The following is a 144,179-nucleotide window of genomic DNA, read 5'->3' as shown; positions in this document are numbered from 1 at the left end:
CAGTGAAATTAAAAAATACTGTTTGCATAAAAACAAAACACATAACTTTATAATGAAATGTTACATTTATGAAGTAAACGACCTTCATATAACTTTTAAATGTAACTTTTTAGTCAATGTTGTAAATCCACATTTCCATGACAAATGAGCATCTCCACCAGCTTATCAAGATCATTTAATATAACTGAATAAACACATTTCCTGAGTTTGTAATTAACTTTATTGTGTCAAACTACAACATAAAGACTTGCATTGATTTGCATTTTTTCTTTTTTTGCATTAAATGTATGGTATTTTAGGTCTAACCTCATAATTTCAGTTTGATTGAAGCATTGACTTTATCATTTTAGCTCAAATTATTACAACCTGCTGATTTAGCGCCATAAAACAGGACATTTTCCAGCCTTGATGTTTTTGTATTTAACAATTTGAAGATGACGTTTTAAGTATTTCTCTATAAAAAGTCGAAACATCGAGTATGGACTCATGAAAACGTTCTCTGGTTGAATTAATCCTGATACTTTTGCTGTAATGTGAAGCTTCAAGTGATAAAAGGCTCTCTAAATAATTTCATGGTGGACAGTTTTACATTGTTGGATTCTGTTTGAAAAGTTTGGCTTTCACAGGAAACAAAGGTTGACATTTGCTTTGCAAACCAAACATTGTCTGTTCCCCCAAAGACCAGTTGTCAGCGAGCTACAGACTGAGCTCTTTTTTCTTTTGTCAAGTTTCATAGAGAATAGCAGATTTAAATGCAATGCCAGAACTTTAAAAAACAAAGCAGGAATATTCGTGCTGCGTGATACTTGCGTTACATGTTACAGTAAATATCTGGCAACGAGTAACTGAATTACAGTATGAAAGGAAATATCTGTGATGTCCATTGTGTGATTCATAGTTACAGTAAAGGGATTAGAAGGCTCCAGTAATGACCACACAGAGACATGCAGGAGAAACAAATCAGTGCATCACAAAAATCACCATCAATACTTCTAAGTTTAAAGGGGTAAAGAAGTTGTTTTGCTCTCCTTAAAAATCCTGCCTGAACTTTTTCTTCAGATTTTCTTTCAAGCCCTCGGGGCAGAGAAACGATGCAAGAGGATACTGAAAAAAATAAAGTGGTGATGAAACAGCATGTCTACAGAAGAAGAGGGAAAGTATTTCACCAGTTTTGGAAACAGTTTCTCGTGGTCTTATACTCTTGTATTAACCTGCAGAGGGGAAAAATCTAAATATGTATTCCACATTTCTTATTTAAGAAATTTTATGTAGCCTGTGGACACAAGAATGTATGTATTTTATGTTTAAAAGATGATAGTTTTGCATATTTAGCCCATTTGCAACAAATCCCACATTACATTACAGTTAACCATATTAAACAGACATTTAAATGCATTTTCTACCTTTGCCAGCATGAATGATTTTTATTCAAATTCCGTATAAAAAGAATTGCCGATTTGATTGAGTTGTGTAAGATTTCTATAGAGACATAAACATGAGGGGTTTATCTGTTTTTATTTATTTTCCTGTTTTGTTTTTGCGCTTCAGAAGATATCAGTCAGTCTGCTGTCGGGTTGTTTTGATATCTGATTTTTTTTTCATGAAGTTATTTTGTTGTGCTCTCTGGGGAATATTAATCAACCTGATGTTGGTTTATTCATATTAAGAATGGCCTTTTTTTAAAACCCAAAACCAATCAAAAGATGGAAGATTATGGCTCCAGAATTTGTACTAAAGGAGCAAAAACTCCCTCTTATCTTCCTTTGACAATACCTTTCTGCAGCTTACTAACAGCCAACATTGTCCTGCTAAATGTTTCTCTAGATCGTGTGCTGCCTCTCTAACAACAATAGCTGAACTTATAGTGAGATATGAGTGTGCATGAATTCCTCCGTGATCCGGCAGCCTATTAAAACCTGCACTGTTAACCTTTGCATTTAGAGATTATTCTACAGACTCAAAAGATGTCAAATGTCAGACGTTTCCTCGCCCTCATACCTCTGAACTGGGACACTTCTTAAAATACTGCACTCCTCAGAGAAATGTTCCAGAACATTCAGTGTCTACATAACACTCAGGTTCCCTCCCTGCTTTCAACATCCAACTTTTCCTTCTGACGCTGTGAGAAAAAAGATGTCAGACACACGTGTAAAGCTTCACACTATTTAAAATAGCTTTCATATGTTCTCAGATTCTGTCTTAATCCTAGAGGAGCTGACGGAGTCATTTTCAGTTTGTCTTGAGGTGCTCTGTGAGGTCCACTAGTGCACCTTATCTTAAAAATATGGATTTATTTAAACCTTTATGCTTATTATAATTTAATTTAAACATGTAGTAAGTCATGTATTGATTTTTTTTTTAAATTCAAAACCTGCCTCTTAGACTCACCATCCCTGTGTGCCTTGCTCACATCCATCCCATCATATTATTTATTATTATATCAGGCGTTTTGTGGTGAGCCAATCAGCACCGCGGAGAGCTCCTGCATCCGTCATGGGCAACGCCCCGGTAGTAGCTGGCATTTGTCAACGTGTTTTTGGTTTTTTTTGGTTTTTTTAAATAAACTTTATTGAGAAAATTCCACATGCCACACATTTTGATAGTAATCACTGTGCCAAATTCAAACAAGCATGCCAGGGGATTTAGGTTAAATAAAAACATTTTTTTAATGGAAAGAAAAAGAAGAAAAACAAACAAACTATATATAATAACTGCACATTCAATGCACATCTATAATAGTAGGCTATAGGTTATTAAAAAATCACTATCAATACCAAGCCAGTACACAACTCAGAGATGGAAAACAAGTGTCTCTTTTCTTATCCAGTCAAAGTGCAAAGTCCATAGATTATTCCAAGAGATCAGTTACTTCACAACAGCTTGTATCACATTTCACATACATACTTTATAGTTGACACATGCCAGTAGAGTTGCAAGTCACTTCTTAAAACTGGCTTTTATTGTTTTTTTTAAACATAGTTTATCACTATTTGTTTCTGTAAAGCACTGCTTGTCTTTGTTTTGAAAAGTGTTATACTAATAAAGTTTATTATTATTAATATTATTTCCCTAAAATGTCAATATTGAGAGTAAAAAAAAAAACTAAAAAAAAAACAAAAAACCCCCAAAACATTTCTTCATTGGACAGTTTGATTTTGATGTAGAATGTCTTCAAAAAAATGTATAAGCAAAACATAAACATTACATATGTGTATAAAAGGTTTATGTAGTAGTAGTAATGATAATATTTTTATTTATATAGCGCCTTTACAGAGTTTACAAAGTGCTTTGACAACCAAAACAAAGCAGAAAGGGGATACATGGACTGCATAATGTCAATATAAAAATAATACAAAGAAATAGACCAAACAAACAACATCAGAAACAATAAAAACTACACATAAATGAAAATAAAATGGATGACAGATAAAATAAGTGAAAAATAAATAAAAAAGAGTACAAATATAAATATTTAGCGATACTTTGGGTCGTCTGTTCTGATTGGCTGAGTCACGGTCGAAGCTCGTGCCACCTGCACGCGAAACTGTTTATTTGCTGTTGTTTAGCAACCACGCAGTTCAGTAGCTAGCTAGCTTTTGTTCGTAAAACACTGAAATTATTATTTTAGCAGTGTGTGTTAATGTAGGTAACTGGTGTAACGTGGCGTTATTACGTTGCTACGTAACTTCTCCTATTTACGCACATTTTCTGCGCACCGTCCTCTCTATTGTTCCCCATTCATGGAGCGCTATAACCCGAAGATGTGTCTACGGTAACCCCCCCTCCCTCCTCCTCAAAGCAGGCGCCTGGCCCTTTAAGGGTTATGTAGCCGGGCTAGCCGATGTAGGACGAGCCGACCGTGCGTCTGCCTGCCTGCGCTCCCCGCTGCCATCCCATCATGGCCTCCACACAGCCGCCACCGACACCACCGAGGATGAACCGACCAGCCAGCGGCCCTTCCCTTCCCGGAGCGGAGACGGACGTCAAGCCGAAGCAGAGGCACCGGTAGAGGCGAGCCGCGCCGGGGAGAGCCGCCTCGCATCCCATGCCACCCCGGTCTCCTCCATGCCTTCGACTAAAGCCAAGTACAGCTATTCGATAAAGAGGGGTGCGAACCCGGGCGGCGGCGGCAGCGGCGGCGGCAGAAACATGACAACGAACAGGGATTATTCTGTTAATCTGTCGGTGCAGCAAGTGCTGAGCCTTTGGGTGCAAGGCACGACGCTGCAGCACTTCACAGGTATGTATGCGGAATGAAAGGTTTCTGTCTTCATGCATTCACACAGCAGCATGTACAGCTGTGTCACCGTCCATTTTAAAGCATTACATGTGTGATATTTCTCCTGACATGCTTAGAAAGGGTGTAAAAGGGGGGGCATCTGTACCTCCTCCCTCCGCTGATAGTGAACGCCGGCAATAAAAAATGCCACTCCTCAGTCCACGCGTGCGGAGTCGGTGAATGACATGAAAATAATCACAACATGCGGCTAATTAATCTTTCTGCTGCGTGAATGCACCTTGACTGTGTAGTAAATGAAGTGTCGCTCGCCTCCCTCCCCTCTCCTCCTCCCTTTGTGTTGCAGTCCAGTAATCAAGAGGCAATTAGAGGCAGCAACTCTGGGCATCTGTCTGGGATGGTCCAGACTCCAGGAGTAGTGAGGCTGAGTTAAAATCCGTGCTTTTGAATGGTGGGTCCAGGCGATAAAAATATGTAGGTATCAAAAAGCTGCAGATGTGTGGTTTGAGCATCAGGATGGGCTGATAGCTCAGAGGAATAGTTCTGATTTTTTTTAAAAAATGGGTTTGTATGGGGTGCTTAGGGAGGGTCCCCCGATAATGTTTTTCCAGGGCTGATACTGATACAGATTATTATTAGTTAATGAGATGGATATTTGGAACCGATATGCATTTAAAAAATAAAATTTTAAATCTTGCTGTCAATATGTAGAATTTGGAACATAACAAACTCCAACACAAAACTTTGTTTAAATACCTTTAGCGAATGTTTAATCAAAACTGAATTGTTCAACATCTTATACAGCAAGTTCTTAGTAACTTTTTTTATAAAGTCAAGTGAAATTTAAAAAAAAAAAAAAGAATAATAAAAATAGCTCACGGAGGTCTTACAAAGCAAGTTCCTCTCATGCTGACACTTTCTTTGCACTTTCCAATGAATTCATCTTATTGGCGATCATTAAAATGAAATGCTGATATGGATAATTGGCAAAATGCAAAATATCGGCCTCAATAATCGGCCAGGCCGATAATCTGTTGAATCGCAATTAATTGCAGAATAGCATTTATGCCACCTAAAAAACTTAATATCAGTGTAAGTGTATGCTATATTGAGGAAATCTATGCTCTCGTCAAAGCCACCAGACTCCATTTACAGAAAGAGTAATTTTAGCACACTGAGCACGAGAGCTGCTGGTTTACCACTGCCTCGATCAGTTAGTTAGTTTGTCTTAATGTGTGACTTTTGTGAGTCCAAAGTAACCCTTTAAATGCCAAAGTCACACAGTAACACAAACAAAATAACTGTTTGAGGCAGCAGCAGACCAGCAGCTCCTGTGATCAGTGATGTTAAATCACTGTTTTTCCTAATGCTTTAACGGCTTAAATTTTCCAGTTGGAAATTACAGTCTCACATTAAAGTAAAACAGTAAAAAATACTCTCAGTATAGCATACACATAAACAGAAATTGCTTTTGTTTGGTGAGACTTTGTTCAGATGGCTAAAATGTGTTTTGTTGCCGACCCTGTCCACAGCAGTACATCGCTTAGCCTCCATGTTGGACTTCAGCGTGCTTCTCCAAACTGTGGACGTGCTTACTGACATCTACTATATGTAATACACTACTAATGGTAGTGTATACAACACCACCCAAAAAAACATTTAGGTTGATAAAGATGTCGGCATAGTAAGGTGCTTCCTCCAGAGTTGCTCTCAATAATTATGTCCACCACAAAAAGGAAAAATGCCTGCAGGCTGTTTTTCTTGTTCCCTACACAATAATGTCATTCGGACACGACTGACAGCGTTTCTGCAAAGGTGACGATGTGCACCCTTTCTTTGAGTTTTGTGTCAACGACCTGGGGTCAAAGCACGGTCAGTCTGAGATAAAAAAATATATATATATAGGAACAAGAAAAGCGGTGTGTGGGCTTTTTATCTCTTCCTCTTCAGGCAGGCCGAACTTCCTCAGCAAGAACTAAATTGCCATCCACCATCTGTTCAGATCATTTTTTTTATTTTCTCACTGCTAAATATATGAAGGGGAGAAAAAGGGGTAGATGTATACAGGAACAACAGGACCGCTCTGTCACGAAAACACCAGATTATAGACATTCTTGCGTCCCTCCCTGCAGAGCGAGAGTGAAGGCGAGGCGGACATGTGGTCATAGCCGAGTTGGCACAGACCCATGCTCTGAAATGCAGCTGACATCCTGTGTTGAGAAACACATCAAGCAAAGAGGATAAAAGGCGGTAGTTAATGATGCTGACTCAGCAGGAAGCTGCAGCGCATGTAGAAGTTTGCGGAAGCAGCAGAGCTGCAGCAGAAAGGCTTGCGAGGACTTTCAAGAGCAGGGTGCATGAATCTGCCACCCGATCCCCCTCAACCCCGCAGTTCACCAGCCAGGTGAAAAACGACCTCCCGCGCCATGAAATAAGGTCACGAGAAGAGAGTGTGTGAGCCATGAACAACAGGAGCAATGCACTCCAGAATCAGATGTAAACTTTTGATATATACGTCAACCCCTCTGCCCTTTCTTTGAGGCCTCGGGGAGCTGCTTAAACAAATGAGTTTCCTGTTTATGATTTGTGTGCTGGCAGCAGTTTCACTTCAACAAACCGTGAAAAGAACATAGTTTGCTTCATGGTTTGCAAATATGAGCCACAGTTTTCTGGAGAAAACAGACAGTTGTTTGCAAGGTTTTAGTTTTATGTTCGTTCAACCAAAGTATGAACAACATGTGTCATGACTAGATAAACATGTAGTTTTAGTTTAATGTTCCCAGGTTTTAAAATATCGATCTCTGACGTTTTTAGCTCGGGTCCAGGTGAATACAACTGTTTCCACAGACAATGTCCTTGTCACTTTGGACAGTTCACAGTCCTCATTGTGAACAGTTTCTTCGTACTTGGGCAGGAGTAGATATTAGGGTTGCAAATTGTAAGCACTTTCCTTAAGGGATTAATTAGTAAAATTAACGATTGATTAATTGTTATTTGAATAAATTAATAAATATAAAAAACTTTGATTATTTCAAACAATAACAAATGCATTTTAAGCAACATATTGCATATTCTTTGACAGCGTTTCGTAGCCTATTGATTAATCTTAAATTTTAGGGTTGATTGAATTCTCAACAGATTAATCGATAATTGATTAATTGTTATCATCCTTGTAGATATTATCTTAGATTTTGGATATCATGATATTGTAAGAGCGAAGGCCTCAATAGACAAAGATGACAGTCAGCTGCTGACCAATGTTGTGCTGTTGGCGAGCGTCTGTTGCCTGAGTTTGTGCGGTTTGACGCGCACCGTTGGCGCCAGTCGTCCTTTGTTGGCATTTGTCAGCTAATTCAGAGATGTTTTTCTTTTACATAGGCACAGAGAGTACGTGCTAGTTGGCATTTGGTTGTAGTTTTTTACAGCGTGTTTGAGTGCAACTTTTTGACTGAAACATGGGACACGATCGAAGCAACAGTCGGTCTTCTTTGAGCCAAATTTTTTAATATTGGTTTGATGTGTCTGATTTTAAAAGCTGCATTGCTACAGTAAAGTGATGGTATTTTCTGAACTTACCAGACAGTTTGTGTTGTATTATTTGCCATGACACTTAGCCAGAGCAAGACAGTCTGCATAAGTCGGGCAGGAGGGGAGGTCGACGGATCAAATCAACTCCGGACTTTGACCCAGCATTATTTATTTTAATAAGAACATAGTATGCTAGAATCTGTAGCATGCATGTATTTTTAAAAAGACCATATGCATGAGCAGAAACTACATTTTCTGAGAAACCCAAAGGCTATTTTGAAAAGACTCAGTACATATTACAAGTGTAGACTGTCACAACGTCCCAACCGACACTGGATGGGTACGTAGAGCGTCATAATATGACGTGTAGGGTGCCGGTATGTGACAAGTTGGGAGTAAAATGTGTTGTAAATTTAGGTCTGCAAAAGATTCACAATTTCGTCTATAGTCCATCCAGAATGGGAAACAGCTGTATTATAGTAAACTTTATTTATATAGCCTATTTTAAAAGGTTACAAAGTGCTTTAAAGAGGAAAGACAAAATTAAAACAAATAAATAAAATCCAGCAATAAAATTACAAAGAATGAAATAAAATAAGATTACAACAATAGTAAAATAAAACAAATTAAAAACATAAACCCTGGTAGAAATGGAAAAATATAAACATCGGGCTGACAATGATGAAAAAAGACAAATTTTTTTTGTCTTTTTTCAAAAGACAAATTTTAAGATGTTTGTGATTCAGATCGTCAAGAAGAGAGGACAGAAACTGCAGGATTGTAAACCTTCTGCTCTGAGCTGATGCTGCTGGATTCATCTTGCACTGTTCAGGTCAAAGAAATAAGGAGACACTTTCAGCTTTATCACCAGCGGCCGGCCTCGTCCCGCCGCTCTCTGTCTCCCTGTACCAGGACAAACCCGTCATTCTTCCTCCTGATGGATGAACTGGGCGCCCCTGCAGAGCTCCTGCAGTCCTGCCACTTTGACTCGTTCATGTTCTGCTGCGGCCTGCGCGGCCGTGCAGAACATGAACTCTTATCAGGCGACCGAAAAACATGATCGCCTGATTTTTTTTTTTATGCTTCACTGTTGACCGTCGAGCTCTAAAGCTGCTGTGCGGACAAAGACCTTGTTTTGTAGTTGCGGATTAGCAGAAGTTAATGCCGTGCTCCGACTGTGTTTTGGTATCTCTGAACATGACACAGCACTCGAGTCGAACGCATCTCTCACCCCATCGGTGCTGCTTCTGAGCTGTGACCACCTGCACCAGTGTCCCCTGAAATTAAATGTTCAGCTTCCAGCATCTGCTAAACTGAAAAAATGACCTGCCAGGAGCTGTTTCTGTCAGCTGGGGTAAATAACGACTGTGTATTTTCACTGAAACATTTCACCTTACAGACTTTCTTTCTCTGGTAGTTGATTTAAATCTTGATCACATTGCATCAAGCCTGTAATTCATCATGACATGCAACAGAAATCCCCTTAAACAGGTCTTTTAAATGTTGCTTTAAATGTTGGCAGCCAGCACATCAGCTGACTGCTACACCTTTATCCAACAAAGACAGATTTTACTGACATTTGGTTCTCAGCTGGTGTCATCTGTGATTGTGCTCAGCAGTGGTTAAAGTAAAGTATTCAAATCACTTACTAAAGTACTAAAGTGTCATAATTTAAAAATGCTGCATTACAAGTAGAAGTCCTACATTCAAAATCAATCAAAAATACAAACGTTTTTTCAGTTAAGTATACTTTTAAGTAACAAAAGTTAAAAAAAATACTCATCCTGCAGAAAAATACCTGTGACTGATATATTTTTATATCTGACATGGTTAGATTGTCAATGCTGATGCATCAGCTGCTTAAGATGAAGCCAGTCTTAACTTCTTCACACACAGTTTGGTCAAAGGATGCACCGTACCCACATTTTCAGTCCCAGTACATGATAAATACCTAAACTTGAGCTTATCATTAACTCTCCAATTTGTGCAAATTGATATTGAATGAATATAAGATACGCCTAATGGAAACATGTCAGTGTAGAAAAAATTCCAATTTATCACAAAAAAGTTTTTGTGCTTGCACAAGGTGATATTTCAGGCGATCGGTCAAAAAAGCCATATTTAGAGAAACTGCAATGGAAACACTTCCACTTTTATAGGTCACATGATGCTATGGATATGTGCTTCTCAGTAGGAACTGGCTCCCTCAGGCATGACGCAACAGGCGCTACAAGAGGTGTTATTGCATTGCATCTCTTCAAACGTTGAGTGCAATCTACAATTCCTCTGAAATCGTTGATTATCACTTCCCAGAAATCCCTCATACGTGGCAGCGTCCACATATAAGGGGCTCGCCTTTCCATTATCGTGCAGATAACACGTCTACGTCGCCTTCAGTTGTAAGTAACGACGGTTAGTCTGGTGGCTGCAATAGAAATAAACCTGCTGGTGTTTTGAACATCCATCATGCTTCTTGGAGTGTTATCGCCTGAGGAGAAGTCGCATAACATCACTCAGTAGAAACGCAGCCATCTCACAATTGTGTTTCATCGACATTTTGAAAATATCACTGAAGTTTTGCACAAATCTGTAATGGAAACGCAATGGTCAGGGGACATGATGACAGAGGTGGGGTTTGTGGGACACGTCCTCCTGTGTCCCGACATGCTCCTGTGTTGAACATTGTGTTAATCCGTTCAGGCTTAAGTTGGGCACCAGATGCCTGGCCTGTGCAACCAAAAGCTTATTCTTCTTATTTGTCTGTTTTGTGCTTCCTCATCTCCTCTCTCCTCCATCCTCCTGCCTGTGACCCGGAAATCGTTCTCAGCGCAAATGTCTCAATTTCTAAAATGTATCTTGAGAAGAGAGGAAGCTTGTTGAGATGAGCGAAGACGCACTGGTGTATGCTTTGCGGAAGTCTTTTCAGCGCCCGTGACGTATAAACCTGGCATGACTTGATGATGCAGCTGTGCCACACGTCATCTTTAATTGACGTCACTTAAAGGTGACGGCTGCAGAGCACAGATGTCTACTTGTTTTTATTGCCTTTTGCCTCACCTCTCTTTGTGTGTCTTTCTTGCGTCCTCTGCTTGTGTCTCAGGTGGGAGAGACTGAAGCCCTTTCCACACAGAGAGCGCTATAAACAACTATGGCATCGTTCCGCTCCAGTGTGTGATTATACGTTACATTATGGCTTTTCAGAATCAGAGGAGGCGTGACGTTAACCACAACATCTGCCTCTTATGTGATATAAAACATAAGCATTAGGCGCTTTAAACAATAACAATGGCATAACATGTAAATAACAATCATTTACTGTCTCTGTTATATGGCAGCTGATCTCGTCTGCTGCTCGGAGGGCAAGGAGCTCCTGAATCTTATTACTTTCCCACTTTTCGAACATTTATACTCGCTGCTGTTCTTTTTTGGATTAGCTGCTAATCACTAACAGCTGCTTTTTAAAACTCCCACAGTGGGTTGTACAGATGACTTCATTAAAACGTCACATTTGCCCTACCCATGTACACGCCTTTCTATCTTTAGGTTTTACATAAACCTTGTTTTCCGTTCCCAACCCAGAGGTGAGACAACTGTCCCCTTTCTGCGATTTCTGGTTATGTACAGAACAGGGAGGTGGGGTGGCATTTAAAAAACACATTTAAAAGTCTTAAATCTACCTTCCCTTAAGATGCAGGAACCCTGTAATATGACCTGAGTGTTGCTAAAGCTCCTCCAAAGAACCCGTCTTTCCTCCTCTCCTTAGAGACACATTAAAATGATTGGGACATCCTTCATGACAGCGGACCTCGATTGATTTCCGGGTCATGGGCCAGAGAACGCAGGAGGGAGCATGATGAGCAGAATGAAAAAAATCCATCTCTCTAACTCTTACATCCCTCGTCATGGACACCTCTCTCCTCTGTGGCTCGATGGATGCTGACGGCTGTAGAAAGACGGCAGAGATACAGCTGGGGATCTAACTGACGAGCTCAGTCACGCAGGACAAAGAGCCGTTGTGTTACTGTGCTGTCACGTCTCTCTCCGCCCAGATTGGCAGCTGATTGCCGGATCAATAAGTAGATGTAGGCGCTCGGTCGACTGTGGAACAACAAGGGTTGATAGACATGCTGAAGAGCTCCCTCTGGGCAGTTTCTCAGATGTTTACGCCACACAACAATGTCACATTTCCTGTTTATGTCCCATCATCCAAACAAAACAGGCTCGAGTTCTTTAAACAACATTCCCCAGCTTTGGATTGGTCGTTCTTCCCCCTCAGTCTTTTCTTCTCGAATAATCTCTCGGCCAGCTGGCTTCTCCTCGCTCCCACGGTGCCAGTGGTTCAAAGCAAGGCCCCTCGCTGGCGAAGTGCAACGAGGCAACAGCTCTTTATTTAAAGGAAAGAAGAAAGAAAGACACAAAGAAAGAAAGCCACGGAGGAAGAAGACGAGATAGATTTGAAACGGGACTGACCTCTGATTTGGTCCCAGTTTTGATAAAGATATATACATGTTAGGCTTCAATCAGTCTGTCAAGCACAGTTTATTTGTATAGCACTTTTCATGCAAATGAACTGTAACACAAAAAATCCAAAACAGTACTCGTTAAAACCAGAAACTGAGGAAACGCTACCATAAGTGAGGAAACACCAGAGGCAGGACAAAACCAATCAACCTATAAATAAGTAAAATCCTCCAACTGTTAATAAAGCTAAAAGAAAGGACAACAGCACAAAATAAAATAATAAATAAATATGTTATAAATATGGGTTGTCATGATACTAGAACTCAATACTGATACCCAGAAAAATACTTAATACCATTTTTGACAACATGCGGGAAAAATGTAAAAACAAACATTAAGAGGTGTAAAAAATATTTTAATGAAGAAAAATATGAACAATAACATCAGTGACAATATTTTAAGTTTTTTCAGGTAGTACCAAAAAAAAAGCAAGCTTAATGTAAAGTATCAGTGACAATATTTTTAGCTGAGGCGCGAGGCACGATGTTTACGGGTTGTTCGTCCGTCTTTACGTACATCCATATTGTCTTGTGAGCGTGATATAAAACTTTTACACAAACAGTCATTTGGACTGAAGGATGATCTGATTATGTTTTGGTGGTCAGAGATCAAAGGTCAAGGTCACTGTGACTTTGTTAGTGTCATTCTTATGAACGTGATAACTCAAAAACACCTTGAGGGAATTCCTTCAAATTTGGCACAAACGTTCGAGTAGACTTAAGGATGAGCTAATTAGATTTTGTGGTCAAAGGTCAAGGTCATTGATAAGATGAATTTGTCTCATTGTTGTGAACGCAGTATCTGAATATGGCCTTGAGTTTCCTTAATTTCAGTCCATTTGGACTCAAGGATGACCTGATTAGAGTTTTTAGTGTTCAAAGGTCAAAGGTGAAGGCCATGGTGACCTCACAAAACATGTTTTTGGCCATAACTCAGAACACTGGGTGCCACCCTTTAAATTGTGATTGTATAGATCTTCTGGGCTGCCGGGGGGAAGATGTTTTTAGAGACATGGATGTAAACTATAAGTGTAACTTGACCGGTGTATGAAGGCAAACAACCGTATGATCGTATATCTAGTTTTCCTTATGACATCAGTATAAAGGCGAAGTTCTGCAGCTGAGCGAGGAGTGCAAATGTTGAATTCTTCATCATCAGTCCAGCCCACAAAAGCCAGCAATAAGCCATTGTTTCAGACCAGATTTTCCATTTACTGCTTAATGTCTAGCTCGCTGCAGCTCGTGTGAATTCTCATCCGGAGCAGTTTTATACATCACGACCTCAGGTCCATTACTACGGTCGGCTGCCTCCTCGATGGGCCCTGACTTAGATTGTGGTGGCTGTAGATTGAAATTCTCCCTCGCAGATGTGTGAGGCTCTGAGAGTATCTGTGCATCCTGATCTGTAGCTGCAATCTGCCCTCAAACAAGGTCTGTGATGTATGAATCTGTAAAAATGCATCAGGAAGTCTCCCGGTGGCCCCACGGAGCCGGAGAGCATCCTTTCTAAGCACTGAAATCTCTGAATTTGCATGACAAGGACATTTTTTATCTTTACCTGCCCAGGGAGGAATATTTATCCAACTCTTCGCTGTGATGGAAAAACCTCAGGAATCGATCATTTTCACTCCATCACTGCTTAAAGGGAAACTGCAGTGATTTACTGTTGCACTTACAGACCGATCAATTAAAAAATGGTGGAGGCCAAGATATCCTGACTTTCTCTATCTAGTATGGGACAAGCTCGTAAAGCACTGGGTCCTACATTTCCCAAAATGCAACTGGACATCATCTTTGATTAGAATCTTTCTTCCTGGTAAATTTGCACGTTCAAAAATCCAAACCTCCAGTTAGTAACGCAGGCCTTTAGTTATAAATCTGTCGTCTCTGAGCCCAAGATGAAGCTGAGAAAACCCTGATGATGTCATAGTGATGTCATTTCCTCCGATGTGACAAGGAAAACATTAGACATCAGGCTAAATAGGAATTATCATGACCAGTAAAATGACCTTTATGTCTAAAATCAGTGGATTTTCATGATTGATTAACCTGTTGATTATTTTTGCATCAATTGATAAATTGTCCAGTCCAGCACTTCCCAACCCTCTTGGCTTGTGACCCCCTAAAATGTAACTTTCCTTTCAAAACCAGAACAGGTAATATAACAAAAATCGAAGAAAACAGATGACAAGTGAAAATTTGAATTTTTTTCTTGTTTGTTGTCCCATCTTGCGACCTGATCGGATGTGTTTTGTCCCCTCCCCCCGTCAGAGATGTGGTACTGGGTGTTCCTGTGGTGTCTCTTCTCCTCGCTCTTCGTCCACGGGGCGGTGGGGCTGCTCATGTTGGTCATGCTGCAGCGCCACAAGAGGGGCCGCCTCATCACCCTGGTGCTGGTCAGCGTGGGTTTCCTGGCCTCCCTCTCCGGAGGCGTCATCACCAGTGAGTCCTCTTCTCTTTTTTTGTTTTGTTTGTTAATCCTGATTTGGTTTTTTTTAGACTGACCTCAACAGTCAGCCAGTCAGCCAGAAGAAGACGGGAGGTGACAGGGAGGGAGGAGAGTGGGATGCAGGGAGTGAGTGTGTGTGTGTGTGTGTGTGTGTGTGTGTGTGTGTGTGTGTGTGTGTGTGTGTGTGTGTGTGTGTGTGTGTTTTAACTCCTGTCACACGAGATGACAGAGAGATTTCAGACTTGTGTTTTCTTGTTTACCTTTTTTATGTAGCGCAGGAAGCTTCAGATATGTCTGGATGATGTAGACAAAATCAAATGTTGCATTTTCTTTGGCTCAATTCAGTGCCTTAATTTAAAAAATATGTTTACTAGATAGATGGCTTGATAAATATTGCAAAGATGTAAAACAAACAAACAGAAAAAAATAAAAATGGAACAAAATGGCAATAACAAAAATGGATAACTTATACAAAAAACTTAATGAATGGATTCAAATAAGCATAAAGAAAATGCATCTTACATGTTCGAGAAGGAGCAGGAGGAAGAATAAACTTATTATTTCCCACCTCGTCTCAGCTAATCAGTTATTTGACTTGTTAACTTCATCTTTTGAAAAAAAGATACAGATAATGACATTTTTACAGTGTACGAATATACAACATTACACTAATCCAAACCCCAGATTACTTCATTTTATGTGGTCTCATAAATATGCAAGGCTGGGCAATATGGGTAAAAATAAATATCAGGATAATAGTGATTAGTGAGAATGTTTTTCTTCTTTCACATAACATTAAATGGCAGTTTTAGCATCACACAGACTCAGTTTGCCTTTATGATATCCCCTTAGAGTCCCAAAGTTCTACAGCTGAATTATGGCAAAACTAAAATAATAAAAATTGTTCCCCACTTTTAGCTTTAACCTGCATTTTACTGATTTTTGCTTTCTTGTCACCTGTTTATTTGTATTTGTTTATCTGCGTGCTCTCCACAGTTTGTCCGCAGACGCTCCAGATGTTATTTAAGCCTTTCTTTGTCTTTCATTCCCCTCACTGTAACAGAGTGTGATCACAGGAGTGTAAATAGCCCTAAATCCATGAGAGCGTAGGGCAGGAGCTCCACAGCGCTCAGCTCAATGAATCACTCTCCATCATAGATGCAAGCCGGGCCCCAAAATAGAAAGACACTTTATTATTAATGTGTAGCAATCAGGGAGAGCAGACTATTGACTGTAAGCACACACACACACACACACACACACACACACCCCTGAGTGAGTCTCACCGTCTGTGTGTACACCAGACGGGCTTAAAGTCGGAGAGTGGCAGAGCGAACGCAGCAATCTCAGCCGAGCAGAGGGAAAGGAAAGGTCAGGTTGAGTTACAGAGAAAAAACACAACCTTTAAAGCCTCCGAGTGCGTTTCAAGTCCCGAATATTTCTCTACAACATTTAATATTCATGACTGAATCAAATGAGCCAAAAAAAATTCAGGACTTTGCAGGTGTGTTTTATCAGATTTTACTGACAGTGGAGAGACGTAAGTAAAGACACCCATAATTGCTGTGCCATTATGATTTTTAAAGTCACTATGAAACAACTGTTTTTAATTTCCTCTATGTGAGGAATTTCAGAATGAAATGGATTATGTTTTGTTTACTTTTTTTTGTTGAAGATTATTTTTTGGGCTTTTTGCCTTTACACGATAAACAGCTTAAGCATAAAAGGAGAGCGAGGCTGCTGCAGCGAGGACGTCGCCTCTGTACATGGTGTGCTGCCACTAGATAACGTTAACACTGCTGTCCAGTGATAACGTACTGTAGTATCACCGTATAGGTTTATTATGTAAATTTGTTAGTGGTGTTTATTCATATGTATACATTTAAGTTTACTTTAGATTGTATAGAGGTAATATATCGTTCATGTTTAAATTGCCTTTGAATTCTTAAACATTGCTGACCATCGCTTTGTGTTTTATTTTTTTATTTTTTTTTATTTTTTTTAAGTATTGGTTTAGGCACCATTTAGGCAGCGGTACCGTTTTCAAAGTAGTTTGTAGCCAGAGCCCAACGGATACTTGATTTTCAGTGCAGATGCCGATACTGATATTGGAGTAGGAGTAAGTTATGCAATGCAATTATCCCTCAGGGTTAGTTATCAAATATTTGTGACAAAGATCTGTGATCAAGCAGAATATTTTACAGTTTAATAATAAACTCTTTTCTCAAAATTAAGTCAGTGCACTGAAACAGTAAACTTTATGGGGACTTTGATCATTCTAAATTACTCTGTGCATCTTTTATCTGTATTATGTTAAAAATAGACTTGAGCCGATACTGATATATCTGTTATGAGCCAATATCGGACAATAAAATTGACTGAGATACATTGATCAGGCTCTAGTTTTGGCACCGGTATTGGAAAAAAAACAACCCCTTGTACCAGTACGCTGTCTATTACACCTCTGAATGCTTATGAAGGCCATTTATCAGGCTGATAACAGTCAAACTGGCTGACGATACAGTTGATTGTATGGACTTTAAATCCAGCTTCATCTCTTAGTTTTGCTTAGTTTTGAACCAAAATCAGGCCGCTCTGTTTTGGTCCTGGGAACAGAGACTCATAAAAAGTTTCTCTTGTTATTGCTGTCTGTTTCCATGACGACGGCCCAAACAGCATATTGTGAGGATGAGCGTGAGCACAGTATGTGGCTGTGCATTGAATAACATCCTCACATGAACGCCTCAAACATCTTTTGATACATTTTCACACAGAAAAAGCAGCTTTTGTGCAGAATGGATTGACTCCTGATGGGACGCTGAAAAGACAAGGACGGATGTTTGTCCTCATTGTGAACGGACAATCTGCAGTAATGGTGACAGGCCGTGACAGACAGCTGTGTTTGTGTTAACACTGGTGATGTGTGTTTTCCTCCCTCAGGCGCAGCGGTGGCGGGGGTGTACCGCGTGGCAGGGAAGGACATGGCGCCGCTGGAGGCCCTGATGTTGGGCGTTGGGCAGACCACCCTCTCCATCATCATCTCCTTCTCACGCATCCTCGCCACTCTGTGAAGCGAAAACCCCTCGACGCGTTGAAGCGCAGATGCTGAGACGAGGGCAGTTGAATCGAGCCAATCAGAGACTTTTAGGTGGCTGGGTTCGTGGACGGAGAGGAGGCAGAAACGCTCTGGACCTTTGGGTGCAGGAGAGAGCTCCCCCCGGTGTCTCTGCTCTGTTACTGCCACAATCACAAAGGGAACTCAATGCAGGCCGATTGTCTCCGTGTCAGACAGCGGCACCAGGCGGAGACGGCGCCATCCTCAGCTTCTGGACTTGAAAGCCATGTTTTCAGTTGTTTCCAGAGTTACATCACTTCTTTGTGCCAACAGCCTTCTCTGGGACATCCAGATGCCTTTTATGGCCACTGACTCTTGAAGGCTTTCTGTTGCACTTGTGGGGAAAAATCCTCTTTTAAAAAAAAAAAAAAACAGCAGAGTGACGACCTGTAATGATCGTCTGATGATCTCCTTCAGTGATCAGCGCGAGAACAAAAGTTGAGCAACGAGTGGTGTGTTAGGGAGTGACAACCCAACAGTGTTCATCAGCAAAAACACAATTTTTCGTCAGTATTACAACATCAGCCTCTCCCCTCGGTCTTCACCACGTACAGATGATCATGATCATTCCTTTTCCTTAAACGGTTAAAAAGCTGCTCCATCCAACTCACGAGCGAGAGGCAGCTTTGAATTTTGCACTTTGTAAACGTGTGAGACGCTCTTTGCCTAAGACGGTGAAATCAGTAGACGAGGAGAGGAAAACCAGCATGGCGCTACGTTTGGTTTGAAATATTGATTTAGTGTGTGCCAACGAGAACTCCAATTGGAGTCAAAGGAATATTTCGACATGCTGTCCCGTCAAGAGTTGGAAGAGAAAATGCCACTCTCATTTCTGTTCAGTAAAAATGAAGCAGTCAGGACACAGGTAGCTTACGTTAGCATAGAGACTGAAAACAGCTTAGCTGACGCTGTCTAAAGGTAACAAATTCTGCCAACCAGCACCTCTAAAGCTCAGTCATTAATAATATATCTTATTTCAGACCGTTCTTTAATGATGGATTTCTTTATGCAGTCATCTGCTCCACACATAATACTGCAAACTATTTGAATTATGTAGCATACATTGCTACATGTAGCTACATGCTAACGTCAAAGAAACGTAATCTTAGTTGCCAATTTTTTTTAACCTGTCCCGGATTTTAAATCATATTCCTGCTGGAACGTGTCCGGTTGTTTTAAAAGCTTTTATTGGTGATTTTTCACAGTAAAAAGTGCTGCTACTGTCCGTAAAAGTCATTGCCTGGCTGCACTGACACCGAAATACAGAAGACCCGGAAACGCTGACCAATCACAGCAGGCTTTTTCAGAGGGGGCGGGCTTAAAGAGACAGGTGCTAAAACTGAGTGTCTCAGACAGAGAACGAATACAGGTGTTCAACCACAGTCTGATGATATATATATATATATATATACACACACACATATATATATATATACACACACACACATATTCTATAGTATGTAAACATGCATATGTTAAAACCCAAAATACAAGTATGACCCTGAAAATGAATGTAAGTAGTCAGTGTTTTACAGGTGGTGCCAGCTGAAAACATGAGGTACAGACTTGTAGGCGGAGCGGAGTGGGTTTTTTTGCTGCACAGACTCCATCTTTGTAGTGTGTAGTTACTGTCTGCGTCTTCTGTGAGTATTGACTTCTGCAAAAAGCTAATGCAGTTGGTTATGCATGTTATGCGTATGTTCGGAAACATAGGCTAAATGAAATGCTACTAAATTAATTAATTGAATTGTTTTAACAGCAGCATGCGTAGTTTTTTATTTGAATGTGAAAAGTGGGAACAGACACAGATTTGCTGTGCTGTTTTGCACTGACTCGGGTACAATGAGGTATTCGTTTGAATCCTTTTTAAACTGATTGTGATCATCATTCTCACAGTTTTGTGTAGTTTTTACTTGTTGGCGAAAAGAAGAAAAAAGCACACCAGCAGCGTAAAAACAGAGAAGAGCCGTGTAATGCCTGCGCAGGAGAGCGCAGCCTCAGTGTCAGTGTCACAGCTTTAGTTGATTATAATGGACGCACAATGCTGCCGAGGTTGTGTCGAGTCGAGGTTATTTCTGTCTGGGTGCAGTGACTTCATGGAGAGCTAAGACTTAGTTTGTAGCATAAACCATCATAAAGCAGAAAATTGTCTTTTTACACAACTGTGTGAAACAAATGAGATCTAAAATGTTGATCAGTGAGCTTGGGAGGTGCTGGTAGGCATTTTTTTCATTTGTTTATTTGCTCAAACATGAACAAACCAACAGTATTGTTGTTGGTAGCTACACATTCTTAGACCCAGAACAGTAATTTAGCACCACAGCGATACAACTGAACCCCAAATCATTACAACGCAGCGGTCATATTAAAAACAAAAAACCCGCCCACGACCTCTTTCAGCTTTCAGCTTCATCGTTGACCCTTGCTAACGTGCTCGTATGACACAATTTCTAACATAACGGGCCTCCATTTTTCAGAATCTGGAGGGGATGTGTTTTTCCAAAATATGAGGATCACCCGAACAGCTGTGACGAGTCGTATTTCGATACATTTGGCACTTCTCTTCAGTCCCCAGTAAGACCCAACCACTTCCCTAAGTGATCCACAACTTTTCCCGAAAATGGGTTAACAAGTTAACATTCCCAGATTGCGTGTAGAAACGTTCCCGTTTGTGTCTGACATTTCCAACATAAATGATTAGCCGACCATCCTGTGGAGCGAGCGGGCGGTCGGCAGTGAGGTGAGGTTTCCACTCTTTATGTTAAATCAACGACCTCCTGCGTCCAGCTTCATATTCACTCTACAGACACGAGAGTGGCGTCATTCTTCCCATCTAACTCCCAACAAGACAGAGAATAAATGTTGAACTATTCCTTTAAAGCAGATCAGAGGTGTTCGCATCAAACAGGGTTGATTCAGGTCTGGTTGAGACCAGGATCAGGTTCCTCTTATTCAGGTTTTAGGAAAGATGTTTTGGTTTTAAAAAGGCTTGTTTAGCTTCTCGAGAGTCACATGTTCAAACTATTCTGTGAGTCTCGGTGCAGATTTACTGTGATAACGTTTGAACGCGGCGGCGGCGTCATCGGCAGTATAAACTCTCCCGTGGAAAACCCTCCCAAACTGGAGAAGGTCAGACACATCCTGCTGCTCAGACGGCCATTTTTTATTATGGCTCCCTCTTTTCTTTGTTTTGCTTTGTTAACCAATGTTCCTTAAGTTTAACTTTGCATATTGCACTGAAATTAATCTGCCTTGTTTTTAGCACAGTGTGCGATGATAGCTCTGTGCTGTGACTCGACCCAGTAATCACAGTAATTACACACAGAAATCAGTGATAACACACTGATGATCGCGTTTTGGTGAAGCAAAGAATGTGCTTGAAGCTACTGTTTTTAGTCAGACTCGTTTTATCATGTTAATACATTAGTTCTTCACTGACAGCAGAAAGATACACTGGTTTTATTTAAGTTTAACCCTTTAACAACTGGATCCACATCAGTTTTCTTGTGCTGTGTTCAAACTTTTAAATCTCTGACACCTAAAAAAAATAGTTTGATCTCTTTCTTAAACATGGGGAAAAATCATAATGAGCAACTTGGCAAGAAATGTCCTAAAAATTGCAAATCATTCCTAAAAGATATTGTTTTTTTAAAAACACAGAACAATGTTCTGAAAACTACATTGATCATTTTATAATTATATATTTAAAATTATGGTCTTTTTTAGCTCATTTTCAGATAATTGTCTTGTATTTTTTTTTTTTTTTTTTTTACAAATTTCTTTAGCATTTTTCAGCCATTTATTGTTTAGTTGCTCATCGCCTTTTTCCACGTTTTTTTCTAAGAAATCAAGCCAATTTGCTCTGGTTTTAAAGAGTTAATGCTCACTGCTATTAAGTCCTCCCAAAATTCAGATTCTCTTGTGTGCAGCAGGGTTAGAGGTTGTAAAGCCAAAGTATCGCTTACATTCTAGCTTTATCATTTTTGTTTCCTTTAATCGATGTCACAGCCAGGATTTATTAGTTTTATTTAGTCTTAGAAACATTTGCACATTGGCTCGGCTCCCAGACTTCATGAAACAAAAGTTTATATGAATTTGACGTGAAGAAAAAGACTTTTTGTGTCGGTACATGTGTGTGCTGTGTGGTTTTGTAGCTCAAAGTGTGTTTGCTATAGGAGTTATGTAATTGACTCAGCTCACCTTCAGTACCACCTCAGCACACCAGAGGGCGACATTGCACAGAAATGAAAAGATGATTGTGGATTTTAAAAAATGATGCTTCAGAGTGTTTTGATATAGATAAAAAGTTTTCTATCCCTCAAAATTTAAAGTGTAAAATTAGTGAGAAGTAATCTGACTCCCCCTTTCTATCTGCTGAATGCTCTGCGCATCATCCGTACTACCTGCTTGAATGTTTTAGCTCAATTTCAGGGACCAAATGTGAGTCGCTGCTGATGACTCACCTGCTGTCATAGTGATGAAATCTCTGTGAAGCTGTTTGTGGGGCAGTTTCTGCATGTTTGTATGTGTGTGTGGTTCATAGGAGACATTATGAGTGTTGTGTTTGGTGTCGGTCTGTGCGGTTGTGCATGTGAGTAGATATCAGAGGTTAGTTTTTGTTTTGTTTTTTTCATTAGACGGGGTCGTTCACGTTCTTTAACGGCCCCCAAAAGTGTCAGAGAGGGTGACGAATTTAAGGGAAACTTTGGGGGTTTTTTTTCAACCTGGACCCTATTTTCGGATTGTTTTTGCGAGTGACATATGGAGACAACAGCTTTTGAAATTGGTCCGGTATCAAGAGAGGACGCACAGCCAGAAGCTGCGCACTGGGCTGCGATGTAACCACTCAGGGCGATTGTGCTTCATCAATTTACGCCCGCCGAAAGCGCTTGTTTTTACCACTGACAGACTCAGATTATTATTATTATTAGAAGTGTCTGACAACATTATGGAAAGTTTCCTTACAGAGAAATGAAAGTTTGTCTTTACCCTCCGCTGTTCTACTTGTTATTGTGTGAAAAGAAAAGTCTTGTTCGAAAATCTCGCACATTTGAACTTTATAAAATCTATAACAATAATAATTTGAAAGAAGGTCTGGCTGCATACACGTACTCCGAAAGAAAAGACGCAATGGAGCCACAAATAAACCATGAACAGATGAAACTTGAGCAGCTTAAGGTAAACTTTAGGGGAAGTAATGTTAAAAATATATCTTAAGTCAGATCTTAATGAGGATGTATGTTCAATCCAAGATGTCCAACAGCTTTAACGTATCCTGTTCAAGTCTTACAATAAATATAAGTTTCTCCATCACAAAAATATCATGAATAACATTGAACATCCTCAGCCTCTGGTGCATCTGCTGTCAACAATGTTCTTGTAAGAGCCTTCTTACTTGCTATGAACATGATGTTAAACATGTATTTATTTACAAATTCCTTAACAGTATCTGGTCTAAAACACAGGTACAATGACACTTAAAAAAACGATTTTAATGGATGTAAATTTAGGATTCACAAATGCAGGTAGTGTTAACATCGCTGCCGGTTTCACCACTGTGGCATTGTTGTCTTTATTAGTCACTTTGACACAAAAACATGCAGGAATGTGGTCCAGATTCAAAAACACCAAATAAATTCCCTTTAACTGTGAGCTGTGTGCAGAGGAGCGGTTCGCTGAGAAACGTCTCACGTGACGTGTTGGAAAGCTTTTTATTTGCTGTGTTAGAAGTGACTGCAGACGTTAGATGAGTGCACTTACTGAACATCCTGAGCTGTATATAGCCATAGTGTACAAAGTCTTCACCCGAAGAGTGTGACCAACAGCTGACGTGAACAAACTAACCACTGGAGAGTATTTTTGGTGACGGAGTATTCTCACTCAGTGCCATGATCGCTCATGATGACAACTTTTATTTATTTTTTTTCCAGCTCCAGGTTCTGTGACTCAGCCGCCGTCTAAGTGGCTGTGTGACTGTGTACTGCAATATCTAAGGAGACACCCAGCAACTAATAATCCCCTCTAGACTTTTAAAAATGCCATCGCACTGCAGCGAGACGCCCAGCTCAATAATCCCGTCTCTTTCATAGGCTTATAACTAAAGCTGCCCCTTCAGTCTACTGTCGTCCAAATGCCACATATTCCCCCCCGGACACATACTGTGTACCCGCTGTGATTGCATGTGCAGTGCAGCTCAGAGAACGTGTGAATGGGACTCTACGGACAATCCAACAAGAGACAATGTTGTACAAAAACCCAAAGTGGCACTTGTAGATAATGTACAATATGTTCTTTTTTTAATTTTGTACCAGCCAGACCGCTGATATTTATAACTATTGCCTATTTATGTACAAATTGTTCCTCCTGTACATACTCAACAGTCAGTTGAATTAAAAATCTTTTGCAGTATAAACGAGTTTCTGTTCCTGACTGATCTGTCTTCAATCTGCGTCCCTTTTATCGTCACTCTCCCTCCTGATTCTTTCCTCTTTACTTTCTTCTTTCAGGTTTTTTGTCTGCTCCTCTCCGTCTCCTCTCTCTTTTTTCCAGTTTTTACTCAGAGGTGAAAGAACACTGAAATACTTAATTAGCTGAGGACAGAAAATCGTCTCCCAATTTAGTTAAATTCAGCAGAATTTGTAAAAAAAAAAAATCAAAGCTTTTTTTAATCTACGTCCACATTCAGCAGCATAATTTGAGGCCTTTCAGATAAGTTTTGGACAGTTTATCTGAGGGCTGGAAAATCTGCGGTGTGTGTGGATTTGATCCGTCATGACGGCGACCTCAATCGGCCTCAAAGTGAGAGAAGCTTTTCCAATGTTTATTCAAGATGATTTATTTAAAGTCGACAAGTGTTGATTAAGGAGTTTTTTGTCTGCTCTTAGAGCTGATAATAGTCTGTGATTAACACGAACTCTGACACTTTATTTTTTTAATCTCAAAGTTCAGAAAATAAGCTGTGACAGTTTTCCTGTAAATTATTAAAAGCAAAAAATGACTTAAAGGAAAAAGTATTTTTTGATTTTGGGGTGAACTGTCTTCGTCTACGTCTCTTCCACAGAACCATCAAGTATTTGACCCTTGAACAGAGAGAGCCCATTTGGCGTCGCTCTTGCAGATGATTTAATCCGGCTTGAATCCAAATTGAGCGCTTCACTGAAGGTAAAGAATCAAACTCATTAGTGTTCGTTACTGTTGTGTGTTTGCGTCTTTTGTGGATTCAATCGGACGCAGCATCAAGCTGGCACACACAGAGTCCAAGTGTTTGAATGCATTATTATTCACTGCGTCTCTGTGTCTTTTGTCCTCGGGGTCAGGAGCGTCGTCTCCTGGTGGCACCGGGGCAGACGGAGATCATCGGCCCCCCTGGCACCGCTGTACGTGCTCTTCTGCAGCAACCGTTTATAGCGAAGCAAAAGTTTTTGTCGTGAGGAAGTTGTCTGTTTTCTTTCCGTGGTATCATTCCCCAAAAAAGACTTCCAGTACGTGATGTTTCATGACCGTGATGACAGGGGCAGGGCCTCTCTGAAACATGTTGATTGTACCCGAGACTCCACGACTGAACAAAGCACAATCGTCATATCTGATTTGACATTTTGTGGCTATTCCACCCGTGTGATGTGCTTTCCCTCACTGGTTTGAAAGCATTTGACCGCTGGCTTCTTTTTCAAGGCTAACAAACCTCAGCAGTGGTCTAATGGGACGTGTTTATAGCGCTGAGAGGAGGAGGAGGGCGGCTATGAATAACCATGATGGAATTTAATCAGCGTGCTTTTGGATTTTAAAGGACAAAGGTCTTGAGCTGTTATCACCCTGTTTTTGTTATTTTATTCTTTAATGGCTCAGAGCAGAGCCTGTGACTGAGCTCCTGGTTTCCACTCATCAGCATTCAGACGGCGGTTTCAGAACCAATAAGAGAGAAAAATCTGAGCGGACCTGATAAGAGGTCAGCGGCCGCGCTGAGGGAAGGAAGTGTTTCATAAGAGGCCAGGGAATGTGGCTTTTTATTTATGAGTGTTTGGTAAACTGGGAGAAATGTACAGACAATTATGTTTATGCTCCTAACTGACCTTAAAGGAATACTTCACTTCACTAAATGACCATTTATGTATTAATTACTCACCATGTGTTACAATGAATTTATCTTTTTCTCCTCCACAGTGAACAAAGAATCCAAAATCCAGTATATCAATGTAAAAATCAACAATCAGATATCATGAATGCAAAGTGAAAATATGGATCATTGCAAAACCACCCAGCTGCAGACACGCAGACCTCCTCGTGCACATGCGCAATAATATCTCCATTAGTGCATGCGCACAGGAAATCTTAACAAATTTGGAAATAACTAGTTTGATTATTTTGGTAAAGTATTTTATAAATAAATGTTTTCTTAAAACCTCTCCCATATTTATTATTTTTCTAAATGAGATAAAACTCCTTAAAACATCACTGAAATATTGCAAAATAGAAAAAGCCCCAAGACGGGAAACATCTACTGCTTCTAAAAGGTTATTTATAATTTGGTATGGCTCCTAAACAGATGCTAACATAAATTTAAAAAATAAAAAAATAAAAATCTGTGTGTCCTTATCCTGTTTTTTTATTGATTGTCTCATGATTTACTCTTCACTTTAAATTGTTTGAGGTTGTCTACACGTTTTATATTTCTTGATTGTTGCCCTCACTCTGTTCAGTTTTTGTGAATATATGAACATAACCATGATGTGCCTTTTTAATGTTTGAAATTAATGTTCAGTAAATATCAATAAATATCTTGCAAAGATGCCTACTGCGCATGCGTCAGTACATTTAAACTGCTGTGCAGCAACGACAGGAGATGCCGACCTGCAGCTGGAAATCGATGTGGATAATCGATATTTACGTGGGATTAAATCAGCTGTGTGGATATATTTCGATATCAGAGAAAACACTGCTCATCAGACGTCACATGCCGTTTTTAAAAAATGCCGTTATGTGATAATAAAAGTAAGAAACACGACGTAACGTTACCTGGTCGGGGATCGCGCTTTGCTAACTTGTCGTAACACAAACATTAGCTGCTCTGTTTCAACGATGTTTGGATGAAATTCAAGCGAGCTGCTCAGTCGGGTGGTTCACGAGCTCTACTCCAAAGGTGAGTAAAGCAAAATATTACTAAAACATGTAATTTGTTAAGCTGTGAATAAAGGACATCATTGCTAGCTGCTAAGCTAATGTATCCGACGTAGTAAGCTAACACTGCGTGACCAGCAAAACAACCGTTTGGTCTGTGCGCCCTGACAGTTAGCTATTATTGAGCTGAATTTGTTGTTTTTGTTTTGTTGTATTTGAATGTTTTTAATTCTAATATGATTTTCGTCTGGCCTCACGTTAGCGTTATTGTTTGGCATCTGTGGTTATATATTGCATAAAATATAACTGCTCAAGTGTGTAAGCAATCCTTGTTGCTTCTGGGTTGCTTTTTTGTCAAAGCACATAGTAAACACTGTTTTTGATTTTTCTATATAAAACAATATATTATTGTTGTTGGTATTTGTAGTAGTTGTAGTAGTCGTAGTAGTGGTATGTTAGCCCAATCCATGAAATGTTTTCAAACATTTCTTCGTTTCTTTGTCAATTTAAATTAAACTTTACAGCACTCAGCTGGTTACAATTATTGACATTATTTATATGTCGTTGTTATTTATTATATATATATATATATATATATTATATATCAATCACAGGCCTTTAATTAGATCAAAATCATGTCCAAATATGAGTTCAAATGACATCTTTCTTAAAGAATTGCTGTAATATCATATCGTGTTGAAAAAATTGGTCTACACACCTTAAACTGACAAAATATGTATAATTCATCATTATTGTAACTATTTCAAATCAAATAGTTCTTCATTTTTTTTAATATCCCTGGTTATTAAAGAAAGACAAAGGCATTTATGTACAATAGCACCTTTTTTCTGCCTCACTGGGACAAAGAGATTCATAAATTTCTTTATTTTCACACATTCATCATCATTCATACACCAATGTGATAGCAGAGCTGCCGTGCAAGGTGCTTTTCTTCCTGTAGGAAACAACTTGGGCTTCAGAGTCTTGGTCAGCGTCACTTTAAACGTGCAGCCGAGGACTGAACTGCTAACGTTATGATAAATAAAGGATGACACACTTAACCTCCTGAGATTCAGGACTCAGCTTTTAAATTAAAGTGTTTTTTATCCTTCTGCATCATCCTCATACTCTGTAGTTTGGTAATGCAACAGAGGCACAGAGAAAAAACAGTAGTCAGGAAAATTAATTACTACTGCCTGCAAACTATAGGAATTAGTTTTACAATGCTCTGAAGGCAACTGCAGTGAGAAAGAATGATGACAAAGGTATACAACATTGTGGGTGATTATGTAGAGCCTCCTCATTTTATCTATGACCATTAGTGCAATAATATTTGCTCTCCTTCTTTTCCATGAGGTTTTTAAATGAGTGATAGCACCTTATATCCCACTTTTTCCGTTGTCTGTCTCGGCGGATGCCCAGCAAGTCTGAACTATTCCCTGTCTCCTAGTATTTCATTTGAATGAGTGTGTCTGTTTGTTTCTGCGCAGTCTAGGTTGGCTTTTTGGTATGTGAGACAGTCTTGTGTGTATGGTTCTTGGTGATTTTGTCATCATGTGCTTAAATGCCTTTGTGATATGCTGCAAACCAGTTTCCCCAACAGGGACAAATAAAATCTAAAAAAAAACCAGCAGTGCATTAGAATATATATATATAGATTTGTCCTACAGCTTTTGCCTGTCTGTCCTCCCATCAGCTCCTGCATGACCTCCATCTATCCACCAGATGTCCTCAGACTCTTCCACCTGTCCCACTCACCTGACTGTCTCATCCACCTGCTTCAAATTTCCCTCACCAGCCCGGATAAAAAAAACCGACCCAGCCTGAATGTCAATTGTGGCGTCATGCCGTTGCTTTTCCAGCCATCTGGAGCCTGAGGACTGTCCTTCCCCTGCTCCACACACTCACCTGCCTGACACCTGATGAATGTAAGTAGCACAAAAAGGGTAATTATTTGTCATGGATCTAAAGGTTAGGTGTCTAAAATCCTGACTAATTCAAGTGATTGATCTTCCAGAAATATATGTGTATTTGGTTTGTCTTAAAAGAAAAAAGTTTCAGTGTCATAAATGAGGTCTTTGGTGCGGGATTCTCCAGTTATTTCATTGTGTTTCCAGTAGCAGGACTGCGTCTTTACAGCTTGTTTACAGTCACTTTGCATATCCAAACAATCAGTCATATAAGAGCACTCGATGTCTCAGAGCTGCCTCCGTTCATGCTGTCCGCCGAGCCACTCGCTGCTATTGTCTTATTGATTCCTTCGGCAGGAAATACTCAAGAGTTGAGCGTGAGTGCAGACAAGGGGATCGCATATTTGCTTTGAAAAAAAAAAAGCCACCCCTTTAACAATGACTGGAGCAGGGCCAAGGCTTTCGACCCGGCGGATCACTTCACATTATTGACCTTGCCTTTGTGCTCGCTGACTTGACTGCAGTTGCTCATAATGTACAGTATATAAAGCGCAGACAACAAACAGCGCCTGCCGCCGGGATGGAGCTGTGATCTCCGTCTGGGTTTCCTTCGTCTCTTGTAATATCCTAAACATGGAACATATTCTGTGTCGACACCGTCGACACAATGAAATCTGAGTAAGGCCGGGGCGTTTTTACAGTCGGAAGAATGCCAAAAATGTACTTTATGTCTTTGATCGTTTTGGAGTGACTCCAAATTTAGGTTTGTTTATGTAATTTCAAAGAAAATGTAGTTCATGGCGTGATAATGATGCTTTTGATGGATTAATCAGAAGAAAAACAGCAGCTGGTGGCAGAATATGAGGGTGATTTAAGATTATAAATTAGAACTGGAAAAGAAAGTTTTTGTTGAGTCGACGTTGAAATAGCTTGAATACTGAAGTTTCAGTGTAAGCACTGAGTGACGTTTAAGTACGAGCTGAACTGTAAGATTTGAAAGCAGTTGAAATGTCAGACAAAGTGCAGGTATATTGAGGATATATCGAGCTGCAGGTTTTTGCTGAAGTGGAAGCCCTGAAATAAAATTAGTTCCAGCTCAATTGTGCTGAAATGAGAGCAGTGAAAGCAGTAAACTGTATGAACTCTGAAGGTTTGGGGAATTTGATGAGCTGTTTCTTTTTCTTGCTCAAAAGTGAAGCCCTGATACCTAAAAGCATGTGAGGTGTCGGTTGAAGTGTGTAACCACTAAAAGAAGTTGAAATGTCTGAAGAGGAAGAGATGGCTGAGCAGCACAGTTTCCCACCAAAATTAATGTGTGAATGCAGCTTTTTCAAACACCTGCTAGATATAAGCGATTGACTCTGTCCCCACTGCCAGTGAACGCACCACTGTAGCACACGAGTCTGCCTTTCTGTCAGCTTTTGTGTGTGTGTGTGCGTCTGTGTAGCTTTGGTTTGTCCGTGTGTCCATGAGATGTCACGGAAAGGCAGGAGAGCAGGTACACAGCAGCAGGAACAGAGGCCTTTGAAAACTTTTCAGTGGTTTCTTCTCTTTATATATCTCTTATTTATTCAGTTTCTCTTTCAAACTCGGTGCAGATGTTTTTGGATTACTGTTTTAGCGCTGCTTAGGAGGAGGCAGACGGTAATTAGTGATCCGCCACCACAATGAGACTGTAAAGCTGTTTTCAGGATGATGATGTTCTGTAGTCTCATTTAGCCTCTTGTTTTTACGACACATAACAGCTTCAAAGTTTGCGAGTGGGGTAGTTACTGACATATTTTATGTCATAGAACAAGACGTGAAAGTCTCTTCAGCTTTTGTTAACCACAGACCTTCATTCATGCCTCTAACCAAAAAAACATAACAAAAAAAACCCATTGACTTTGAGAGGTGGGAACTGGAGGTGCTGATATGCTAACTCATTTCCGAGTCTTAGGATTCATTACTGGGGTCTCTTTAGATAGTGTGTCAAAGGCATTATGCCAAAAATTACACGATTGTCACAATGCATCCGGTTACATTTACAGCAAGCCAGCATGCTCTCTGTGTTATTCTGACCAACAATCCACTGGAAGCTCAGTCACATCGACTGAGCCGTAAACACATTACAGCTCATTGACAGCGTTCAGACGCTGTTATTATGGTCAATGAATCAATCACAAACATGTTGCACATAGAACTGAAAAGTTAAAACTACAAACGTGGCAAAGTAACAGCAACAGAGCTCTACAGGTTGACCTCCATCCCTGGCGAGCTCGGTTAGTGGCATTTTGTTTTATCTCCATGATAACGTTTGGCTGCGTTACAGATTGCATACTATTTCTTTGTAACTCAAATTTCGTATTATGAACTGCGACAAATATGTAAGTTCTCGGACATTGAAAGATGATGATGATGACGAGGAACAATGGCCTTTTTCTCTGCCTCCATTGTTCCTCAGAGCGTGTGCCCGACACTCCCCTGTGAGAACAATGTGGGATCCCCTGCTGGGTTCCTCCGTCGTCAGTGATTACTTTCTGATGAGGGACTATTGTTTCGACCAACAGTGGTCGCATGCGAGGACAGTGTGACAAACATCAGCAAACACCCCTGATTCTCCGGCGCCGTCGCCAGACAGGAAATATCGTGAACTCTGATGAATGAGCAGGAGTTCAGGAAGCCTGAAAATGCTAAATATACAGTAGAGCCTTATATGAACTCCAGTATACATCAGAGCTTTTTATATTTGTGCGTGCTGATATTCCAGCAATTTTATAATGTCCTTTTTTAACCAGCATATTCTGAGCAACTGATGCTAAATCGGTTTGTTGATGGAAGTATATCCGACTCTGCCGAGGTAGGTGGAGACACAGTATGTCCTCTGTCAGCTAGTTACAATAAAGCTGTATTATTTATACAGCCTGTAACATAGAACAAATCACAATCTGAACTTTATTTACAATAACTTCGGGGTAGAAAACTGCTGCATCACATAGGCTACATATAATCAAACAGCACTGAGCAATCTAGTTTTAGACCTCCTAAAACAATCTATATCGGTTTAAATGTTTGCTATATTTAGAATATTTCACTGTTTTACCTTAATGTAAGACTGCCCTTACCGACGGGGATTGAGGCTTTTATATCAAAAACACCAGACTCCACTGAGAATCAGCCTCAGCTGCAGTTGGTGTTTTTTTAGCTACTTTGCATGATTAAATGTGCCAAATTGACATACAAAATTAGATCATAAATAATGCACTAATATTTAATTGTTCAGGTCATAGCTGGCAATAAATAATTCATTACACTTAACACTGCAACACTTGTATGTGCTCCCAATATTTATGGGTTTATATGGATGATTTATCGTGACCATCTGTGTATACTTTGTCTTTTCTCTATTTGTACAGAAATATACTTTATGATTTTTATACTAAAAATAGATTAACATACTCACTTAAAAGGGTTTTAGGTATTAAATGGGCAAAAAAACAAGGGTTACATCTTTAAATTGATCACCAGTTGAAGCACATCAGTAACCATAAAGACAGATGCCATTGTCTTTGCAATTATTTGTGTGTGAATTAATCTTTTTAAATATTCATATACCTTTTATGAGGTCAATTTTATTACATCTAATCCATCATACAGGCTAAAGATAAAACTTAATTTTGGAATTACATTTTCATCTGACAGTTTCTTTTTCTCTAAAAAAAGCTGCAGATTAGTCAAACAAAATCTTAAACAGCAGTAAAGTAAAAATAAAGAGATTTTAAATGATCAGTTAAAACCAGCTGAGAGATGTCATACTACTCTAAAGCAGATTTCCAGATTAACGGGTGAACTGGGACAATTGATGCTGCAGCCTCTCAAAGCTGCAGCATCAATTGTTGTTCTCCATAAAAGCCACAAGAGAGCAGCATCACACCCCTCACTGTGAGGCCGCCGGCCGTCAACACATCACCCACAGGGATCCCCACGGTGATTCATCCTCCGAGCCGCTGGGACTGACGACTGAGTCAGAGAGCCCATCACTCATTTAGCCGCTCAATATCCGATCCAGGCAGTGATGATCCCTCGTAAATCGAGGCATTAGCTTTTATATTCACCTGTGGCACAGCGGGAGTGATGGCCTGCTCTGAGGCGTCTCACAGCGCTGTGGCACCGATGATTGGAAAAATAAACAGGGACAACGGTCTGCAGGAGGTGCTCTGTTTTTCTCTGCTTTTACTGTTTTTTGCTATTTCTCCACAGAAAACATGTTCTCAGGTTAAATACTTGAATATTTCTTTTTTTCAAATGCTAATTAATACTTCTAACTCTATTACATTTCAGACGAACAGCTGGGGTAAGTGTAAAGATTCAGATTTGTAATGCAAAAATACAAATCAACTATTAAATTATCATTTAATATTAAAGATTAAAATACCCAGCAGTATAGGGGTCAACGATATTGGTTTCTCACGGTTGATAGTGATTATTGAGGCCGATAACCGATATTTGGAACTGATGTGCATTGACAACAAAAATGAAAATATTTCTGTTAAAATATTCTGTTGCCTTTAGCAATCAAAACTGAAACTTTAAACATCATATACAGCAAAATTTCAGCAAAATGAATAAATTAAGAATAGCTCCCTGAGGTTTTACAAAGTGAAAGTTTCTTTGCGTGTCTTGCAGACTGCCTTCCCTGGTGATGGTTGAGTCTTATATGCACACTTTTTTATTAATTCATTTTATTGGCGATCAATAAAAAAATACCAATACAGATAACTGGCAAACTAATAAAAAATATCGACCCTGATAAATGTCCAGGCCAATAATGTGTTGACCCTTATAGCGGTAAATAAAGCAATTAAAGTTAGCTCCACATTTCAGAGCTGCAAGCATTGAACATACAGCATTTTTACATTAGTTGCTACTTTTGAAGTGATGCAAGTTTAATTTTGTAGCAACATTCAGCAAAGGGCAGTTTAAAATGCTCTATATAAAACATAAAAAAAGTTTAAAAAGAAACATTAAATGGGGATGTTTAAATACAGTTTAAAAACAGCCATAAAGATAAGAGAGAAAATAAAATAAAAACAAGCTAAAATAAAATAAGAGACAGGTATAAAATACAAAAATAAAAGTTATGTTTCAGTGTAATAGATGAATAATTCTTTGATTTATTAAACAGAAAAACCCCCCAGAAAAGTCTTCAACCGTGATTTAAAAGAAATGCACTTGCAAAAACCTACAGGTATACTAATTTTAAATTCAGGCATGTAAAAGATCTGAGTGCTTTTTCCACCTCTGACAGCCACCACGAGGTAGTATATGTAAAATAGATGTTACAGGTGACTGACAGGTAATTATACACCTGCCCGTCCTTCTATTATCTGCAGATGGACCCTCTTATCCTGTGCAGGGTCCCAGAGGACCAGAGTCTATCAGAGCTCACATCAGGTGAGAGACAGGGTCGTCCTGGACACGTCACCAGTCAATCACAGACATATGGAAAGACAGCATTCACACGTATGGGAAATTAAAAATCTCCAAACCTCAGAGTCGGCATGTCTTTGTAATACAGGAGAACCTGAAGAAAACTTAAAAATCCAGCGAGACAACTCGTAAACTCCACACAGACAGACCACAGCGATGTAAATTCATTTAAATCCCCATTAGATGATTGGTTCATTTTAAGAGTTATTGGTTACTGTATTAATCGAGATCCTTTCTTAGTGCTATTCCATTGTAGGAATGAGGGATATTTATGTCAAAATGTATGTTAAAATTAAGCCAAAGTTCAACTGAGACTTCAGCAGTCTGAGTTAAACGCAATTTGTGGAGCTATTACAAAATTGTGCAGAAAAAGATACCCACTATATTTGCAGCAACCCAATCACCAGAATAAATGTGTGTGTGATCTCCGACCTGTTTACTTGAGTGTTGTTTTAAGACACACTTGATAAAATGTCAACCTGTGTTTTAAACTGATTAATTTAAGCAACGTTAATTGTTGTTTTCTCACCTGTGGAGAGCTACAACACTTTCAAATACTCAGAAAAAGGAAGTAAGTAATAAATACATTTTCCACAGAGGAGAGGGGCATTCATTATAAATTATCGTTCTAATGTTTTCCAGAAACCTCTCCCTCCTGATGTTGTCGAGCTCTTACCTGCCTCGTGCATTGTCCCTCGCACCTCGTGTGCATTCTTTTACCCACTGGCTGTTCTCCCGGAAAACATAAGCTGTATATTTCAGAAATGATGAGCTCATAAAACAGCAGTTTCCCATATCCATCCAAGAACAATGTATGAGTGTTCATGTAATTTATAAAATATATAACTGTCTTGTGTTTTTTAGGACTTTTTTCCCTCGAAAACCTTTTGGCAAACGTAGTCGCAGCTGCAGAAAAGTCCTCCATCCTTGCAGCTTTTTCTTTCTTTTTCCTTCTGATAAGATTTTGTGTTTCTTTCGTTTTCGGATTGACAAAAGCGATTTGACGCCGTGATAAGAATCTCTATCAGATGCGATGTGTCTGTTTGATGAAGACATGTTTTGCACAGTGTGATGATAAGACAGAACATGTCTCGCAGCTGAGATAGCATCACGCTGCACAGCGAGCATGTCGGATGCTTTTCAGACACAAGACTAAAGGATTTCCTCCATCCACTCCGGCGCTCCGTTATGTAATGTGTTCAGTTGGAGCTGCAGAGTGTCTGGTGGTTTCTTGATCCAAATGAGTTGTGCTATAAACAAGATTCATCCTCATCAATAATGGATTTCCACTGTAAAAATGTTTGTCGTCCCTGCTCTTCAGGACCGCTTTGTCTAACTCGACATCCTACTGGAACAGTTACATAATGCCGGGGCAGGGTTTAGAAACTAGTGAAGGAGAGAGGGCAAGACTTGGGCACAAAAAAAGAGGGGCACATCAGTAAAATGAGAAAAAATGTGAAAAGTCTCTGTTTCCGTCCCGCTTCTGGGTAAAAATAACCCCCCCCACCCAGCCACCCACACAGGACCAAGAGAGCAGCCTCACTATGTTAATTTTGCATCTCTTTGAAGTTGTTTTGTGTCTCTTTGTGGTTGTTTTGCATCTTTTTGCAGTCATTTTGCATCTCTTTGAAGTTGTTTTGTGTCTCTTTGTGGTTGTTTTGCATCTTTTTGCAGTCATTTTGCATCTCTTTGTGGTCATTCTTTATCTTCTTCATTGTTTTGCATCACTTTGTGGTTGTTTTCTTGTCATTTTTTAGTCGTTGTGCATCTCAATTGGAATTTCCATCTCTTTGTAGTTTTGCATGTATTTGTGGTCATTTTACATCTATTAGAAGTCATTTACCGCCTCTGTGATCATTTTGCCTCTCTTTGTAGTTTTGTGGGGTTTTTAGGGGTTGTTTTGCATTTATTTGTGTCTCTGTTTGGCCTTTATTTTCTCGCCGTAGTTATTTTTTGTTCTTCGTGGTCATCTTTTGTGTCTTTGTAGTCCTTTGTTTGCCACAGTCATTTTGGGCCTCTTTGTGGTCATTTCTTGTCTTGTTGTCATCGCTTTGTGTCTCCATGTGGTTTTTTGTGTCTCTTCATGGTTGTCTTGCATTTCTGCGATCATATTGCATCTTTTTTTACTATAGATGTTTTGCATCTCACTGCGGCCGTTTTGTGTCTCTTTGTGGTCATTTTTTCTCTCTTCTTAGTCATTTTGAGTTCTTTTGTGTTACTCTTTGTGTCTTTGTGGTTTTTCTGTGGCCCTGCAGGGTCCGTGGGGCTGAACCTGGTAGGCCAGGTTCAGTAATCCATCCATTATACTCACAAGCTAACCACCTATCACTAGGCGGGTTTCCTTAAACCCTCAAATTGTGCAAATTGAAATTACAAATATGAAATATGCTTTATGGAAACATCAATTTAGAAAAAAATTCATCGCAGAAATGTTTTTTACACTCGCATGAGGTGTTATTTCAGGCAATTCGAAAAAGTAATATTTCGCAAAACTGCAATGGAAACACTTTTTTGGCTGTTATAGGTCACATAAAGGTGCTATGTCTATGCAATTGTCAGTAGGAACTGGCATATAACTCTCACATAACTCTTCAAAAGTTGAGTGAATCATCTGCAAGTTCTGAATCCACAATTCCTCTGTGAAATCGTTGACTATTGCCTCCCAGAAATCCCTCATACATGGCCGCTCCCACCTGGCCGTGCTCACATGACACGCCTACGCCTCCTTTGATTGGAAATAGTGATGGCTAGTGTGATGGCTGCAATAGAAATAAACCTGCTGATATTTTGAGCATCCATCGCCATGCATCTCGAAATGTTAACACGAGAGGAGAAGTGCATAAGATTGCGAAAAAAGTAACAATTAATCACTTAATCTGTGTTTTATCACCATATATCGCTTAATTTTTGCGCAAATCTGTTATGGAAACCTACCTACCATCTGATGCTGGCAAGCGGGAACACCATTTTGGCACCGCCTTTTGTTTAGCACATGACTGTACGTAAAATGCCACAGACAGGGAGGATGGCATTCTTGAGGATGGAGGGGACAATGTTGGACCCCTATCAGTCCCCCTCCAGACCTGTCCACCTGGACCTCAGCCTTCCTGCCAGGCCCGGGCTCTGACATTTTGATTGAGCACACTGTGTCGGTGGCAGTAACAAGCCACTGCTGAGATGTCGCTGCTGATTTGGGCTTTGTCTGCCATCCTGTGACTTTAACTTAGCGAGGGGAGGGACAGGAGCAATTTTATCCCGGCCATTACTTTCAGTTTGCTGGCTGGGACGCTGACCTTTCCACCAGTGTTGGTTTGGAGGTAAATGCTGATTAGCGCAGTTGTGCTGTGCAGGAATGTGACAGTGATGTGGTGGCAGGTGTGAACTGAGCCTGCAGGTTGCTGAGCACCGGATGAGAGAGTTTCAGGCAGGTGTAGAGTTATGTAATGAAACATAATGCTGGATTTGTGCTGACTGCAGGCGCTTAAAATAGTGACTGTGCACCAATTGTGATCAGCTCTTGTCAGAGGCAGTGAAGGGAGCAGATGGAGGAGATACCTTATTGTGTTTTTGCTGCCTTTATATCCACTATATTAATCATGTGGTCACAGATGTGAGAATTATATCACTAAATCTGAAAGGTTAGGGAGCTAATACATTTGTGAGGGAAAATACCTGGTTTTGATGGCACTGGTCCTGGCTAAAAACACAGTAACGCCCTGTAAAAAAAAAACAAAAAACAAAACACTTTTTGTAGGACTTTCCTGCCAGGACAAGCAACAATGTCTTGGGAAAAAATTGTTTTTCATGGCTCCTGGATGGAAACACAGCGATGTCTTGGTAAAAAAAACAACCTCTTTGCGTGGGACTTATTTGTAAAAAACAGCAGCTTTTTGTAGCACTATCTCGGCTGGAAATGCAGTGACCTCTCTGTAAAACAACCGCTTTGCGTGCACTATTTTGGTTGAAAACAAAAGCTTTTCAGGGCACTATCCCAGCTGGAAATGCAGCGATGCCTCTGCAAAGACAGCTGCTTTTTGTATACTATCTCTGTTTGAAATGCAATGATGTCTTTGTAAAAAACCAACTGCTTTTCAAGCACTGTCTCGGTTGGAAACTTAACGATGTCTTGGTAAAAAAGCAACCGGTTTGTTGTTTGTTGTTTTGTGTTGTTCTTGGTCTGCAGCTTGGCAGCCATCTCGCCTAGGTAACATGTCATCCACCGTCACGTCCACCTCCTGATGATAAAGTCAGCTTAAAGTCTGAACTGATGGATCTTAAACTTGCTGTGTGACGCAGCTTCATGTTGTTTTTCTGAAACAGTTTTAATCTCTGAAATGATTTGTTCAAGGGATCCAAATACAGAAAGAAAAACATTTTTGCTATTTTAACGGGCGTTTTATGTGATCCCTTTTACACTCCAGTGGCTGTGATTGAAGGAAACGGTACTCGGAGGATTGACGTATATAATCAATACTTTGATATTTCTGGAGAGGAACAGAGGAGGCTCCTGGAAACGATGCCTATTGATCCCTTTACTCTCACTATTTCACCAATTGTTTTTGTGGGAGAAAATGATCCTATGTGAGGCTGATTAACCATCATGGTATTTATTCTCAGCATCATTCTGTGAAAAAATGTCTTCAGTTGGGGGTGAAGAAGATGCAGTGATATTTTAACAACACTGTACAGTTGGGAAAAGTCTAAACTAATACGCTTTCTTTTCTTCTTAGAAATAGGCGATGGGTGGGTGGGCAGATTGTGGGGTAAAAATAAAGAGCAAAGAGAATGAGTCACCGTTCCCTCAATCCCAGTCTGGATATAAATACATCCACATAGACACATGTATACTCATACGCTTCTCCACGCGTGGCTGACATTACATAAGCCGGAGCGTGGGAGGTGTGATGCGAGGCATGTATAATTCATCAATGTGGGACTCAACTGAGGGGTAGCTCTTATACCCAAGTGAGCCCCCGAACACATCACCGACGTGCTTCGGGTTGAACTTGGTGCTGGACTCTGCACGGACGAACCTGAGAATGAAGACTTGAGTGTTTTTAAATCAGTGAGTAGCAGCGGTGAGTGTAAAGTGACAGACGGCCAGAGGCTGCGGCGCCGAGCAGTTATCAAATATGACAGGAAGTGAAGGGAGAGATCAGATTGTCACAGTGTTGGAGCAGAAGTGGAGGCACGGGGACGTACTGAGAAATCTCCCAGGAGTTGGAGGAGGATAGTGCGACTTCACTTCAAATATACCAGAGTCGATTCAATTTAAACTCATTTTAAACCTGCGATAAGTCATTTTTTAGCCATAGCTGTAAACGCATAGACTGTATAAAGCAATGGACGCAGCCACCATGACGTCACACATTGGTTTGTGCACTCCCGTATTGAAGCCTCAAATTTGGCCATCTTGAACTTCTGGAGCTGAGATGACCATAAATGGATGAAGGGGTGAAGATAACCTTATAGCTGCAAACTTGGTCAACACAGTTTATTTACCGACACATCCCAACTCATCAAATGTGGACTTTTCCGTCTACATATCACGCACTAGGTTTCTTCCTGTGTCTGTCGTTGGCGTTCTGGGATTTCGTGTCAGTTTACGCCTGTTACATGCCTTCAGTACACTTCAGTTTTCAAAGGAAACGAACAGTTTCTGCTCGTTAAATGCATACAAGTACAGATGCACGATACTGTATTTTTTGAAGGTATGCAGATATATAACAACTCATTTGGACGATAACCAATATGGATATCTATAAAAGCATATCTGCAGGAGCGATATTGTTGCCTGAGTGGTGAAAAAACACTTTTTGAGAGCAGGTAGAGTCTGAACAACTACGGTCAATGCTCCCCTGCTCTCGAGTTTCACCCGCTCCCTCAGGTGTTTTTTTTCTTTTCGGTTTTTTTGACAGCATGTTGGCGGGTCCAGTCGCTGTGGTATCCTGAAATAATTAGTTAGCTTACAGTCTTTTTCGAGGCCCTTGTCTTTTTATATGGGTAAGGACATACATAACTGCCTGATAGCACGTGCACAATAGTGTCTACTGTGTACAGCAACAGGACAGGGACAAACTACATATATTACTACAGAAAAGGCGATTTTTGAATAGAATTTTTGCAAATCTTCTAACAACAAATGATAAATATTTTAAGACCTCTAAATTATGGAGCTTATACATTTCTTATTTGATCTCTGGAGGTAAATTGGGACACATTATTGTTGCTCTTACACTGTACATGAACAAAGAGAAATGATAAGAAAATAGAAATAATGAGAGGTAGGCAAGAAAAAAATGTTCATTGTGCTACACAATACATATAGATCTGTAAAAATAAGAAAAAAGAGATATTTTGTTATATAAGAAATATAAGAAATGTGTTCAAAATTGCAATTGTCAAATAAATGTAGTGTAGATTAAAATGTACAATATTTATATCCTGAAATAGAGTGGAGTAGAAGTATGAAATAGCATGAAAGTAAAATGCCATTAAAAAAAACAGCCAGAAGAAATGAACAGATATAAAAATAAGAGAATATAGGTAGCATTATCATATACAAGAATACAGTATGAGCAATAGTCATCAACATAATAACAGAGAGAAAAACATCAACTCAATCAAATATGATCAAATAAGAAGTGAAACACAAAAACGTTAGTATTTCAGGTTTGTTTTGTAATCCAAAACTGCCACAAAAAACAAGCTGTTCTTTTTTTCTAGATTAAATAATTTAAATAATCTCTTTATAAATTTTAAGTGAAAATGTTTTGGTTCAGGCTTGCTGCATTTTGTTATTAATATTTATTCAGGTGCAGAAAACAGTAAGTGCTGTTTTGAGTGTTTCTGTTTTGTCCACAGGGGGCGTAAGAGAGCTTCAAAAACACATTAACAACTTAAAGAGTCTCCACTGCAGTCAACTCCTTAACCTTAAACTGAAGCCCTCATATTTTACCATTTATATTTATGTGTGCTGCGTCATCCTAAAACAATTTACTTTTCCTATGAGAAGACATGTTTTTTTTTAAAACTTGTCTCTCAGACGGAAAAAAAAAATTAAAAGCTGCAGCTGCTGCCAACACAAGTATCAAGAGAGCAGTGAAATTTGAGAGAGCAACACTGGGGAAAGCCTGATTACAGCTGATATACTTCAAATACTCAAAATCCCGTGTTTCCAGTCCACAGTGATCAGATCTGACTGTAGAAGAAAGCGTTGAAAGATTTGATAATTTAAAGAAACTCTTCCCACAATTTTAAATAAAATATGATACATTTTACTAATATTTTATGTTGATAAAAAGGCAAAAATAATGTAACCAATATAGCAAGCTGATATCCACAGTATTAAGTGAAGTACTGTTAATATTTTGTGTGATCCTGAAAGTAAGAAGTAACCCACTATTTTTAATCTCTTTGGGAAAGCACTGTTTTTCATTTATCAACAACAACTAACCGAAATACTTTCATTTCCTCTTTGTTAATGTCAGTTGACAGTATTGTTAAATGACGTAGCCAAAGCAAAACAAATCAGTTTAACCAGTCAATTAAAACGAAACAAAACAACAAGCTAAGAATAAACAAACTGTACAGTACCAGCTTTTAAAAAACTTGACGTCAGTATGACCTGTTAGTCTCCCCTCTTAATGAAATAATTCGACATTTTGGGAAATTTTTTAATGTCAACCTCGCTGTGACTAAAAGACTGTAAGAGGTTATTACTCCTGACCAGAAATTTGATGTGGACATAAAGCTTGTAAAGCCACGACTTGTTTGTACACTTACACTAGTTTTTGTACAGATTAAACAAACCAAATATGATGTGTTAATATTTAGTTTTTATTTTATTTTATTTTTTTAACAATGTCTTTATTGGGGTTTTCAAGTATAACAGATATTGCAGATAAATAAAATAGTTTTGGCAGCAAATATGGTATACCATGAAATAAAAAAAGCAAACCAAAAAACAAAACAAAGACAAAAAAAGCAAAAAAATAAAAATAAAATAATAAAGAAATAAGGTAGAGGTGAAACATAGATGTTGTGACAGTAGTTACAATGTACAGAAAACATAATAATTACATGGGCTACAGCACTTAATATTCTTGTTTCTGATTACCCCAACCCCACTCCCGTCTTTGGTTTTATTGGTTTTTGTCAACATTTTGTTATAAAAAGTCCATAAAGCTCCTCTAAATATTTTCAAAACCTGCCAGTGTTCACACATGTTGATAAATCCTTAATATATTACTTTTTACTTGGTTGGTTGACATCTTACATGTAAAGCAATTTAAATGTGGCTTATTTACAACTTGTCTGATTGTCTTACTCTTCTTGTTTGTTGCCCCATCAGACATCTTTTTGCAAATCAGAGTGTGTCTCAGGTGAAAAGCATCACAAAAGGTCGCATCTCACAAAACATTAATCTTCCAGCATTCAGAGAACAATTAATATATTAGTGAGCCGGATGCTGGAGGTTCCCCCAACACACTGACCTCTGGGTCTCTTTGCGCTTCGCTTCAGGCCTCGGACTACTTTGACGCTCCCCAGGGCCCACGCTCACAGGGACAGTGGAGGGTTATTAAGCGCTATGTGTAACCCATAAATCAGCTGATGTATGAAGTACCAGGGGAGCTGCATCCGGCTCCTCCTCCCCTCTCCGGCTAATGCAGCATTTTTCCAAGCAAACCCAGTGTGTTTCTTTGTTTCCTGCCCTCTTTTCTTTTCCAGCGAAGGCTCTAAAAGTAGAAACAATACAGCTGACAGGATTTTTTCCCCTCCGCTTTTTTTCCCCTCCTCTTCTTCCCGCAAATGTTTTCCAGGCATTCAGAGTGCAAACAAGTGGAAACAAACCATGAAGACTTTAATTTAAAAGATGGAATAGACAGCGTGTCAACAATGTTGTTACATAATGGATGAATTCAGAGGCAAACATAAACTCATTGTTTTGAGAACTTTTTAGTGCTGTGACATTTGAGATGTAACGTGCATGAGAAGATGTTTTTTTTAAGTCTGAAAAAATAATTTGCATGCATACATTTTTTTATGTGCCGTTTTAAAAAAGAACAACGTCTAATGCCAATTTTAACGTCTGTTTTTTCACTTAAATGTTCCCAGAAGTAATCTGCAATTATTTTCTTAGTAAGAAGCGAGCTCATTAGTCAGCGCACTATTACGCCACCACTTCTTTTTAGGAAATTCATGAATTAACTAAGAAAAATTTCAACATGCTTCCAAGTATTTCAACATGTTTATACTTCATAGTACTTTATTTAGCGTTTTTCTATTAAAATTTTTTTTGTGCCTTACAGTCAAAACGGAAATTCTTGGATCTGATGAGTAACGTGTGCAGACATTCCCAGAGCAGACTCATAGATCATAAGATATGCTCTTAATGTTGTATACAGCTCCTTTAAGACCCTGTAAAGGGTTTTTAGTTCTCAGGAAAGCTTTTTTTCCCCTGTAGGTCAAATGCACAATATATGTTTCCTGGGTCAGTTATGTTGAAATCATCCACTTACATCTTTAGCCTGCCCTCCGCCTTGAAACCTTCACCTATGACAGTTTTCTTTACTGAAGACATTGATGTCTTTACAGTGACGTAATGTTTTTTTGTATGTCTGCATTTGAAACATCCATCTCTTTTTGCTCTTCTGCAGTGTGAACTGCAAAGTTAGCCGTCTCCAGTCTCTTAAGCCAAGTACAGATCTAAAATTTGCTGCGAGATGAAACCATTTGTAGAATGTTGTAGCGGTGTGAAGCCTCTGGGATGACCACAACAATCGTGCACTTTGTGAGAAAAACATGAAGTTTCTAACATAGTTAGTGCATACAGTAAGGTTTATTTCAAATGTGGAGGAAAGTCAGATTTGACAGCTGTGGCTGGAGCAGCTATGTGACTCACGTATTTATCGGCTTTGGCTCCGATCAGCATTTATGGAAACACAACACTGTGGTCAATGTGCTAATTTTAGCCCCCTTACTTGCGAGATGCAATTTCACTAAATTCCAACACTAAAAACAGTCGGTTTCTGTCCAAGCAGCGCTCAAACATTGATCCAGTTTAGTCTGCACCAAGTTAAAAAGAGATATATAAAGAGAAGGAACCATTGCAAAGACTCGGACCCCAGTCTTCACAAGCTAGGACTTCTCAAGTCTTAATGGTGCAACCAAATTTAGTAAATCACTAGTTTGAAATGCTGGTGTGAATTTAGTGAGGACACAGATTTATCGTAACCATGCAAACATCGGGGGCGTTTACATGGCAACGGTTCTCCCATGAAATGTTAAACTCTTGTGTTCATGTGACAATGGCGTGAAAACGGTGCCATCCCAGACAAACTTCACACATGCGCCTGGTGTTCTGCTACGGTGTGTCATTACACATACTAACTTACATCACTAACTGGCTTGCATACTACAGCGTTTTCGGTTGTTTTTGCGTTTCCAGGTTAGAGGAGGATTGTTTTTGACAATGTTAATATATGAACGCAGATTTTTTTAAATGCAAAGGAAAGACTTGCCTATTTTTAGTGCGGCTGTTCTCATCTAAACTTGGCCATGGTTTAAACCCTCTAAATCCTCAGTGGTAGCTTTGCATATTTTTTAAGCTTTTTTATCACAATACATATTTTTAGCAGCAGTAAAAAGGAGCAGAATACAGCTTCTCTCTTTAATATTTATTTTCTACTCCACCCTGGAATGGAATTATTGAATTTCTGCTCACATAATAGAGCATTTACTGTCATAAGCAGACACTCAAAGCATTTTCCCTTATTAGTGCAGCCTGGCCTTCTCAACAGCAGGGATTTTTCCCTCTGTGGTAGCGTCACTGGAAATGTTGACACAACACCAGGCTTCTCCCCGAAAACACTCCTCTGCTTCAGGATCCAGCTTTTAGTCTGGCTTCCCTCAGCCCACATCCTAGTCAGCGATGCTGCTTAGATGTCGTCACAGCTCCGGCTCGGTGTCCTGCCCCAGCCTGCAGGTCGGTGTCTGCAGCTGAATGGAAAACTCAGCTGGACTGTAGTAAAATTCACTGGCACCGTCTGTGGCGGTGAGTCAACGCAGGGCAAGGATGTTGGCCGTGCTTTAAAGAGCGGCTTAAATAACATTTAATGTTTTTCCTCTAGACAACATGTGGGTCACATGGGAACAGTGAAAAAAGGGAATTTATTTTTCCTAAAGGCTCATTTTGCAGGGCATTGAGAGCTGGATGGAGCCACTGATCGGGGCACAGAAACGGGGTTTACCTCAGCTATGCTTTTCCGAGAAGAAGTGCTGCATTTACCGCTGGCATCGGGCAAAGTGATTTTTCTCACCAGGGATTAGTGTCGGGCATAAAATCTTTCCACCTCTGCTCTACTGATTAAACATCAAATACTGCATGATGCTGAATCCTTTGAGACCTTAGCAAATTGGTTTGATTTTTTTTTTTGAAAGAATACGGAAGAAGGAAACAAGCAAATTACCAAGACATGGCCCAAATATTAGCAAGAAATTAGTAAAAAGTTACAAGAAAATGACCTGAAAATAAGAAAAAAACTACATATACTGCCTTCATGCACCAGTTATGAAACATGAAACATGTTTTATGAGGTCATTGTGACTTTGACCTTTGACCACCAGATTCTAATCAGTTCATTCTTGAGTCCAAGTGGATATTTGTGTCAAATATGAAGAAATTCCCCCAAATCATTCTTGAGATATTGCGTTTACAAGAATGTGCTAGACGGACAGACAACCCAAAAACGTAATACCCCTGGCCTCAGCTATCACCAGCGTGAAGACATTAAAAAAAGAAGGAAAAAAAGAGTTCGAAAACAAACAAGAAAATTACCTTAAAAAAGTGCTAAAAAAAAAAAAAATAAAAAAGTATTTTTTTTTCCTGCAACATAATTTTAAACACCTCATTGTTATAATTATCAGCATAGTTTTCTGTACTTAACCTAATTTTTAAAAATAATTTTTCAGGGTTTTTAGTGTCACCTTTTATATTTTTTGCAATTTTATGGGACATGTCTTGCCAAGTCTCTTACTGTTATATCCCCAATGTTTTCGAAAGAAATCAATCCTTGCTCAGGTATTAAAGGGTTAAACAGCTTGTAAAAGGCGCCTGAAAACACCACAAGAAAACTGATGTCAACCCAGGTTTCAAAGGGTTAAAGTCAGGCCTTAAAAGTGGCTTTATCTTTAACTAAGCTGATTTACACAAGCAAATCTCCATATGAAATACATCTATATGTCTTTTTTTCCCCCTCACTCATAATTACACACAGATTTGTACAAATCTCGCTCTGCGCTGCGTACGTCTGGAGGTGAAACAAACACCGCTGATTTTCCATCATGTATTCACTGCACAGCTCTGCACAGCCATGATGGATGACATGGGAATACCATCAAATGTTCTCTCTCTACGGGCCAACTGTCACGTATCACACATACACAATCACATCGTACACAGTCTTTCCCTGCTTTTTTTTTTTTTATGATAGTATCTCTGGATCTGTGCCCGGCTGCATGCTTTGGGACCGTTTTATGATCCCAACGTGCTGGAAGACGCCCATGAGACCTTGAGAGTTTATGGTTTCATGTATTTATATGTATGTGAAATTGCTCTTTATAGCGCTGGCATGCAATGCACATGTGAACACGTTATGCACACATACCTTTTCCACACCTGATTTCATTTGCTGAGAACTTTCTAGTTGAACCTTTCTGATTGGAAACACTGGAACCTTTTTAAAAACAACTCAGTGAGGCTATTCTTAGGCACGGGTGCTTTGAGGTAAATGCCAATGTCGTAGATGCTAACGTGCTGATATTTAGCAGGTATCATGTTCACCACGCTCGCCGTCTCAGTTTAGCCTTTCAGCCTGTTTATATTTGATGATTAACACTAAGCAAAGTACAGCTGAAGCTTATGGGAATGTGTTCAGTTTTGTAGGTATTTGGTCGTACCATTGGACAGCTAGAAATTTTGGCAGCCCAGATGGCAAAAAAGAAAATACTGGCATTGCACATTTCTGTGAACCAATAAATATGTACATTTACATATTTTATACATATCATATCGTATGTAGATGTAGTATATGAGTTGACTTTGTCACTGGGACTTGAATGGATCACTGAATGGTCATACCGGGTACAGGTCCAAGGACCCAAAGTGTGAAACTTCACTTGCCAAATTGTTATCTTAGCATTATAAGGTTTTGACATTTTTGTCAAAATTTAGTTATTCATATCTTATTCTGTGACAACTTATTGAAATTGTATGAGGTGTATTTTATTAAGTTCTATGCATTTTTTGACTTTTTTTAATGAAACAAAAATGTAGATATCATTACTGCTATATGGACTTTAGCACTTTTAAGCTTAATATCTCAAAACTGCTCAAAATGCAGCTAGAATCTAAAAGGGCCTGAGGTGGCAAAATATAAAATGTCAAATGTTCATGTACCAACTAGGAAAGACTTTAAAATTACCCCAAAGAGACACAAAATGACAAAAGTACTGTTTTAGACCAACAAACAACAATACTGTTGTACTTTAGCCAGTCATTGCTGTGTTTCCATCTACTTTTTAGGCTCCAAACATGGATGTTTTGTAGCAACCCTTCTGTGTTTTCCCTTTGACTTTTTAAGGCTGTAATATTTCGTGTTTTGTAGCGACCTGTGGCTGTTTTTCCAGCGGCTTTTAGTCCATACATATGGATGTTTTGTAGCAAACTGCTGGATTTCCTGTCGGCATAGTGTCACAAAAAAGTTTTATTCTTTCTTACCAAGACATCTCTGTGTTTCCTGCCCAGATAATAGAACCAAAAGCGATTCTTGTTTAAGGAGACATTGCTTCCAGACATGATTGTGTCAAACGTGGTATTTTAGGCCAAAACCTGATCTTTTCCTTGCCATACTTAAGTGGAGTTTTTGCCTAAATCCAACCACATTAACCACAGCTTTGTTGAAACACAATGTTTTAACATACTGTATAAGCTACATAATAACGTGCAGTGTAACATGTCTAGATTGTAGAAATGTTCAGTGCCAACAAATACGACCTGTAGGGATGCATTAACTTATAGAGAGGCTTCAGAACAAGGCAGTTGGGCCAGGAGGCGCACTGGCACCTCTCCTGCTCTGAACAGGTCAGAGCTGGACTTAAAACCGGCAACTCTACGGTTCCCGGGCCAAGTCCACACAGATTGAGCTCCTCCTGCCTCAAGAAGCATTGCAGATGTCAACTTTATCCCTTTGGACTTCTTTCTTTGAAACTGGAGCCGGGTGAAATAACTGTCTAGGGGGACAAAAAGTGGCTTTTAATTGATCAGTGTGCTGACAGATACAGCGGCGGGGGGAGGCTCAGAGCTTCTATTTCTGCCTCCTGGACCAGAAGCTGGTTCGATAGCCTGTCAGATGGCGTGTGAATGGAGCTTTGAGGCGGCGTTGAGAGCTGAGAGAGCACTCAGCACTGTACCCTTCAACACAAAGAGATAGCTCTTGTGCGGGGATGCCTGCGGTTGTTATTGTGCGGCTCAGGAAGGCAGGAGAGCCTCCCTGACCTTGAATTCAACTACTGGAGCTGATTTCTCACACAAAGTAATGAAAACTGACTCACAGTGTTGCCATTCAGATGCAGACAACATGTACATTGTACTGTGGGTGAGAAATTGCATCACAGGGTCTTTTTTGTTGTTGTTGTTGGGTTTGCTGGTCATAAATAACGAGGGTTGTTTGAGTGCATGTAATAAAATGCGGTGTATGTTTAATTTGTTTATCAAACAACACCACAGTGGGTCATCATGGCAGAGATGTTTCCCTTCCTGATGCCTGTAAAATATCTCTCAGGACCAACACTTGCGAACTCTAGAGAGAGGCCATCTAGTTAATAGAGAGCATCAGCGAGCGTTAAAGAAGTATTTCACTGTTGGAAAGATGGCCTTTTGAGACTAGGATGTCTATGCAGTAGAAAGATGCAAATACTTCTAAAATTGGTCCCACATGACTAGAGAAAAAGCACTCTTGCTAAAGAGGTAGCAACCCAGGAACAGCATGTTGTTGTTGTCTTCTTTTTTTTTTGCTTAGTTTTACCGTTTGATTAACGTTTTTGTCAGTCTAGTTTTTACTATGCAAGAAACATTATGGCGCCCACTTGTTCGCAAACTCTTGCTATTCCATTACTTCTTCTTTAAAACAGTTTTTTTTAGGTTTATGTGTACAAGGTAAAGCAATTCTTAGCAAAATGTCTTGATAAGTAAACAAATGACACCAAAAAACTGAATGGGCATAATGAGCATAAGGTGGGCGTGTGTTTTCATTCAAATATCTTGAGATCAGAGGTTAAGGGACCCCGTGAAATGGCCATGCAGGTTTTCCATCACTAAAATTTAACCTTTTTATCCTTCTTCTTGAGACGCCAGCATGACAGTATTATCACTTTAGCTTTAAAACTCAGCGCAGTACTGCCTCTTAAAGACAGGAGTGTCAGCCGGCGATTAACACAATAAAAAAAATGAGGCTGTTATGTACGGACCTTAATTGCATTGTGATTTATGTGTTAAAGTTGACAGCTCTGTTAATTATGTAACTGCACGTTAAATATTCATTAGTGGGGTGCTAGTTTGTATGATATCATGCGAGCTGTTGCATGCATTTTGTTGGATGTCATACGACCTGTTTTATGTGAAATATGTTGAATTCTGATATCAGCCCTTCCAAGTTTTATTGTTAGATTTGATTTCAGTCTGAGAGAGAGAGAGAGAGATAGAGGGAGAGGAGGGCATGGCTGTCTCTTGATCCACTTCTATATTCGTTGTGTCCGTGGTGGTGGGCAATACAGAAATGCAGAGGTACAGCCCGAGCACCAGTGAAACTGCACCAGATGATGTATTTTGCATCAATTTGTGTCATCCGGCAGAGTTTGCTGGGGTTTGAGGTGGTTACATGGAGGGAAGTTTACCACAGTTCATCTACACATACTTCCCACATTGTTATGACACAAAACTGGTTAAAAATCATCAAAGTATCACTTTAAATCAACCAGTCATGTGGTTGCAGATTGTCCTGTTGTCTTAGCAGGGTGTGTGTGTGTATGTGTATGTGTGTGTGTGTGTGTGTGTGTGTGTGTGTGTGTGTGTGTGTGTGTGTGTGTGTGTGTGTGTGTTTATATGTGTGAGTGTCTATGGGTGGTTGAGTGAGGGGAGGAGTCCTGGCGTTGCCGCGGCAACAGCCTTAGTTATGTAACATCATATGGTGCGGAGTAAACAAAGCATCCAGTGATGTCTTTTATCAGAGCTGTGGAGAAAACACAGAAACAGACACTCAAACCAGTGTACAGCAGTTAAAATGTAAACCTTTGTTGCATCAATGTTTGAAAAAAAAAAAAAACAGCTTTTATGGATACAAATTACAGAGAGCGGTGGACATTACAGCCTCATAATTTGCATTTTATAAACAACATGATACTACTAATTGAAAATCCTGAAATATAGCTTGTTGGGTTGGCTGTTTGCTTCTGGATTCTGTTTTTTAAATCTGTCCGGTGTGATTCGTGTTTAAGGTAGAGCTTATCTCTGCAGGACAGCTTGGGTGTCAGAACCATTGTACTGTATTTATACTGTGTTTATGGCCAGTTTCTTGCAAATCTGCAGCAGTAGGAAGTGCAAAGAGCAGAAAAAATAAAGGGATGAAAGGACGCCACCCTATAAATACTTTAGCAACATCAATCTTTATCCAAACGCCTCGCTGTGTGCCAAGAGAAATAGGACACTCAGGCATTCCCTTATGAATACCGTCTTTCTTTGGAAGGTCGCGTTCAATAAATATCTATTTTAGATACGCAGGGAAACAAAGATAGACAAACAGCACCAGAACCCCCGTGAACATCAGTTAGCGAAGGACACAAACAGCAGTGCCTTCCCTGCACATAAGAGGCTATTGTTCAGGAGGACGGTTCGGCCGGGCAGCTGTGCTTATTTTCTGTAACCACTCCAGGATATTAATAGCCACGCTGCCGTTCACTAACACTGCTGTGGGGGCAGCTGAGGAAGTCCCCTTCTTTAATATGACTGTGATTATATTGCTGCGCTGACTAAAGTATAACTGACATGGTAGAGTTCAGGGGAATCCAAACTGAGCAGCTTCACAACCTTCTGTTGAGACTTTACGACGACACTCAGAGCCTCATTGTCTGTATATGTGTGAGGAAGTCAAGTCTTTTATACTTTATTCTCAACAATCGCAAAGTGTATGGCTTATGACACACTCATCCTGAGACCCTCAAATTCAGATAAGGAAATACTTGCCAAAATAACCTTTAACACAGTAAAAAAAAAAAAAAAAGGAGGAAACCCCAGGGATAGAATCGGGTATGATGTTTGAATAAAGTGAAGAGAAGTAACAATAAACTGTGGAGTAACGGAATTACAACATAATTTTCATCTGTCAAACGTTGTTAAGAGTAGGGCTAAACCTATCACGTGAAGGCAGCATTACACCACATTTTGGGAATTTGGTAAAATATGTTCACTTTTTGTAGTTGTTTAAAATTCAAGGAGCAGTTTTTTTTAAATGTTTGAAGGCTTAAGCAAATGGAAAGCCCGAAAACAAAACATTGAAGTTTTCAATTCTGGAATAAAAAAAAGGTGAGGATTCAGATCTCCATATCGGCCATGTACAGAAAAAGCCAAAGTTTAGTTATGTGGCATATAGGGATATCACTTTTGGTTAATATTACTTTCAAAACACCTGCACTCTTTAACGGGTAACTCACAGGTTAATTTAACAAAAACCTACGCATTTCAACCTAGAGGCTTCATCAGGGACTGTAAGTCGAAACATGTTATTGCAGGCTTTTTAGCGTTTGCAAAACAGTGTGATGTGGAAATGTTTGGTTTTGACTTTTTGACAAAAGAAATAAAAAGTCTAACCCCTCCCTCCTTTTTTTGGTCAATTTTGTCCTTGAATCCAAAGAGCTCCTGTTTTTGAAACCTCCATATGTAAAATAGCACTCCTCAATAAAACTTTTTATAACTCAAAGTTTACTTGGGTTCATATGTGACACAAACACTGGTCTCCTGGGGGAAAGTCCTGTGTTTGTTTGACCCTTCGACCACCACATCCTGCCTACTTATGTGGACGTTTACTGTTTATGCTACGTTTTTCTGTATCCTCATCAGCACATTGGTGAAGTGATCGCAGCCTTCATGATTTTGTACATTATATACAAATTCTGGTGCAGTACTTACGCAGGTATACATACAAACAGTGTGTGAAAACAGGCTGAACAGTTCAATGTCTCTTTTATTCGAATTATTTTTCTATGGCTGCAAGTAATAAAACCAGCTTAAGATCAGCTAAAGCAGCAGTCGTCTTAGTTGACGAATTTGATGGCCATCAGCCAGCACTGAGGAGCCTGCCTCTGTTTACGTCTGTGTGAAATCAAAGAATAATTGTTTAAAAAATGACCACGAGCTCTGAGTGTTATATCTGCCACTGTTATTATTGTAAACTGCAAATGTGCTGTTGGAGAATGGAAAGCTTGATTATTTGTCCAAGAGGTGAATTATGAGGAGAGGAGCAGCACCTCTCCCTCTCCTCGCGGACTTCATTACTCCAAATCTACAAACGCTTCCAGAGCAAAAATGCATTTCTGCTGATCCTTAAATACACAAATGGATCTCGTCCAGCTCCACCCTCAAAAAACTCTGATTTGATCGGCACTCGCATTGACTTTGGCTAACGGAGTGTCAGCTGAGGGCTCAATTAATAAACAGTTATTCTACTCTTGGCATTGCATTAGCTCAAACCAAACAAGCTGTCCTCTCAGGGAAAATGTGGTTATGTAAAAAGGTTTTTACATCACACACACACACACACACACACACACACACACACACACACACACACACACTCCTTCTCCTCCTCCTCCTCGCCTTTTTCATCATGCACCGAAAAACCAAAAACATCTCAATTTTTATGTAGGCGTACAGACAGCAGAGAATGTGGGAAAAAAAAGTTCATTCTCAAAAAATAGAGAAGCCTCCGTTGCAACTTTAGCTGATTTTAATTGCCAGAAAGCCTTTTTATATTTAAGAGAAGCATTCAAATACAAAATAAATACCCCAACAGACAAAAAATGCTGCATTAATGTTCAGATAGCAACAACACATTCTTACTTGCAGAAAAAAGTTCCACTATTCAAATGTGCCATTTTAAGTTGTTGCAGTTGAAACAGGTGAGTCATAAAGCTCGCCTGAGCCAGGAGTCACACTCTGCAGTCTGCAGGAAGCCTGTGATATGAAGGTGGGCGGCTGTCACACACTTATTAATGGGGAGATTTGCCTCACTGCAGCAAACTTTCTTAGAGACAGTTTGTGCAGCAACTGCTGCTTGATGGGGAGAATCTGAAAATGTTAAAAACTGCAGTTTACTTCAGTAATCTTCTCCTCTCACACTAAAACATTAAATTCAATACTGTTTTAATTGATTAGCCCTTCATTTGTGTGCTAAATATATAGTGCGATGCTCATCTCATGCACCTTTTTTATCACTTCGCTTTGCTAACACATTTCTTTTCAAAGAACGTGGGTGAAAGATTTCAATTTATTTTCGCTTCATTTCTTTAAGAGCTAATTCTGACTATGTGGCCAAAAATAGCACAACCTTTTGCGTTAGTGATGTGTCATAACCGGACAAACTCACACTCACGGTGAGCATAGTTAGAGGATAAAAATACTATAACTTTCCTCCGTTTATATCTTCATGACATGAAGATATCAACAATTTACAGCAAAATACAGCAATCCCAATCAACGTATTTTAGCAGTTTCAAAGCAAATCATCTTGTTTTAAAGACATTTCATCACATAACATCAGTATTGGCCTCCAAACACTGGCTTCCTGTTAGTTTTAGAATTGCTTTTAAGATTTATCGCTTGTTTTTAAAGTTTTAAACGGTCTGGCGCTACCTTTGTCTTCATACTCCAGTTAGAGCACTCAGATCAACCGATCAGATGCTCATAGATGTTCCCAGAAGAGAGCACAAAAACAGTGAAGACCGAGTCTTTGCGGTGCACCTAAACACTGAAACCGCTTACCTGTACAAATTAAAACTTCTCCAAAAATAGAAACCTTTAAGACGCCACTGAAAACATATCTTTTGTGTTGGCATTCGATTCTTTTGAGCCTGGAAACTTAAATTGATTTCATTTTCTGTTGTGTTGCGCTGAATTTTCTTTATTAGGTTTATTTTCCCTTCTGTTTGGATTGCTATTTGCTTCTGTATTTATCCGTTTTTGCATTTCATTACTGTTCAGCACTTTGGTCAACTGCGGTTATTTTTAAATGTGCTCTACAGATAAAGTTTGACTTGACTTAACCTTTCTTTGACTGAGTGGGCTGTGAGAACATGTTGCATTGTGAGGCGGCCTCGTTTCATGCTTTTATCACGTCTGTTGAAAGAAAGTTCAAACTGAACAACGTAAAAATTTTCCTCTTTGTGAGCTTTTAGACAGCAGCCTAAAAGACTTGCTAAGATAAAGCTACTGTGGAAAATATGAGTTAACGCAGGGGAAACGGGTTGAGTGTGAATTCACAAAGGTCATTTGATACTAACCCATTTGACTCTGTGTGTGCACTCACGTTGAGTTAGACGTTCAGATTTGTTAATTTTGTGTAGTTCTTGATCAAAATACAAAAAAATATTGACATATTTTACAAATGATTACTGGCTTCAGCCTAAGCACTGGAATCCTGTGAAATAATTGATATATTGGGGTTTTAAAGTGTCATTCAATTTAACCCGATTGAAAAAATAAACGTTGGCATTGTTTGTTTTTGCAAACGTATACATTATATAGGCGCATGATTATGTTGTGGATATGTTGTAAGTTTAACAACGCTGTGGTCATGATGTGGCACTAACCCCCTTGGTTATGGTCAGTAAAAAACAACATCTTTGCATGGCACATTCACAGCTGGAAAACTGCATTAGGTTGCTACATTACTACTTGTTCTGATGATGAAGAAGATGATAGGGTGACAGTAACAGTACATATTGTACACCCTCATGAGTGAGAGAAAAATTAAGTTTAATTTTAAAAAAGACATTAACATAGGATAGAATTAAGTTATAATAAAGTGTTTTTAAAAATGCAAAAAATGTATGTGCAATATATCTGAATTAAAATAAGAGGGGTGCAGTTCTTATTAGTGACACAAGTTGAAATTAATTAAAGTATTTTGATAATAAGCCTACCTGAGAGCCCAAATCCACTCGAGTTTACACATTTTTCTTAACCCTTTGGAACCTGAGCAAATTCGTTTGATTTATTTCAAAAACATGGATAGACGGCAGTGAACAACTTAACAACACATGGCCCAAAAAATAGCAAGAAATTAGTAGTTACAAGAAAGTTACCTGGAAATAGGCCAAAAAAGTGAATTTTAAAAATAAGCAAGAAAATGACCTGAAAAAAGTTCGGAAAATTAGAAAATAGATTTTTTTTTTTTTCTGTGACATAATTGTAAATTATAATTATAATGATTAATAGAATAGTTTTCTGGACATTTCTACCTAGTTTTAGTAACTTTCTGATAATTCTCATCCTTTTTAAAACTAATTTTCAGGTCATTTTTTTCATCACCTTTAAGTAATTTCTTGCAAACTATGGGGCACCACTTGCCAAATTAGTCATTGTTTTTCCCCTTGTGTTTTTAAATGAAATCAAACCAATTTTTTTAAAAATAGCTTTTGAGAAGCGTCAAAACACAACACAAAAAACTGGAGCCGAACTAGGTTTTTAAGGGTTAACATAAGAAATAAGGCCAAGCTGATGAAATGTACAGTTCATGACTATTTAGGAAGGCAAATCCCATAAATAAACATTTTCGATTGGGCTGCTATTACATTGCAGTTATTTAAATGGTTGTTTGGCCCCAGTGGAGGCCACAGTTCATCCATTTTTAAGTCATCCCCCCGAGCACCGGCTGCAGACAGACCCAGTGTTATGAGCCTGCTGCGGGTTTGTGCATGGGAAAGCCCGGTCGGTAGTGGCGGAGGGGCACAACGTGACCTGACAACAAGGAACCTCCGGGAAAACCGTCAGTCCTAAAGTATGTGCAGAGGAGAGGGGGCGAGGCTCCGCGAGGGGGGCGCACGACAAACGACGCGACCTGCGGCTCCTTTTAGAAACGACGAGCAACAATAACAGTTTTTCTCCATTGCTAAGACCCACAAAAACATGTCACTGGGATCCACTTGATCTTCATCATCAATTTCTAAGCACACCAGAAGTCTTCACTTGCAAATATGTTTGCACTTTTTTTTTTTATTAGTTCCACACTTTTTTGCTGCTGTCTTCAAAACAGTTTATAAAGATCTCATAAAAAGAACTCTATTGGATTAACTGTGTTAAACAAAAGGAAAATATATGTTCACAGTTGATAGGAATTATTTGCGTAGTTATAAATCTCTAAATATCTGTGAGGAACTATAAAAAGCAAGGCAAGCACAAGATAATTATTCAGTGTTTCTGAGTTTGAAAACTATGAAAGTATAATCAGAAAAATGAACTTTAAGTTGCCTTAAGCAGAAAAATCTTAAAGCATACATGCACATCCAAAAACTTAAAAAATATTTTTAAAAAACCCACCTCAAAATTATTTTTAAAAAGGATGAAAAAATATTCTAAAACAAAACAACAGAAAAGACAGCTAACACTCCAAAATTAATCAAAAACAACAAAAACATCCTGAACCTAAAATATAAACAACACCCTACAAAATACTACAATGGCAATTAATCTTCTGTGGATCAACTGATAGAATAATCAACAATTGTTGCAGGTGTACTTGCATAAACTGTTTGGTAATTATAACAAAAGTAATTTGTTAAGTAACTTAAGCTGTCAGATAAAAGTAGTAGGATAAAAAGAACAATATTCCCCTCTGACATGTAGTGGAGTTAAAGTATAAAGTGACATGAAAAGAAAATACTCAAGTATATTACATCAAATTTCTTCATAAATAAGCTACAATACTTGAGTAAATGTACTTAATGACAGTCCACTACTGCACCGCGGGAAGAGGAGGAGATGAAGCTTGAGGAGCAGCTAACTGTAGTCTCTCGTGTGATTGGCTTTGCGGTGTTGTTGCGTCCGTCTGGAGTCCCCCGCTGCCCGGGGAGGACACCCCGTAGCTGGGAGGCGGAGACGGGACCCCCGCTGACGTCAGTGGGCCTGTCTGTTTCCTGCAATAGAAAGTGAGAGAGAAGGTGAAGGCAGAAAATACAGAGCTGTACCCCCCCTCCTTCTCCTTACATTAAAAGGTGTGTTACAACCCTGCACCTGTGAGTATTAATAAACCTAGTTTAGGTGCGTTTGATTTGTTTTCCTATGTGTTTTTGGGACCCGGAGCGGGTTTCTGTCAGTGTGATATAGGTCGCTGTCGGTGGCTGCAGCCGGAGAGAGTCGGACATGCGTGTATCGGCTGTGTGTGTCGTCCGGTTTTAGCCTGCTGTGAACTTTAAAGGCTCCGTTGGGGCTGTTTTTTGGCGCAGTGTTGTTTTGGACTTCTGCAGGAGGCAACTTGATCTCCCCGGGTGCTTCTTTCTCTACACGGCGCCTTTTGTTGCTCTTTTTTGTGCACTGTAGGTAAGCCACACGCTTTTCCCACCACCTGGAGTGTTCATGTGTTCACTGTCATGGCTAATGTTTGGAGAAATGTGCATGTGTGCGGCGGCGGAAGGTTTTTTTTGGCCGCGGCGGGATTTTGTTGGATACTGGTGGTTGGGGGGGAAGTGTCCCAGCCGAGCGCTGTTGCAGAGACAGTGAGGGGTTTTCCCTGGCTCCTCCCTCACTTACAGGGCGTTCACGTGTTGCAACAGGCACAAAATACGCTATTCCCACGCATTGTTTTTGCTGACTTCATTTCATGCAGTTAAATGATTTTTGCTGTGTTTGTCATGAGTGCAAATCATATTTTCTTGCAGGAGAAATCAGTGCAGCATCACTCTTTATTTACATTTTCCTCGCATTTAATCTTGTTATGATATCACACACTCTTAGACACCGTGCATACGTGCCCGTGCGTGCTCTCCCGCCGCCGCTTTTTTACATAATGCCTCCGATTTGATCCTCAGGTGTGAGCGGAAATCATCATCAGTCACCTGCAAGTGCATGCCAGCCTTATAGGACATAGCGTTACTGTGAATCACCGGTATGTTTTTTCTTCTTGTGTCAGTATCAGGGTGTTTCCTCAAATATCTGCACACACACGCGCGCGCACACAAACACACAGCCAAGCAGACAGGCTGGCAGACGGACTGACAGACCCGCCGGGGAACATGTCTCTTTCCTGCGCCTCATCACCGTCGATTCCGATCTGAAATTGTGCATCACAGGTGAGATGCTCTTCGTGTTGCTATTCTGTTTTTTTGCGACCTGCTGCTGCAGCCAACGTGCACACACGCGACCCTATATACCGAAATCCACCGGGAGATGATGTCATTGCTGTAGCGCCACATGTATCAAACTGTATGGAGCAAAATCATCCAGTTGTAGTAAGTGTTATGTAATGTTTGTGAAGGAGGGGAAACAAAGGCTGTTTCCTGGAGCTCTGCTGCTTTCTGCATTGCTCTGGCAGGAGGTGGAGGTGTTGTAGGGACATGGTGGAGCTGATGCAAGGGCAAGAAAGCTTAAAATATGATTTAAATGAGATATTTATGCATGATGATGTGATTTGTTATGTCTATGCAGACGTGAGCTTGTCTTGTGTGCAAAACAGGGACAAGCTTTTGCAGCTCTGTGGGCTTGACATCTTAACATTTAACTCCAACACCCACCTCAGAATTTGCATGAAACCTACATACATGATCTGATCTTTTTATTGGGAACTTTTAAACCAGGGTAAAGTAGGTTGATTTCTTTCAAAAACATGAGAGGAAGGCAATGAGCAACAAAACAAGAAATGAAATGACCCCAAAACTTGCAAGAAATTAGTTTTAAAAAGACAAGCCGCAACAAAAGAAGAAATGACCTGAGATAAGCGAGAAATTAGTTGTTTTTTTTAAAGAAAATTATCTGAAGAAATAGTAAATAATAATAATAATAAAAACAGAAAAACCACGTGGAACAAGTGCTGAAAAATTATGATAGTGCTGTAACATAATTTTAAATATGCAATTATGATATGCTATAAATGTTTTTTCCCCTAGCTATTGTCTCTTTCCCTAAACATTTTCTTTATTTTTTGTGATTTTTCATTTATTTACATGCCTTGTGCAGCACATATTAATGAACAGGTCATTTTTGAAATGTGTGACAACAAAATAAAATGATTTTTTCCCTCTTGCTTTTTAAAATAATTCTCTAAATCTACTCATTTCTTGCAAATTGTGGAACATTTTTTACCAAGTACCCCCCAAATCAAACCAATTTGCTCAATGTTTAAATACTCGTTGAAGGTGCCTAAACACAGCACAAGAAAAGTGATGTTGCTCCAGGTGTCAAAGGGTTAAAGGGCATCGGGGCAGAAACAGCTCCCCTGTAAGAGGTGTGTTTTATGTTTCTGCAGTGATCTGACCTCAGCAGGGAGATTTCGGTGATAGTATCCTCTGTGTGGCCGCCCAGCTGCCCCAAGTGTTCATCACAGGCGCACACAGGACCTTATTGTTTGCATCATTCGTCATTCGGTGCTGACATTCGTCAAAGTGAAGAGTGGGCGCCCTGTATCAGCCGCTGACATGTCAATCAGACGTTTTCCCATAAACAGCAGGCGATCCTCCACCTCTGTAGGCTTTTGTCTGACATCAGAGTGGCAGATAGCAGCTGCTGCAGAGGTTATATTGATACGGGGGGAACATAATATTCACACCTCCTCTATCTGACAGACAGTAGCCTGAGCTGCACTGCATTATTACCCAGCAGCTCAGAGAGGAGAGGCCTGAAATGAAAAGTCCAGTTGTGTTCGGGGCACCTGTTTGAGGAATAAACTAAATCAGTGACTCTGTCCTGGACTCCCAGACAGCTGCTGAGTGAGAGCACAGGACTCTACACACTGTAGAGCTCACGTATTGATCTGCACAGCTCATGCTTAGCTGATTCTAAATCTCTCTCTATATATATGTGTGTGTGTGTTTGTGTGTTTTCTGTAGATGTACCCAAACTGTAGCTCAGGAGTCAGCTCTTCTCCATCGTTAGAGTTTCTCCACGATGCACCTGTGAACTGAGGGCGGAAAGATGCCACGCACCAAGCAGAACAACCCGAAGAATTTAAAAGGTGAGTTCACGCTGCTGTTTTCTGTTTGCTGGTTGGCTTGCTGATTTGGATGTAAAGAGGAACTGATTAATAATGAGATCACTTTATGTTGTTGGTTTGAGATGTTTGGCTTAAAATAGTGTGATTATTTCCTTCCTGCATTTCCTGAAATATGATTACAGTAAGATTTGGGGACTGTTATAGATAGTTTTGTGGAGAGCAGGTGGTCTTCTGTGTCTGTTGTTGTGGCCGGTGATACTGCCTTAAAATGAAGCCATAATGTCACAGGATCTGTTCACGGCAAAATGATAAAATGCAAGAAATATTTCCTGGATTTTTGTTGAAGGAACTTTCCATTGGTATGGCAACGCTGGGCCCTGCCAGCGTTGTTTGTTTGCTTCTTTATAGACCTCACGTGATAGTTAGTAGATGGATGGATGTTTACTGGACTTGCACTTGTTTGACCCCTTTCAAGTGTTATGAGCCACTCAAAGCACTTTAACACTACATGTACCGTCAGCCTCTGCGAACCGTTCTGGCTATTGACAGTCGTCTATGAAGATTTTCCTGAAGGCCTTGATGCAGGTAGAAGTTCGTTTGTTAGCAGAGGTCTGTAATGTCAAACCAGTGCGGTTCACAATGCTTTGTTTCCAGTGTGTCTCTCGTTCATATCGGTTGATGAAGGAGGACGATGAAACATCAGAGCCACGTATGTTGTTGCCACAGCTAACCTGGCCTTCATGTTTGAATTCATGCGTTTCTCTGCACTTTTACGTCTTCATTCTCACCCAAATTTGCTCTTGCGTACTGTCATTTGACACCAATGGATTTAACTTGAATCTGTTCCCAATAGTGCAGTTGTAATTTGGTAGGTACTCGTAGTACAGAATACAATACAGAACCCTGACTGGAGTCTGTGTAATTTAACTGACTTGTTTGGTGTTTTGTTTTTAATTCTGATTCATGTTCAGAAAACTTTGTCTGTCATGAAGGACATTTTTCTCAGAGTTGACTCAGCTTACTGTGCAAGACAAACTTAGACAATAAACATGCAGCACATGCTCCTAAAACCTCCCCGGAATAAATACCTAATACAATAATTTAGACAGAATACAAATGCAAAAATACTGCGTTCAAAGTGTTAAAGTAGATGCATGGATTACTACCTTTTATTTAAGATGTTTATTTTGATAGAATAGTAGTACCATATTCTGCTGTACTTTGAAAAAAGTCTTGAATGAACATAAAAATCTCAAAAATTGCAAATGTGGTGCTTGTGTTCGAGGCTCTCATCGCACTGCTCTGTGTGGATCATATCCAGCAACAAACATTTCTTTGGTGTGTGTAATTATGGCATAAATAGAACAACACGTAACAAAATTGTTAACTCATGATATAACAGTGTTTACACACATTACAACGTATGCGGTATTACCTTGAGAAATATAATGTTATACACGTCCACTTTTGTCTTATCTGCTTTTCTCTTGAGGTGTTTGATTTAGACAGAGGAGTCCGGCTTTTACTTGTGTGTAAATGTGTATTAACATACAGCAGAGTCTGTAGCTGCAGTGTTTGTGTTTGATCTCCCTCAGTGGTGATTATATTGTGTTATATTGGATAATAAAAATGTGTCAAATGGAGCAGTATTTATTGAAACAGTATTTGGTATGAATAACAAGTGAGAAAACGGACACTTTTTGAGATGAGAATGATCCTTGTGCAGCAGAAAACTCTTTGAAATACAACAAAATGCAGTAAAAGTCCATGTTAAAGACACCAGTGCTGACAGGGCATACAGCATCTTCCCGTGCTTACACAGAGCACCAACTGGCTTGAAGGATTCTGTGTTATGTTGAGAATTGACAGATTTACGTGTCAACAGACGTTTGCAGTTCACAGATCTACGATTTTGCAGCGTTACATGCTGGGTGTGAAAATGTGCATCACTGCCATTCCCCAGCAGCAGATCCACACAGCAGATTTCCTCATGTCTGTGAGCAGCCAGCCAGAGTCCCTCTGTTTATTTATCATATAAACACTTCCTGCGCTTTTCTCTTCATTGAGATTACTTGGCCAAACAACATAAATAATTAAGTTTTAGAACAGTACATTACATCGCCCCAGCAGAGGACGATAGAAACGGCGGCCAAATGAAACTCGATTCTATTTTTAATGGTGACTGTTCCCTTGTTTCTCGTGGTGCAGACAATAGAGCTGCAGCTGCTGCAGTGCTTCGGGATTTTTGTACTTGAGGGTGAAAGATCTGGACATGAAAGAGGTATAATTGACAGTAATTTGATCAGAATGGAAGATCCTTGATTCAGGAGAGGTTTACAGACTTTTGAATTCGTCATTTGTAGTGTTATTAAAACGTGCTAAGACTCAAATTTAAAGCCCTGCTTCTCAGTGATAATAAACGGTGCATTACTAAGAGGTACACGGTTTATTCAGTGAGATAAATGCATGTCAAATCAATACTTAGAACTATTCTAATATGGAATACAATCAATAAATGGCTCCTATTAGTAAATCCAAACACTCAAAAGAGACATTAGACCCCTGGACAGAGACATGTAGAAGCCCACCACCCCTCCTTCATATGAGCAAGACATCGATATAAAGAGACACAAATCAAATATGTCATTTGTTTCTTCTCATTGTAATAGTTGTATGTCTTTTTGTGATAATTTTGTGTCTCTTTGTGGTCATTTTATGTATGTTTGTGGTCATTTGTTGTCTCTTTGTGATCATTTTGGGTCTCTTTTTTAGTTTTTATGTCTTTTTGTAGTTGTGTTGTGCCTGTCTGGAGTTGTTTTGCATCTTTGTATGGATGTTTTGTAATTGTTGACACTTATTTTGTGTCTCTTGTGGTCAATTTACATTTCTATTTGGTTTGTTTTGCATCTGTTTGTTGTTGCTGTAGTTTTGTGTCTAATTGTAGTCTTTATGTATTTCCCTACGTTATTTTGCACCTTTTTCTGTCTTTTTGTTGTTTGTATCTTGTCATCTTGTGTCTGCTTGCAGTTTTATTGTATTTCTTCATAGTTGTTTTGCATCACTTTGTGGTAATTTTCCATCTCTTTGTGGCCATTTTTATGTCTTTTTGTAGTTATTCTGTGTCCCTTTGTAGTTGTTTTGCCTTGTTTATTGTCATTTAGCATGTTGTTTTGCATCAGTCTTGATTTGTTTGTTCTTTTTAGCAGTTTTGTGTCAGGAGTTTTTTTGTAGCCCTGTGTAGCTGTTTTGCCTCATTTAGAGTTTTTTTATGTCTGGTCATTTTGCGTACCTTTATCATTGTTTTATATCGTTTTGTAGTCTTTTTACGGCTCTTGTAGTTTTTGAGCCTTGATTCGTGGTTATTTGGTGTCTCCTTCAGTCATTTTGCATCTTGTGATTGTTTCCTTATGATCGTCATCATTATGTGTCTCTTTGTTGTTGTTTGGCATCTTGTTTTGCGTGTCTTTGTATTTCTTTGTTACCACCTCTCTGGTCCTTTCTCGTCCTTATTTGTGATTCAAAAAATGCCGATGTGCATCTCACTCTGTCGTCTTATTAAGACTTTAATAAATATTTAAATTGTGTCAGTGATTAAATTCAAAGGCAGTCAAAGCAACAGTAGTATATAATTTAAATACAGTACGTGTCCTCGAGGTGTTGACTTAAACTTGATGTAACTCGTCGTCTCCAGTTCTGGAGAAATTACTCAACATGTTGTAGGGAGTACCCGGTTCACTTCCTCATCCTCTGATAACTTGTTGAGACATTTGTTTGGCTTCTTGTTTTGCCTTCTGACCCAGTTCGTCACCTCTCCTCCGGGCCTGCACTCAAAGTTTTTCCCTCATCAGACAGGAAATGATAATTGCATAGCATGCTATCACATGCTTAAACTCTGCTGCCCTGAAGCCCAAAGACTAGCTTTGAAAAAAATTGTGCTTGAAGCTAAATGAGCCTTAAACTCTGTTTGTTTGTTTCTTTTTTTGCTTTGTAACATAGTAGAAATGAATCTCAGCGGCACAGACGCAAACGTGGTATTTACTTCAGTTTTTGGCTGGATGACGGGAAGCCTCGGCTTTTCTCGGGCCCTTTCTGCCTCGGAGGCTTGGCAGCCGTCTGACTCTGGTATAAAAGAAACCACATTAACATTTTCCCTCGCGGTCGTTTGGAGTCTGTCTTGACACACTTTGTCCTGTCGGGGGACACAAAGAGTGAATTGTTTTATTGACACCGTCACGACCTGGCTGCACTGCTGACATCTGTCAGGTGAATTTAAGGTGGCACGACATTCCTGCCTGTGTAGGAGGGTACAAGTACAAGTTTGCTGTCAGTAAAGCTGTCAGTAACATTTTATATGAGCCATGATAAGATATTAGCCTCACTTATGTTTATAGGGAGTGTTTTATATGACCTCCTGAATGCAATTTTATATCCACCATTTCCAAAATAGCCATGTATGAACTTTATTGAATGTGAAAGAAAATACTCTTTTTGTCAGTAGTTGTAATCTAATACTGTCCAAAACAAACCCCCTGCCATAAATCTGTACTTTAAGAGTACAGAGAAGTTATATTTCAGGCCCTAGTTTGTTATACTGGACTATAAAAAGGGAACAGACAATTAAAGCACCTTCCAGAAAACCCCTAAGTTTTTCATGACTTAATCATATTTAACAAATTATTTTATTTTTTTGTTTTCATAAGTTTCGGGGAGATCAACGTGTAAGCAGACAGCTTCTCTGTCACACGTTGTTTTATTTCCGTCATCTTACTCAACTTGCGACCCACAGGCCAAATTTGGCCCTTGATAAGATGCCAAGGGGCCCACTGACATTTTTCAAATTCACAAAAAATATAAATAGATTCATACAAGGAATTTGTTGTACTTTCAATATAAATAAGGTGTCAGTGCAACAAAAGCATAAAATTGAACTTGTTTCTAAAAAAGAGGCTGGATTCTGTCTCAAGAGCCTCTTTAGGCAAATTATTTAAATATTAATTATTTTTGTAAATGTTTTTTTTTCATTTAATGTTTAATTTTTCACTGGCCCCTGGCCATCTTGCATTTTGCACATGTGGTCCCTCTGCATGGCAAGTTAAGTATCCCTTTTGTATCGACTAGACAAATGAAGAAACTAAAGTGTGTACTCTGTTATGATCTGATCCTCTTATGAAACCGAAAAAACTGCTCACAGGTGCTCAGTGAATCATTTACCCTTGAGGGGAACATTTGTGAGATTCACTCATAAAATTTGATAGCTTACCAAAATAAAGGCAATCAGGGTGAAAAGTATCAGTGGTGAAAAGTTTGAGTCACTAATATGTCAATTTCACAAATGTTATACAAACCTTAAACAGTATTTCAGCAGCAAATTATCTGATTTCTAACCTGCCTGAGGCTCGTTAGTGTACAGTTATGTGCTCCTCAGGGCTCAACAATAGCATTGTTTCCACCAGCAGTCTGGCTCAGTTCACTTCACTTTGTTACACATTAGAACAGTCATTTTTGTGTTTCCATTAAGGGCTGGACCCAAATAATTGGGTAGGTATTCAGTTTTTTACTCCCCCCACCCCTTTTGCAGAGGGCAAATGTCATTTCAGTTTTTGTGATCCCTTTGCTGCACCTGTCACACACACACAGTGACAGGAACGATCATTTTACCCAACAGTTATTAACGGGTTTATGGACTGAGTCGAGCCGTTTCTGTGTTGCTGTGTCCACCATATGAGCCCCCTGCAGCTCATCAGCTCAGGTGAATTTCAATGTCTTCTAAAATGCGGACATGCATCATTTCAGACGCACAACGAAATTTAACTGACTAATTTAGAACACTGGACACAGATTATTGTATTAATAACTGTGTGTTTTTAACAAACTAACGTGTCACAACCGCTAACAAGCAGTCTGAGGCTCACCAGGCTCTCTCTCAACTAACACTCTCTCACCTGATGCGCTGAAACTGTCAGGCATCAGGATCCCCGCTCTCCATAATCCTCCCACATGCGTGAAGCGCACGGTCTCTCCCTCACTCACCTGACGGTGAAGCTCAGGGGCGCGAGGCGCTGGCACGGCGTCTGTCTTTACCTGCTCCCGCCAAACTGAAACTCCGATTATTTGTTGTTGATTAATGGCGAAGCTCCGGATCCCAGAAAATGCTATTCAGGACAGCCTTAGTTTCCGACACATTTCACTCTGTCCTGTTCTTTCGTCACCCCTCTGTGGACCTAGCACACTGATTCGATCCTAAAAGGTGGACTTAGCAACACTGCTTCCTCATGGTTGGTTGAGAGAAATACTTATTCTTACTCTACAAGAACGCCGTGCACAAAGGAGATATTTTTAAGTGTCCCATTTATTGTGACAGAGACTGTTACCACTCCTTGTTTTTGTTTGATGAGGTTGGACCGTCCTGTTCTGTGGAAGCAGTGAAGCAGCTATTGACATCCAGAAAAAAACAACACAGATCTATGCGTTAGGTACGTGTTTGTACAGGCTACGTACAGTTCTGAGGATCTGTAACAAAAGTGTTTTGGTGGAAATTCGGGTTGGTTTCCTATACAACCAGTACCTACCGCACTGAATCATAACTCTGATTTTGGTGCCTCATTTCAGTGCCAGAGATTGTGTGAATAACGAGACAGAGAGTGAGCCAAAAAGATAGAGCGCGCATGCATTTGTTTGTCAGAAATACTTTGTATTGATCCGTATTTATGCTTTTTTTTTAAAGTATCGTTTTAGCACTGTTATCAGAAAAAACCCAAACAATACCCAATCCTTGTGAAAATGTGGCATGAGGATTGTCTGTTTCCAGAGGCAAATTAAATGCCACGTTGGGCAAGTAAATCTAGCAACTTGGTAAGAGGACTTTAACACATTGTTTTTTTTTCTCTGAGCTGCAGATGGAAGTGGCTCAGGAGTGAGCTATCTTGCAACATTACCATCTCTGTTGAAAGTTGCCCATGAACTGGTCGGGTACTCATGAGGAAGTGGTGCTGCTTAAAACCAAAGTTTAATAGCTGAAGTGCAAGTGAGCATTTTAGTTATCCTGGAAACAGGAGATTAGTTTGGTGTTAGTTGATGTGCATGAAACTCCAACTATGTACTGCAAGTTTGAGAGCTAGGCGATTAAAGAGGGTTGCTTTTTCAACACACTTAACTTAATTCTTTGTGTATAATTGGATAACTGCTACTGAAACAACCAAAATGTACGGGGACAAGTAAAAATTGACTTTGGGGCAAGTAGATTTCTAACCCACCTGCGTGACTGGGCTAGTGGAAAAAAATGTTAATGTTGAACTCTGGTTTCTGTGTGTGTGTGTGTGTGTGTATGTGTGTGTCCTCTGACGCAGTTAGTGGGCAATAATGCAGGAAGTTAGAAACTCCTGTCCCCCTGCTGCAGGTCTTTGTTTACTTTTCTCAAACAGCTGGTCTCTAAGCAGGGAAACACAGTAGTTTCCCCTTCAGACAGACGCTCTCTCTGTGGACTGCTGCAGAAATACACATAATAATACTGACTGCTGCCAGGCAGTCTGGGAAGTCATGAAATATTAGGGTTTCTTAATGTGTGCAGTAGAAACTGTAAAACCCAACAAAAAGTTTATTTTAGCTAAACCACATCATTCCAACTACTAGATTTTCTGCACCGCTAGTGTTTCTAAGTGAGTAAATATGTACTGTAATATCGGTGTTGCTAATTCTTTATACTTGTACAGGTGGGTTGGTTTAGTTGCTTTACAAGTTAAGACTTTTAAAACACAACATGTTAAAATATCTTATGATTGTTATAGATTAAATTATCTGACATCAAGAAGCAAAGCAGAAAAGATAAGTCGATTATGAAAAAAGCATCATATATAAACATTTGTCATAAAAACATGAAAACACTGACAGAACATCTTACTGCACATTGAGTACTTTTACTTTTGATACTTTAACCACTGATTTCTTTTCAAAACAAGAGGAGAAGGCAATCATCAATTTAAGAAGAGATGAGCCAGAAATTAGCAAAAAAATTAGAAGAAATTAAAGTACATGAAAATTAGCCAAAAAGCAAAAAAAAAAAAAAGAAAAAAAAAAAGCCAACCAGACACCCTAACAAACAAAAAAAGGAAATGACCTGGAAAAAAACCCTTAAGAATAATATCAATTCTATGAAAGTAATTTAAAATATATAATTATGATCATTTTAAGTATAGTTCTGTGGAAAATTTTCCCTTGCTATTTAGAAAACAAACTCTAAATCTACTAATTTCTTGCAAATTTGGGGACATTTCTTGCCAGGTTTTGCAGGTCTTTTACTTGTAGTGGATCATGTTCACAGTATGCAGTAAGTACTTTTACTGTAGTTAAGAATCTGTATACTTCATCCACCACTGCCGTCTTCACCCAGTCTTCAGTGGCTGTGTGGTATTTGTCATCTGTCTGTGTGGCGTTTGGTTTTCAAAGTGCCCCTGAAAATGCCCAGACTTGTTACCAACACCAGTGTTTATAGAACTGACTCTTGCATTCCTCGTGTCTTATAAAAAGTCTCCTCGTACCAGAGCCCAACAGGTCTTTAGTGGAAACACGCTGTGTGATAAATGCTGAACAACTGCAGTGAAAGGGGGCACATTTAACAAGGTGGAAAATGTTTACCCTGTAAAGCCGATGCAGGGATATGGAGTTTGTCATCCGTCTCGACGTCCTTCGCTGTGCTGACGAGGATGTTTATGCACAGGAATAAAGTTTGTGTGTTTTATTACATAAACTATAATGGTTGAATAATGTTCGGAGGATTTATTGTGCTTTAAACTGACGCAAAAATTACCTTCACGGGCCAAAATGTGAAAGGATGAAGACAGGTCAGATTTCCATGGTTTTTTTTTTTCTGCCGCTTTAGTTGTTTGCGACAAACTGACACCAACTTCCTGTTAATGATCAACTGTGCTTTTGGCCTCAGCGCTGACTGTGGTTAAATATCCAGGGCCAGGATAAACGGCACTAATCACAGCTACGCTAACCCAGAGCTGCCCCCATGCTGGACATGGAGCTGTTTGTTTGTTTGTTGCTTTTAAAGCTGCAGTGTGAGCTTCGTTTAACCCTCAGGATGAAGGTCAGAGAGGTTTGTGACGCCTCTGCTGTCAGCTCTTTGCCCCGGCCTTGTGCTTTGTCTTTAACCTGCTGTGAGGTTCCCTCTCAATCCCTTTTAATCTCCCTGTCCGACCCAAAGTCAGGGTCTCCTGCGTACCACACCACTGCTTCAGTAACCACTGGCTTAGTAGAGAATTTACTGTAAATCATGAGCTGTATCTGACCAGTTTTTGCTCAGAAATGCATACATATTTTCATGGTTTTTGTAATGACTCAGTTACCTTTTACCATAAAAGAGGAGATTTAAGTATTATTTGTTTTTCTGCATACGCAATGTCCCCTAAATTTTCTAGATTAGTACAGATTAGTGTAGTATATGTTTTTATGGCCATTTAAAGTTATTTGCAAATCACTTTAATTCTATCAGACAAAAAGCTGATGTTTTAGCTGCTGCTTGTCCCGTTGTCCTCCGCTTTGCTTTTCTGTAAGTTACTTTGTAGTTTATTATGTAGCTCCATGCGTCGCTCTATCCATTACTTTGCACATTACTCCATTCATTACTTTCTACGTCGCTCTACACGTTACTCTGCACGTTACTCTGCACGTTACTTTGTATGTTGCTCTATACATTTTCTGTAGGTAACTCTGCACATAACTCTCAAGCTACTCTGGACATTACTTTCTACACTGCTCTGTACATTACTTAATATGTTGCTCTATACGTTACTCTGTATATTGCTCTCTTGTTACATTGTACGCTACTTTGTACGCGACTTTGTACATTGTTCCATACCATACTTTATATATTGCTCTTTAGGCCTACATTACTCTGTATGTTACTCTATATGTTACTTTGTACATTTCTTTGTCATTCCACTCTCCAACTGTAGGCTAGTTAGCCTAGCTTGCTATCTTCCTCTGTCCTAGCAACACTGGCCCCTTAAATGTCAGCCAACTATAGCTGTGAATAACACCCTGATACAGGTTATACAAATATGTCCCAAAATGGAAAAGTTTAGTAGACTTAGATTAAAAGTACATAAAGAAATGTAAATGTGCTGTACGGTAATGAGCTTGACTCTGCTGTGCTGTTTACACATTTCTCTTCTGTAAATGCCTCAGAGGTGCAGAGAAAGGGTTAACATCTCGCCAGAGTGCATGGATTTTTACATGTTGTGTCATGCTCAGGCAGCCAAACCAGTGTTTCCGTACGGTCCCTTCAAATTACAGTGTGTGTGTTCGAACGCAGCGAGATTCACACAAAGGGAACTTCTCTCCCAGAGGCAGGAATAAACTGGGGTTTTAGCAACAGTAACTACAACAGACGGGCTGAAACTGGTTCAGGGATGTCTGTTTGAATTAGTGGTAACCTCGGAGAAGCTTTCACTTTGACAGAGAGGCAGCGCCGGGACGGGGAGGGAGGAATTTTTATGGCTGTATTCTGTGTGAATGAAATTGAATATGGTGAAAAAAAAGCTCACTTTGCTATCCTGAAATGTGGGTTAATGTCTATTCCTTCTCACAAATGGAGGAGTAAAAGCATTGACTTCATCTCTTTCACTGCGTGCGGGTTTTAATGGTTCAGACGTTCTGCAAAATACATTTTTGATGATGGAAAACGAATATTAGGAGCTTGTGTCCTTTTTCATTTTACGTGACCTCTTAATTGCGAGGCGTATCTCACATAAGGCGGTGTTTTTCATCACCCTGGGCGTTTTGCTAAGTGGAGGGCGTTCTCTCTCTCTTAGAGACAGATACGCCCTCTGGGTGACGAGAACAGCGTGGCGTTAAAGAGGGGAACCTCAGAAACACCTGGTAACATCTGTTTTAGAGGAAACCAATTTGTGAGTCGGCTAATGTGTGAGGATTTCAGACAGCAGCTGGTCGATGTTTGTAACCGACAATCAGATGTGAAACACTTTAAATCCAGAAATTATAATTAAGTGAAATTAAATAAGAATATTAACTTTTATTTTTTTACTAACTAATGTGGTGCTGAAGGGAAAACAAACATTGATTTCAAATTAATTATAGGAATCAGAGTGCAAACAATTAGTCTGACTGATGGAAAATTAATTATATTAAAATCAATCAGATTTTTTTTTTTTTTAATGAGTTTTTAAGATAGTTCCGTGTTTTCTCGCCTTTGCTCAGTAATACATTTAGTATTGTGAGGTTTTGGACAAAACATGAAATCTGATGCTGCTGAGTACTTTTTTTTGTCCTTTAAATATATTTGGATGTGAATGCTCGTGTGCTCGGTCAATTTTAAATGCAGGACTTTTGCTTGTAACAAAGAATATCTACTTTTATACTATGCAGGGTTGTTGGTTTTACTGTTTCGTACACAATTCTCAGTGAAATGAAAGTAAAAGCCAACCCCAGATTCACTCTCATTTGTTGTTTTGCCTCACTATATTTACGTTTTTTGGCACAGTGTCTTTTGGATGCCTGCTGCTGCTTATGGTCTGGCACCTTGTTGCTTCCTTTGTGTAAAGCCCTGAACTCACCTGAGTTCAGGTACATGCCTATAAACGTCCCAAACACGAAAATAAAAAAACACAGGCAGAGGGTAGAGTCTTTGCAGAAAAATACACCACACACTTGCAGTGGGTCATAAGTGATGACTGAGAGGAAGTGCTTTTGTTTGAATCTGCATTTTTGTTGTTTTTTTCCCCGTTCTGATACCTGTTGTCTTTGTGGTCTGAGACAAAACGAAAAGTAGCACTGCAAAACATTTCACTTTGAATTAGTGTTTTTGTTTTTGGATGTTTGATCACATTAAAAACAGAGCTCGTTTCTTTTCCATTCCTGAAATAAATGTCTTTTTTCTTTTTCTTAAAAAGTAAAAAATCTTGTGATTACAACATTAAGTTAATAATAAACAGTGCAGTGTACAGATTGAACGTAGGACTCTATAATGAAAAATAAACACAAAAAAAGCCCAACCTAAAAGTAAAATAGAATATAAAATAGATAAACTGAAAATAAATAAGATATAAACTAAAAATAAAATAAAATATATAATGGATAAAAAGGTCACATGTCTAAGCTGAAAACAATATATGATTTTCTTTTTTTTTTGTAGTTCTGAAGTTATGTAAGGCTTGTTTGTTTTTTGTTTACTTTTCAGTGTTTTCTTGAATATTATTATATGAGGACCAGGAGAAGTGGTTTAGCATTGATAAATATACATCTGTGGACACATTTTTAGCCATAATAATTAAACTATTGCATTTAATTTTCCTTTTTCGTAGTAATACTATCTTCCTTTTCGTCTGTTGTGAGCTGACATTTGTCTTCTGTGATAACGTTTAAGTGATGAACCAAAGACCTGATATTGAATGTGTTCAGCCTAACAGGCTCTTTAATTACTGCACTCAAAGGTCACTCAGTTAATCCTGTAAGACTGTAACTGAACAAACCCTCACAATTTAAACCACTTTCAATTTAATAAAATTCACTTTAACATTTTTAATTATTGTATTTTTTGAGACCACATGAGGCTTAAGATTGAACCAAAAATGCTAAAATGTATATTACTCAAACAATTGATTTCATCATTGACTATATTGCTGATTCTTATTTTTTGATTGATTGTTCGGACTTTAGACTTTTGGTTGGACAAAACAACTTTTTGAGATAATTTTACAAGCCAACAATTTTGATTTTTCGATCATATGAGACAAAGGCGTTATTTTACTTCTCCCACTTCAGTGTTTCATCCTCCCACCTCCCCCAAAAACCATTTGCTGTGTGCAGACTCTCAGTTTGAATGTCTGTCAAGCTCTGCCTGTTTATCAGACGTTGATGACTAATACCAAAGCTAACACCGCCCGCCTGCTTGTGCAGAAAGGTCTTGTGTGTGTGTGTGTGCGCGCGTGTGTGTGTATTTCAGCCATGTGCATGTACGTGTGTGTTCGTTAAGCCGTGCACCTTTTCATCTTGTGCTGCGAGCGTCGCTCTGTGGAGGCAGAGATGCATTTTCCTGTGAGACCAAAATGTTCACATGATCAAGGCCTCATTCATTAGCTATTATTCGTTAGCTGCTGCTGCTCAGACGTCCACAGCTGACGCGTTTGTGCCACCAAACCTGGGTGTTTCTCACCCACCTGTGCTTACGTCTTCTGTTGCTTTTGTGCCACCAAACGTGGGTGATCTGTTCCTAACCATAACAGAGTTGTTTTTTTGCCTTCACCACAATGTTGTTCAGAAACTTAAAAGTTTCAATGTATTTGCAACAAAATAATGCAAAAATGTAACTTATTTTTGGTTTGCAGAAATGTACCATGCCAACATTTTTTTTCTGGCGATTGGGTTATAACAGTTATGTTTATTCCTGAATCAGGATGGCCTAACAGAAATAATCTTTATGTGGCAATAGTTGATACTGTTGTTGGTTTTTTTTTTTTTTTTTTTTAATCTTGTGCTCAAGAGTCCCAGGCCCCCAAGAAAGGCCCTAAAGCCCAATACGATATTGCAGTGGGGAATATTTTTTTTTTTCCCTACACTACCAATATAAATGATAAGTGTGTAAAACAATTTACAGGATGCCTCAAACTGCAAACGAGGTCAATAATACTTGTAACTTTGTGTTACTCTTTGTATGAAAAGTGCCATACAAATAAAGATTTGATTTAAAGATTTGAATAAACCCTTCTGTTGTGACTTTTTGATCCAGGGTGGTTTCATATTTGCAAAACTCACGCTGAGAGAAACTATTTAAAAGTTTGTGATGTTACCTTAAAATAAAGTCAATGAGCTGAGCAGAAACGTGGGCTGAGCAAGCCGGGAAAACACCACTCTGCATATTCAGTGGGCCACATACCGCAGAAGTAAACCCATATGTTAGCACATTTTTTGGTGTATGTGCCAGGCTGGTAACTCCATTGGGATTAATATGCGCCATCTATGGTGTGTCCCTTCTTGATCATTCTGTGTCCCCTCTCTAAATTCGTATGTTTTGGCAAGTCCCTAAACGCAGCACAAGCAGAACTCTTTGAGTTTCAGGTTTTCTTCAGCAGCAGTTCGAGTCACAGCGTGGATAATTGATTTGTCGATCTGGTCAGAGCTGATCACATCAGATCAGATCAAACTGATGGAGGTGGCAGTGAAATCAAACTTGTAGACCCTGCACAATCAACAGTTAAGTTTCACTTTCACTGAGCCTGGCATTTTGCAGCTCCATCTGTGTCCAGAGTATGCTCTGCGCTCCAAAAGTGAGGTGAATAAAGTTTATGTATTCCAGTAGCTGATGAATGGTTCAGCTCCAAAAGGAGAAAATCAACTCCTGGCGGTAGATGTTTTGATTGAAGTGGGATGCCACAAATGCATTAACGTGTGGCAAACCCTGTCAATTTATTTGAGGAAGGTTAGTCTCCTCAGTACCCAGCAGATCTGATGTTTTTCTCTTTAAAGGACGTTCATGTCACAAGTTTCATGTACGTCATGATGTATTTGCTAAATCTGTTTCCATTGTAATTTGTAGCATTTTGCTTCTATCAGTAACCTTACTTTTCCACCTCAACCACCAGCTGAGACAGGTGTGTGTGTGTGTGTGTGTGTGTGTGTGTGTGTGTGTGTGTGTGTGTGTGTGTGTGTGTGTGTGTTGCCACCCACTCGGCCATTTACGTACAACCCCCTGCAAATACATGACCCAACTGTTTACAGCCTCGTGTGTGTGTCAGAAACAAGGACTGCTGCCCAGTCCGTCAAATTATTACGTTAAAACTTTTCAAACTGAAGCGTTAGTGAAAGGCTCAGGCAAATTGGAGCTAACGAACAGTGACCTTCTCCAACTTGTTAGTACCTTTCCCCTCTGCAGGTGAGCTCCTGCAGCCCGCGGAGCCACTTCCTGAACTTTGTTGAGCTGCATTGATGTTGGCAACTCAGAAAGGTGAGCTGGACTGAAGGGAAGGAAAGAAAAAGTAGGGTGGGGGCGCAGTAGGATTCGCCTCTGCACACGTCAGCACAGAGACCCAAAATAGTGGAAGAAATTCTCCTGGCGGTTGGCGACGCAGGAGCTTAGCCGAGGCTGGACGTCACATTATTTGGAGATGTGCTCATGACACATTGAGGGGGCGGAGAGCTCCTGTGCGCTCTGAGGATGCATGTCATCTGCAGAGAAATGCCCCAACAAAACCCGCCTCTGTTTGTCGGGGGCCGCTGGTACTCAGGAGGGCCGCTTTTATGATTGTGGGGAAAAATGTGACGCCAGTTAAGCTGCAGGAGTTAAAAAAAATAAAATAAAAAAAGCTTTGGAAAAACAAAAAAAAAAAAAAAAGTCTTCAAGCCGGAAATCCTTAAAAGGGATGTTGTGGGGGGGTGCTTTTTCTCTGTGTGTATGTGTGCGCAGCTGCATGTGTGAGTGTGTGTATGCAGAGCTGGCATTGCTTAATGGTTTGCACACGCAAAGCCCGATGTAGGGGTTGCCAGGGAAACAGAGCAGCATGAGTCTCGGTCTGCAGGTGCTGTTCCTTGTGTCCTACTGCTGGAACCTCCTACGAATGCAGGGAGGGGTAGAGAGACGAAGGAGGGCAGAAAGGCATTCTGGGGAAAAAAAGCTCAGAAAACTGGTTAAAGAAGAGCTGATACAAACACAAGAGCTGATACAAACACACAGCAAACGGTAAAAAGCAGGGAAAGTTTGGGTTACTATGACTGTAACGTCGGATGAAAGTGGGATGATGATGTGGGAGATGCAGAGTAAAGCTTGGTGAAAGACATTCGCCTCGCTACATTAATCTAAATTTAACATGTCTGAATAAGGACTTGAGTTACTTTTGAATAAATAAAAGTTACAACAGCAGTCTTACTAGCTGAAACCTTGTATTAATAATTTCATATCCACTGATTTGAAGATTTATTTGAAGAATCACAGCAGCAAAGGGTCAGACATGCACAGAAAGAAATATGCACCACTGCCCAACATCTCCATTATCACTGCAGTATTTGAACCACAGATCCTGGATGTTTTTCACCGATCCGCCCGTGTTTTGCCAGTGGATTTTGTTCCACCAAACATGTTTTGGCTTTTCTGTCTTATTTGATATGACAGTTATAGTGTGAGGGAGGAGACAGAGAGGAAATGACATGCAGCAAAGGGCAGCAGATTGTAGTCGAACCTGTGACCACTGTGACAAGGACACGTGACATGCCTATGCACCTGCTCTGTCAGGTGAGCCACTGGACGCCCCAAACGTGGTTGTTTAAAACCAAAACATCTTTTCTTAACCATAACCAAGTGATTTTTGTGCTTAAATCTAACCACATGTTCACCACAGCATTGTTGAGACACTTAAACTTTGCTACAAAATAATGCAAGAATGTAATGTGTCCACAGTTTGCCAAAACGTACAATACCAGTTTTATTGGTGATTGAGTTGACCTGCCACCCTGACTCTGCCTCCTCTTTCTTCCTTTTCTATTACTGCTCTCTGGCCTTTATATTAAAGTCATAATAGCTGATCAGTGACCCTTGGATCTTCATTTAGTGCTTATCCTTTTCTGGAGCACAAGTTTCTTGTGTTTTAGTTGAATGACATTTATGTTCGTGTTATGTTTTTATCTGAGAGAGATTGCAGTCTCCCGTATCGCTCCACAGATCTGATGCTTTCATCTGCCGCCATTTTTCTCTTAAGTGGACATTTGAACACAAGATTCAAATATGTCATGATGATCACGATTAAATAAGCCGCATGTACACTGCCTGTTTGAGCCGGGAATTTCATGCTGTTTTGTATATAACGTCTGACTGCATACAGGTGGAACATAGTGGTCGTGCCTCTGAGCCAGGACAGGTGGTAGTAACAGCGTCGTAACAAGGTCTGCGAAAAATGTAAAGCCTGAAAGTCGTGACAATGGGTGGCACGATGATGTGTTTCTGTGTACGACCCACTGCAGGAGATATTATAAGTCACCCTAGAGGCGGAAGCTTATGTGTTAAACATCACACCCATCGTACCTCTTTTGCTCGCGGTACGTAATCACCCGCTGCAGCAGAGAGATGCTGCCGTCTGTTGGCTGTGTGTAATAGTACAGGGGTATAAAGGGGGGACTTTGTTGCGGCCCTATCTGCATGTAAAAGCAGCTATTGATTTCCACAGCACTTATTTTTTTTATCAAAGCACCATCTTCTCCATCTCAATAAGTGTAAAAACTTTTCTTAAATGTAAAGGACACACCCAGTATCTCTGAATGACAAAAAGGCAGCTCTTCAACAGCTCGACGATGCCAGAAATGTTGTGTTTCAACCTCTGAAAGGGTTTAAAGTTGAGGACTGTTACTAAAGTCGAGCTGTCAGAGAGGGTTTGAGGGGAAAAAGAAGAGCTCACTCTAAGAAGAGGAGAGGGCAACAATACTGTCAATTCAGCCCGAGTACCTGGCAGAGAGCGGGGCAGCGAGGTTTGAGGTTTGACGGAGAAAATGGCTGCGTGTGTGGATGTCAGGTTAGATCTGGTGTTTCCCCTCCTATCCTGTGAGTGACAAGCGCGGAGGTACATTCAGACATTCCTAGCTGGTTCAAAAACCTCCTCTGTGAATCCCCCATCTCTGCTCGTCATCCTTTTTTCCAGCCAGCGTCCAGTCAGTCTGCGCTCGCATCATGCATTGATTCATGAGGCCGTCAGGAGAGCTGCTGACTCTGATTTCCCTCATGTATGTTTATAAGCCGCTCTGCTATTAGCATTGATGGCAGCAGTTTGCTGCAGCGACACAATAGCTCATAATTAATTCAATGTCAGCATCTTAATTCTGCTCACAGCATCTGGAAAGTTAACCCTGAATTATTTTCTGCAGTGATTACACACATCATGCTGAATTAAATGTCACAGAATACATTTAAAGGGAAAGTTCACCTTAAAATTAAGAGTACATATTTTACCTGTAGTGCTATTTATCAGTCTAGATTTTTTTGGTGTGAGTTGCCGAGTGTTGGAGATATCAGCTTCTCTCCAGTATAATGGATTTAGGTGTGACTGGGCTTGTGTTGTTCAAAGTGGAAAAAATTACATTTGGAAAACTAAACAGCAACGTCCTATTTCAGAAATCATGACCCCACTTATTTAAGATAATTGTTGTGCCGTTAAACGCGCAGCACTACTTCCTCTCTGAGCTTCTCCACAGATCACTAAGTGTTAAAGAAGCAGAAGACAAAAAGTCAGTGCTTTAAGGAACCAGTGAGGAGAGGTGACGGATGATCTCTAGCGAAGCAGAGAAGTGTTGTGGAGATTTTTTGAAGACAGCACGCTGACACGTCCTCTGACAGTCAAGTGTTGTGGACGCGAGGGTCGCTTCAGTTTGTCGCCTGTGAGCAAAGCAACAGTTTCTGTTCACACGAGGCCTGATGGTTAGTCATTCCCCCGTCTGATGCATGTGACCCCCACACAGCTGTGCTCTGATTGGCTGCTGCGCTGCAGTGATGATGGCAGACGTCCCACGCAGCAGAGAAACAGCAAGTGTCACTGTTGATAAATACAGCCCACGGCCTGACCTTAAGGAAACCACACCGCTAACCTCTGCCTTCTCACCCATCTGCCCACCTGCCCTCAACATCTGGTGGGCACAGCAGCTGAGGACGCTCCTGAAGGTCCCCCTGATAAGACTCACAAACCGAAACTTTAAAGGGACAGCTCACCGCAAAACAAAAACACATGTCTCTCCTCTTACCTGTTGAGAGTTGCAGAGTGTTGTTGTTATCATCTGTAAAAATGTCCGGCTTCTCTCTAATGTGATGGAAATAGATGGCACTAGATTGGCAGTTCAGCATAGCGTAGGAGAAGAAAAACAGAAGTGAGGAAAGTAAACAAAGGGCTAAAATCAAGAGGGAGTAAGACTGAAGATGGAGATCTTCAGCAGAAGTGGTTTGTGTTATTGTTGACTGGTGTATGGTAAATATCGTTTGTTCTTTCTACACCAGTTTGTGCTGTTAATGTGTTAACTGGTCGCCTGTTGGTAAGGAAAGTTATTTCCTTTCACAGTGGAGGAAGATATGTGCTTTTTGGCTGTTGGCAGGAGTCTTCACTGTGTATTTTCTGGCGATGTGAGGCGATGCAACAGTTGGCTTACATCAGCGGTGGATCTTGGTTTGATGCGTCTGGGCCTTTAGTAAGAGAACTGCAGAGATGTTGAATGGCGCCTTTTTGACTTTGTACACGAGGCCGTCTGTTTCCCCCTGCTTTCAGTCTTTATGTTAAGCTGAGCTTGCTGCATCATGACTATGTCTGTGTTTAACTCACATTTGTTGCTTTTACTTAAAACATTTAATTAGAAAGCTTAGGATTGGGCTGATATTTTTTTATGTGCCAAATGTTTAACTGACAATCGATAGTTTCCCAGAGTTCAAGTGACATCGTCAAATGTTTTTCCACCCAACAATACAAAATACAAATATAACCAGTTTCCAATGTTATACGACAGGAAAGCCACAGATGTTTACATTTATGAAGCTGGATGCAGTTAATGTTTGACTTTCTTTGCCTGATAAATGTCTCAATAAGTAAACGATTACTCAATAGACTTAACTGATTAATCAATTATTATTTTGAGCAACACTGTTTGAGAAAAAATAAACAAAGCACTTTTTTATTAATAAAATAAACCAAAATTTCCTAAATTTTAGTGTTCTCTTTCCGTAAGCAGTCCAAGAATCCTGAATAAAATATAGCCTAAAATTGTCAAAATTTTTAAATGGAATCTTGAATTATCCGGTCAAAGAAGAAGAGGCTCATTACGAACTCTCGTGTAAATTCACAGTTAATTCACAGTCCAGGGACACGCACTTTGGTCAGCAGAAAGCAGGATGCTGAATAATAGAGCTGAAAGCGATATAACTTTAGACTGTGGGCGTTTAACAGGAATCAGTGGACCCTTCACATGTCAGCAAACTACTTCCCTCCGCAGGGCCTCTTAAAACAAAACAGGGGCCCCGCCTCCTAACAAGACGCCTGTTCATTCATAAACTCTGTTGTTTCCTCGTTGGTGTTGCCATCAGCAGGAAATGTGCTGTTTCATCTGCGCGGTGTGAGTGTGTCTGTGAGGTATTGCTTGGTTGAGGATGTGGAGGAGGACTGGGAGGAAGTGAGCGCGGTACGCTCTGAGGAGTCCGTCAGTGTCGGGGGATGGGGAGTGGAGGGGTGAGGGGGTTCGTCGTTGGCGGCCCTGGACCCTCGTGGACTCCGGGTCGATGGTGAAAGATTGAAAGCCCCCAAACAGATTGTGAGTCATCAGGAAGGTTCAGCGGGGTCAGCGAGGTTGGGTCAATATTTTAAAGGCACACACACATAAACACACGCACACATTTAGAGGGAGGTCAGGAGGTTGTTGGTCATCATCCTCGGCTTGTTGCAGAAGTGCAGACAGCAGTGACAGGTGGCAGTCAGGTGACGTGATGCATCGTCCGGTCAACCCTGAACTCTGCCTCCTGAAAATTATGTTTAAATATAACTAGTTCAGATTCAGAAAACTCTATTGACAGAAAATCTTAGACGTGGCTCAACAAACAACAACGCGGACAATAAACATACATGTTCCTAAAAACAAGATAAAAACCTAATACAAATAATTTAGACAAAATGAACATTACAATATACTACTGAGTGCAAAGTGACATAGTGTTTATGTAGGTATGTGAAAGCTTATAGACCCCGGTGAAACTGAGCAGGGCCACCAGAAATCTTCAAGAGACATCACCATAGGACGCTACGAAGACATGGCCTCTAGTGCCATCACATCTGAAGTGAATGTGCCTATTTTCATACATATAGGTAGAATAAATGAGCCCTAACAAACACTCCTCGCACTGTTAACTGCAGCAGCCGTGAAGCTCGTCAGCTCATGTGTCAATTTTAATGAAAATAACTTTAATGAATTAATCATTTTTTAATTCGTTCATCCATCCATTTTCTGTATCCAGGTTGCATTCGTTTCATTACATCATTAGGTTTTAATGAGTTTTTAAAAGTCTTAAACTTGGTGACCCCTGCAAAATCCCTGATTATGTGATGAAGGTTTTTCGATGAGAAACTCGCGCTCCCCTCAGCAGGGTCAGGCGGTCTCATCGAGCCTCCTTCAAGCCATCGGGTCAGTTGACTGTAGAAATAGCTTCTTTAAAAAAAAGGGAAAAAATGGGAAGCCATTCAGCCGTGCAGCAGCATCGCAGTGTTTCTGCAGACTCGGGCAAAGATAAATGCCTCCGAAAAAGACCGGAGGAGAGGGTGAAAGCAGAAAATGAAAAGGGGGCAAAAGCAGCACTCGAGGATGGGGAAGGGGAGGATGGCAGAGCGCCAGAGCTGAGGGTGTGAAAGGGAGCGTGAAAGAGAGAGGGAATGATGTCAGGTTAGGAGAGCGAGAGGGACAAATGTAAAGAGGGTTAATAGGGAGGCTGTGAAAATATGTGTAAGAGGTAGGAGGAGGAGGAGGGGGGAGGAGGAGGAGGAGGAGGAAGGGGTGCCTGCCTGCTGGCAAAGCTTCATCCTCTTGCGTAACACGGGCCATCTCTTCCTTTAGCTGCTGTTGCCATGGGGAGAGATATTGGGAGGGGGTTTCTGAGCTCTCGATGCCTCACGGGTGGGAGAGACTCTGGGGAATTCTGAGCTGCGACTTCCCTCCTCGAGCAGAGAAGAAAAATCCTCTGGTGATATTTTTAGACTTTGCTTTCTGGATGATTATAGTCAAAGCATGAAGTGAAGCTGCTGGCTACCTCCAAACACATTTAGAATAAAAAATTAGGAAGCTGCATGTGAAACTGCGTCTCAAGAGCTCAAAAATTGTGTGTGTGTGTGTGTGTGTGTGTGTGTGTGAGTGTGTGTGTGTGTGAGAACCTGCAGGGCTTCGTTTTGTGACTCAGTCTCTGGTTCAGGTGTGCCTCGTAAAATGAAATCCAGACATTTTTTATAACCGCGATTTTTTACATTTTTTGTATGTGCATGGAATGACTAACAGTGAGTCTCAGCAGTGTGTGTGCAGGTGTTGTCTGATGGTGTGTGTTATCATCAGTTTCGTCCAGTTATCGTACGATGAAGACTGTACATGTATCTTCACCTGTAGTGCTGGTATGAACAGAACATTGAACAGCTTAGTTTGGGAACAAGAGTGGAAACTGTTGCTAGCTCCGCTGTCTCCGCCTCATCAGCACCTGCACCTGCTGCAACCTCGCTAATTAACACACATCTTTATCTTGCTTTAATTCGTTGACAAACGGAAAAGTGAAAATACCAATTTGTGGTTTTAGAGAAAGTCTAGTTGTTAACACACACAAAACCAATAAAATGCAGGAGCAGGCTATTTCCTGGGCCAAAAGCTTCATTCTGAAAGTTATATTTCTGTTGCTTGAAATTTCGGATTTTGCCTCAATGTCACATCTTCAATCTCTCTTTCTTAATCATGTATTCTAGTGAGCGACAGAGAGTAAGTTGATAGGGGTTCCCTCTCAATATACTTCACACTGTGTACATAACATGCAACTAATAAATATGTCATGTAGATATCAAGAGCTCGCACTCAAAACTGCACTTCAGCGGGTCCTCAGCGGCACACCCGCCGAGTGTGAAGTTGTTGAACAGTGTCGAGAAAATCGAAGGACAGACAGATACTCTTCTATTTAGTCTGAAGAGAGGGAGCAGAGTATTAGAAACAGCTCTTTAAACCCTTTAACACTTGGATCAATATCAACTTTTTTTGTGATGCATTTAGATGCCTCTCGCTAGCATTTAAACCTCTGAAACCTGAAAAAAAAAAATGGTTTAGTAAGTTTCAAAAACACGAGAAAAAACATAATGAGCAACTTGGCAAGGAATGTCCCAAAAATTGGAAAATTAGTATAAGGTGACAAGGAAATGCTCTGGAAATTAGCTGAGGAAGGGATTAGTAAATACTATCAAAAATGGGGCAAAACTGTCCAGAACACTATATTCATAATTCTCTCATTGTATTACAGAAACAAAAGAAAAAACTTTTTTTTTGCACTTTTTGAGTTTTTTTTTTTAATTGCTCAAAAATTAGCAAGAAATTATTATTATTATTATAAAAAAATCCTCAAAAATTAGGATTAAAAAAGAATAAAGATGAAGACATAAGCATTGAAAACAAAACAAATAATTCTGTGAGATAATTTTAAATATGTAATTATGATGAATATCAACTTACTTTTATGGATATTTTGTGCTTTTTTTTTTTTAATAAATCATTTTCTAAATCTACTAATTCTTGCAATTTGCAGGACATTTCTTGCCAAGTCAGTGCCTTCTCTCCCATGTTTTCAAAAGAAATTAAAACACTAAAATAAATAAATACTTGTAAAGGTGTCTGAATGCAGCACAAGAAAAATTAAGTCAATCCATGTTTCAAAGGGTTAAAGACTAAAGATTAAGTTCAAGTTCTTCATTGTAATGTGCACAACAGTTGCAGTGAAGCAGCTGCTGGCAATGAATTTATTGGTTCGCAGGCTCCTTCCAACAAAATGAAATTAAAAAAAATTTTAAATCCTGCAAGTTAAAATGTAATTACAATCTTAGACATAAAATAGTGATTAATTGAGAAGATGATGTGCAAAGTAAATGATAAAAAAAGTTAAAATCCTTAAAATAATCATCCGTACTCAGCAGTTTATTCCCTGTGTGTTGATGTGAGGCGATGGTGCGTTCAAGTGTAGGTTAACCCTCTACGTCACACACCTTCTTCCTGTTAGTGCTGTCATTAGTTGTGTCTGTCCCCTGCACCGATAGGATCAATGCACAGAACAGATAGGTGAGTATTTATAGACTGTGACGGGCCGTGGGAGGTTGCATGCAGCAAGTAGGTTAGCTGCTAATCTGATGGTAACAGTGTGTGTGTGTGTGTGTGTGTGTGTGCGTTGCAGAGGAATTAGTGCTGTTTTTAGAGCCTCCATCCTGCTTTGTTTTGCTTTTTTTTATAGCAGGAGAGAGCGCTGCAGCTCAGCTCAACGAAGTCAGCGCTCCTGCAGGCAGCAGGGAGGGCTTTCCCTGATTTAGAGTAGGGACTTTAAAAAAAAAAAAAAAAAAAGGAGGGAGGAGAGGAGAGCAGAGGAGAGGAGGGAGGGAGAAGGAACACAAAGGCAGGCAGAGAGGAGGAAGAAGCGTGGTTGCTACACTGACAGTGGAGAAACCAGGCAGAAGTGAGAAGTGAAAGCGCAGCGACACAGCTGTGCGTGAGTGTGTGAGGACAGACGGCAGCCAGACGCCCGGCTTTCCGCTCTGCTGTGGCATTTTCTTTCTGTTTCTCGGGGAGGCGCAGGAATGTCAGCGGTTATTGGTGGGGAAAGTGTCTGTCTGGGTCGGGAATGTCAGGTGTTCCCCCGTAAGCACAACTGACTCCGGGAGGGAAAATCAGCGAGCGAGCAGGCTGGCAGCTACTCTCTGAGAAAGTGTCGACTTTCTTTGGTTCACTTCTGCGTCCCAACAGGTATTGTGCTGCCAGAGCTCCTCTTTGTGCTCATCAGTTTGTGTTTTATTCCTCGATGCAGCTTTTTGTTTCAGCGTGGGCTCAGTCTTGTTGTCTGACTTTATCTTCCTCCTCATTTTCTCTTTCTCCTGTGTCATTACATCATTTTATTTCTTCTCAATTTTGCCAAAGTTTGGCGCTGTTCCCCTTCCTGCCTCGCTGTTTTGAGTGTTTCATAGGAATTGAACATACTGTGATGGGAATATTAATTAAATTTTTCAGGAATCACATTTTTTCTCTTATTTTAGGGCTCATACAGGGATCATTGATTTTTTTCACTAATTATGGTCTTAAAAGTCATAAAATATTGATAAAGTATCTAACAAAGTGTCATGGAGCTCAAGGTGATGTCAGATCGATTTTTTTGTCCTACCAAAACCCAAAAATATGCAGTTTGCTCATCTACATGTGATAATATAAAAGAAGAAGTTTACTATAATAGAAAAGGAGAAAAAAAAAGTAGTAAATTCTCACATTTGATAAGCTGGATTTATGAAATGTTTGATGTTTCTGCATGAAACGATGATCAAATGTCCGCAATAGTCACCTTGTTGTTTAATTGTTTGAGCTGTACTTAATTAACAGTTTGCATCTAACAGAAAAGAAGGTAAAAGTCATACAGAGCACACGTTTCTGAAGAATTTTCTAACATTAAAACTTGATTAAAACATCCAACACCGGCCAAAATATTTCCCACTGCCAGTTTCCATCTTCTTCTAACAACATCAGTCATGGGGTTCACGGCTCCGGCGGCTCTCTGACCCCCCCAGCACTAATAAGTCTGAGGCGGCGTGTTCGTCTGCAGCGTCCAGGCTGCAGCAGCTGACGTACAACATGAGGACAGGATAAGCCTGTGGATGAGCTGCTGGTGTTATGCAACAGCTCGGTCCAGAGATAGAGCAGAGCTGAACTTAGACACTTGTGAGTTCTTCTTCAACACACCGTGAGATCATCAGACTCTCATAGCCGCCCTCCCTCTCCCGCTCTGCTGGACGGCTTCACGTAAGAGTAGATGTAACGATTACAGAGCAGAAACACAGGGAGGTCAGCGTGGCTGCATGCACTCCTCATTGGATTGATTTGCAAATGTCCTTTTGTTAATTTGTTTTCCTTTTGTCTTTTGTGCTGTAATTTCATTAGGCTTCTTTATAAATGCGTCATCTTATTAGTGCTCCTAAAAACATTCACCTTAGCAGCGGCCGCCGTTAATCTTCCGGTGTTGCAGGATTTCCTGTTTGTTGCATTTTGAAAGTTTCCATTCAACTAATTCTATGGAAATTTTAAATGTGCACTTTAAAAAGTTAGTGGAAAGGTCAGAATGAAAAAAGGATTAGATTAAAAAATGTGTTGATAAACATGAAAGTGAAATGGAAACAGACTAAATGGATATATTATTATGTACACGAAGCATGTGACTTAAAGGGGCAGTACGTAAGATTTAGGGAGCTGTAGTGGCAAATAGTGACGAGGATTTCAGATTGCAAACAGCTGAAACTTCTCCCAGTTTGAATTCCTTCAGTGTTCAGGAGGTTTTTACCGGGAGCTGAATTATTTGCAGAGGTCTCTTCCTCTAAAACAACCGGACCGGGTCATTATGACCTGTAACGTTACAAATCAGTGTTTCTTCGGCACTGTTCGGCACATCGGAGATGGACCCCAGCACCTGCTAATGTGTGCTCACCTTTTTTGCCTGATAACTTGAGATTTTTTCCAAGAGCCTAATTATCCCCAGAGGTCTCCTCCTCTCCAAAACAAACAGACCTGGTAATTCAAACAAATAAAAACACTAAATGAAACTGTTTCACGTTACAAATCAGTGTTTCTCCTACGCTGTTCTGCATGTCAGAGACGGGCCACGAGCTTGAACTAGGACCTGGTGGTTGAAACTGGTAAAAACACTGAATAAAGTAGTTTCATGTTTTAAAATATTTTTTTGTCAAAGCTCTCGTCATGGAGGGTCTTCTAACCACAATGGCTGATTCTAAAATACGAATGGCCCCATCTAGAGCCGTGTTTGGTTTGTCCGTTCTGAGCTACTGTAGAAACACGGTGGTGCATCATGGCGATCTCAGTAAAAGAGGACCTGCTATGCGGATATGAACGATGTTTTCATCAGTGCACAGTCACCTGAAGCTGATAGTCATTGTATTTTCGTTACCTTAGAAAGAACTGTTTATATCTACTTTGAGAGTGCACTATAATCTACAGGAGCCCAGAATGGACAAATCTATACAAGGCTCTATATAAGGCCATTTGTGTTTTAGGTGTACTGTAGTTTTCTTACAAGCTCAGCTCATGGGAGACGTTTCAGTTGGTTGCAGTCTGCAACGTCACCACTAGATGCCACTAATATCTACACACTGGACCTTTAAATATCTACTGGAGAGACAAAGAAATCAGATCTGTGTGGAGCAATGAGGAGTCTGTAACTGTACTCAGATTACTACATGAAGGAAGCATAAACAATATATGTACATCCCATCTTTTTAATTACGTTATTGCGTTTCTATCCATTCTTTTACGGTTTCTTCCGACTGGAGAATTGGTGCCACCAACGTACCTCAATAAACCAACTCTCAATATTCACATAACAGGGGTTAATGGCAACTGGCACAAATTCTCCTCCTCTCTCTCTCTTTTTTTAATAATTGTTTTTCTTTTATTGAGTGCTTCTGAATGCATTTCATTTTTCATTTGCGACATAATCAGCATTTCTTCAAGAAATCAATTTTCACGAGTTAATCCCGTTTTGAGTTACTTGTCCACAAATACAATGCAGTCAAATACAGTCGTCATCACATAAAATATTGCATCCCCACCCTCACACAAGAAATAGGCATAAAGTCTAATTTTTCTTTAGCAGATTTTCTAGAAGTTTAGTTCAAGTTTGTGCTACATTTGAATGCAAACTTGACAATTATCATGAAGAAGGGATATTGTTAGTAGAGCTACAACTATTTTGATAAATCATTCATGATTTGTAAGCACCAAAAATGCAATAGTTTCTGCATCTTGAATGTGAGAATTTGCTGGTTTGGTTTGTCTTTCATCATAAGAAACTGAATATCTGGGTTTTGGACCGAACAAAACAAGTCATTTAGAGAGATTATCTTGGGCTCAGTGATGGGTGTTTTATTGTCCAAACGATTAGTCAATAATGAAAATGACTGAGCACTAATTAGGACTTGCAGTCATATTTTTGCTCAGATAGATCAGGGAACATGTGAGCAGAGCAGTTTTATAAGAGACAGACATGTTGTTGGTTAGCACGTCCTTGTACTGTTTTTAAACTCTGATGTGATAGAAGCGGAGGAGAGGGGAGTGGGCAGCGCAGGCAGGAAAAAGATGGGAGGGAGAAAATGGGAAATGTAGAGGGAGGGAGTAAAAGGTTGATGCTGATGGGAAGAGGCAGAAAGGAGGGAGGACGGGGAGACAAGGTGGGGAAATTGAGGATTTAGATGAGGAGGAGGAGGAGGAAGAGAAAAGGACAGTGAGGGAACGCCATGTCTCCCGTGCTCGGTGTGGTTATGTAACGTTACCTCCTGCCTACTGCTGATGGCAGAGGAAAGCGCAGAGTAACAGCAGTGAATGGCGTGGAGGTGGGTGGCAACAATAACACCACAGAGAAAGAAGCAGCAGCGGCAGAATCCATTAGAAGTATATGAAAGGTCAAAAGCTGCTTTTACCTCCCTGTAATTCCCAGAATTCAACTTGATGAATATGACCAGTGTTAAAACCTGTTTTTATTTTAAAATTGACTTCATGAATGAATGATTTGGGGTTTTTTTTAAATGTTGATTGGACAAAACAAATTATTTGTGACCATTTTAATTGTTTATGAACCAAATGATGAATTGAATAATGCAAATAATTGTTAGTTGAAGCTCTAACATGTAATTAGACCAACAGTTTGCAGCATTATAAGAGTGCACATAGGCTCAGGCAGTTTCTAATTTTTCGTACCTTAATACCTTCCTGACATTTCATCGGAGTATACAGTATATTATGGTATTTGTGTGCAGCTGCCGCTGCCGGCTGACTGACAACTTCACTACGTTCCATGAGCTCTATTGGCATTTACAGTCTAAAAAATACACAAGACGTTAAGAAATGTACTATTCTTTCACTTATTTTCTTTGTTAAACAGACAAATACTGTCGTAAACCTTTTGAATTCATGTTTCTCTCTTTCACCGAACCAAGTCTAGCTTAACTGCCTTGTCTACTCAAGTAAAACACACTCTATTCAAACTAGATATAAACAAAAATAACTCACCGAAACTGTCTAGGTTAGTCCTGCTAGTTGTTTAGTTAATCTGCTGTTCCAACAGTCATCAGCTGTGGTTTGTACAAAATAAACGGTTAATTCACTGAATAAGATATTACACGCAAGTTTTCCCTGCAGTTTCTCTGCTGTTGCGGCCCGGCTGTTTACGTCCTGTAACGTTTTCTTTAGCAGCAAGCTCAGCTGCCTGTTGCACCAATCTGACCTCTGGTGGTGCAAGATGTGCACTCCATACAAAACATCCTCATTACACCCGCTACAATATGAGATTAATAGAAAGATAAGTGACGGTATTTTTGCCTGTATTGAAAATCCCTCCGTTGGGATTTCTGAATACACTTGTATACTGTAATACCGTGATACTGCGCAGGCCTAAGTGCACAGCTTCTCTCTGGGTGGTAAGTGTCAGATGTTAACAATTGAATGGCTCATATGCAGTTTCTGGACTGTGCTGACCACCATACTGTTAGTCAGGCGTGTTTCTGTAAAAAGAAATAGTGTATTTCTGTGAAAATTGAATGTTTTGGTCAGTTTTTCAGAGAGTGAATCCCTCTAAAGGCAGATGATTTCAGCCTATGGTGATAACGCTTCACTGGTTGACATGCACATGGCTGTCTGTTGTGGCCACTGTCGAGACATGTCCCCCTTGTGTTTACATGCAGCGCTGGCCACGTATATACGAGAGCGTGTATGTGCTAAATGAGCTATAAAAGCAGATGGTTGTCTGGCGGCGTCCGCAGAGAGAGAAACCAGAGAGAGCCTCAGAGCAGCTGCAGGAAAGCCCTGTGGGAGTCAGCAGAGCCGGCCACCGGTCTCTCCGGGCGAGCCGACTGCACTCTGTAACAACACACTGCAGGAACAGCACACTGTAACAACACACTGCAACAACACACTGCATGAGAGAGACACACAGGAACAAGTGAGGGATAATACAGTGAGCGAGTCGTCATTGTGAAATGAACCCCGACATGATGATGTCCTGAGTCACTGTACAGGGGTTTATTTTGCAATAATGACTCTGCTCTCTGTACATTACCCTGATTATTTCATGCAAGGTTCCCACGGTCAAGGGACACCTGGAAAAGTCATGGAATTTCACAACCACATTTTCCAGGCCTTTAAAAGTAAAAGATTTAGTGAAAGTTAAGTAAAGTTTTGGAAAAAGTCATGGAATTTTGTTGTGTGCAATGAAATTGTTATAGTAATCTTTTGTGGATAACCTTTCATATTAAGTAACATAACAAATTTATATTCTGAAGCTGTCAACATAACGTAGCGCTAATATGTGTCGATGTGTGACATTTGTTTACCATCACATACGTTTCTTCATTTTCTCCTCAGTTTCTGTCTCTCCTTCCATGTATGCCAGCTCACTAAAATTGTATTTTAATAGAGTTTGAATATGTTTGAAAAATGCCAGGCAAGTGGTGCAGGATTTTATTTTCTTAATTATAGTTACTTGAAATGTTGCGAAAAAGTTTTATAGTCAGTCTGTTGAAATGTTTGGCAACCCTGTACATAGCTACTTACTAAAAAAATCAATGACACAACACAAAATATTGATTTAAAAATAATTTTATTGAATTTAAGATTGATTGATTTTGATTGATTTTATTGCTTCCGCCAGTCTTTAATCTGAATGTCATCTAAAGCAGCAGTCTGTTATCCACAGGATAACAACCGTAATTGATCAGAATCAAGAACAGCAAAGCTGTGTAATAACACACTGCTACAGCACACTGTATGATGGAAACACACCGTAACAGCCAGCCCAGGTCGTCAAAATGTGCCGCTTGGGCAGCGTTTAGCATCTGTAAGACGCTCAGAGCAACGAATGTAGTTTGAATAACATGAATGTCTACTCAGGTGGAGGGACAGGAGGGCAGGTTTAAAGGCCCAGCAAACACCAGACTTTGGACCAAGAGAACAACCAACAAACATCTGTTAATGTGTTTTTAGCACTCAGAGCTGGGTGTTTATTTCCTAACTTTAACCACGAAGTTTAGATGTCTAAACCGAACACCAACCACTTGTGCCTCAAAATATATGCAAAAGACTGGCAGCAGCGGCGTGACTTTAGTAACGCCAGGTTTTCTGCCCAAGTGGCAAAATATAACAAATGGGATGAGATTGCGTTGTAACAACATACAGCAGAAAACACTAACCCACCGCAGGAGTTTTAAAAATCAGCTGTTAGCGGTTAACTCAAAGAAGAAGACCATTAACTATAAATGTCTGCAAATTAAGAAAACAATGAGATAAACATTTTAAGTTTTGTTTTAAGATAAGATAATCCTTTATTAGTCCCACAATGGGGGCATATGCATTATTACAGCAGCAAAGGGATATCAAAGCAAGGTATGTATACGATAAATAAAGCAAAATGAACAATAAATTATAATATAAACAAGATGCAAAACTCACAAGAGCATAACAGTTTTTGTGTGGCTTGTGCGTCCCTTTTTAAAAATTATTATTCTATGTTCTCTTTCAATATTTGGACAATATTTGTGGGTCAGTGAACACAGCAGAGGTGGTGCTTTTCATGAGTTTTTGTTTTTTTTTTCCTCAGCAGCAGTTTGTGGAGTTTGAGTCTTGGGATAGATAATTGATCAGTTAAACTGAACACAGCTGATCAGATCAGATCGATGGATGAGAGAAGCAGCTGCTACAGCGGCGAGTGAAAGCAAACTTTTAGACCCAGTGCAATCAATGGTTAAGTTTCACTGTCACTGTGCGTTTCATGTGCTTCGTCTGTGCCCAGCGTACGCTCTGAAATCCAACAGTGTAGTGCGATCAATAACTGAACAGGATTTACTTCGATTGCGCTCCTAATGACGGTCCACCTTCAGAAACGGAAACTCAGAACTTGGCGGTAAATAAATGAACGTGTGTGAAAAACTGCACACTGTAACAACACAGTGATTAATCAATAGCTGCTGCTTGACTGATCAATGTATCTTTTTGGCTCTTATTTTGGTACAGCCTGGAAGGAGAAATATGTTTTCAGTTTACAATCAGGAAAAGTACATTCGCTTATGTTCATTGGATGCCGTTAACATGTCTCATATGTTTCCATGTGCAACACTTTAAATACACTTACTGTAAATCACAGCAGCGTTCATTTACATCTGAGCTCCTCCCCTGAGGGCCGAGCAGCGAGCGGTGGGAGGCAGCGTTTGGAGGACAGGCTGATGGTTGAGAGACGAGTGTTGTTTTGCAATCGAAACAGCGGAGAAAGGAGGAGGGAGGAAGAGAATAGGTGAGAGGCAGCCAAGATCCAGCAGCTGATCCTGAGCAGGATCCCTCTGCTGTTTTGTAACATGATCAATGACCTCGTGTACCTTTAGATCCTTATTTCCTGGATAGGCTGACTGCCTTTTGTTACACCCGCTGCCTCTCGCTGCTCTCAGCCTCGTAAGCTCCAGATCTAATTAAGAGTTGTCTTTTTTTCCTAGAAGGCTTGGCGGCTGTAATAGTCTCTTCTCCCGCAGTGAGGATGGCGCTGTGATTAGATTCGGAGATACGAGAGCAACATCTGTCAACCGGATGAAACTTATTGGCCAGAATTGTGTTAGATTCCTCTGATTGGACGCGGGGTTGCGTCAATGCCTCCGAGTTATAAATGTGTCTCTGATGGTAAACGGTCGTGCTCAGGCTGCTCTGGAATTTCAGCTGCAGTGGAAGAAGTTATCAGATCCTTGAGTGAAAGTACCAATATTTAAATGTGAAAATACTCCATTACAAGTAAAGCGTTGCAGTTAAAGTAAAAGAACAGAAGTGTTATCAGTGAAATGTGCTTAAAGTATCAAAAGTGAAATTATCAATACACCTGGGACTCATTATTGTTACACAACATGACATTATTAGGCACAACACTGATGCAATAGTGTGCACACAACGTTTACTGTTGTAGCTGTTTGAGACGGCGTTAGTTTTAAGAACTTAATATGCAGTTTAACCCTTAAAACCTCAACAAGTATTTAAACCATTTGAACTCAAAGCAAAATGGTGTGATTTCTTTGAAGACACTGGGAAAAAGGCAAAGGCAACTTTGCAAGAAATGTTTCACAAATTGAAAGAAAATAGTAGATTTAAAAAATATATATCTCAAAAGAAGCTTTTCTAGGTCATTTCCTGTTTTTTTTATTTTCTTTTTTTGTAATTTTTTTTTTTCTTATTTTTTGCTAATTTTTGGATCATTTTGTCTTCCTTTTTTCTGTCTTTCTTTACAAATTTCTTGCTAATTTTTCATTTTTTTTGTTGCTCACTATCTAACGGTCAGTCTTTTCCTAACCCTAACCCAACCAGTAGGGGTGCTTGTATGAGACACTGGTTTATGGGTTGTATTAGAGGGCAGGAACAAACGTGGTAATGGGCCAGGCCCTGAAAAAGTTTTCTGGGCTTCGAGGCCAGTTTTCATAGTGGCCAAAAATGGAATTACAATGAGGTGCTGGGTTGCTCAGTTGGTTGAGTGCGAGCCCCGAATTCAGAGGCTATGTGTCCGACTGGCGGCCCTTTCCTGCATGTCATCCCCATTTCCTGTCATCTCTCAATCTGTCCTATCAAATAAAAGCCATAAAAACACCATGTAGTGGAGTAGCACTTAAAAGTAGAAGAGATTTGAAATAAGTATCTCAAAGTGTGCTTGAGTAAATGTCCTTAGTGACCACACTGGTTTCAGACTGCAGTTTGACATTTTACTTTTGATAAAAGTTGGTCTTTTTTTTTTCTGCTAATTTCAGACAGCAAAAGACCATCTGAATGTGGCCTTTGTGTGCGGCTGAATGTGTTTCTGATCGCGACTGTACACATTAACGTTTTGCGATGAAGCCGAGCGAAAGGAAGGTTGCGACGGGAGCTTTCTGAACAGCGTCTAACTCTGCGATTGAGCTTTGTTATTCATGGTTCCTCCCCGCGTGGTTTTGGATTGGTTTCAGTTTGGTATTCAGAGTATGAAGGGGTCGGCGTAGGCGTCTGGTTCAATGCAGAGAGGATAGAAACAGTTTTTTTGGCAACAAAGAAGATTCAATTCATGAGTATTTTCAAGCTGACTGACTGAGAGGATGTGTGTGATTGTGTGTGTGTGTGTTTGCAGACATCTTTAACCTAATGCACACACACGCAGAGGGCAGAGTATTAGAGGTTACTAGCAGGATTACTTCATTCAGGCTCTGTTGCATTATCACCAGCTCAGCTGTCATTAGCTCAGATGTTCCCACAGGGATGAGGCTGCGTCCTGAACACAAACACACACGTACAGCGGCAGTGTTTGCAGAGTGATCCCTCCTTAGGTCATTTTTAAGAACTCAGTGACTCAGTGCTTATTTTTGCTTTCAGTCCGCCAACACCAACTTTCTGCTGTTGCTTTGGCCGGCCTAATTACAGAGCATGATGTTGATGCTGGAGCTTTCGCCTGTGAAGTATTTATCTTCGGCACCCCAGCAATGACACTGCAAAAACTGCTTGGTCACACTGTTTGTTGTCCCTGGCCCTGGGTAAATATTTATCTGATTTTCTGAACCTCTTTTGCGGCCGAACTGTAAAACCCTCAGAATTCCCCGTAATGACTAATCCAAAAAATAAAGCAGAGGCAGCTTCCTCTTTTTTCCCAATACAGTGAGGTGAAATGAACAGGCGAGCATCTCGGGGGAGATGTTCCTGTCATTTAGCGCCTGGCTGGTCGTCCTTATGTAACGCTTGTCGGCTGTCAGCTTGTCTGCCCTAAGCGGGTGAATCCCCTCCTTTAAATATCGACCCGGCCCTTTAAAAACCCTCCCACAGTGACCTGCAGGCTGTTTCTGACTGAGACCCTGCAGCGTTATCTCAGCCTGTCAGTGTCAACATCTCTCTGTCAGTCCGTCAGTCAGTGTTTACCACAGAGGCACAATTTAATATTGACTTTAAAAATACTGCAGTTTTCACGGGCACTTCCAGGCACCCACACACAGTCTTAAATGTCTCTCTTTTTTTTTTTATAAAAAGAAAAAAACAACATAGCTGCCGGGTGTCTCCTTTTTCCACTGATTTTCTTCAGTTAAAGATAAAGAACAGCACTTGTTTCAAACATGAAACTTTATGAGCTTTACATTAAATCAGATTAACTTTATCAAACAAAGATGGAAATGTAAAGCAGCAAGAAAAAAAAGGAAAATGCATGTTACGATTAAAAACCCCCTCCAGGCGAAATGTTTTTTGCATATTATTAGTTGGATGTTTGAGCTAAAGGGCGCAGCTTTCGTTTCAGTTTTGGAAAGACACATGAAACAGTGATTTAGGGGTCTTCCGCCAGAGAATTTTGAGCATCAAACACTTCGTTTTCTGCATTTTGGTGAATTTCTACGCACTAATTTTTGCATTTTTGGCACTTATTTATGGTGTAAATGTCTTAAATTTTGTCCTTTGCTATGTTTATGTTATAATCCTCTACCGCTCTTCCTGAGGTTTCTTCCTCTTTTTTTTCCCCGTTACAGGGGTTCTTTTTGGGGAGTTTTTCCTTGGGTGATGTGAGGGTCTAAGGGCAGAGGGATGTCGTACACTGTAAAGCCCTCTGAGGCAAACCATGTTTTGTGATAATGGGCTATATAAATAAAACTGACTTGACTTGACTTGACTTAATCATGTCTTAAATATAGAGCAAAATCTGCCCTTTTAAGCTCATAAAAACATATATTTAAAAGGAAATCATATAAGTAAAACTTTAATGGCATTAAATGGTGCAAGATTTAAAATTTGAAATAAAATACAAAATAAATTAATGACCCAAACCAAAAAAAACAACCAAAAGTTGTTTTTGCAAACCATGGATATGTAGCATTTGTATGTTGCTGATGGGTTCAAACAGAACTCATAAGCTCATGTTTAAACTAAGCTCATGTTTAACTAAGCTAAGCTCGACATTGGAAGTTGTGTACACAAAGGTTTGTACTTGAACCTCTTAAAAAATCTCCACTAATGAGGTTGTGAATACCACAGCAGGCGGTTCATATGGACTCTTCTTGTGTACACAGTAAATGTAGTTTATGTGGCAGATATAGTACTACTTTCTTTATGTCCAACAACCTGTGGTTGATGTGTGGTTATGTTCAGGCACAAAACTTGGTTTGGAAAAGTTCATGTTTGTTGTCACAACCAGAGCTGAAAATGCAGCAATGTCTTGTTAAAAAACACCCGGTTTTATTGTTTATTTCGAACAGTGGCAGTTTCAGCTAGGTGTCACGCCATCCACTTTCCCTTTCAACGGCCGATGATAAAGTCTCTTCATATAAATGTCACCAGAACTACGTCACTTTAAAAACTTTGTTATGATACTTAAAAAATGTCCAATTGTAATATATTTGTGGTTTGCAGAAGCGTACAATGCCAGCATTTTCCTCTGGCGACTGAAATGAAATAAATCTAGTAATAAAAACTTTAGTTATGAAGCACCTTTAAAAACAGAATTTACACATTGTTTTGACAAACAAAGCAAAAGCAGAAACAGGATAATCAGAAGGCGACACAGCAACAGAAAAACCAAACTGTCCTACGAAACATGGACAAGACAAAACTAAGGAAAGTTAAGATGAAGTTTTAACGAGACGACACAATGCAGTAAATGTATCCAGGTAATGAAAACAGGTTGTTAATTAATATACTGTGATGGATGCACAGTTTGTAAACAGATTAAATGTATATACGTGCTTAAAATTTGCCTTAAAATTTGCAACATTGTAATTTTACCTGAGCGTGATTTTGACCAGAAATTAAATGCTGAACAAAATATTTTAAAACATGTCTGAAAGGAGCCTTACTCGTGTTAAAACCACTAAAAACAAACCGAAACTGTACGGCTTTTAAGTTGCAGCCTCGATGCTGAGAAGGAACTGAAAGAGAAGCTGTAGGACGAGAGTTGGAAGTCTTCCTCACCCGGTGAGTGAGCTGTTGGGCAACCAGCGTTTGGCAGGGCGCATTAAATTCCTCCCCCTCCGACACAAACAGAGCGAGAGAGAAGGATCCCCTGGAGGGTGCCAAAGCCGGTTTAAGTGACGTCACCCGGCCTGCTCTGTTTGGGCAGGCCCTCCTCCCCCCTCGCTCTCTTCCTGGGCCTTACAGGAATTCCCCTCCTCGTCACTTTATTCGGAGGAAACCGCCCCGCACCGCTGCAGAGCCACAGCTGATAGGGCGGAAGCACAGACTTGTGACTGCTTGTGTTGACACTGGAGTGTGTGTGTGTATGCGTGTGTGCAGTTGTTGTTCTTTCTCTGGCTGCCTTTTGTTCCCGAACAAAAGGAGCTTCATGATGTTTGTTCCATGAAACATCAGCAGGGTAAGAAGCGAACATTTTGTCCTATAGACTGTTGCGAAAGTCGCGGAGATGCGCTGCATTATTTACGGTTAAAAGTGGCTGTTTGCTCTGTGAGTGTGTCGCTGGTCACACTGAGGTCAGATATGTGTGTGTGTGTGTGTGTGTGTGTGTGTGTGTGTGTGTGTGTGCGTGTGCGCGCGCTGCTGAAGGTTTGTTTATTTGTGCTGCTTTGGGTTTTTTTTCACTTCTACTAAAAGTCCACAGCAGAATACCTCCACTCTTTGGAATGAGACAGCTCTCGTCAAAGTGAAATATGCAGGACAGGAAGCAGGAGTCAGGCTGCTGTCACTCACCCGTGGCGCCACGGTAACCAACAACAAGTGGGCAGAGGGACAGTCAAGCCTGAGCGTGATTTTTAAAGTTACGTTCAGTTCCTTCATCTGGAGGCAGCGCTGCTTTCAGTTATGATGTGACAGAAACTGCGGGAAGCCAGAAAAACAGGCTGACGTGTGAGTCCTCGGCTTAATTTGTGATGAAGTTTGAGTTTTATTATGAACTGCTGCTCTAAAGCTCTCCGGTCTCCGAGCCCGTGTGGCTGCAGTGTCTTTTGAGTGCTTAGATTTGTGCACACAAGTATTGAAACAGTGTTTATAATTAGCTGCAGCTAAAAGTTTCACAGTTGATTAAGGCTGAGCTCAACACTCATTTTATGAGATGGATGCCAGGCTGGAAACCAGGCGTCAGATTTGGTTGCTGAAACTGAAAATGTGGTTTCCATTTTTAGTCAGCTGCATTTTTAGTTATTTAGTTAACTGTCATTTAAAAAAACAAAGAAAAGCAGCAGTTTAGAAACAGAAACCAGCTACTTTTTTGTCATATGTATTGGAAATTTGAGCTTTGAACAATGATTTCATACTTTTTCTGTCAATCAACAAGTAGATTCAACAAATAATCAGTTCAGCTGTAATTAGCATGATTACTAAACACAGTCTGAGCTGAATGTGACCTCCTCCCTCCTTCTTCTGCTGACGAACAGAGCTCACTGTATGCGTCTCTGTATGTGCAAAATTTGTGTTTGTGTTTCCTGTCCCACGAGGCCCGTTGACACGGCGACCGCCCGTCACTCACTGAGCTCAGTTAGTTTTGTGTCACAGCACCTCAAAACCCGGAGGGGAACTTAAGACGCTGACTGGATGAAGTTTGACGTGCAGCTTGTTTTACTTCCACTTTTTTTTGGCCTCTGCAAAGAAAGAAAGAAAGAAGTGGGTGTTTGTGTACAGTCGAGGGCTCGCCGCTGAATCTCAAAGAGTGTTTTCACGTCTTATCTGAAACTGTTAGGCTCAAACATGACAGGAATCTGAAGTGAAAAGTTGAGAGTTCAGTCAGGACTTTTATAGAGCAGTAGGTGAAACATTCATCAAAAAATGGCCAAAGTTCCACCTGTGAGGATCAGAAGTGTTTGCACTTTAGTATTTCCATTTCCTCTAATTTATACTTCTGCTCCGCTACATCTATCTGATAGTTATTGTTTTTTTTTTAAAATTAAATAATAATAATAAGAATAATAAGAATAATAATAATAAGAAGAATAATAATACATATATATATGTGAATGAAAACATTTATTAAATACATTTATTTTTTTAAAATTTTATTTTATTATTATTTATAATTAATAAATCTTCCTCGTAACTTAATTGGCCAAATCTGTATTACTAATGTAATGGTATAATGGTGTGTAATATTTAATGGCGCAAAACTAGCTGGGACGTTTTTTCTGTATAAAATACTTTTACTTTTCATATTTCATACATTAGAGTATTTGGACGATGACATGATCTCATCCTAACTAGTCATATTGTGACTCTTAGGCGGGGGCGTCGCTGTAATGACGCTAGGGGCAGCCTTTTGAAGGGGTGGGCTGTTGGCAACAAAACTACCTGGTTAGAGTTAGGAAAAGATCCCGTTTGATGTGTTTACATCGGAGCTTGTTGACAGCCAGGTGCATCACATACAGACATCTGAGTGTGTATTGTCATCCGAATCTGAAGCCCAGGGCCACTGAACGAAGGGAATTTTTTTGTTTGTTTGTTTTAATCCTCCAAAGTAAGACCAGGCTGAGTATGAGTACTTCTACTAAAGCAAAGGATCTGAATACTTTTTTGCACCACTGCTGAGGATTCCCTTCTCTGCTGATTGGATTGTAAACTGAATATATTTGGATTTTGCACTGTTTAGTCAAGCAAAAGAAGCATTTAGAAGACATAATGACTTTGAATACTGGGAAAGTTTTGTTATTTTTTTAAAAATAATTCCTAAAATATATTCTTGTTTCCAAACCTTTTTGGATCGTGACCCCGTAAAGCAAAGAGTGACCTGTCATAAGCAGTTGGAGATGTAATTTGCAGTTTGGACAAGTTAAGTATAGAAGTGATTTTTTTTGGTTGAATCATTTTTTAGAGGCTAGAAATAGTAAAATTAAAAGGGCTGACGCCTTCTGGTCGGCTGGTCGATTGGTTGGTCGATATGCGCTTGACAAATGCTGGTGTTACTTTAAGGTTTTTTTCTTAATTGAAATTGCAAGGCACTCTTCTGAAACCGCCCAACTGGGCGCAGCAGTTTTTTCAGCTGAGACGCTTTGTTTGCTCTTGTTGCTATGATACAGAGTATCCACAGAGCTAAAAATGTCGGCAAGGTAGTTTACCTACCTGGTCTGGATGAAGGGAAGGCTGAACACAAAGGGAGACAGGACGGACCGCCAGCCTGTAAGGCCAAGTGCTCATTTCTCCTCCATTATTATTGCTGTTCAGCATTTGTACATGATGTGACGGTTGGTCTTTATGGCATGTGTCCCGCCCCTCCTCTGCTGTGATTGGTTGACGGCTTAAAAAGTGACAGTGACAAGTGCAGCGTGTTACCCAACATTAAACATTTTCAAACAATTCTGTGTGTGCAGATTGTTGCAAATGAGTTTTGTGTTTATTATCTGATCAATTATCCAAACTAGTCACTTCAGCTCTTATGTAGAAGGCTGCAATTAACAATTATTCTCCAGATCAATTCATCTGATGGGTGATACAGTGTTAGGATCATGGTGAAGTCACCGTGAATGTCACACTTATAATTTATTCAGTTCACATGAGTCAAAGAAAAGCAGGAAGCTGGGAATGTGTTTTTACTGAAGCAACTGATGAAATATTAAAATAAACGCTGATTAATCACCCTGTCAACTCAGCTCTACATAAATGTTTCTGCCTGCTAATGTAAAAATGTCCTTGTTAATGATTGTTGTAAGATGAAAATCCTCAAAAAATAAATAAATTCAAATTAAAGAGATGAATTAAGGGTAGGTTTTAATTTCCTTTTTTAAACTTCATTTAAAAAATGACTGACAAATCTACCTCGTACCTTGATTTTTGTGTAAAAAACAAACAAACAAACATTTGAGATGAATCAATAATGAAACTGATTGCAGATTCTTCTTGTGATTTATTTTACTACATCCTAAACAAAAACAAGCTTTACAGTCTTCACACCTTCCATGATTTGTGACTGCGAGGGAAGGAAATCATTATTTAGTGTTTCTTGGCGTCGCTGCTCTGTATTGTGTTTGGAGTCTGGCTCTTTCTCGACTATTTTGGTGCAGGCAGATTTTATTTTTTCTTTTTTTTACTTTGCTGGGGGTTTAAATGTGTGTATGTGGTCTGATAAGATAGAAGAGGTTATATATTTACGTTCATCCCCGCCTGCACCATTAAACCCCCTACACACACACACACACACACACACACACACACACACACACTTTTCTACCCACCCAGTGGAGTTCTCGTTATATCAATTTTTCACAAGGGTGCCCACGCAGTCCCAATAATCAGCGGCCTCCAGTCTGCTGCTTCTTCCACCTCCAGTTTCCTGCGGGGGCAGCGCTACTGTACAGATACCAAACCACTGTCTTTGTGTGTGATCAATATTTCATTTGTTGGCTCCGTGTTTGCAGCTCTGTCACGAATTATTACGAGATAAGGAAGTATTGCCTCCAAGCATGTCCTCTAATTATTGTTATTATTATTATAAAATAGGAACTCAAAGACACAATTATACACAGAAATGTGGATTTACTTGTTTGAGTTCAACATCTCCCCCTGGTTTTATTGACATACATTATTAAAAAGGTCTCCAGCTCGAAGCTCTAGTTAAGGCGGTATTTTTTTTATTTTTTTAAACTCCTACCTGCCCTGGTTAGTTTTTCCATTCAGCACGCTGCACATAAACAACCTCCTCGGTGTTTAGCAGTCAGCAGCTGATCTGCAGCCTGCAGAGAGAGCAGGACTCCACTTCAGTGTTTTATTTTGTGTTGAGAGGTTTTCAGATGCACCAAACCCTCCTCTTCGACTTCTGCTCTGCTTGTTGCTCTTTATCGTCAAATGTTTGAGTGCGGCTACAACACCTGTGTGTCCTCTACTTTAACATAATCATTATTTTTCTTTTTCTCCCTTCTGAAATGTTTGAACAAAAGCAGCTCCAAGACAACTTGTCAATAAAATTCTGTTTTAAAATTGGCATTTTTAGAATTAAGATTAGAAACTCTATCATGAAAAAAGCAAACATTGTTCAATGAAAGCTCTTATTTTTAATTCAAGTTTTGATTTATTAAGTTTTTGAATAGCTAAACAACATAATGAAGCACAAGACAACGTATTACAGTGAATCAATGAAGAATGTGTAAAGCAAACTGAACAAAACCAAATCTAATTAAAAGTTAAAAGTAAAATAATGGAAAAAAATAAGGGAGAGAAAGAAAACAGACTAAGGAAGAATGTTTTCATTCGTTTCTGTCTGTAAATACATGTAAAAAATGAGACTTCATTAAACTTCCCTGATAATTATTAGTCTTTGCGATTAAATATTCATAAGAGTTAATGTCCGTCATTAATATTAGCCATTCATCAAAAACAGGCTTTGTAGGACTCTTTTAATAATGAAAAACAGTCCTCGATGAGCCAGTGAAGAACACATTTCTGCTTGGATATACTTGATGATCAGAGAAACTTTTGTTATAATAATACTCGACTGTTTTTGACATCGGTGCTGTGGATTACAAGCTGAAACTGAATACTTGATTGACAGTAAATAAATCACTTTTGTCTTCCATTTATGTATAAAGTATAAAAATATGCCAAACATATGCTGGTTTCAGTTTCTTGGATGTGATGTTTGATGATTTGCTGCTTTTCTCTGTTTCATATCTTTGAAAGCTGATTGTCTCGGTGGTTTTGGGTTGTTGATCAGACAAAAGAAAGACGTTTAAAGACATGAAAGAAATTATAAGGGGCATTGTTCATTCTTTTGTAACATTTTGTCCAAAATGTCAGAGGAGATGTCTTTAAATTACTAAATTACTAAAAAACTATATTTCGGCATTCGGTTGTGGGTGAGAAAAATGGTCATGCATGTCAGACTGTGGGTGTTGGATGATGAATTTATTAAAATAAAAAGAAAGTTCGAATAATTTAATGTTTTATTATTTTAACCGTCTGACTGTTGACTTTGTGTGTCACCGTTAAAACTATATTGTTTTATTTCTTGCTTAGTTTTAGATTCTATTATTTAATTTCATTGTATTATTCGTTGTTTCTACTTTTTTTAGATTCTAATGTCCTATTTCATTGCTGCTTTCACTGGGACCTCAGTACTTGAACTTGAGCTTGAGATCGCTCCAATCACGTGCATTTACGGGTTGCGAGGTTTGTGCGGTATTGCACTTTGCGGCTCTGGTTCGTGAGTGTGTCTTTAAAATCAGACCCGTGCAGAACGCTGCAGCAACATGAAACAGAGAAAAACATAAAACCTTCACATTTAAAAAACAGAAAATGTTTGAAGTTCACCCTGATTAAAGACTTGAGGCTTCATTCATACGTCTTTCAAACTTTTGGCCTTTATACTGTCTAAATATCCAAAATTAACCACATCTGTTGAGTTACATATATGGAAGCTTTTCATTAACAAGTGAAGCAGCTACAAACAAACTGTGTTTAGCTGTTTTGCTGTGGTGCATTTTGTTGCTACTAGTACGTTACAGCTCAGAGACTGACTTAAACAGGGGTTTTTTTTTTTACTTCATTTGCTCTTAAATACGACCTGGTTTATATGTAATATGTAGAAATAGAGAAATATTAAATCAATCATAAAAATGTTCTTGTTTGAGCTCTATGTTACGCACTTTTCAGATGTCTTAAGGCTCAATATGCAGCTCTATCTGCACCTCTGCTCGCCCTCCATCTTCCATCCTCTCTGTCTTCGTCCTTTTGTGTCGATTAGATGTGATAGAGCGAGCGACTCCGGCTCTCAGTCCGACTAATGTGAGGGAGGGGAGGGAGGGGAGTCACTTTGCGCTCCCCTCTAAGCAGCTGATGATGAAGGACTGCAGAGTAATGGGACACTCTCGGTGCGGCGAGGGGGGATTCCTCTGCTCTGCATCATCGTCTGAGCACTTCCTGTTCTCTCGGTCTGTGCTTTCAGACCGCTTCGTGTCCCTGAAGGCCGTCTCTTTGTCCGGGCGTGTCCGTGAAGATAAAGAATGTGTCAGATGCTGACAGTAACCCTCATGACCACTTATTGCACGGGTCAGCTGCTGAGGGCTGCAGAAACGCTGCGTCTCCTCCGCAGGCCACAGGAGGAAAAAAGCTGAGATAAGATCAGCAGACTTCCCTCTGAAAGGTGACAGGGAATTCTGCAGAACTCGTGCATCGCACAGCTGTTGTTGAGTCTATTAAAGGTTGAGACGGCCTTGTTTAATTATAGTTATTGTCACATGATAGTGTTTTGTTTCAGCGAGTGATACTGATGATTCACCGTTAAAGAAAAGGAAATATTTTACGTTATATAAAACTGGCATTATACAAAAGAACAAAGAAGTAAACACTCAGCTCAGGGTTCATCTGCAAAATTAAAAGGTTCAATTTACTGTCGTAAAACAAGGATCGTTGAGGACTAACGATCAACATTAAAACAAATTTGTTGATTTTTTTAACTGTTTATCTGACTAATAATTGCAGTTCTTATGTTGCTGTTCTTAGTTTTTCCAACATTTACAGGGTTCCTACAGCTAAAGGCAAGTTTAAGACTGTTAATGCCACTCAGAATGAAATTTAAGAGCAATTTTACAAGCTAGCAGACGGTGGGTCCTCTGCATCCCGGCCAGAACACAAATCTGAGTGTTGTTGGTTCTGCTTTCCTGATCTGTGTGGCGTCAATGAAAATTAGTGTGCTTTTATTATATTATATGTTGGATTATAGTTAACATCAGGGGAAAAAATTACTAATAAAATACTACTTCCCGTATTGTAGCATCTGTCGCACTTTTGAAGATTTATTTAAGACATTTTATTATCAATTAAGGCCTTACTTTTGCTTAAATCGATTGAATGCCTGTTAGGACCTTTTAAGGATCTGCAGAAACCCTGATTAAAGTAACAGACTGCCTGTTCCTTTATTTTCCTTGATTGTGTCTGAAAATCAGCAAATCTTCACAATGTGAAAGCTGTGAAGTGTTTTTTCTGCTTGAAAAATTACAAAAAAAAATTCAAAATAATTGCTGATAAATTGAGTGATCACCTCGGCTCCATTTTTTTGTCTGTTTTTGTTTACTGGAAAAAGTCCTTTGTTAGTTGTAAGAACGCATCAACCACTGCGAGGGTGTGTTTGATGTGCGTGCGTGTTTGCACACAGCCGGGCGTGTACAGCAGGCTGGTGGAGGTGCTCGAGTTACATAATCTCCATCTCCCTCCCGCACAGTGACGGGGAAGAAGGGGGCAGCTGCCGACTCCCATCTCGTCATCCTCGCGCAGCCTGCTGAGGCATCTCTTCCTCCTCTCCCAACGCTGCGTTTGTTTGTGTGCAGTCCACATCCAGCTGGCAGTGCAGCCAGACGTCACCCTGCTATCACTCTCTCTGTGTGTGTGTGTGTGTGTGTGTGTGTGTGTGTGTGTGTGTGTGTGTGAGAGTGTGTTGTATCAAGAGCTTGCTCCACACTAACAGGTACATGACTTCAACCTTTAACATTCGCAGCGCCATTTGTCCTCAAACATAAAATCTGGTGCTATAAATTGATTTTCATCGCAGGTGGACGCCTGTCTGCCCACGTGCACACACACACACACACACACACACACACACACACACACACACACACACACACAGACAGCTCCACTGGCATGAGGCGTGTTGCTGGTTTAGTAGTGTTGTGTCACGCATACTGATGACACCTCAACCCTCACAGATGCTGTTTTTGCAAAAAAAAGTTGCCCCCCACACACACACACTCTTTGCGTCAAACATATATCTGTGATGCGAGCGGCGAGAAGCTGGAGCCGAGCCGCCGGGGCCGTCTGAAACATGTGGACGCCGTGCATATGGACTCTGTGAAAAGCAGCCGTTGATGGCCACCATTTGGCATGTTGAGGCCCAGCAGGGCGGGCTGTCGAGCAAAATATGAACGTGTTACAGGCTGGCAGCGAAGGGAGGAGGGCGTGCAGAGCCTGGTGGAGATTTGTCAGCCAACAGGCAGAAGGGGGCTCTCGTGGGGGGGCGGGGGGTCTAGTGCCAGTTGTGCTCCATGTTGCCACTTTGCTGTAATGTAATATTGTTCATCAGACAGACAGAGGTCTGGCTGCTCACAGAAGTTTGGTTTATTAGGTTCACTTTCCAGTGAGCATGTGTTTATTGCCGCCGCGGCATCCTCACTGTCAGACGCCTTCATGGAGCTGAGCTGAGCTGAGCTTCCCCTCCCACTGAGCGACACCCCCCCCGGCCACAGCTGATGGGTTGTAAATTCACATCAGGTGGGCGGCAGAAGCATTCACGTTTCCTGTGCTGGTGACGTCACTTTGCACCCTGGGGCGCGAATAATCACATTTCCCACTCGTCCTCAACCGTGCAGAGAGAGGAGTGGGCTGGAAGATGCAGCGAGGGGAGGGGAGGTGGGGGTTGCATTAAGGATTCGTGGTTGTCATGACAGCGACCAGCGAGGAGACACTGACGCCCTCGCCCACAAACTCCAGCTTAATTGACATGTACCCGCCCACTCGGGCCCCTCCCAGCCCGATCCTCGCTCAGATGTCACGCTGCTCAGATCAAAGATCACGAGTCGGCCACCTTGAGACTGAGCCTCCATCTGAATTTCAGATTCAGTCTGTTGTTCTGCCGCTGCATCAGGAGCGAGGAGGTCAGGTAGACGGAGGAGCAAAGAGGAGTAAACAAAGACGTGTCGGATGCAGATCAATCTCCTTTGTGATTTGAGTGAGATGTCATGTTACAGCCACATGTGTAAGTTACATCAGCACAGAAAATTGACTCATAGACTCCTAAATTATTAAAGAGGTGCTTCACGTGCTTTTTGCCCACAGTCGACTGAAGCAAACTAAACACCTCAGGCAAGCGGTTCATTGTGCTTTGCAGATTTTTTTTGGTAATTTTTAGGATTGTCCTTAATAATGGATTTGGGGCATTGATGTTTCAGTGAAAAATATCTGCAATTAATTGATGCGATTTCACTGATGCATTGACATCAGTTTTGAGTTGATGCCCCTAAAATAATGTGACAATAACCACCTCAGCCCTTCTGGCAGAAGAATTGCATTATAGAGCCGATGGAAGTCCCTGCACATCCAGAGAAACACTCTCAATATTTTCTGAGCGACAGGCACAGATTTCAGCAAAAAACGTGAAAATGGTCTTTTATATTGCCGTTAAACGACCTTTTCAAACAGTTTCAATGTCCTCACCTGTCACAGACATGAAGAAATACAATATATGTGTTTCAAAATAAAAGCCCTCTGACAATGTTTCTGTCCAGAAAATCCCTGCAGTTGTTGACACAATGCTTTTTATTATGAAATATTTTCACAATCGTCTTTGGCGTATCTGGAACTGGACTTTATGGGGGTCATCTTTGCTAATTTCTAAACTATTGTAGTCACAAAACTAGGCCTAGAGCTCAGTTTAAATGTCCTTGTCTGACAGTGTTGGTTAATAATTTCAGATGGATGCTCAAGGAATTGTGATGCATTACTATTTCTTAGTTTATGTGCTTTTGGGGGTTTTTGGGTAATGCTATTGAAAAACTGAACATTCGAATATTGATTTGTGTGATTTCTTGGTTGAAAGGAGCTTTAACAGAAAGAATTACAGTGTGAATGGTCTTCAGTATGTAAAGTACAGTGTTCCTTCATTTTGTTTGAGACCGCACTTGTAAACAGTTTAGCTATAAGTGGGACTTTCTTTGTGTTTAGTGTCCTCAAACTGTGTTTCGCCTCAAATTCTGTGGTCATGTTTTCATCGGTGCGCTCTGGTTTTCATCACCGGCAACATGCAAAACATTTGTGTACATTCCTCTTATTGTTCCCCTCGTGGTTAAAGGGCAATTACACAGATTTCAGATGGCATCTCGGAGCCTCCGCAGAGAAATATGTAGCGTAATATCACCCAGGCGGCCTCAGCAACCCCAGCAGCCATAATGAGGGAAATATGAACGAGCCTGTAATCATTGCCTGCTGTCTTAATAACTCGGCCACTCTGAGTGGAATATTCTGCCTTGTCCCTTTCCACTGATTTGGGTGTTTCCTGTTCATTTCCATGCTCCACAGCTTCACTTCATGGGTGTCATTCAGCATGAGGGGTCCTCTTTGTGGCTTGTTATGTAAGAAATGCAATCCGATCTATAATAGCTTACACTCCCGTCTCCTACTATACACAACCACTAATAAGATTTTTGTTGGGCAGTAATCACTTGCGCCTCGGTTTGCCAGTGCGGTCTAATACGAGACATATGCATCAAGCTGTGCAAACAATGAAGCATATGCTCACAAAAAAATCCACCTCCAAATCTGCTAACCACTAAAATAAGCATTTATTATCTCAAATTGGTTTTTGCAATAACAGACATTTACTTGAGGAAGCTGTGAGGTCGAGCCGTGGTAACCGTGAGGGAAGCTTCGGGATACTCGCCGACGTCGCTGCCAGGAAAACACAACCTACCTGATTCTTTTTATAGGAGGGAGTTCACATGATCATTTATATGCAAATAGAGCAGACAAACACATACCTTCCTGTCAAAGACATAAACAAACACCCTCTCTATCCTCATGAGCCTCGGTTGCTGTGTTTCTGCTGGCAGGGTGCCTTTGTTTTGCTCCACGGCAGCGCAGGGAGGGGTGGGGACGCATTATGTAATCTGTGGCGTGTGCCTGGGATACAGAGAGAGAGAGATGGAGAAGGGTGTGACTGTAGTAACACACACACACATATGATGACATAATCTACTGACCTCTTCTGTGGGCCGCTCGTGTCCACCCCCTCCTCAGAGTATTCCCGGCACCGCGCTGCGATTTTTGGGAACCACAGAAGAACATCCTCTTTCACCCTCCATTAACGTTCGTGCAATCTAGGACAAAATTGTTCCCATTGGTCCTCGAGGACTCGTCTTGCGCTGTAATGTCATGTTCAGGGCACAGAAGCCACAGAGGGTTTATTTTTCCTGCTAGTTTCCATGGTCATGGGAGGTGGAAACATGCTGGGCTTCTCCAGTAATCGCCCATTTTCCTCTGCGGTCAGTGTGAGTGTGGTGCACACACACTCACTCTTAAACATGGAGAAGTCACATTGTTTTTGTTTTTAATGATTTACACAAAAAGGCTGATCGGTTTAAACTACAACCCTGATTCAGGCAGTGTTGAGAGGCTGTGTAAAATGTAAATAAAAACAGGATGCAATGATTTGCTAATCCTTTTCGACATATATTCAGTTGAGCGCAGTACTATTAAACATTTGACCTGTTTGAACATCAAATGTTTAATAGTACTGCGCTCAACTGAATATATGTCGAAAAGGATTAGCAAATCATTGCATCCTGTTTTTATTTACATTTTACACAGCCTCTCATTAACATCACTCAGACTCCTTTTCCAACAAATTAGCTCTGATTCTTGAATCGCTCTGTTCAGGCCTCTAAAACAGAGTCCCTGCGGATCCTTAAAAAGTCTTAAATCATTAAATTAATTCATCTAAAATAATAAATCCTTTATTGTCATTAAAATGTCTCATATCAAGCTTTTAAAAGTCTAAAAAAAAAAAGCTAAGTCACAGGAAAAATGATATTATTAATATATAAGTGTATTTAATATATAAATATAATATAAATAATTAACTGAATGCCTCTTGCATTAAGTTCAAGCAGATCATGATATGAAACAGTTTTTTTTCTCTCCTAGCATTTGAAGTAGATTGTCTGACTCATACTTTATGGTAAACATTTGGGTAAAATTATCCCTAAACTTGAGTAATTTGTCAGTTTATGTAATTTTTCTCCTTCAGTTTTGGTTTTTGTAAAATCGGTGCCCAAACACAAGCACAGACCATCCGTTAATGAGACCACTGCACGCTCTTTTTTCCAATCAACTATTTTTGCTTTCTCCATCCTCTCTTTCTAACCTGTAGAATCTGACACTGATGTCATCATGGTTCGCACTTCAGGTCAAGGAAAACCTGCTGTTGTTTGGTTCCAGTCGGGAACCCGAATTCTGGTTCAGAACCAGTTTATCTACGGACGCAATGCTCTGAATAATTCAAAATTAGGTGCAGGAAACAGAGCTGAACTAGCTCCATGTCAGTGGAAAGTATCAGTCAGGGATTGTGAACTGAGGACACTAATTGTTTAAGCTTTATATATTGACATGGTTTTCTTATCATTGTGTGTCTGGTCTAAATTCTGAATAGCTGCACTGGAGTGATGTGTGATAAGATTTTTTGTTTTCACATTTCAAATATTTGTTTTTATAAACATTATACGCAACATCCCAACTTTATTGAAATCGGGATTATTATTTTCACACAAGTTTTTATGCTTTTGCACAGCCATAATTAAAATAAGAAACTTATTGCTGCGGTTTACAGTAAACAAAACTGCGTCGTGGTGTGCCAAATATGTTTTGCAAAATAAAAAGAGAAGAGAAAAATAGGGAAGAATTACAAAAAGCTGTTAGATTTCCTCAAAGCAAAAGTGATTTAAAAAAAAAAAGTGTTAAACAAGTGTTATTTTATATTTATGTATTTGTGTTATTCACTGTTTAAACTGTTGTTCAAACTAAAGAGATGTGTCAAAAATATTGATTTATAGATGCATATCAATACTGAATATTTACATTTTTTTTCATTTTTTCTGCAGAATTGATGCACCAAACCAGCTGCTTTTTCTCTCTCTTATAATTAATGTTTACTACAGTCATTCTGCTGTTCTCAGCTTTACTAACAAAGAAAAGAAAAGTCTTCGTTGTCATGTTACAGCCCCGTTATATTTATATATTCTTATGTTACATCTTTTATTAAATTTTTAACTGTATGCCCTTAATATAATTTTTTCCCCATAGGTGTAGATTTTGGGGGACCTGCCCCCTCAGTTTTTCGAAAATGTGCATTTGTTCCTGTCAATAAAAACATGAACCTAGCGGAGGACTTTTTTTTTTTTTTGAAGACATTTACACCATTAATTGATGCAGAAAAGGCACAAATTGGTGCATCAGTTCACCAGAATGCAGAAAATTAAGTTTTGATGCTCAAAATTTTCTTGCAGAGCACCCCCAAAACCCCTTTTTCATATGTGCCCCTCCCCCCAATCTTAAAACAAATCCTACACTTTTTAAAATTAAATGATACATCCGTTAAACTAATGAGCCTTGGACGTGTGTACTCCCACAGTGTGAGGTAGTGACCCTGCAGGAGCCTCTATTCCTCTGTGTATAGCCAATTCACGCCACATTGAGCCAACGTATGTAATTAATATTGATTACAGTAACACGGTGAAGACTGCGCCACCTCCCACACATCCATATGGTTCATATAGAAACAGGTTCTTCACCTGCTGCATTGTGGGTGATAATTGTGACGTATAGAAGAACTTCCCCGAGGAGTGTAAATACTGTTTAAATATGCAGATTAATCAGCAGGTTCCCGCTCGCTCTCTGGTAATGAGATAAACCCACCTCACTGACTTGTTTGCAAACTTAACCTCTGTGTCACACACACACACACACACACACACACACACACACACACACACACACGCTGCTGTTTCTGTGCGTGGGTGTGCTTGCTTGGTTGTGTTATTGTGTGTGCACACAAGGCTCGCCCCCCCGCCTTCATAATTACAGTAGTTTCCATAATGGAATAGTGCACTCTCTCTCAGCTATGGAAGAATATCTGTTTTTCATTTGAAGACCTTCATCGTGCTGCAGCCGTGTGGGAAGCATCCCCAGTATCATTAGTTATATTCTGCTCTGTCGGCGCTGTGCAGCCGGAGTCCGTGTGCATCTGTGCTGAAAAGGGTTTGTGTTCTTGTCTTTCAGATAAAATCGAAGAGGCACAGAAAGAGCTCAAAGACCCCAAAGGCTCACAGAAAGGTAAGACATGTTTTATCAAGACTGTGAATGAAAAGGGAATACTTTATTTTTGTTTTTAATAGAGGAATGGGTGAAATGTTTTGCTGTTTAATTTGAATGGAAGTTTGTTTTTGTAGGGTTTTTTTTTTTTTATTGATTACCACCTGGCAGTTTAAAATTAATAATAAATCTGGAAAAGTTTTTTCAGTAAAAGCAAAAAAAAAATAAAATAGTAATTTACAAATGTTGCTAGTGGTGCAAAATATATTTATTATATGGTATGCTTGGCTTATGTAAATTTTCCTTTTTTAGATTGAATTTGTTAAACTACAAAAAAGAACAAAAACTTAAATATAATCTATTTATAAAATACTTCAAAAATAAAAGAAATGTAAGTGAAATAACAAAACAGTATTTTGTTACTAGCTGCTGTGTAGCATCTGGATTTTTGCAGCAGCATTCACTTATTTTTAGTAAAACTGTTTGCAATTAAACAAAAGCAATTGGCTTTGACATTCCTGAGTGAATGTTTCACAATAGCAGGGTTTTAGGTTTGTGGTGGCACAAACATTGTTTCTAATATCTTCGGGCTGAATGTGCTCTTGTGTTTTCACAGTAAAATGTCAAATTTAAAATTTCACACTCTGCAGAGAGTGAAATGATTGCACTGCAGACAAATGTTTTGGTGCACAGAGGGAAATCTTTATTACTTTTTGTTATACAAATTTGACACGGTAATGTTTGCACACAGAGAACACTGTATTGCAAAAACACTACAACAATGCCATTATACACGACTAACATTTTCTTTTGTTAAGTGGGCTGTTATGTAACTTCATCCAAACAGAAAAGCCAGTTTGTTTGAGCCGAAGCAGCTTCGTGGTTTCTGTTTAAGCTGAGCTCAACTCACCACTGCAGCATTGTCTTTTTAAAAAAAATAAACACCCAGCTTATTTGCGGGACATGCGGGCTTTGATTGAATCATCCACTGTAATTGAGGTTGGGTGGAGACGCTAAATAGAAAGAGTACAAATAAGAATATCTCAATCCCCCTCTCAGAGTACAGGAGGTACTGATGTCCGTGTCAGAGGTTAATCCCTCAGACTACCACCTTTGACATGAAGTTAATGCTGTCAGAAGCTCTTTCACACCTGATAGTTACAGCACAACTTTTATTTACAATTTAAAAAATCACAAGTTTTATATGATAACATAATAAGTGGGGAAGGGAGGAAAGTGATATAAAGCAGAATTTGGTGATTGAATTATTTTTATTTTTATCTGACATTTGCACAAACATCTTTTTCTCAGAACAAAAGTTGCATCTGGTGACAGACAGTGACAGATGTTTGTTTGTGGAAAAACTTCTTTATGATGGAAAAGTTGTGAATCATGGAATCTTTTTTGCAGACTAGTTGTGGGCAGGAAGAACTAATCCTTTTCCCATGTCCGTCAGCAGCAGTCGATACAAATCTGTCCCTCTCCGGAGTTATTCAAAATCACACAGCGTGTTACATTGGTTGTGTGCCGCTTCGAAATGCTTGCATGTTTGAGCTGAGAATGGATTAACTTATGTAAAGACGAGGCGTTCCTCAATCTAATTATACCAGAGACCTTGGAGGAACCCTGACCTCATCTTGGGAAATACCTACATAAGCCAGGAAACTGTGACAGGGCACTGCTGTCCTTACGCAACATGTCCTTAAACACACACACACGAATCACTGTGGCAGGGCCAGCTCGACAAATTATGGGACACCGTGGTATGGGTGCGCCCTTTTCTAAACAGCGCTGCTTTATTACTGGAATGCAGTTTTGAAAGCAGTTAAACTCTCTGATCAGCCGTGCCTCTGTACGTCGTCAGTCTTATGTAATGAAGCGTGGGCCTTTGTGGTGTTAATCACACAGCAAATAAATAAAAGGGTGACGTGTCGAAATTATAAAATATGTCCCCATCTAATTAAAAAAATAGTTGTTGAAAAAACAAAGGTGTTTAGTTTCAGTGAAAGCTTTGTGAAGCTCTTTCTCTTTAAGTTAAAACACCTAAATATCTGCAGAGCAAAACATTTTATCTTATATAACAGCAATGAATGTTATATATCAATTATGTAATTGTATTGCACTGCAATTATTCGGTGTGTTCACCAGCATTAAATTGCTGGTTTCAAGAATGACTCAATGGCTCTAAAACAAAGCAATTCAAACAAGAAGAAACGAAACAAGATCATTAGCTTTAATTCAGTCTGAAGTTCAGCAGTGTGAAATGGTCATCATTCACAGCTTATACGGCATATAGTTTAGATTATAGCTGTAACTGGTGATTTTATAAAAATAACCTTCTATAATATTTGCTGAAACTGTCAACATATCCAAAACAAGGTAAATGAGATGGATAAACAGCCAAAAAACACAGGAAATGCTTATCAGTTTTTAGTCACAGTTGATTAATAATATTTTTCTGCAGAAAACAAACACAAACAAACAAGTTTTTCAATTACAACAGTACTTTGGAATCATTATATATGTAATACCATTGAATTCAACATCTTTTTTTTCTCTCAGTTGAGAAAACTTGACTGTGTTTAAAGCTACAGTTGGTAACTTTAAGTACTAAAAGTTCTTTGTCATATTTGCTGAAACTGTCACTATATCCACACAGTATTAAATGAGACAGATAATGGGTCCGCTGCATTTCAGTGTACCGGTGAAACACTTAACATGTAACAGCGAGAGAGCCGGGAGAGCTGTTTAAATGGAGTGTAATTTGTCAGCCAGCGACAGCAACCACGTAATTATCAGCCAACAAAACAAACAACAACGTCAGCCTACAGGGCAAAAGTCATGGCAGCTTTCCTAGTTGATAAATAATTACCTGCATGGACAGTAATATTCACTGTCTGATTTTATTTAAGCCTGAATGACATATTCAGTTCTCCGTCTTATCAGCCTCCCTGGACGTGTTTGTGTTTATGTTTCTACGGTCCATGTGGTCGTGGTGTCGCCGCTTGCTGCTGAAATTTGATTTTATTCGATTGATTTATTTCAAACATGTTAAAAGGAAATAGAGAAATTATTATACAAAACAGACATACCAAAAAAAGGTATAATAATTACAGACAATGAAAAACATAAAGCAAAAGAAATGTTCGAACACATGGTGACTTAACATATTTAAAAAGGAGTTTGAAAACTTATTTAATCCCACCCCTTCTCCATAAGTCATTAAATTTTAATTAACTAACTTCCTTATTTATTTTAACCTATACTATAATTAAATATATACATACACCTACATACTCAAAATTAAATATCTGTGATTTTTCATTATTATTTACAGAAAAAAGAGAAAGATACAGAAGAAAAAAATAAATATTAAATAACCAAATGAATAATCTATAACCCATGTAACTCCTCATCCCTGCACCTTGTAAAAATTATGTTTTTATACCTTATTGTAAACTGGTTTATGTCTGGACAATACTTTAGCGATAGAAATTTGATGACAGACCCGGCGTACCTCTCAGCTATAATAACTGTCAAAATGCAGACTCCACCTATGCAGCGCACTGTAGGTGTACGACGGCGTGCTGCGAATTCTTCCTACATCTTCTGATGGCGTTCCCTTGAATCTACTGCAGCTCACAGGAAACAGCCAATCAGAGCTGAGAAGTCTCTTCACAGCTGTCAGTCATGTCTGTAATTCTCTCGAACTGTGATCAAACTTTTAAATTAGGCAGCGCTTATTAACTAGGAATCAAGATTCTGTTACTGCATTGCCTTTCTCTTGTCTTAAATGTCTTCCGTGACATGTTTTATCGCACTGTTTAGCTGTAAAATGGTGCTGTAAAAAACTGGTCTGGCTCTGTTTCAGCTTGACTGTTTCTGACAGAAAACAGAACACTAAAATATGTTTGTGAAAACATCTGAGGTGACGATCAGGAAATGCAGTAACAGAATCTTGATTTATATTGATCAGTGCTGCCTTATTTGACTGCAGTTCATCAGCAGCGATTTACAATATTGACACCTGCGTTAGAGACTCCTCAACCCTGATTGGTTGTCTTTCGTGAGCCGAGATGGATTCTAGAAAATGTCTTGTAAAGGCAAAACAGGCGCAAAGAAAGAAGTTTTTTTTCACACACTCAAGTACTACTGTTTGAATGTGGTGACAGTTTCAGCAAATATGATAAGAAGTCAAAAACATTACAAACTATAGCTTTAAACAGTCAAGATTTCACAGTTATGGGAATTAAAGTCAGTCAATTTAAATGGTACTACATAATAAAACAATGCACTGTTTTAACGAAACAGTATTTTTCTGCTTGTTTGGTTTAAGGATGTAATCTAATGTCTGCAGAAAAAGATTGTAAAGAAGTTGTGATTAATAAAGACCAGTATAGTAATAACACTTGATAATATATCAATTGATGCTGATCAATGGGTGCCAAATATCTGATAAAATAATGTGTTTATTCATTACTGGGGAGAAAACATTTTCTTGCTAAATTGTTGATGTAAATTATGAAAAATTGAAAAACAGATTTTTTGATAACAGTTTGGCAATTGACCATATGCCATAGCTTTGGTTATTAAATGACTAAATGTCTAAAATACAACATGAAAGAATTATATTATTTTATGTTAAATGCTATTAGTTTCATAAACCAATAAAGACATTTCAACAATTGAGCTCAAGAAATAGTTTATTTTCTCAAAGGGGATTTTTGAGCTGCCCATATGGTGTGTGAGTGGTGGGAAAAGTTTGGAGAAAGAAGGTGTTGTACCAACTGTGCTTTTCTGTCTCTCTCTCCCACAGGGATATCTGAAAGCAGCCGGAGAAATGCCGATGACATAAAAGGCCTGAAGAGGAAAAAGGTTGTTGCAGAGAATCGGCTGGAGAAAATTCCCAAGTCTCCAGTGAAGAAGCCCCTGCAGTTGAAAACATCTGAATCTGCGCTCCACGGAGCATCGGCCACGGAAACTGCACCTTCTTCTTGCTGCTCCTCCGCCAACAGTCCCTCCCACAATCCTTCAGCTTCGCCCAGTGGGAAAAGAGACCCGCAGTATGCCCAACTGGTTGCAGCATCCCCTCACAAGGGGTCACCTTCCACCGACGTTGAAAGGCTGAAGCAGGAAGAAACGTCCTCTAGGCTGCCAACGCTTGAGCCCACTGATGGTGAGGAGGGCTCGTTGATTAAAGTGTCTCCACCCAAAGACAACGAGAGCAGAGACCCCAGCTACGAGGGAGATCCTTTCCACAGCAGTGCGCCGCTTGATGTTCTACTCAAGGCCATGGAGCCTGACTTTAGTACGCTGGCTGAGAGGAAAAACTTGCAGGTCACAGCCATCGGAAAACCAGCTTCCACCTTTAATGCTCAATCTAGTGGTGAATTAACAACAATGCCAGCTGTCAATGTTGGTCTCCAGAACCAACCTTCACATATGCAGACTTATTATATTGACAAGCAAGGCAACTTTATTGGCATTGCAGCACCACTAACAGGAAACGTGCAGACGTCTTCACAGGGTACGCCCATGCAGTCCTCCCCGCTCCCTACACCACATTTTATGCCCGTTGTTTCAAATACAGAAAAGACCAGCTTGCACATGAGCTTCAACACTGGACCATCCGCTATAACCCACGCACCTGTTCCCTCAGGCTCCAACGCTTTGCCGCAAAGCCAACCACCAGTCGTGCACACATGCCAATCCCTCTCCGCAAGTGTTCCCAGCACCATTCAGGTCCCAGGCACACCTGGCAGCAACCAAGTTCAAATGACCACTGTAATGAACTTTGGTGCTGATCAGGTTTCCAAGGACCAAAAGCCTAAAAAGCCTGGAAAGTATGTTTGTGAATACTGCAGCCGGGCGTGCGCAAAACCCAGCGTGCTGCTCAAACACATCAGGTCTCACACAGGAGAGAGGCCGTACCCCTGTGTCACCTGCGGCTTCTCTTTCAAAACCAAGAGCAACTTGTACAAGCACAAGAAATCACACGCTCACGCTATTAAACTGGGTCTTATTGCACGCTCTGAATCCGGAGGTGGGTCGCTCTCTCAAGAATCCGACAAAGCCGCAGGGACGCATTCAGAGGCGGAGGAGAGCGGGGACAGTGATGAGGATGGTAGCACTGCGGATTTGGACCCAGAGTCATCACAGAGCAGTGTGGCAGCTTTGTCTGAAAACAGTTTACAGAGTGCAGGTACAACCCAAGCAAGTCAAGGGGAAGTGGACCCTTCAGCTGTGTTTGAGTCACTGAAACCAGCCTCAGGACAGAGGGGGCATGAGCCCAAAGTAACAGCCGCACTTCCAAAGGTTGTTGTATACCCAGTTAATGTCTCCCCTCTGAGGGCAGATAGTCCGAGAGTCACATGTGCGGCACCTGAGCAAGCGGCTGCACAACGGCAACGCGAGTTCCAGACTGCCAACATGAGATCGAGTCTCACAGTCCTGTCATCTCTAAAGGAGGTGGATGGTACAAATCCCTCGCTAGATACTGTCAGCGAAGATGAAGACCATCAGTGCAAGTCTCCGCTCTTGGGTGGACACGCTCAGCTTCAGAGGCAACAAGCAACAGACTTTTCTCAACAGCAGCAGGTCAAGTGTCTACTGAGTCCTCGCAGTTTGGGAAGTACAGATTCCGGCTACTTCTCTCGCTCCGAGAGTGCTGATCAGGCCATGAGTCCACCCAGCCCATTCGTTAAGATAACTCCACCGGTGGACATTGACATCGCCAAGAACAGCCTTCCCAATGTCCCTCCTGTGGTTGCCACAGTAATGCATGTAGCAGCTGAGCAAAAGCCCCGAGTTGCAGATGGACAGATGCGTCCACCGTTAGAAGCCAAAGCACTCTCACTGGAAGAGCGGATCTCAAAGTTGATATCTGACAACGAGGCAGTAGTTGACAATAAGCAGCTGGACAGTGTGAAGCCAAGGAGGACGTCTCTCTCGAGGAGAGGTAGCATAGACTCCCCTAAATCGTACATATTTAAAGACTCTTTTCAGTTTGATCTAAAACCGATGGGAAGAAGGTCAAGTTCCAGCTCGGACATCCCCAAGTCCCCGTTCACTCCTACAGACAAAACAAAGCCAGTATTTCTTCTCTCTGTACCTTCTCAGTACCCGCCAATGGATTGTTTGCCAATAACAAGAAGTAACTCAATGCCTACTACACCAGGACACTCTGCTCTTCCCCTTAATGTTGCCCCCCTCCCACATCCTCTCAGAATCTGTCAGTCATTTGACGATAAAATTAGTTCGTTCAATGATGATGTCTTTTCGTCAGCCCCGTCGACCCCAAATCCAGCAATACATTCTCGTATGTTAGTCAGACAAGCAGCAGTGGAGGACTTTACCACAAGTGAGGGGCATGGCCTCCCTACAGTTCGATCCATGGATGAGGGCTATCACGGTCCGAGCAGTTCCACAGAGCTGATGCAAAGAAGCAGATCTTTCGAGCATAGTCAGGACAGAAACAGGAAGCCTCAGCAGAACAAAGGCACAATGTACGAGTGTGAAACGTGTCGCAATCGGTACAGAAAGTTAGAGAATTTTGAAACTCACAAGAAGTTCTATTGCTCCGAGCTTCATGGTCCAAAAAACAAGCCAATCACAGTCAAGGAAGCTGATCAAGATGTTTTTCACGTTAACATAATGCAGCCCGGAGCCCCCAGATCGACAAGTGGCTCAGGAATACTTGATCAGCAGACATCAATTAGAAAGAGAAGGAAAATGAAAAGTGTCGGAGATGAAGATGATCAGTCTCCCACTGACACCATTCCACCTTGCTCTGTTAGTTTTGAGCTACCAACAGCGCTGGCCAATCGGACTTTTACTCAGCATGCTGTAATAGTAGACATTCAGCCCAAAAACAACCAGACAAAGCTACCTCAGATTCAGCTCGTAGCAAGAGGTATTAACACTTCAGACTCCAGATTGTCACCAATTCGAGAGACTCAGATCAGCGCCTCTCCTAAAGGGGACTTGCAAAGGCAAGGCAGTGGTACTTCAGTTATTAGACACACCAATTCTCTCAGCAGACCCAATTCGTTTGACACAGAATCTCTTGACAGGGCCTCTCCTGTTGATATTTTGGAGAAAGATCCCCTCAACAAGCTCAAAACAGATGCAATAGCAAATGTCTCAGCAGACAGCTTCCATGAAAAAATGTCCAAACCCAAGAGTGCTGACTTTGGAAAACAACGGAAGGAACAATGCACTGATGGTGCAGGAGCAGCAGTCGGTGAAAACTCAACTCCTGTTCATCAGTCTCGACTAGTTCGTCAAAATAACATCCAAGTTCCTGAGATTCTGGTCACGGAGGAGCCCGACAGAGAACATGAAACACAGACAACCGAGCAACCAGATAAACCAGCAGATCAGTTCAGCTGGCCTCAGAGAAGTGAGAGTTTGTCCAAGTTACCGGCAGAGAAACTTCCACCAAAAAAGAAAAGAATCCGTCTTGCTCAAATGGACCACTCCTCGGGCGAATCCAGTTTTGAGTCCAGCCTCTCACGAAGCCTCAGCAGGGACAGTAGTCTCTCTCGTTGTTCCAGCATCTCAGCGTCTTTCGACAGAGATGAGCCATCTAGGTCAGAGAGTCCTTCAAGAGGGGAGTGCGTCAGCAAAATCCCGGAGCCTCAAGGTTTGCCAACGGCCTTCAACACCCTCGGTGTGCCTGGAATGATGAGACGTGCTGCATCTGAACAGATCACCTGTACTCAACCCTCTGTGGAGATTTCATGTGACTACCGTAGCAAGTCCTTTGACTGTGGCAACGTATCTCCCTGCAGATCTCTGTCTCCTGTTGGCCAGCCAAAGACTGGACAAGCCGCCCAAGTTGCCCAGGTGCCACTTATTGAAAGAAGGCGGGGTCCATTAGTCCGCCAAATGTCTTTAAAGATTGGCCCCGAGAGTCAGCAGCCTGTCCGTAAGGCTGTTTTACCTCTAGATAAACCTCCCATCACAAATGTTAGCTCCTTAACTCAGAATAGATCCCAGCAAATTCACATTGCCAATCGGCGCACCGTGGCTCAGCCTTTTATCCTACATACTGGAGAAGCACCCTTGCAAAAGAACGAGCAAATGGTGCAAAGCATTAATTTGGGGAGCCCAACTCAGCAGCCTCAAATCCAAGGCCTTCCACACCCTTGGCACCAAACATCAAGGGTTCAAATATGCCAAAAGATTCAACAACCGCTGAGCCAGATCTTAGTGTGTCGCGAGAACGTCCAAAACAAATCAGTCGACTCTGAAGAAAAGAAATGTTTTGTGCCCAAATACCAACTGCAGTGTCCTGCTCTAAGAGCAAGCCAAACGTTTTCATTCTCCAGCACACAGGGAACTCAGATAGCCTTGCCAGTTTTAACCATACCCATTGCCAATCCAATTTTGAGTGTTTCGAAATCATCAGATGTACTCCAAAATGTATACATTGGTCAAACCAATCAACAAGCCTCTGAGATTAAGACACGGGCGGTTGTTTTGTCAGGTGAGCAGCAAAGGGACGCGTTTGATCAGACCCAAGCAGGTGCCACACCGCTGCCACAGATCCTCATAACTCATGAGCAGATGCACCCTGCTCCCTGTGTGTCCAACAAGAACAGCTTCTCATCCACTCACAGTGTGGAGAGTGACACTCATACTGTACCAGCTCCAAAGAAGGACAGGACTCCATCTCCAACAGTCAGCACCCATAACCACACTGGAGAACGAGCACCTTCTCTCGGGTCGTTACACTGCACTCAGAAACTGGCGTCAGTGACTCTCTGCCCGCAGCAGGAACCCACCGCCTCCAGTAAACGCATGCTGTCACCTGCCAACAGTCTGGACATCTACATGGAAAAGCACCAAAAACGGGCAAAGGATGAGCATGGTGTGGCCTGTCTAACTGACGGCAGGTCAGTCAATTATCTTAACTCTAAGATGTCAGAGGTTACCCGACAGAGAAAGCTAACCCTTGTTAGGCAGGTTTGCACAACTGAACCGGCGGACAGTCCCATCGAAACTGAGGCCCCGCCTCTGCCGCAGGTTAAAAACAATGGCGAGAAGGACTCTCAGGCGACTGATGATGTTAAGCCAATGTCACCTGATAGTTCTGGGCTGAGTAAAGACACAAGCACTGTAATACACGAGGAGGCTGGCCCTGCACTGAGTACTACACCTGGCAGCCAGGGCACCTCCATGCCAGCTAACAGCAATCTGAAGCTCCAAGAGAAAGCTGAGGAGCAGAGATGGACTCCCGCCAAATCTCCCGTTCGACCCTCCAGTTTTCACGGCGGTCAGGTGAAACTGACCACATCTGTGTCTGTGGTTAACACCAAGGACAGTCATCGCCTGTCTTTCCCCAGCCTGAAGACTGCCACCACCTTCACATGGTGTTTCCTGATGAAGAGGAAACCTCTTCATGTCCCACAGACTGACCTGAAGACTTCAGCATACGGCATCTGGACAGTCAGCCCCAACAACCATAACCCTCTTGGGTTACCGACCAAGGTGGTCATGTCCCTGTTTGACTCCAAGCAGAGCTCCAAGAAGATACACTACACCTCTGCCATAAGGACCAGCGGGAAGTCTGACATCTTGTCTTACTCGGGCAAGCTGAAAGACGTCATGCCCAGGGTGAGAACTGAAACAAAATCTGATATTTTTCTGATATTGCTGCCTTTTTCCTTACAGCAGATCAATAAATACATCAATCACTTCTTCTCTCTGCAGGTGCCAATAACCCAGAAGTCAATATCAGTTGAAACTAGAAGTAAGGTGCTACCAGAAACTCAGGCCAGCAGCGAGTCGGACAAAGACGTGGCAGCCAAAACAGAGCCAAGACGAGTCAAAATATTCGATGGCGGGTACGATTTGAAAACACTTTATTCTATATTACAATAAGAAATCTTGACTGCTTGGTTTAATATCTTTGTCTGACCGTCTTATGCGTCTCTAATGGTGCTGTTGTGACCCCACAGATACAAATCCAATGAAGAGTATGTTTATGTACGTGGGCGTGGACGCGGTAAATACATCTGTGAGGAATGTGGGATCCGCTGCAAGAAGCCAAGCATGCTACGCAAACACATCCGCACCCACTCGGACGTCCGGCCTTACCACTGTGTCCACTGCAACTTCTCCTTCAAGACAAAAGGTCAGAGATTATCACATTATCACGTTGTCTTTTTATTTACTTCATTAGTGTTCAGAGCGATAAATCTAAAGCCACCGCTTCTTTAGTTGTGTATAATATGAAAGAGATCCTTCTATCAATTAAAAATATATCTGTATATTTAATAATATAAGTACGGAAATATTATGCATGCATTATGTATATCCTTTATTTTACCAGGTAAAAGAAATCTCTTTATCAAGAGCAATCAGGCCAAGAGGGCAGCACAACACATCGTTACAACAATTAATCGAAGCAGAACAAATACAACCGTCACACATTACAAAAAGCAAGCACAACCTCCAGTTAAAATGCAGCACAAAACAGTCAAATACATTAAAGCTTTTTTGTCAAGTTGTGTGCAAACCTTTGGGAACCAACATCAAGAGAATATTGTGAATGCACAGGCCATATTGATTTTGGTTTTTACTCATGTAAGCAGAGGGAACCAACCAATGTGAGAGTCTACGGACAAACAGAGACTGCCGTTTAGCAGCAGCGTGCAGTGAACAGTGGTGTATGAGGTTTCCACAGTCAGTAATAAATAGTAAAGCATAGTGGTACATAACAACATAATGGTCAGGTGTATTCATAAAGAGAAGATCACTGTTTTCCAATAAAGGTAAAAATCAAGTGCTTCCTTACCAGGAGCGATAAACAGGATTTATTCCTGAAAAAGAAACTTAATTTCTTTTAATCTTATATCTGAACAGTTTCTTTTTGTGGAAATGTACCTTTGAGACAACATATTTTAATAGTCTTTAACTGCCAGAGTTGAACTTCTTTTATGAAATTAAAGATGTTCTTTCACCATCTCTTATTAAACCAAGACAGTATGATTCACCCATCTTCATCGAACTTGCCTACCCACGCCACACTGCAGAACAGTACTCGGTGTCAGAGCAACCCACGTTCATTTAAAAATGTCTTTATCAGTTACTCACCCTTTACATACAGCTTGCCCAAAGACCGCATTCTCTTACGTAAACTCCTTCTGTGCTATTGTTCGAGCTCTACCCACCCGTAAGACCTCGCTGCCTCTCTTCTTGCAGGAAATCTGACCAAGCACATGAAATCCAAGGCCCACAGTAAGAAGTGCATGGAGATGGGGGTTCCTGAGGGTCTCATTGAGGATCAGGATGCAGAGGATTCAGGTAAAGGGGCTTCACTGTGCAGCTGTAACCTAGGGGGGGAAACAAAAGGATTTTAGTGTACTCAGAAGCTTATCATACAAAGGGAACTGTTCTCTGGGCTTATTTACAGTTACAAATAGACTTAATACAGACAAGGTCCTATTTACACCATTTGCTTTGATTTCAAACAACAGGAATGCCCTTCGTTTTCCTGTTTGTGGCATGAGATATAAAACATAGATTGTCCCCGCTTGTGCTGCGTTGCTATGTCGATCAATAGCTTCGCCATGGTCTAATTAGAAATTCTAAATGCAGCTTCTTCCTCTGTTAACTCAAAGCGCATGTGGGCGGCATGCACAGCGTTTAGAAAGAGGAAATTGCTGCGTCTAATTTTAGAAAAAAAGAGAGAGAGAGGAGCTGCCTGAAAGCTTTCTATGGTCCCAGTCTCTTAAGAGCATATTTGTTTTTCCTCCTCTGCCTGTGATGGAGCTCAGGGGCGTATGGTGGTCTAGCAGTGTGAAGCACTGCAGCACAAAACATCACTGAATGGTTTTCTTAGTGTTGGATTTACTTACTGAGCGGAAGAAACCTACATGATAATAGATTTTTAATGAATGAAAGTGATTCAATACTACAGAGCAGCTCACATATTTTCATACCAGCTCTGATGACTCATATGTTCAGCAGAAAACCAAGAATAGACCTCTGTTAAAGAAGTATTTCACCAAAATAACGAACATTCAACTAGGATGTCTCTGCAGTTCTGAAAACATTTTAGGAGAGAATCATGCAGCTCAGTAACAGAATTTGGTTCATATTTGATCAGCGCTACTTAGTTTTACCGTTTTAAATTGTTGCCATTATTACAAAACGGGGCATTAAAATACATTTCTGAAAATATTTTAGGCCAGAAATAGGTATTTTAGTAACGTAACACCGCCTAGTTTTACCGTTCAGTAGGATTTCGTAGTAGCTCACCTGGTTGATCTGGAGCTGGCGCCCCATTTCAGGCTTCAGCTGTCCAAAGGTAGGTTTTCATTTATTAGGTGTTGATTCTGTTTTCAGGAACCAATGCTGTCTTTATTGTCGGAGTTTTTTATGCGCTGTTTGTTGAGTCACGTCTAAGACAATTTTCTGTCACAACAAAGTTTTCTGAATTTGAATCTTAAAGGCAAAAGCCAAAACATAATCCTGAGAAAAAATACAAAAAAACTTTCTCTTCTACAGGAGACCGGAGTCAGGTGAGCAGTGCTGACCGCCAAGATTCAGATGGCGACGACTCTGATGGCCCCGACGATGAGGAGAATGATGACAACGAGGAGGAAGAGGAGGACAGCCAGGCGGAGTCTGGCCTGTCCACCAACCCCTCTGTCTCCGCCAGCCCACAGCACATCCCCACCAAGGAGGCCGAAATCCCTCCTAGCGCCCTCCTAGCCCAGATGTCAATCAGCTCAGTGTCCCTCCCTCTCTCCCAGCCTCCGGCTCCCCACACATCAGAGTCAGACTCTGTCCCCATGATGAGCCCCGTGTCCCTGAGCAAGCAGATATCCATCTCTGGGTCCTGCTGTAGCTCGGTGCCTCTCCCTTACTCTCCTCCGCCCGTGCCCGCCACATCAGACTCCTACACCTCAGACACAGAGTCAGTGCACATGATGAGCCCAGTGTCGCCGTGCAGGCAGATGTCCATCGACTACCCCGACTTTGATGTGCCCCCTAGTCCCCCAGTGTCAAGCAAGGGCTCCAAGCTAGGCCAGGTGAGACCCATGTACTCTCATTGTGTGTCTCTCCACCCCCCCCTGCCCGCCTCCCTTCTGTCCTACCCATACCCTTACTTTGAATCCTGCATGCGAGGCACTTCCACAAAGCTGCTGTGAATGCTCAGAAAAAAAGGTGAATAGTCTCATTGATTCGGATTAGGCTTTCTGGATTGATCTGCTAAATCTTTTAGGATTGTGCCACTATTAACTCAAGAAATAAGATTTTGCTTTCTGTTCTCAGGACACCTTGTCTGCACCTCCTGCAGTGGTATCCGGCGAATCGGGCATACCAGTGGACCGCAGCACTCAGACTTCCTCTTACGCCTCTCAAGGTCTCATGCACTTTCCCCCACAAGGTCTTTCCCAAACACCGGGAGCAGAGCCCCAGACCCACCTGTTCAGTCACCTGCCCCTGCACTCCCAGCAGCCCTCCCGGTCCTCTTACAGCATGGTCCCAGTTGGGGGGATCCAGCTGGTGCCCGCCGGCCTGGCAGCTTACTCCACCTTTGTACCGATCCAGGCTGGCCCCGTCCAGCTCACCATCCCAGCAGTCAGTGTCATTCACAGAAACACGAGCCCTTTACCAGCTCCCAATACTCCACCCCACCCAGAGGGGTTGCAGACCCAGCCGCTTGTGGTCCAAGAGCCCATCAGTAGTGTTGTTCCCTGCTTCCCTTTAGGCCAGGTCGCTGGCCTGCAGGCTCAAACTATACAGCCAGTCGGGCTTGAGACGCTTAACCTCATGGGGCTGGCCAACACGGGCCTGGCATCCACCCAGCTGCTGCCTCAGCAAGGGCTCACCCTCAATGCCACCCTCGGGCTGCAGGTTTTAGCTGCCAACCCCACCTCCCAAAGCAGCACCGGCCCCCAGACACACGTCCCCGGTCTGCAGATAGTTAACATCGCCCTGCCTGCCATCATTCCTTCCCTCAGCCCTCTCTCCAGCCTCAGTCCGCTTCCTGGGTTCTCAGAGAGGCAGGGCAGCCCTGAAGCTCCGGGAGCACAGCCGTCTCAAAGTGAACATGCGCTTCCGTGTTCACGGAGCGGTATGCTGTCTTCTTCCCCGCCCGCCCCTTTTAAGGTCAGCAGCTGTCCCGAAGTGACCGCAGGGAGCAGGGCAAGCCCCGCAGGTAGCAGCAGACCAGAGCTCGCACAGACTGAGAGGCAAGAAAGGGATAAATCCCCACAGCAGCATCAATCACCAGCTCCTGAGAGCCGGGCAGACGGTGCGAAGGAGTCACTGGTGGAGGGCGCGTGTGATCCTGCACCCCCACAACCACCACCGCTGACCAGCTGGCAGAAGGTACTTGATGACTATAATGAGGTATCTAGTGATGATGAAGACAGACTGGTCATTGCCACCTGAAAAACCCTCGTAGAAAGCTCTTCTTGTTTTTGTAATTCTTGTCACTTTGTAAGACTGAAAACACTTTTCAGGGGTTTGTTTCGTTGCAAATCACCTTTCAAAGCACAGATGCTGACATTCATATTGTATGTGCAATCATATGATAATTATAATAATGACCAATCATTTTATTTTTACTTTTTTTTTGTCAGCTCCAGAATTTTTTTTTTTGTACATGTTGTATAGACAATTGTGCCTTTATGGAGTTTCTTGTTTAGGAACCTGTACATAATTCCTTATAAATTCAGTAGTTGCTAGTGTTAATTTCAAAAAATAGAAGTAAAGAGAGGCATAAAAATGGAGGATATCAATTTTATTCTGGAGGATTTGTCATTCGTAAATTTATGGAATTATAAATGTTGTACTGGTAAATGTACATTTCTATGGAATATGGGGCAATGTTTCTGTGTACAGATGTTGTGTTCAACTATTTATTATAATCCATCTAGTGCCCATTATGATTCATAACTCCATAGGTATGTGCATTATGGTAGCTTTACATTGCTGTATCATTATTCTTAACTGTATCAGTAAAAACTTGTTTACGAACATCAAATTAGTGTCACTGTATTTTTGTACAGTTAAACACAAGAAACATTTGCTCTACATATTTGAAAAGTGCATTGGACATCAATTATATGACAAGTATGCGTTTAAAATCTTAGGCTTAATCATAAAAAAGTATTATTTTTCATTGTTGATAATGAAATATTTATTATTAATAAGTATTCTTACAATCAATTAAATACATAAAAATCGCAACGCATGTTACCACATGTAGAATTTCTTTTGTAGTGCCAATTTTTTTATATTAAAACATTTTCATGAGACCTTTGACAATTACTCAATCAGTCGCAATTTTTTATTTGATTAATTTATTGATTTTTTTTTTTATTACTCCATTAATATAACAATGAATTTACAGAAGATAACATTTTGCAACTTGTCATTTATATTTCAATATTTTATTCAATCATCTTTAATCATGACAGAGTATACACTGCAGGGCATTATTCCCCCCCAAAATAGCCCAGTCTTAACTGGTAATCTGTGTTTTAAAGTCTGATATAAAGTCTCTCCAAAATAAAATTAATGCAAGAGCCTGTTCCACTCAAGTTAAAGGAATGTAGTGTAATCTACATTTAGCAATCCAACAGAAAAATAAATAAAACAATGTAAAATTCGAGTTACTTTTAGGAGGAGCAACAAAACAGTTACTCTTTGTTACAGGAACAAACCTCAAATCTAGAAGTCCAACAAAACATCTAACAGTAAAATTAGTGCAATTTGAATAAAACTATAACTTTTCTCTAACAGAAATAATTCTGACTTCCGACTTCATTTTTTCTGCATCAAAACAGTCCTGCCTTAACTGGACCCGTTTCACAGAGCGCGTCAGGAGAGCGTGAGCAGCGTCGAGGGTGTTGTTTTTTGTTTCTGTACCCATGTTATCTAATGAGAGCATGCACACTGCTCACCTGAGCAGCGCTTGTCAGGTGTGTCTCAGCTGCAGCACATCTACGGAAACGCTGGCTCGCCGTTTTTTTACACGTTTGTCCACAAGAAAAGACAGTGAAGGTGGTGTTTTGATGATTATATTGACTCTGTGCCACTTTTTACTGCAGTTTAAAAGTCCCTCTCTGTCACAGAGATGAGGAAATACAAAGACGGCTGTTTTACTCCAACTTTCCTGATTCCCTTTCAAAATAAAAGTCCTCAGACAGTGTCTCTGTGGACAGAATCCCATTCACAGGGCCCTGTTGTTAGCAATGCAGGAACTTGTATAACTTCATAAATGAGAGGAAGTTATGCTTATAAATCTGGAAATACAGTACTGACATCTGCGGGCCGTGACGCAGCAGCTGTGTGTGTGAACACCACACGCATGAAACATGCTGCTGCTCGGCGAGGCTGATGTCTTGCGCTCCTGACGTACGTTGTGTGAAATGGGCCTAAGGCCTTCCTCCTTGCGACGTGGCGATACACATTACATAAATCGCAGTATTTATGTAATCAATAGTGTCGATTACATCTGCGCATTGGCCCAGCCCTTTTATAGTATGTCGCCCAAAATAATTAAGAAGTCGTACTTAAGTATTCTGTCCAACTCATGAAAAAGGTCATAAATCATCCATACTATACTACAGCGGTTTTTCATCATTTCAGACATACTATGCTAAGATGTTTTTTTCATGATTTTTCATGACTTTGATGTTCTCTTTAACGATCATTTTGACAGCAGTCTTGTAAAATTCACTTGTCCTGGGTGAGGTTCGAACTAATGACCTCATTGTCTGCAGGCGAACCCTCGAACCAACTGAACTACACCTTCAGATATTTCACCTGTGTTTTAAGTTGCACTTCAGACTCTTCTCTGGGAAGCGATCTGTAACACTTAGCTGCTCTTGATAAGGTTCAAACTCAACATTCCAAATAGTTTTTTGTTTTAATGTTAATTAATTAATTAATTTACACAAAGTTTTCAGGGTTTGGTCTACAAATGATGTACACTTAGATGACGTGGGCTATATATGCTTTCCAGAGCCTACTAGTGGGCGCTGGAAGTACTACATCATATGAAATATCTCACTCCAGGGTCCAAACTCTCAGCATGCATTATCAGACTTGTACAGAAATGAACAAGCGCTTTAGCTGCAGTTTACCAGTGCCCCTACAGATGTGGGGGTGTGAGGGCCCTTTAAACGCTGCTTTTTTTTTCATTATTTTTATTATGCTTTTTAACTTTCAACACAAAGAATCAAAGAATCAAATTTAATGTACTGGCAATTTCACCCCAGTAATGCCTATAGCTTCCCACCTCCACTTTACATTTTGGAACATTAGAACATTACATTTGGAAAACTTGAATTAATCTTTTGTCTCAGCTGTGGAGTAATATGTAATCGATATGCAGGATCTTGAACTTTTTCTCAGTTTCTGTGGTTCTTTTTCCTTTGCAAAGTTCCATACTTCAGCCCATGTTGTTTCATCCATTGTGAGGTTAAAATCGTTGTTCCATATCTGCCGCAAATACTCTGTAGACATGGTATTAACAGAGTTAAGTTTGGCATATCCCTGGTCGAAAAATTGGAATTTTAGTAAAGATTCGATCTGTGTGCGATAATTTTGAAATGCTATACAATGACATGTCTCGGCATGCTATACTATGTGGTTTTCAGCAGTTATTTTCAACATGCCCTATTTGGACATTTTTCGACATACTATTTAATGTTGTTTTTGGTCAATTTTTTGACATGCTATACTATGACCTGTCTCTACATTTGTGGTACTATGTAATTTTCAGCTATTTCTTGGACATGACACGTTTTGACATTTTTTGACATACTATACTATGACGTTTTAGGTCGTTTTTTCAACATGCTACATTATGATATTTTTGACTAATTCTTTGTAATCATATACAATGATGTGTCTCCAAATGCAATACTATGTATATTTCAGCTGTTTATTCGACATGTGATATTATGAAATGTCAACAAAACGACTTAAAATGCCATACTATAGTATGGTGAAAAATGTCGAAATAGCCAATACACGCCATGGCATAGAATATCAGGAAAAAATGCAAAAAACACCATGATATGGCATGTCGAAGAAAATAACCCAAAAATTGAAGAAAAGCTGAAAATTCAATGTTACTAAAACATCCAAAAACACCAAAATGTGGCATTGTGAAAAAAATGACCCAAAATGCAAGGCTATAGTAAGGAAAAATATCCAAAACTCACTTGTCCCAAAAACAGCTTGAAACAGCTGAAAAGTATTTAAAATAGCTTACTGAGACACGCCATGGCATAGAATTTAGCAAAAACATCCCAAAACAACAAAATATTGCATGTTGAAATAATGACACAAAAAGAAAAAGCAAGGCTATAGTAAGGCAAAAATGTCCAAAAATGACATGTCCCAAAAACAGCTTAAAACAGCTAAAAAGTGTTTTAAATAGCTTGCTGAGACACGCCATGGCATAGGTTAAAGCAAAAACATCCAAAAACGCCAAAATATTGCATGTTGAAAAAATGACCCAAACAGTAAAAAGCAAGGCTATAGTAAGGCAAAAATGTCCAAAAATGACATGTCCCAAAAAAGCTGAAAAACAGCTGAAAAGTGTAAAAATAGCTTGCCGAGACACGCCATGGCATAGAATTTAGCAAAAACATCCCAAAAACAACAAAATATTGCATGTTGAAAAAATGACCCAAAAAGAAAAAGCAAGGCTATAGTAAGGCAAAAATGTCCAAAAATGACATGTCCCAAAAACAGCTTAAAACAGCTGAAAAGTGTTTTAAAATAGCTTGCCGAGACACGCCATGGCATAGAATTTTGCAAAAAACATCCCAAAACAAAAAAATATTGCATGTTGAAAAAATGACCCAAAAAGAAAAAGCAAGGCTATAGTATGGCAAAAATGTCCAAAAATGACATGTCCCAAAAACAGCTTGAAACAGCTGAAAAACAGTGTATAAAATAGCTTGCCGAGACACGCCATGGCATAGAATTTTGCAAAAACATCCAAAAACACCAAAAATTGCATGTTGAAAAAATGACCCAAAAAGAAAAAGCAAGGCTATAGTAAGGCAAAAAATGTCAAAAATGACATGTCCCAAAAACAGCTTGAAAACAGCTGAAAAGTATAAAATAGCTTGCCGAGACACGCCATGGCATAGAATTTTGCAAAAACGTCCAAAAACGCCAAAATATTGCATGTTGAAAAAATGACCCAAAAAGCAAGGCTATAGTAAGGCAAAAATGTCAAAAAATGACATATCCCAAAAACAGCTTGAAAACAGCTAAAACGTGTTTTAAATAGCTTGCCGAGACACGCCATGGCATAGAAATTTAAGCAAAAAAACATCCAAAAACACACCAAAAATATTGCATGTTGAAAAAATGACCCAAAAAGCAAAAAAGCAAGGCTATAGTAAGGCAAAAATGTCAAAAAATGACATATCCCAAAAAAAACAGCTTGAAACAGCTGAAAAGTGTATAAAATAGCTTGCCGAGACACGCCCTGGCATAGAATTTAGCAAAAACATCCCAAAAACACCAAAATATTGCATGTTGAAAAAATGACCCAAAAAGAAAAAGCAAGGCTATAGTAAGGCAAAAATGTCCAAAAAATGACATGTCCCAAAAACAGCTTGAAACAGCTGAAAAGTGTATAAAATAGCTTGCCGAGACACGCCATGGCATAGAATTTAGCAAAAAACATCATCCAAAAAACACCAAAATATTGCATGTTGAAAAAATGACCCAAAAACCAAAAAGCAAGGCTATAGTAAGGCAAAAATGTCAAAAAATGACATGTCCCAAAAACAGCTTGAAAACAGCTGAAAAGTGTATAAAAATAGCTTGCCGAGACACGCCATGGCATAGAATTTAGCAAAAACATCCCAAAACACCAAAATATTGCATGTTGAAAAAATGACCCAAAAAGCAAAAAGCAAGGCTATAGTAAGGCAAAAATGTCCAAAAATGACATGTCCCAAAAACAGCTTGAAACAGCTGAAAAGTGTATAAAAATACATTGCCGAGACACGCCATGGCATAGAATTTAGCAAAAACGTCCCAAAACACCAAAATATTGCATGTTGAAAAAATGACCCAAAAACACAAAAAAGCAAGGCTATAGTAAGGCAAAAATGTCCAAAAATGACACATCCCAAAAACAGCTTAAAACAGCTGAAAAGTGTTTAAAATAGTTTGCCGAGACACGCCATGGCAAGAATTTAGCAAAAACGTCCTAAAACCAAAATATTGCATGTTGAAAAAATGACCCAAAGAGCAAAAAGCAAGGCTATAGTAAGGCAAAAATATAAATAAAAAAATGACACATCCCAAAAACAGCTTAAAACAGCTGAAAAGTGTATGAAATAGCTTGCCGAGGCACGCCATGGCATAGAATTTAGCAAAAACGTCCCAAAACACCCAAATATTGTATGTTGAAAACATGACCCAAAAGCAAAACATGACATATCCCAAAAACAGCTTAAAACAGCTTAAAAGTGTATAAAATCGCTTGCCTAGAAACACCATGTCATAGAATTTCGCAACAACGTCCCAAGACGCCAAAATATTGCATGAGAAAAAAAATGACCGAAAAAGCAAAAATGTCAAAAAATGACGTCCCAACAACAGCTTTATAGTGCATGAAATAGCTTGCCGAGACACGCCATAGCATAGAATTTCGCAGCAACTTCAAACAACGCCATAATATTGTATGCTGAAAAAAGGACCCAACATATTATAACATGGCGTGTATTTCACCATTTCAGATGATAAACTATAATGTGACATTTTGTCATAACTTCAAAAGACATACTATACTATGATGTTTTTTTGTACTGTTTCAGTCGACATTCTACACTATGAGTTTTTTTTTTTCACCATTTCAGTCGACATGCTATACTATGATGTTTTTATCATCGTTTCGGTGGGCATACCATATTATGATATTTTTTTTAAATATTTCGGTCGAAATACTATACTATGACAACTTCAAACGATTTTGAGTGACAGTGTATACTATGATGTTTTTTTCACCATTTCAGTCGACATTATATTCTATGACATTTTTTCATCATTTCGGTAGAAATACTATATTATGACTTTTTTTTTTTTACACCATTTCAGTCAACATACTATACTATTACATTTTTTTCACCATTTTAGTCGCCAAACTATACAATGACATTCTTATGATTTCGGTCAACATACTATACTATAACCCTTTTTGATCATTTTTGGTCAACATACTATACTATGACATTTATTTCACCATTTCGGACGACATACTTTATTATGACGTTTTAATCACCATTGTGGTCGACATACCATACTATGACTATTTTTAAACATTTCGGTCAACATACTATGTTACTATACAACTATTACACTATGACATTTTTACATAATTTAGGAAGACATGCTACGCCGTGACGTTTTCTTGACCATTTGGTGAACATACTATACTGTGACATTTTTATCATTGCTTCTGTCAACGTACTATATTCTCATGTTTTTTTTCACCATTTCGGTTGACATACTATATTATGACTTTTTTTCCACCGTTTAGCTTGACATTCTATACTATGACATTTTTAATCACAGTTGTCATCAAATTATTATATTAGGGTTACACCTACAACAAGAGTCATGGTATCAGAGTACCACAAACAGATACAATAATCTGGTTTCAATGAGGGAAACTTCTCTCTCATCTCAAGAGGCTTTACAGTGATATCCTCTTTGTTCCACGCCATTCAGAGGGTGACTCATCCATCCACAGTACAGTACAGTACAGACCCCATCACCCCCCCACCTCCTCCTGCAGGGCTGACTGAAACCTATCGGTGGAAGCTATAGAAAGGCAAACAGAGACCCCTAGAGGTCATTATCTGCGAGTGCCGAGAAAACAAAACGCAGCCTGATGAAATGACAAAGAACACTGACATATCAGAGCAAATCGCTGATGTTGCTCGGCATCACAGCAGCTACATGGTTCAGCTGGCTAATTGTGAAGCAAACCTGCCTCTGATGCTGCTCTACCGGGTCGTTTCTATCTCCTCCTGTCATTACCACAAGCTGTTCCCCTGACCAGTGGAAACTCTTAACACCAGCCTCTGATTAGGGGCCTCGAAGCTACAGCTTGTCAGGATACCTTACCTAAGACTTTTCCACCAACAGGCACACACAAACAAGGTCAGTTTTCCACAGCAGCCTAACAGCAAAGTGTCTCTGAATATGGGATTTAGGGAAATGAAGCAGCCCCCTCAGTTTCCAGTTTATTACATAGGTGGTGGAGGGGAAGCATTGGATTAACAGCTACTTCAGAGCATGTATGCACAGTTTCTCTCCACAAACATAAATTGATAAATTAAAAAAGGCAGTTGTGAAGCACAAAGTACAGTGCCAATAGGACCTTTATATTCACTGCAAAGGGGTGATTTAAGATAACACAATTGGGTCAACATATTACCTTGTAGTATTTAAATATTGATTTTTAGATAGACACACATCTGTATTCAAGTAGTGACTCAAGCCTCTTAACTACCTGTGGAAATGTTTTATCCGCAGCATGAGTCTTGCACAAAAAGCACTACAGATAAAGGTGTTTGCACTGGTTATATAAGATTGGGTGTAGTGTCTATTCTCAGTTTTAACCCTATAATACAACTGTATATTCTTAGCGACAGAAAATAAGGTGCATTTTCATTCCAACTTAACAGTTTAGATCATGCAAAGGGAAAAAAATCCTTTTAATAGACAGCTTCTTTGTTTGCAGCAGAGTACGCAGAGAGAGGATGGGCTCTCAAAGTTAAAACTTCAACATGTGAAAAGGTTGTGGCTTTAGAAATGAGCTGAAATATCTAAACAGAACTCTTTTAATTAGTGCAATTGAGACATTTTCTTTTTCATGCACATTTAATGTTGAAATTTAATCATGGTACTCTCCTTTAAAAAAAAAATAATAATAAAGACACCACTTTGTGATATTACTTCAGTTTGCTTTGGACTCATGCAGCAAAGGGCTGAGGTCGGAATCGAACCCACGGCTGTGGCAAGGATACAAGCTCCATATATGGGGCGCTGCTCTATCCACTGAGTCACCAAGTGCCCCTTTGGACCGTTTTTTAATCATACAAGGAATTACAGTAGTGAAAAGTAACCAACGTACTCAAGTGCTGAGTTTAAGTACAATTTTGAGGACTCTGAGTAGTCAATCGGTTGCTACTTCTTCCATCATACTTCAACTCTACTACAATTCAGTAGAAAATGTTGTGTTTTTTTCTCTACTACATTTATGCAATAACTCTAGTAGCTTTCCAGACTCAGATTAACAGTACAAAATATAATCAACAAATAAAACATTATGTCACTATATCATAAGACTTAACTGATTCCCCGGGGGAGAATTCACACGCTACCCTGTGGCATATAAAGCAATAAATACATCATATATGAATTACAATTAGCCTCACATTGACTAGCTCTGATATTTAAGTGACAATTACACATGAATGCATCAGTAACTATAATCCAGTGATATAAAGAAGTGGGTTATTCCTAAAAAAAGAATTACCTTTAATTACTTTAAGTACAGTTGAATGGCAACACTTTTGTGTGTGTAGTTAAGTAAAGGATCTGAGTACTTTTTCCACCACTGAAGAACAAAGAGTGAGAAAGCTTTATGATGAAACTTGTCACCACAGCATATCTAAATTTGAGAATGGTTAGTGTGCAGGGTACTTCAGTAGCCTACTAGGACAAAATTATTATCACACTGACTTTGCTTTTTGCTCTTTTTTATTTTTTTTTTTAAACTGGTCTAACATAAAGAATATAAAAACCTATACCTAAACACTATCACTGTTTAGTGTATTCTGATTTGGTCCTTGATTTTAGTGCTGTCTCCTGTCTCATATTGTATTTCATTATTATTTTTATTATTATTATCATGACTAATTTTATTGATATTGTTATTGTTATTATTGTTATTTATTATTATTATTATTATTATTGTTATGTTGTTATTATACAGATCGGAAGAGCGTCATCGTTACTAACGGCGTCAGTGGTATTTTATTTCTTACTTCCCTCCCCCTGATCTCATTTGTGATTTTAAATCAAGGGCTGGGTATCCCTGGAAAAAATCCAAGACTATTGTAAATCTTACAGTAAATGACTCCTTTGTAAATTATCTCTTTTCCTGGTTTATTTGTGCTTCATTGTTGTCTGCTTTTCAAGTATTGTTTTATCTTTGAATGGTTTTATCTCCCTTGCAAAATAAGTTTCAAATTCAGTGGGATTTGCTGAGAGCACACACAAAAAATCTTGTGTGGCATACAATATACATTATATAAAAACCATTTCCATGAATCTTACATCATCCCTCAGCAGTGCTTCATGCCTAATGCTCGCCACAAAAAAGGAGAAGTTAATGCTGTCGTTTGACCGCCACCTGCTGTCTGAGAGGTGCAGCTCATGCACACAGTCCAACCACAGTGAAGACGCAGGTCGCATTCAATCACCCGGCGTCTCAACCATCCAACCACTCGGAACCCAGGCATCTCAAAGTCCTCCGCTTGGTCTGCACGGCTGCTTATCAGCGGCCGACCACTAACAAACATCATTGTCTGGGAACAAGCCAAAGGACAAAACCGCTCGGCTCTCCGGGGGGAGGAGGGGAGGTGAAGCACTTGTATAAAGTCAAAGGGCTGCACATGTGGGGCCGCAGTGACACAGAGACTCCAGACTGACGCCTCTGCGCTCCTGCGTGAAGCTCTGAGGACGATCACCGAAACACTTTACGAGGGAGCTCTACACTGGATGGCTTTTTTCAAACTCTGAAGGATTATAACTTTTTTGGTTAACTTTATATTGATTTTGAAGAGCCTGGAGAAATGGATATGTACATTTTGATTTCCGTGTTGTCAGTGATGCACTCCTGGATGTTGCGCACAGGTAACTTTTTTCATGTTTTTCTCTAACAGATAAACAACTAATAGCTATTTAACCTATGCATTAACACAGGAAACATTTTAAGGCACATAAAATGAGTAGTATTTGAGTTCCTGAAAATATGTAATTGTAAAATCCTAATTTAATTTCTGCAAAGCAGCAGAGCAAAATCTTGCAACAAATAGGCTGATAACATATCGTTAGCTTTATGCATCCTCCTGATACATTATTTTGGGGTTAAAGGCTGATTTGCAGTGTTTTGACAACAATAATATAATTACAGTGCTATCGGCGCCAACTGGAGAGTCACCCACCGCTTCCACCGACGCTCAGGCGCGCCATGTGCGGACCAAACGCTGCTCCTGCGCCACTTTCCTGGACAAGGAGTGCGTCTACTTCTGCCACCTGGACATCATATGGGTCAACACACCTGAGTAAGAAAACATTAAGAGATTAAATACTTTAAGCCAGAAGCCCTGCTAGAGATTGAGACGTTTTATTTTCCATAAAAAGGTTAATTACACATTGAAAGCACAAAATAGACGTTAAAATAAAATAAATAAATAAAAACTAGGCTATATAACTAACAAAAAATTGCAATTTTGGGGAACTTCTGTGATCTTGCAGCATGCGTGACTGAAAATGAAATAGCTTGTGTTCCTTTATTCGTCTTACTTCATATATAAAATATTACATTTTACTGTTATTTTAAAAGTTGTTTTTTTTTTAAAAAAAAAAAAAAGAAGCAAAATAAACCCATACACAGTCAACACTAAGCCTGAATAGTTCATGTTTTGATCGCTGATTTCAGTTGATTGATTGATTGATTGGTTGATTGATTGATTGATTGATTGATTGATTAATTAATTCTGTCTCTGTTCCATCCCAGGCGCGTGGTCTCATACGGACTGGGCAACGCTCCCAGGACGAGGCGCGCGCTGGCGGACTCCATGGCAACGAGCCGCGGACCTCGCTGCCAGTGCTTCCGCCAAAACGACAACACATGCAGAAACTTCTGCAGGCTGGAAAACCACCGCAGGTATGCAATTTAAATTTCAACACAGCTCACAAACACCTCGAGAGCAGGCTATAACAATAATAAGCCAAACATTTGTCATATTTAATGTCAGTGATACGAGGAATCGCCCGAGTCTATCATTTTTGGCTTGTTTTTTTATCACATGTGAGAACAAGTTTCGCGTCTTAAATGCCCCCTGAATGTGTCGAAAGTCCATGGGATGAATAAATGAAATGTGATCCAGCTTCTCAACGTGTTGTTTTCTGTGCTCGCAGCTATGAAACATCGCCAGACACGGTGATCCGCTCTGCCAAGGGCGATGGTTGTGCTGAGGCGCAGTGCAAACACAAGCTGGCAGCCGACGCGGGCAGGATTAAGAGGTAAGGAAACCCGCTCGCACTCAACGACTCTGCAAGTGTATTTGCAAAATAAATTGACGTGGTAATTACAACCACACGCAACAGCGAGGTCTTCTGTCGGGCAAAGTATAGCAAGAGAATATAATTTTTGGCATGGTGAGCCTGAGAGATAAAACAGCATGTAAAAGGCAGGAATTTCGACATTAGCCCTCAAGCAAGGGATTCCTATATCATGATAAGTGAGCACTGTTATACCCCCCCCCAAAAAAACCTCTTAGCACTGCACTGTATGGAATTCACCTCAAATTAAGCTGCCTCACTTTACCTGCCAGGCTCCTCTCTGCCACAGCTGCACTCATGTACCATCTTGTTTAACCTCTCAAAGTTTGCGGCGCCATTTGTCTGCACTTTCTGACACATTATTAATTGTAAGAATAATCATAAATCTGCCAGAACCACTTGAGAGTGTGTTCTGCATGACACTTAGGGGTTTAAATGTGAGTGAGTGACAGATAAAATCCACCCAGCCATACAGCCAAAATCTGATGAGTTGATTTGACCAATAACAAGAAATCTAAGAAAACAATTGCCTTGAAAAATGTAAGTAAATATAACTATTAATCTTAACTTATGTTTACTTTACAGGTAATTGTTAAGTTTACTTAAAATTTTGCCATATTTACGAAATTTGGGAAAGTTGCTGCAACTTAAAAATGATAGTTCAGTTAATCAGTATCTTTAAGTTTTAGCAGCTTCAGTAAACCAAGTTTTCTATTCTTCATATCTGTATTCTGCTGGTTACATACTACTCAGTCATGTCTGTATCTTCCGAAAATCCTGGAAAAATCCTCTTTGTCACGATCAAGTTCAGTCAGAACAACTTGGTCTACTTAAACTGCTGACCCATAGAAAGATGAAGGTCATTTCACTTGATATTTTTAAGTTGCAACAGCTTCACAAAATTAAATAAAAAAGGGACAATTTTAAGTAAACCTTAAAAACATTCGATATAAAGTAAACATAAATTCTGAGTAATAGTTATATTTACTTCACTTTCTCAAGGAAATCAAGATTATATTAAGTAAGACCAATGTCAGAATTTACCGCGTAGGTTTACCATTTATATAACCTGCGAGATCGATGGTTCTGATGTCGGACTGTTTTCTGTTTTTGTGTACAGGATGAGCAACAGCAACAAGAAGCGGGTGTCACCTTTAGCAATCAGGGCTGTCCTGAAAACCCGTCTGCTGCTCAAGAAGTGGAGGGCAAGACAGCGCCACAGGGCAAGATCATGGGAGGGCGAGAGCACGGCCTCCTAAAGACGGCAGATAACCTCCACACCTTGTCGTACAGAGGGTTTCGTAAGCCCTTCTCTAAAGCCAGTGGGGAGCCCTGTGGAGGACAAACGGAGAGCCCCGAATGAGGTCGCCAAACGTACTCCATGTTGGCTTCGTGGCTGCGGTGTCAAAGCATTTACAACTCGACTTGGTTGCACTTCATCAGACAGATGAACGAGGTCAGAGACGATACAGGGAGTCCAGGTGAAAGGAGATAAGCCGAAAAGAGGACTTGGCCTCGGTCTGCAAAATCAAGGACACTCATTGATCTTGTAGGTGTCACGGTCAGACCCTTTGGACTCAAAACACCAAATAGCATTTCAACTTAGTGGAAGGATTTAACATGAATCCCTCTGTTACAGAAAACGAAAATCACTGCCGTATACGGGTGAAGGCAGTCCTGCTTATTATATTTCAAAATGCCATTATACAGTTGCAAAAACAGACTGTTATACCTGCGTAGACGGGATTATGTGCCTCGTGTCACCACTTTCCCCAAGACACTCTTTCACCGACTGAAACTATTTACTGCATTTTACATAACAGGTCGTCTCCTGTGTGTCAGGTCATTGTAGCTATGCAGTACAGTAGCTGCTGGGAGTTTTTCAAGCTCATGCTATCACAGGTTTATTAGCATTTATCCTTATTTAATTTTTCACCAAATATGTATGTGTTCTATTTATTTATTCTTTTTACACAGTGTAAATTGATGGCCATATTGGTCTGTCACATGTTTGAGTTTGTCATTTCTATGAAATGTTTTGTCACCAAGGTGCCAAATTTTGGCCAAACTTAAATAAATTTGTACACTTATTTAAAGACAACTGATCAACTGCCTCTTCATTTTTCTTACAGATTCTGTACTGTATTCTGTGTACTAAACATTATTAAAATAAGTTGTGCTGACGTAACAATGTCAGCTAATTACATAATCTTAATACTGTTTTAAATTGAAAGTCAAATTACTGATCACGCAATAGGTGGGAACAGAGTTGTTTCACCTTTGAGGCGACAAGGAAGGACAGTCAGCGGGACAGGTGTGAAGTTTTGATGGCATGTTATGCATGCAACTCACTGCAAGAAAAGTTAAAAGCAGCTGCTAGGAGTTAGCGGCCAACTCAAAGAAGAACAACAGCACCCGTAAATGTCTGCAAATTTGGAAAACAAAGCATACTGGGGAGCTCCATGTACTCCGAGCACAAGACGAGATCAGCCACCATCTAACATAGATGGTAAATGATTGTTATTGCCATCACTATTGTTTAGAAAGCGCTGCCAACGCATATGTTTTATGTCACACATGAAGCCGATGTTGTGTTAAACTTCAAGACCATCATGCGTCTTTTGTTTCTGCAATGCCGGCATGCCATCTTAAATCACACAGTTGTTTGGTTTTTTTGTAAAAGTGCAAAAGTGGCATAAAGAAGAGACTCTGTAGTGACCCTTTTGGCGCGATCTTTGTGTAAAATGGGCTGCTGAGAGAGACGTGTCCTCTGTGTCCCTCTTCTACACTTACAATCAGAGATGTAACGAAAGCAGTCTGGGCTCAATGTCAGAGGAATTTAACACAAAAAGCAAAAGTGAAAGAGAAACAAGTGAGACAAAGTGTGAGAGACAGGGATAAAGAGAGAGACACATTCAGATGTGAGAACAAGGACGTGTTGATGTTTTAGACAACGCAGCTAAGAGCAATAAAACCCAGCTAACCTTTCTTTCATCTCCGTGCCAAACCAGAGTATACACACTGCAATTTCTAAATCAGCTGAAAGTGGATTTAAGGTTTCTCTCAGCAGCTTAGATTTAAAAGTCTCATCCAGCGTGTTGTTTTTCTGCTCTGTACTGATCCTCTTTGTTTTCAAATACTTTAAGATATCCACCACCTTCCAGCATGAGCTCCTCCAAAATTTTGCTGACAAGTGACTCAGCAAAATCCAAGAAAGCCTGAGTCATTGTTATGTCGTTCTCTTAACTACCTGCCCTGGCCTCTCCACTAACCTCTGACGATTATTGCAGATAAAGGCAATTATTTACAGCTTCTGTCCCTTAATCACCTTTAACCACTGCTCCTCCTCCCTTTGTGTGTTTTCTCCTGAAAACCTCCTGGCACAATCCCATGCATATCTTTGATATCATCTCAGCTCATAAATCAGCCTCATTTTATTTCAGTAAGTCACTCATACGAATAATTTGGCTGCCGTCAAAAAGATCATGCGTCACAAAAATACCTGCTTTGCAAGAACTAAGGGCATTTGAGTCTTTAAATACCCCTGCACATGCACATAATCCTTCAAATAATGTGTAAATGTAAAGACCAACGCCAAACAATGAACAGCAAAACCATTTCTCCCAAAATCCCAGAATAATGAGACTCACCCAATCAGCACAGATTAGAAAATAAAACTGAAACTCTTCAAGGTAAAATGATTAAAGTTATTTCTACTGTCACAAACACTTTGCAAAGGAAAAATTTCAGCAGTGTGACTGTGTTGCATCAATCTGTCAGATTTGCTCCCTCTATTGTATATCTCAGCTGTAAATATGATGAGTGTCATTTAAGTTGTTCTTGGGTTCAGTTCAAACATTGGTGCACCTAAAAGTTGCTCCCATCACTCATCGCGGAGCGGCCTGAGCTGGCAGCGGAGAACAATCCAATGCAAATTGGTTGAAAAGTCTTATCTATCCAGCCCATTTAGCAAACAAATCCACGGTGGATTCTGCGCCTCAGGCTTATTGAAAGAAACGCTGTTGTATCCTCCTGCGTGCACAGTCCAATCATAATAACTCTGATGTCATATTTTCCGAGGAAGACTCACTTTTTTTTTGTTTGAAAAACATTTTTAAGACTTGCCTGTTGCAGGAGACAGTGTGGGGACAATAGAGTTTAGATGACACGCAAGAAATGTGTTCAGCTGGATTTAATCCCACAGTACAGGTACAGTGTGCACTTTGCAGCCAAATAAACCTCCTGTTAATGGAAGCAAATCAGCGCTCTCCTGGGATTTTCAAGGAAATGTTATAAAATCAACAACAAACCAGCATAATGCTTAAACATTTTGTCCACAACATGTTACATAACGAGTGAAGCTGAGCAATAATAATAATGTCGCTTCCCAATTTAAAAGTGGCTCCATTGCGTTTCTTTACATGTATTTCTCTCAGGAGTACGAGTACATATATTTCCAGACGTGGGACAAAGACATTGTTTTGCAAGTCACAAGTAAGTCTAAAGTCTTTGCACTCAAGTCCAAGTCAAATCCCAAGTTCAAACAGGCAAGTCCAAAGTTCTTAACATAGAGTTTTGAGTCTTAAACAAGTCTAAGTGTGCTATGGAGGTGGGGTTGAGTCCAAGACACTGTGCGCGCTTTAACATGCCATTTTAACGATGAAATTCACAAGAATTACAAATGCTTT

General features: G+C 40.2%; 3 protein-coding genes across 8 annotated transcripts; all 3 read left to right on the top strand.

The window, feature by feature from the left end:
• The first annotated feature begins 3,665 nt into the window (after window positions 1–3,665).
• tmem170b (transmembrane protein 170B) lies at window positions 3,666–21,379 on the top strand. The gene is made up of 3 exons (XM_042507142.1): window positions 3,666–4,240; window positions 14,557–14,727; window positions 17,675–21,379. Exons 1-3 carry the CDS (start codon window positions 4,066–4,068, stop codon window positions 17,803–17,805), a joined length of 477 nt encoding a protein of 158 aa, XP_042363076.1. The 5' UTR covers window positions 3,666–4,065; the 3' UTR covers window positions 17,806–21,379.
• Window positions 21,380–57,592: 36,213 nt separating this feature from the next.
• On the top strand, window positions 57,593–128,128 carry hivep1 (HIVEP zinc finger 1). 6 transcript variants are annotated; one of them, XM_042506850.1, is made up of 9 exons: window positions 57,593–57,664; window positions 60,491–60,615; window positions 112,087–112,140; window positions 116,936–122,739; window positions 122,836–122,969; window positions 123,084–123,259; window positions 124,330–124,431; window positions 125,638–126,164; window positions 126,409–128,128. In XM_042506850.1, exons 2-9 carry the CDS (start codon window positions 60,576–60,578, stop codon window positions 127,531–127,533), a joined length of 7,962 nt encoding a protein of 2,653 aa, XP_042362784.1. In that variant the 5' UTR covers window positions 57,593–57,664; window positions 60,491–60,575; the 3' UTR covers window positions 127,534–128,128. The 6 variants fall into 6 exon arrangements, with proteins under 6 accessions (XP_042362784.1, XP_042362781.1, XP_042362786.1 ...); XM_042506847.1 differs by having other exon boundaries at window positions 57,603–57,685; XM_042506852.1 differs by having other exon boundaries at window positions 57,603–57,685; window positions 125,638–126,300; window positions 126,409–126,495.
• Window positions 128,129–137,671: 9,543 nt separating this feature from the next.
• Window positions 137,672–141,597, top strand: edn1 (endothelin 1). Its single transcript, XM_042506632.1, has 5 exons — window positions 137,672–138,057; window positions 138,338–138,488; window positions 138,944–139,093; window positions 139,348–139,452; window positions 140,612–141,597. The coding sequence occupies exons 1-5, from the start codon at window positions 137,997–137,999 to the stop codon at window positions 140,748–140,750; spliced, it is 606 nt and encodes a 201-aa protein (XP_042362566.1). The 5' UTR covers window positions 137,672–137,996; the 3' UTR covers window positions 140,751–141,597.
• The last annotated feature ends 2,582 nt before the right edge of the window (window positions 141,598–144,179 follow it).

Source organism: Plectropomus leopardus, chromosome 18 (assembly GCF_008729295.1).
Source record: "Plectropomus leopardus isolate mb chromosome 18, YSFRI_Pleo_2.0, whole genome shotgun sequence".
In the NCBI taxonomy this organism is placed as follows: Eukaryota; Metazoa; Chordata; class Actinopteri; order Perciformes; family Serranidae; genus Plectropomus; species Plectropomus leopardus.
This window is presented reverse-complemented; position numbering and strand designations above follow the sequence as displayed.

Coding starts and splice junctions, on each gene's coding strand:
- tmem170b (XM_042507142.1), top strand. CDS start 4,066: ATGCCTTCGACTAAAGCCAAGTACAGCTATTCGATAAAGAGGGGTGCG. Junction 4,241..14,556: donor GACGCTGCAGCACTTCACAG/GTATGTATGCGG, acceptor TCCCCCCGTCAG/AGATGTGGTACTGGGTGTTC. Junction 14,728..17,674: donor CTCCGGAGGCGTCATCACCA/GTGAGTCCTCTT, acceptor TTCCTCCCTCAG/GCGCAGCGGTGGCGGGGGTG.
- hivep1 (XM_042506850.1), top strand. CDS start 60,576: ATGCCACGCACCAAGCAGAACAACCCGAAGAATTTAAAAG. Junction 60,616..112,086: donor CAACCCGAAGAATTTAAAAG/GTGAGTTCACGC, acceptor CTTGTCTTTCAG/ATAAAATCGAAGAGGCACAG. Junction 112,141..116,935: donor CCCCAAAGGCTCACAGAAAG/GTAAGACATGTT, acceptor TCTCTCCCACAG/GGATATCTGAAAGCAGCCGG.
- edn1 (XM_042506632.1), top strand. CDS start 137,997: ATGGATATGTACATTTTGATTTCCGTGTTGTCAGTGATGCACTCCTGG. Junction 138,058..138,337: donor CTCCTGGATGTTGCGCACAG/GTAACTTTTTTC, acceptor ATATAATTACAG/TGCTATCGGCGCCAACTGGA. Junction 139,094..139,347: donor AGGCTGGAAAACCACCGCAG/GTATGCAATTTA, acceptor CTGTGCTCGCAG/CTATGAAACATCGCCAGACA.